A 131,744-nucleotide genomic window follows, 5' to 3' on the forward strand; every position below is an offset into this window, starting at 1 on the left:
AGCTTTACATGTTCCCTAGTGGTTTGCTGTGCCAATCAACCCATCATCTAGGCTTTAAGCTCCACATGCATTGGGGATTTTTCATAATGCTCTCCTTTCCCTTGGCTCCCACCCCTTGACAGGCCACGTTCTGTGATGTTCCCCTTTCTGTGTCCATGTGTTCTCATTGATCAACTCCCACTTATGAGTGATAATATGTGGCGTTTGGTTTTCTGTTCCTGTGTTAGTTTGCTGAGAATGATGGTTTCCAGTGTCATCCATGTCACCGCAAAGAACATGAACTCATTCTTTTTTATGGCTGCATAGTATTCCGTGGTGTATATATACCACATGTTCTTTATCCAGTCTATCATTGATGGGCATTTGGGTTGGTTCCAAGTCTTTGCTATTGTAAACTGTGCTACAATGTATCATGTGTATGTGTCTTTATAGTAGAATGATTTATAATCCTTTGGGTATATACACAGTAATGAGATGGCTGGGTCCAATGGTATTTCTGGTTCTAGATCCTTGAGGAATCACCACACTGTCTTCCACAATGGTTAAACTAATTTACACTCTCACAGACATTGTAAAAGTGTTTCTATATCTCCACAGCCTTGCCAACATCTGTTGTTTTCTGACTTTTTAATAATCACTACTAAATGTTCTCAATATATAGTATCATATAGTCACTGCTCTCAGGAAAGAAATGTGTAGAAAGTGGTATCTTTCCAGGAGAAATCTTTGACAGCTTTCATGGCTGATTGTATTACATGTTAATGAGAATGAATTCTTTCCTGGAGCTTCATCACTATTCTTAAAGTCTATCTCATAATGTGCAGTTGGAGACTGCCTAGAAAAATGTGGTATCTGATTGGTGGTGGTTAATTGGTGACAAGATACCTAACAAAGAAAGTGACTGTACTTGACTATTTTCCAAAATTCACTATTTTGGGATAAGCTTAACATCCTCACTGCCTGCCTTTGCCCCCACAAGATGCCTAAATAAAGTTTAAGTAAGCTAGCTCCACTATTCCAAGCACATATTATCTAGTGTCTAATCTTTAGAAGTATAAAGTACAAAGCTTATAAGTACAACTACACTAAAATTTGTACCCAAACTACAAAGGCTTAAATGATCAACTGATGGATTTGTGTTTCCTATGGAAGAGGGTACAAAGCAGAGCACTAATGTATATATATAGGGGAGAAGAGGCCAGGGCTTTTATGGATGGCACAGAGCTAGGTGTCTTCAAAGAGCTGCAGCAGGAAAGCCTCACTGGGCTCCTGCAGGTCACCAATGGTAGCGCTTGGAAGCGCAGGACCAGGATGATGGCCTGGGAGATCTTGAGCACCAGGCGCTGGAAGGGCAGCTTGAGGAGTAACAGCTGCGTGGACTTCTGGTACTTTCTGATTTTGTGCATTGTCAGGCCTGTAGTGGTGAGGCTTCTTGATCCCTCCTGTAGGCCGCGCCCTTTTGCTGGCGGCTTTAGTGGCCAGGGTCTTCGTGGCGCCTGCCAGGTGGTGGCTTTGCTGGCTGTTGGCTTGGTGCATGCAGTGGCCTGGGGCTGTGGTCTCTCTCCTGTCCTTGGGCTGAGCCAGGTTAACTGGAGGCAGCGCTGGTTTCAGACTACAATGATGGTGGGGCTGTGGACAAAAATCAGAGAGTCTGCGAGTTGAGATCCATGCAGAAGACTCTTCAGACACTTAACCCCTTCCAAGCCAGCCCCAGACTTACCGGCTCGCAAGTGTGTGGGTCGGAGGTCCTGCTGCTCGGTCTCCCGGGGGTCCTGGGCTTCCTTGGTCTACACATCAGCTGTGGGAAATCTCCTTCCCCCGAGGCAGCCTGGCTCTGGCTGGACATCTGTGTAGTCTCAGCCAAGTCCAGCCTATTATAAGGGGCTCAGATGATTGCATTAGACCCACGCAGCTACCTTCCACTGCTCTCAGTGCTTGGCCAGACCCTCAACCTCATCAGGGTTGTGAAAACTCAATCAAGTCCTGGGTTCTGCATGCAGCCCGGGGAGGGCTGAACCTCTGGACTGTGCCTCATGGGAGTGATGATAGGTGAGAGTTAGCTAGAATCTAGGTGCCAAAGAGATCCCAAAAGTTTACATTTCATGATCATCATGGAAGTTACAATGAAAAAGACATTTCAATACAGTTGCACATTAGATGACTTCCGTGACTGCCACAAAACACCAAGGGTGCCATCGTGAGGTGTCTCTCAGGTTCTCTGAGGATGAGTTGAAACCGGGAGGGATAGATGGAAAATCAAAAAGGTCACTCCTCTTTTAGGGATGCTCCAGGGGACATGTTTTCTCCCCCAAAGTGACATTCGTGGAAATTTGGGGGTAGCCTTTGGGGGAAGCTGAGACTTTTTGATCAAACGGTCATATATGCCTGTCACTGAGGCATCCTGGCTCCTTTTTCACCTTGATGCCAGGGCTGAGCCTTGTTTCCATTGCCCGTTTTGGAAATGGCATGAGGCCCAGTGAAGGCCCTGAGTTCACTGAACTGCTGAACCCAGGTCACAGCTGCTACCTTCATACTTCTGGCTCCATGAGAAAAAGTAGAGCAAACAAAAACAAACAAACAATCAAACAATACACATACAAAAGGCCCCTATTTTGATACACTATTAACAGGCTTCTCTGATACTTGTAGTAGAAATTGAATGCCCTTCTATGCAATGCACAGACCATGCCCAGAACAGGAAATCCCATGATAATCAATACTCACAAAATAAGTTCACATTCCTGTTTTAAAAGGAGAGCTACTTTTGTAGAAAACCTTAAGTTCACAGCAAAATCAGGCAGAAGGAGCAGAGGTTTCCCTTATCCCCTTTCCCCACATATGCATAGCCCCCTTGACTATCAACTTTCTGCTCCAGAGTAGTATGTTGGCTACAGTCGTTCAACCTGCATGGACACATCACTCTGACTCCAAGACCATAGCTCTCCTTAGGGACTCACTTGGGTTTTGTACATTCTGTGGACTCGAGCAAAGGTGTAATTACATGTATCCACCGTTATTGCATTCTGTGGACTAGTTTCACTTCTGTACAAATGCACTGTGTCCCATCTCTGCACTCCCCCTTGACCCTCGGTCTCTTGCAACCACTCAACTATTGATTTATTTCTTTGTATTTAAAATACACACATCTCATTGTATATATTTCTTATGTACAAAATGCTGTTATAAAGTATGTACACATTGTCTGATATCTAAATTAGGTAACTGACAGCCATTACCTGACATATGTATTATTGTGGTGAGAACATTTCACATCCAGGCTAATGGCACTTCTCAAGAATATGATCTATTGTTAAACTATAGTCACCATGTTGTAATATAGTCCTTGAGCTTATTCTCCCTATATAACTGAAATGTTGTGTATTTCGACAAACGTCTTCTCAATCCTTCCCCCACAGCCACCCAGCCCCTGACAACCAGAATTCTTCTTTTTGACATCTATTAGATTAACTTTGTGAGATTCCACATATCATTGAGATGACGTGGTATTTGTCTTCCTACACCTGGCTTATTTCACGTAGCATGATGTTCTCCAGGTGCACCCATGTGTCACAAATGACAAGATGTCCTTCTTTAAGACTGCATAGTATTCCATTGTGCATGTATATCAGATTTACCCCATCCTGTCATCCAGTTTTGGACATTTAGGTGAATTCCATATCTTAGCTATTGTGAATTAACATGAGAGTGCAGATATCTCTTCAATACTGATTTCATTTCCTTTTGGTATATACCTGGCAGTGTGAGATTGCTGGATCATGTGGTAGCTCTATTCTTTCCATTTTTGGAGGAACATCCATCCTGCTTTCTATAATGGCTGTCCTAATTTACGTTCCCATGAATAGTGCAAGGGTTCCCTTTCCTCCACATCCTCATCAACAAGTGTTGTCTTTTGACTTTTTGATCATAGACATCCTAATGAGTGTGAGGTGGTATCTTCTTTCAGTTTTAACTTGCATTTCTCTGATGATTAGCGATGTTGAGCATACATACGTATATACATACCAGTTGGCCACTGTATGTCTTCTTTTCAGAAAGGTATGTCATTTAGGTCCTTTGCCCGGTTTTTAAATTGTGTTGTTTCTTGCTATTGAGTCATTTGAGTTCCTAGAGTATTTTGGACAGTAATTAATCCCTTATATGACGTAGGTTTGCAAATATTTTCTCTCATTTTTATTTTGTCTCTTCATGATGTTTATTGTCTTGTCGGCTTTGCAGATTTTTTTTTTAAGTTGGATGCAATCCATCTGTCTATTCACCCTTTTGTTGTCTGTGCTTTTGGGTCATATTCCAAAAGTTTTTGGCTTAACCAGAGTCAATGAGGATGTCCCGTGTCTTCTTCTAGTTGGTTGATAGTTTCAAGTTTTTAATTTATTTGGATTTATTCTTGTGTACCGTAAGATATAGGGGTCCAATTTCATTTTTCTTCATGTGGCTACCAGGTTTCCCTATCGCCATTGATGGAAGAAACTGTGGTTTTGTGGTGGTGGGTTGTTGGCACCCTTTTAAACTATCAGTTGGCTGTATATGGATGGACTGATTTCTAGACTCTCTTCTCTGATCCGGTGGCTTAAGTGTCTGTTTTTATGCCAGCGTTATGCCATTTTGGTTCCTACAGATTGATAGCATACTTTGAAGATAGAAAACCATGAAATCTTTTTGTTTTCTCTTTGTATTTGCCACTGACATCATCACTCAGAGAGATTTCCAAGGAGATATTCATTGTTTGCTTTTTCAGTTTTTTTCTCATTGTGAAGATAGAGTGATGACATTGAATTTCCTTAGGAGTCACCCCAAAAACTGGAACTCCATTTTATTTTTGCTATATATTTATTATCATTTATCTTATATACATGATATTTGGCAATTACATGTCAGTATAATTACAAATAGGCTTCAATTACACAAAATATTTAATGCTCAAATCCTACAGTGAGAGGACATTATATTTTTAATACAGTAATCTGCAAAATAAACTAAAAATAAAACATCATGTAGTATAAGAATAAATTGTTATTGTATGCATTTCTGTTTTAGACATGCATGAAACACACATCAATATGTTATTTCAGCCATTAGCATAGGTTACATTGGGACCAGCTCTTTGGAGGCGAATGTGTGGAAATGAATGAAGAGATTAGACAGGGTCTCTGGGGTTTGTGTTTCTCTGTGTACTTTTTAATGCAGCTCCTACAGTGTTCTACCCTCCTAACATCACGAAAGATCACTCCGTGACATAAAACAATCTTGGCCCGAATGTGAAAAAACCCATTTTAGAGGAAAAACTGATTTTTAATTTCATTTTTATTTTTGCAAGCTGAAAAACAGTTGGTTGATTTCCCAGGAAAAGTTATGGAAAAGTATTAAATGTTTACAAGGTAACTATTCCAGTGCTCTTAGAAAGCCCGGGACCTTCTGGATAGAGTATTGTCAGGGAAGACTTACTGTTTGTTTTATCTCTTTAAAATCACATTTGAGCAAAAACATCCAAAGTCATAGCAACTTCAGGATTCAGTGTGAATCCACCATAGTCTCTTAAAAGGATATCCTTTTTCTCTCTGAAAACAGCTCCCCATCCACAGGATGCCCAAGGCCCATGCCCCTTTCTTCCTCCAACTAGGAAGACCCAGAAAAGCACCCACTCATGCATGGACCTCAGAGAACCAAATATAACGACAATGATTGTTAGTTTTTTGAGACAGAGTCTTACTCTGTTGGCCAGGTGGAAGGGCAGTGATGTCAATTTGGCTCCCTTTAACTTCCACCTCCAGAGCTCAATCAGTCCTTCTACCTCAGCCTCCGAGTAGGTGAAACCATAGACACCAGCAACCGCACACAGCTAATTTTTTTTTTTTTTTGGAGAGGAGGTTTTGCCAAGATTCCTGGCCTGGACAGGAACTTCTGAGCTCAATCGATCTACTGCCCTTGGCCACCCAAAATGCTGGTTTTACAGAAATGAGTCATTGTGCCTGGTCTGAGATATAAATGTGATTGAAAGGGATTATGAAACCGGCTGCTGCCTTCATCTGGGTGAGACCAATATCTTCCCAGAGGAAGATGATTTTTTTAGTTTATTTTTGTACTGGATGTTGGGGAAGCGGCATCTGGGTTGTCCCCTGTGAAAGGCCTTTTTCCAGTGCCCTGGTGTAACAGGGGCATTTTCCCACATCTCACACATGGCCAGGGCTTCTCCTACCACCTCCCCAACAAAATTCCGGGTCATTACAGCCATGTGCATGGCAGTAACCTGGTTCTAGGACACTGACCTGCACCTGACGGAATGCATCCGACTTCTACAGGGTGCCTCTCTCCCTTTCCCACCACAAACGCACCCACACTGGTAATTCTGCCAACCCTAATGTGAAGTGACTTGTGGATACAGAGTCTATTCATACAGTCTATTCATATTGTAGAAAGCAGAGATCAATGTATGTTCATAGCAAACTAGGAGGAACAGCCCAGGCGACAGGGAACATTGCAAACATGGAACTGCATATGGAGAAAGCCAAAGTGTAGATCTCATCTACTGTTTGATCAATCACAGGAGACATTATCAGTTTGACACCAATAGGTTGATTTGGTTTTCAATAAAATTAAGGAACCAGTTTTTTCAGAATTGTTCTTGATTTGAACTAGTGAAACGTGTTCACTCAGACATTTCCACTTGACATGAATGCATTAACTCCTCAATGTAGATTGAAAATTTACAATTAAAAGAAAATAGAAAAACAGTCACTACCTGTGATTTCTGCCTCGGTTTTTGTTCTCAATCGTTCGCTTAGCTACTTTTAGACCCCGTGCAGGAAATGATACTCATACTGAACACAACTTCTAACATCATATCTATCATTAACAGAAAGAAGAGGAAAAACACAACAGAACGCAAAGAAAACCATTTACAATGCAAGATTTCCTAGGAGGGCTCTTCAGCACCCTCTCCACGGAGGCTGTGGGCCAGCTGCATGTTTCTTGGCATAACTGGGACGCTTCTGGCATGGATGACATACAGGTTGGTGTCTTCAAAGAGGCGCACCAGGTAGGCCTCATTGGTCCCCTGAAAGCACCAACGGCCACGCTCGGGAAGCCCAGGTGCCGGCTGATGGTCCGGGAGATCTCGCGCACCAGGCGCTGGAAGGTTAGCTTGTGCTGGAGCAGCTGAGTGGACTTGTGGTACTTTCTGATTTCACGCAGCGCCATGGGGCCAGGTCTGCAGCTGTGAGACTTCTTGATCCCTCCTGTAGAGGGCGCCCTTTTGCCGACGGCTTTTGTGGTCCGGGGCTTCCTGGGAGCCTGCCAGGTGGTGGCTTTGCAGGCGGTCTGTCTGATGGGCCCCATGGGGGCGGGCAGTAGCCTCTCCCGTCTGCTTGGGCTGAGCCTGGCCCACTGCAGGCGGCGCTGGAGTCAGAGAGCAAGGGCAGTGGGGCTGTGGACAGGATTCAGAGAGCCTATGAGTTGAAATCCATGTACAAGATGCTCCCACACACTGAGCCCCTTCCAAGCCACCCCAGACTTACCAGCAGGAGAAGATGCAAACCGAAATGGTCACTCCTCTACCAGGGATGCTCTGGGAGCATTTTTCTCTCCCAAAGTGACATTCATGGAAATCTGCGCGTAGCCTTCGGGGGAAGCTGAGGCTTTTTGATCTAATGGTCATATGTGCCTGTCACTGAAGCCCTCCGCGGGTCTTTTTTTACCTTGATGGAGGGGGTGAGCCTTCTTTCCATTGCCTGCTTTGGAAATGCCATGAAGCCCCGCGAAGCCAGCCCTGAGTTCACTGAGCTGCTGAACCGAGGAGTCAGCAGCTACCTTCATACTATTGGCTTCATGAGTAAAAGGAAAGCAGAGTAAAGAAAACAAACAAATAAACAACACACCAACCAAAGGCCCCTATTTCAATACACGGTGCACAGGCTTCTCTGACAACTTATGGTATAAATTTAATGCCCACGCATGCAATGCATATACCACACACAGAACAGGAATTCCCAGGAAAATCAATACTCACAAAATAAGTTAACATTTCTCTTTTAAAAATAGAGATCATTTTGTAAAAAACCTTTAGGTTCTTGCCAAAATTGGGCAGAGGGAACATAGGTCCCCAATATCCTCTCACCACACATATGCAAAGCCCCCTTCACTATGAACTTTCTGCCCCAGAGTGGTACGTTGTCTACAACCTTTCAACCTACATGGACACATCACTGTGACTCCAACTCCATCGCTCTCCTTAGGATTCACTTGAGTGTTGTATATTCCATGGATTCAAGCAAAGGCATAATTACATGTATCCACCATTATTGTATTCTATGGACTAGTTTCACTTCCATGCAATCGTACTCTGTCCAGTCTCTGCACTTCTCCTTCACTCTCGGTCCCTTGCAACCACTCAACTATTGACTTGTGTATTCATATTTAAAGTGTGGACACATCTTGTTGTATATATTTCTTATGTACAAAATGCTGTTTTAAAGTATGTACACATTGTCTAATATCTAAATCTAGGTAATTGACATTCATTACCTCACATATATATTACTGTGGTGAGAACACTGCACATCCATGTTAATGGGATTTTTCAAAAATACGATCTATTGTTAACTGTAGTCATCATGTTATACAATAATCCTTTAACTTATTCCCCCTATGTAACTGAAATGTTGTGTATTTTGACCAATGTCCTCTCAAATTCCCCACCGCCTGTCACCACAGCACCAAACAACCACTTTTCTTCTCGTTTACATCCATCAGACTACCTTTGTGACATTCTACATAGCATTGAGATTATGTGGTATTTGTGTTCCTACCTATGCCTGACTTATTTCACTTAGCATGATGTTCTCCAGGTGTACCCATGTGTCACAAATGACAAGATTTCCTTCTTCTTTAAGGCTGTATAGTATTCCCTTGTGTATATATGTCAGATTTTCCTCCTCCTGTTACCTGCTTTTGGATATTTAGGTGGATTCCCTATCTTAGGTCTTGTAAGTAGTGCTGCAATCAATGTGGGAGTGCAGATATCTCTTCAATAGACCAATTTCATTTCCTTTTGATATAGACCTCCCAGTGTGGGCTTGCTGGATCATATGGTAGCTGTATTTGTTTAGTTTGCGGAGGAAGGTCCATACTGTTTTCTATAATGGCTGTCCTAATTTACATTGTGAGGAAGAATGCAAGGGCTCCCTTTCCTCCACATCCTCATCGACAAGTTTTGTCCTTTGATGTTTTGATCATTGCCATTCTAATGAACATAAGATGTTATCTTCTTTCAGTTTTTATTTGCATTTCTCTGGAGATTAGTGATGTTGAGTATATATATATACTAGTAACAGCAGGTATATATGGATATATACCTGGTGGCCACTTTCATGGCTTCTCTTCAGAAATGTCTATTATTTAGTTCCTTTGCCCAGTTTTTAAATTGTATTGTTTCTTGGTTTTGAGTCCTTGGAGTTCCTAGTATATTTTGGACAGTAGATAGTTAATTCCTTAGTGAATGTAGGGTTTGCAAATATTTTCTCTCTTTATGATTCTGTCTCTTCATGGTGTTGATTGTTTTGTCGGCTCTGCAGATTTTTAGTTTTTTCATTTGGATGCAATCCGTTTATGTATTTTCCCTCTTGCTGTCTCTGCTTTTGGGACATATTCCAAAAATCATTGGGTTAACCATTGTCAATGAGGACATCCCCTGTTTTCTTCTAGTAGGTTATACATTTGTTACCGTTTATCTTATATTCAGGGTATTGGATCAATTACATGTCAGTATAATTACAAATAATATTCAATTACACAAAATATTTAATGGTCAAATCCTACACTGAGAGGGAATTTTATTTCTAATTTTTGTGTTCTTATAGAATAATTTGGAAAATCAAGTAACAATTGAATATTATCTAGTATGGTAATGTATTGTCATCATATGTATTTCTGTTTTAGAGAAGCACAAAACAGAAATAAACATGTTATTTCAGCCATAAACCTAGTTTACACTGGGGCCATTCCTTGGAGGTGAAGGTGTGGAAAGGAGTGCCCAGATGAGACGGGGTATCTGGGGTCTGTGCTTCTCTTAGTTTTCCATGTGGCTCCAAGAGTGTGTTATCATTCTGACATCATCAAACATCACTCCCCGACATGAAACAGTCTAGGTAGGAAAGTGAAAAGAGTCATTTTAGAGAAGAATACTTTTTTAATTTCATTTTTATTTTTACAAGCTGGGAAAGAGGTGCTTGATTCCCCAGGAAAAGTTATGGAAAAGTACTAAATGTTTCCAAGGGCAGCTACTCCAGCACTCTTAGAAAGCCCAGCACCTTCAGGATAGAGTATTGTAAGGAAAGACTTTGTTGTGTCTCCTTAAAATCACATATGAGCAAAAATCCTGTTATATCCACTTAAGGATTCGGTATGAAACCACCATAGTCTCTTAAAAGGGTTTCTTTCTTCTCTCTGAAGACAGCTCCCCATCCAAAGGATGTTCAAGGCCCATGTACCTTTGTACTTCCAGCTAGGAAGCCCTAGAACAATGCCTGCTCATACATGGACCTCAGAGACCCAAACATGATGATAATGATTGTTATTTTCTTGAGCCAGGGTCTCACTCTGTCAGCCAGGTAGGAGGGCAGTGGTTCCATCTCAGCTCACTGTAATCTCCACCTCTGGAGCTCAAGAGATCCTCCTACCTCAGCCTCTGGAGTAGCTGAAACAGCAGGCACCAACCATCACATTTACCTTTTTTTTTTTTTTTTTTTTTTTCCATTTTAATTGTGGAGGGGAAGTTTTGTCATGTTGCCCAGGCTGGTCTGGAACTCCTGAGTTCAAGTGATCCACCAACCCCGGTCTCCCAAAATGCTCTCTGATCATAGAAATAAGCCATTGTGCCCCATCTGAGATACAAATATGATTGGATGACATTATTAATCAGGCTGCTGCCTTCATCTGGGTGAGACTAATGTAAGATGTAAGAAAGATGTTAAGTCATGGATAAGTCCAGGATGGGCTGAGATACTGAAGCTCCAGCCTACAGAGGGCTCTGTCATAGAGAGACTGGAACCAGTACTTTTTCGTCTAAGATCAGGCCTTTCTTTCTAGACTGGGGCCTACTTTGTTTTGTAGTAGGTGTTTGAGAAATGGCCACTGGGCTGTCCCCTGAGAAAGGTCTCCTTCCAATGCTTGGGCTGCAGTGGGGCATGTCTCCCCACATCTCAAACACAAGCAGGGCCTCTCCTACCACTTCCCTAACCAAGACCTGTATCATTCCAGCCATGGCCGGGGCTATGACCACGTTGTAGGATGCTGAGCTTCTGGGGATGGACTGCATCGGACTTCTAACAGGTGCCTCTCTCCCTTTCCCACCCACAAACAGACCCACACTGGTTCTTGCCTCCCATAATGTGAAATGACTTGTGTATAGAGACTTTATTCACATTTTAGAAAGTAGGGTGTAATGTATGTTCATAGCAAACAAACACACAGGAATAGCTCAGGAGACAGGGAACATTGAGAACACGGAGCTGCATATAGGAAAAGACAAAGTGTGGATCGCATCTGCTGTTTGATCAAATGCAGGAGACATTATCTATTTGCCACCAATAAGAAATTTATTTGGTTTTCAATAATACTAATGAGCAAATGTTTTCACAATTGTTCTTGATTTGAACTGTTGAAAGGCGTTCAGTGAGAAATTCCCAGTTGACATGAATGTATTAGACCCTCAATGTAGATGGAAAGTTTACAAACAAAAGAAAACAGAAACACTCATACCCTTTATATCTGCCTGTGTTGTTACTCCTAATCATGTGCAGGGCTACTTTTGGACCCCATGAGGGACATAAAACCAAAAATGAAGAGAACTGCTAATATCAGAACTATGATTAACACAGAGACGTTGAAAAACACAACCAAATGGAAACGAAGCCGTCTCGAGTGCAGCGTTTCCCAGGAGCGTGGGCTCCTCAGCACCCTCTCTGCATAGGTGGCAGGCCAGCTGCATGTCTCTGGGCATAATTGTGACACACCTGGCATGGATAACACATAGGTTGATGTCTTTAAAGAGGGGGACCAGGTAGGCCTCGCTGTTTCCCTGAATTCGCCAGTTGCCGCACATTGGAAGCGCAGGTCTGGGTTGATGGCCTGGGCAATCTCGTGCACCAGGCGCTGGAAGGTCAGCTTGTACAGAAGCAGCTGCATGGACTTCTGGTACCTCCTGGTTTTGTGCAGCGCCAGGGTGCCAAGCCTGTGGCGGTGAGGCTTCTTGATCCCTCGTGTAGCCAGGACCCTCTTGCTGGCGGCTTTGGTGGCCAGGGGCTTCCTGGGGGCCCGCCAGGCGGTGGCTTTGTGGTCAGTCTCCTTAATGCGAGCCATGGTGTAGGGCTGTGGCCTCTCCCTTGTCACTGGGCTGAACCTGGTGAACTGGAAGCAGTGCTGGTACCAGACAGCAATGGTGGTGAGGCTGTGGGCAGGATTCAGAGAGTCTGTGTGTTGGGATCTATGCAGAAGATGCTCCCATACACTTAGCCCCTTCCAACCCAGCCCCATACTTACCAGCTCACTGATCAGTGGGTCTGAGGTCCCTGTATTCAGTCCCCTTGAGTAGCCTTGGGATTCCTAGGTCTACACACAGCAGTGGGGAATCTTTCTCCCAGGCAGTCTTGCTCTAGCTGGAGATCTCTGTGATCTCAGCCAAATTCAGTCATTTATAAGAGGCTTGTATGATTGGATTAGACCCACCCAGCTACCTTCCACTGCGTTCTGTGCTGCAGCAGATGCTTAACCTAATCAGGGCTGTGAAAGCCCATTAAGTCCCTACATTCTTCCTCACCCAAGAGAGGTACAGACTTCTGGATTGTGCATTGTGGGAGGGATGGTAAATGAGATCTGTCACTTAACGTTTTGGGTGCCGAATGGATTCTGAAAGTTTACATTTTATTTACATCAAGGAAATAGTTACTTAAAGTTGCATGTTAGGCCAGGCGTGGTGGCTCACGCCTGCAATCCCAGCACTTTGGGAGGCCGAGGTGGATGGATCATGAGGTCAACAGATTGAGACCATCCTGGCTTAACTCATTGAAACCCCGTCTCTACTAAAAATACAAAAATTGACCAGGTGTGGTGGCATGCACCTGTAATCACAGCTACTCGGAGGTTGAGGCAGGAGAATTGCTTGAACCTGGGGGGCGGAAGTTGCAGTGAGCCCAGATCACGCCACTGCACTCCAGCCTGGGTGACAAAGTGAGACTCCATCTCAAAAGAAAAACAAAAACAAGTTGCATGTTAGACAACTTACATGTCTGTGGAAAAACACCAAGGCTTGAGATCATGAGGTCTTCATCAGATCCCATGAGGATGAAGTGAACTGGGAAGGGGAATATGGAAACCTGAAATGGCCACTCCTCTATGAGGGATTCTCCTGGGGCATTTTTCTCTTCAAAGGTGATGCTCCTGCAAATCTGCTGGTAGCCTCCTGGGGAAGGCAAAGCTGTTGTGAGAAAACAGTGACATGTGACTGTCACTGATGCCCCCTTCGGCTTCTTTTCCACTTTGAATGTGGATTTGATGCCTGAACAGAGCTATCCTGTTGTTGCCCAGGATGAAAACACCATGAGGTCCTGAGAAGTCAGCCCCGACCTCTCTGAATTGCTGAACCGAGGTCACAGCTTAGCTAAGTAAATATTGAAAATATTTCATTATTTGAATATCTTTAGCAGTACCAAATTGTTTTGGGGACCATAGATGAATTGTACGGTGGTGAAGTCTATTTCAATTTACTCTTAATGAACTTTGTGATACCTGTAATATAAATTATTGTTCATTTCAATGCAGATTTCATGCACAGAATGATAAATTTCATGATATCAATATTACAAAATACATTCCTGTTAGCATTTTTTAAATTAGAGCTTAGTATTATTATTTTCGAGTTGTGGAGTTTTTTTAAAAAATTATGTTTCATTAGCTTGTAAAAACCACTCATAAGTGGTTTGTGTTCCATATGTGAATTGTATGGTGTTGAAGTCAAGAATTTTAGTGTGCTGATCATGTGACTACTACACCTACACTGCACCCAGTAGGCAGTTTTTCATCCCCCCGTCACCCTGCCACTTCTGAGTCTCTAATGTCTGTGTTACCACTCTGTATGCCTTTCCTACCGACAGCTTAGCTCCCACTTCTAAGTGAGAATGTGCACCATTTGGCTGTAGATTCCTGAATGACTCCACTGAGAATAATGGCCTGTAGTTTCATCCACGTTGCTGTAAAAGACATGATTTCATTGCTTATGGCTGAGTAGTAGTCCATGGCATATATGAACCCCATTTAACTTTACTCACTCATCAGCTGGTGGGCACTTAGGTTTATTTTATATCTTTGCAATTGTGAATTGTGCTAGGATAAATGTATGTGTGCTGGTCTGTTAGGTACAGTGAGTTTTTTTCATTTGTGTGTCTACCCACTACTTGGATTATTGGATCAAATGGGGGATGTACTTTGAGATATCTTCATGCTGTTTCCCACAGAGATTACACTAATTTGCATTCCCACAGCAGTGCCTAAGCATTCCCTCTCACCACATCCACCCCAGCATCTATCGTTTTTGACTATTGAATAAGGGTCATTCTGGTGGGTAAGGTGATACCGCGCTGTGGTTTTACTTTGCATTTCTCTGATGATTAGTGATGCAGGGCATCTTTTCCTCTGTTTTTTTTTTCTTTTTTTTTTTTTTTTTGGAATTGTTGTATCTTCTTCTGAGAAATTTCTATGCACATCACTTGCCCACTTTATAGTGGGATTATATTTGTTTTTTTTTTGTTTATTTGTTAGAATTGCTTGTAGATTCTGGATCTGTTAGTCCTTTGTCAGATGCATAGTTTGCAGATGGTTTGTCCCATGCCATAGGTGGTTTGTTTACTAAGAGGATTATTTCTTTTGTTGTCCAAAAGCATTTTCTACTCAATAAGAAATTTGATGATAATAAAATGAAAAACTCATGGTATCTGAATATGTAAGGCACTGTCAATTATGTATCCACATTCAGTATTTGTGTAATAATTAAAGAAGTAACAATACAAGAAACCATCCTGGAACTATACTGGATAGACTTAGAGCCTCTAACACATTGCTTGGTTTTCTGACAGACCAAAACCATTAAGAAATTCCCAGCCTGGCTAATGTAAACAAAAATTCAGAGTAATACTTGAAGATATCAGATTTTTAAATTTCTAGAGTGGAAGAATTCAACTTCACAAATACAGCATTTCCTCCAGGATACAGAGCATGTACAAAAGTGTTCAATAAATATTTGTTGAAAAATAGCTTTTTGAGTCTGTTGCCTACAAAGGGGATGTCAGGGATCAAGAAAACAGCCATCTAATTAGTATGTTTCTTATTTTTAAGTTAACAATTAGAGCCACATAATGGTTTTGGGGTGTAACAGTTTTACCACTTTCCTCTGCCTGCACCTTTATGGGTGCATCCGGAAAGGTTCTGCTTGTTATGAATGCCTTTGTATACATTCTGCAAAATAATAATGGTGGTTCTGACATCATTAAAAAAATTTTAATTGGGCATAGACAGAAATGGAAGAAATGCTGAAGAAAATTAGAAGGGATTTCAGAGCAAGAATTATAGTAATGGCATAAAGAATGATAAGTATTTTCATGGGAAAAACTTTAAATGCTTTTATCCTTTTAAAAGCAATTCAAATATGTTCCTAATATTGATGCTTAGAAAGCAGCTACGTGTGTTGTAGGGTACAAAGTGTCTGTAAATTTTCTCTGGAGCATTATAAAATGTGACCTGGATCTGGCCCATAGGTTTCTGTGGAAGTCTGTCTAATGCAATCAGAAGAGAGTGGATGGCTGAAGTTACTATCATCTGTGAGGTTTATGTTTTGGAAGAGTTAATCTAGGAGGCTCTTCTTATATTTTTCCACTTGCATCTTATCAGTAAGAGCTTTTTTTAAAAAAAATGAGATAGCTTGTTGCTCTATCACCTAGGCTGGAGTGCAGTAGGAAGATCTCTGCTCACGGCAACCTATGCCTCCTGAGCTCAAGGGATCCTCCCACCTCAGCCTCCCAAGTAGCTGGCACCACTGGCATGCACACCGTGCCTGGCTAATTTTTGTATTTTTTATAGAGAAGAGGTTCTGCTCTGTTGTCCAGGCTGATCTCGAACTCCTGGGCTCAAGTGATCTGCCTGCCTCAACCTCCCAAAGTGCTGGTATTACGGGCATGAGCCAACATGCCCGGCCAGTAAAACATTTTTGAATAGCCCACATATATATCTGGTTATTTATAAGCTTTATTTATGGGCTATAGTCATTTTGCATATAAACATTAGTTAATTTAATTCTTTTCCTTAGATAAAAATAAACATAAATCAACATTAAATTTTGTTCTTTGTGCCTCAATTATCTTGCATAGTTTGGGGGCATGTGGCCTTCTAATCTTTTCATTTAAAAAGTCATTAATTTAGATCTCTCTCTAGGGTGTTTATCTCTCTAGATAGAGACCTACTAGAGTTTAAGAGAAAAATGAGGAGTATATAAAGCTTAGATAAATTCAGTGTCTTTTTAGAGTATAGTGAGAGATAACTGTATATGGTAATTAATTTTTATGAGAAGTTCATGTATCTGTGTTTGTTTTATTTCAGGGGTTAATTTTCAAGTTTTGGATGGTTCTCCCTCTTTGAGTTGCCATTTGTTTCTGCTTATAACCTACCTATCATGACTTCAGTACCAGTAAATATTGGAAACAAAGGCCCTATGTGACTTACAAAGGTTCCGATGTAAATATGTTTTCCTGGCAAAGATGGGTTTCACCATGTTGTCCAGGCTGGTCATGAACTCCTGACCTCAGGAGATGCACCCAACTCCGCCTCCCAAAATGCTGAGATTACAGGCATGAGCCACCGTGCCTGGCCAGTAATTTCATATCTTCTACCAACTATTTTTGAATAAACAAAGGCTCTTTAAAAGTCAGATATTTGAGTGTCTGCTTTATCTTCTGAAGTAGTTTTTATGCCATTTATCAACATACTTTTCCCTAAATGTGATGTGTATCTTTGTGCATGACATAATTGTATGTCTCTTTGGTGCTTCTCTGTGACCTATGTATACATACACAAGTAACATATAAAATTGAAGTCTGGGCGCAGTGGCTCATGCCTGTAATCCCTTCACTTTGATAAATCAAGGTGGGGCAGATCACGTGAAGTCAGCAGTTCAAGATCAGCCTGGCAGGAATGGTGAAACCCCATCCCTACTTGAAAAAATACAAAAACTAGCCGGGCTTGGTGGTGCGCAAATTTAGTCCTAGCTACTATGGAGGATGAGGCAGGAGAATTGTTTAGGCCAGGAGGCAGAGGCTGCAGTGAGCTGAGATCAGGCCACTGTAACCCAGCCTGAGGGACAGAGTGAGACTCTGTCTCAAAAATAAATAAATAAATATATAAAATAAAATAAAATTGAAATCATATTTTAATATTCCCCTCACCCAGCCCAGTTTATTTCCAGAGGGCCTGATAAATCAATTGTTTCCCTATGAGATAGGGATTTTTTTAACAGATATTTACATTTTTTTCTCAGACATTTAAATTTTCTACTGGGCAACTTCGTAAAATGTCTCATTTTACTGTAAATATTTTCTTTATTGTTTCTTTATTGTTGGGAGGAATCATTCGATTCTGTGAAGAAGACTGAATTCTGAAATGCCCCCTGCACTTCCCGCCCCTCAGACACTCGCCCCGTGTCTGCCCCTCCCTTGGGTGTGGGCGGAAGCATGAATTGATGTGCCCGCCCAACTTCCTGATTAGATTAGGGATATCCTGAACCAACGGCTGCTAAGGGCTGGGTCTAATCCAATCATCTGAGCCCTTCACAAGGGAGGACTGAACCCCCGTGTGATTACGCTCCCCTGTGGGAGATTCCCCAGCACTGGCTGTGCACACCCAGGGAGCCTCACAGCCCAGACCTGGCAGGAGCCGAGAGCATCCTCACGGCAGCAGGCAGAACAAACAAGTGGGCCTGGGGCTCACAACCCTAAGGCATTGTTGAATTCTGCCACCAGCTCGAATCAGATCGAAGCCAGACCCTTCTCAGGTGGAGGCAACGACCACACAGCCAGACCCATCCTGGAGGTCCCTCGTGTGACTCTGAGCGGGAGGCAGTCACTTGGCCTAGCAGAACTTCTGACCGGTGAGCTGGTGTTTGTTTTAAACATCCAAAATTGGTGAGAATTCGTTCTGCATTGACCTAAAACTGACATACTCTCCTTCCACAAGTTTCTTCCCATTGTGGAAGTGAGAGAATTCAGTGTGTGTGTGTTTGTGTGTGGGAAGGGGAGGCCGGGAGCTGTGTCCGGTTACGGCGAAACTGGCTCGGCAGAGACACAGCAGCTAAGATCTTTGAAAGGTTCTCCTCGTAGATCCATAATCAAACCACCCCAGCCGGAACTTCTGCCTGTACAGCTGCTGTCACGGAGCGGACTTGAATCTCACCCGTGGAGACCGGCAGGCAAACAGGTGTGTCTGCTGAGATGCTCGCCATGCCCCGAGGTCTGAAGGGCAGCAAGAAGGATGGAATCCCTGAGGACCTAGATGGGAACTTGGAAGAACCCAGGGATCAGGAAGGTGAGCTCAGGAGTGAGGATGTCATGGACCTCACAGAAGGTGACAATGAGGCCTCAGCCTCAGCTCCTCCCGCAGCCAAAAGACGGAAAACACATACGAAAGGCAAGAAGGAGAGGAAGCCCACCGTGGATGCAGAGGAGGCTCAGAGGATGACAACCCTGCTGTCTGCCATGTCTGAGGAGCAGCTGTCCCGCTACGAAGTGTGTCGCCGGTCAGCTTTCCCAAGAGCACGCATTGCGGGTCTGATGCGGGCTATCACTGGCAGTTCGGTGTCTGAGAACGCGGCCATTGCCATGGCTGGAATAGCCAAGGTCTTTGTTGGGGAGGTGGTGGAAGAGGCCCTGGACGTGTGTGAGATGTGGGGAGAGACGCCCCCGCTGCAGCCCAAGCATTTAAGGGAGGCCGTTCGCAGGTTAAAGCCCAAGGGCCTCTTCCCCAACAGCAACTGCAAAAGAATCATGTTCTAGGCCCAAGGCCAGAGGGCAGGGTCTGCGTGTGCAGGAATAGGTACCGCGTTCATCTTCCAATGACAGGAGTGTGTTTGCTGGAGCTCCCGCATCCCAGTCCCACCTGGATTTACCCACGATCTTAGTGTCTTAAAGTGTGAAGTTGCCCTTACCTGGATGAAGACAGCAGATCGTTTCATAGGAGCCTTGGCTAAATGTTTGGGCGTTTTAGCGGGATGTGGAGGCGTTTTTCTATGTCTTTCCGGTAGGAGGAATCAAGGTGCCTGGGCCTAGAGCATCCCGTGGACAGGTAGCTGCATTCAGAGAGGGAAGAAGCCCTTCCCAGGAGATCTGTAGGGTTTCCTGCTGAAGCCTGGTGTAGCTGTGTCTCAGCTTGTATGCTTATGTCTGGGTTCCAGTAATTGGAGCTTGCAGAAATGTTTCCCCGATTGTTGTTCTTCTGTACATTTTCAATGCTCACATGTATTTTTGCGAGTCATCACGAAAACAGTTAAGCTGTTCAACTGTTTTCCAAACTGCAGACATCAAAGTGAAATCACAAAGCACTTTTTTTTTCCCCCTAAGTTGACCCTTCTATTCCTGCCTGCTGTGCTTTATGTCAGCAGGTGACCCTTTCCTGTATTATGATGCAATATAGTATAGACACGTCACGTAAGACTAGAGAGAAACCAATTCCAAAACCACCTTTCCTCAAGCCGCCATTTGTAACGATCATACGGGCGGTTTAAAGGACACAGAGAGAGCCTATTGATACTTCACTTTCGCTACACATGGTGATTTTTCCAGTGCTTCCGGAGACACCGAAATTTAGTTCCCAACATTGCCTTAGAGGATTCTTGATTTTATTCATTCTACCGATGATCCACTCAGAAAATCAAACCTGAGTACGGAGACATTGGAGAAGTCCTTAAAGTATTGGACCAAGTCGGTTCGTCACGGGTGACAAGGTTATTCCACACCCTACTTGTACATACTCTGCTTTACCTTCATGATGGAAAAGAGTAATTTTTCGCTATAGAGTCAAAACCCGAGATTTATTACGGAATCAGCGTGAACCTTCCCAGCACAGCTCACAGATCATACGCCAAAAATTACACCGTGATTCAGTTTCAAAAATTGTCTGTGGTGACCTGTGAATTGACAGCTCGTGAGGACATTCTTTAGTTTGGCTGAAACCAAAAAACCTGAAACCATCGAAATGGAAAAACATGGAGTCTGCCAAATTCTGCCTCTCACACTTTCAGCTACCATGCCATGTTCAACTATTGTACTTGATAAGTATTGGAGACTTAAGGTACTGATAATTTCAGTAGAGTTTCGCCAAAGTAGTATTTCTTGTGAGAAAGCCATAATCTCATCCGTAATGCCTTTCTAAAAGATCCAACAGAAAATATGAACTAGCAACTCATCCCGACAAGAAAGTAAAACTCGGGAAAAATCCTAAGGCAGAGCAGCTTCAGGCTTCAGTGTGAAACTATGATAGTCTGGGCGCGGTGGCTCGCGCCTATAGTCCCTTCACTTTGGGAAGCCAAAGTGGGGCAGATCACCTGAAGTCAGCAGTTCAAGACCAGCCTGGCCAAAATGGTGAAACCTCGTCTCTACTTGAAAAACTACAAAAGTTCGCCTGTCGTGGTAGCGCGCACATTTAGTCCCAGCTGCTCTGGAGGCTGAGGCAGGAGAATCCGTTGAGCCTAGGATGCCGAGGCTGCAGTGGGCTGAGATCAGGCCACTGTAATCCGGCCTGGGGGACAGAGCGAGACTCCGTCTCAAAAATAAACAAATAAACTAAACTAAACTAAACTAAACTAAAATGACGTAAAATAAAATTGAAATAATATTTTCACGTTTCCCTCACCCAGCCCATTTTATTTTCAGAGTATTTGATAGACCGCTTGTTTCCCTGTGCGTTAGAGAGTTTTTTCCTCAGACATCGAAGTTTTCTAATGCTCAACTTCATAAAATGTCTCATTTGTACTGTAAATAGTTTCTTTATTGTTGTGAAATGTGAACTTTGCGATTCTGTGAAGAAGACTGAATTCTGAAATGCCCCCTGCACTTCCCGCCCCTCAGACACTCGCCCCGTGTCTGCCCCTCCCTTGGGTGTGGGCGGAAGCAGGAATTGATGTGCCCGCCCAACTTCCTGATTAGATTAGGGATATCCTGAACCAACGGCTGCTAAGGGCTGGGTCTAATCCAATCATCTGAGCCCTTCACAAGGGAGGACTGAACCCCCCTGTGATTACGCTCCCCTGTGGGAGATTCCCCAGCACTGGCTGTGCACACCCAGGGAGCCTCACAGCCCGGACCTGGCAGGAGCCGAGAGCATCCTCACGGCAGCAGGCAGAACAAACAAGTGGGCCTGGGGCTCACAACCCTAAGGCATTGTTGAATTCTGCCACCAGCTCGAATCAGATCGAAGCCAGACCCTTCTCAGGTGGAGGCAACGACCACACAGCCAGACCCATCCTGGAGGTCCCTCGTGTGACTCTGAGCGGGAGGCAGTCACTTGGCCTAGCAGAACTTCTGACCGGTGAGCTGGTGTTTGTTTTAAACATCCAAAATTGGTGAGAATTCGTTCTGCATTGACCTAAAACTGACATACTCTCCTTCCACAAGTTTCTTCCCATTGTGGAAGTGAGAGAATTCAGTGTGTGTGTGTTTGTGTGTGGGAAGGGGAGGCCGGGAGCTGTGTCCGGTTACGGCGAAACTGGCTCGGCAGAGACACAGCAGCTAAGATCTTTGAAAGGTTCTCCTCGCAGATCCATAATCAAACCACCCCAGCCGGAACTTCTGCCTGTACAGCTGCTGTCACGGAGCGGACTTGAATCTCACCCGTGGAGACCGGCAGGCAAACAGGTGTGTCTGCTGAGATGCTCGCCATGCCCCGAGGTCTGAAGGGCAGCAAGAAGGATGGAATCCCTGAGGACCTAGATGGGAACTTGGAAGAACCCAGGGATCAGGAAGGTGAGCTCAGGAGTGAGGATGTCATGGACCTCACAGAAGGTGACAATGAGGCCTCAGCCTCAGCTCCTCCCGCAGCCAAAAGACGGAAAACACATACGAAAGGCAAGAAGGAGAGGAAGCCCACCGTGGATGCAGAGGAGGCTCAGAGGATGACAACCCTGCTGTCTGCCATGTCTGAGGAGCAGCTGTCCCGCTACGAAGTGTGTCGCCGGTCAGCTTTCCCAAGAGCACGCATTGCGGGTCTGATGCGGGCTATCACTGGCAGTTCGGTGTCTGAGAACGCGGCCATTGCCATGGCTGGAATAGCCAAGGTCTTTGTTGGGGAGGTGGTGGAAGAGGCCCTGGACGTGTGTGAGATGTGGGGAGAGACGCCCCCGCTGCAGCCCAAGCATTTAAGGGAGGCCGTTCGCAGGTTAAAGCCCAAGGGCCTCTTCCCCAACAGCAACTGCAAAAGAATCATGTTCTAGGCCCAAGGCCAGAGGGCAGGGTCTGCGTGTGCAGGAATAGGTACCGCGTTCATCTTCCAATGACAGGAGTGTGTTTGCTGGAGCTCCCGCATCCCAGTCCCACCTGGATTTACCCACGATCTTAGTGTCTTAAAGTGTGAAGTTGCCCTTACCTGGATGAAGACAGCAGATCGTTTCATAGGAGCCTTGGCTAAATGTTTGGGCGTTTTAGCGGGATGTGGAGGCGTTTTTCTATGTCTTTCCGGTAGGAGGAATCAAGGTGCCTGGGCCTAGAGCATCCCGTGGACAGGTAGCTGCATTCAGAGAGGGAAGAAGCCCTTCCCAGGAGATCTGTAGGGTTTCCTGCTGAAGCCTGGTGTAGCTGTGTCTCAGCTTGTATGCTTATGTCTGGGTTCCAGTAATTGGAGCTTGCAGAAATGTTTCCCCGATTGTTGTTCTTCTGTACATTTTCAATGCTCACATGTATTTTTGCGAGTCATCACGAAAACAGTTAAGCTGTTCAACTGTTTTCCAAACTGCAGACATCAAAGTGAAATCACAAAGCACTTTTTTTTTCCCCCTAAGTTGACCCTTCTATTCCTGCCTGCTGTGCTTTATGTCAGCAGGTGACCCTTTCCTGTATTATGATGCAATATAGTATAGACACGTCACGTAAGACTAGAGAGAAACCAGTTCCAAAACCACCTTTCCTCAAGCCGCCATTTGTAACGATCATACGGGCGGTTTAAAGGACACAGAGAGAGCCTATTGATACTTCACTTTCGCTACACATGGTGATTTTTCCAGTGCTTCCGGAGACACCGAAATTTAGTTCCCAACATTGCCTTAGAGGATTCTTGATTTTATTCATTCTACCGATGATCCACTCAGAAAATCAAACCTGAGTACGGAGACATTGGAGAAGTCCTTAAAGTATTGGACCAAGTCGGTTCGTCACGGGTGACAAGGTTATTCCACACCCTACTTGTACATACTCTGCTTTACCTTCATGATGGAAAAGGGTAATTTTTCGCTATAGAGTCAAAACCCGAGATTTATTACGGAATCAGCGTGAACCTTCCCAGCACAGCTCACAGATCATACGCCAAAAATTACACCGTGATTCAGTTTCAAAAATTGTCTGTGGTGACCTGTGAATTGACAGCTCGTGAGGACATTCTTTAGTTTGGCTGAAACCAAAAAACCTGAAACCATCGAAATGGAAAAACATGGAGTCTGCCAAATTCTGCCTCTCACACTTTCAGCTACCATGCCATGTTCAACTATTGTACTTGATAAGTATTGGAGACTTAAGGTACTGATAATTTCAGTAGAGTTTCGCCAAAGTAGTATTTCTTGTGAGAAAGCCATAATCTCATCAGTAATGCCTTTCTAAAAGATCCAACAGAAAATATGAACTAGCAACTCATCCCGACAGGAAAGTAAAACTCGGGAAAAATCCTAAGGCAGAGCAGCTTCAGGCTTCAGTGTGAAACTATGATAGTCTGGGCGCGGTGGCTCGCGCCTATAGTCCCTTCACTTTGGGAAGCCAAAGTGGGGCAGATCACCTGAAGTCAGCAGTTCAAGACCAGCCTGGCCAAAATGGTGAAACCTCGTCTCTACTTGAAAAACTACAAAAGTTCGCCTGTCGTGGTAGCGCGCACATTTAGTCCCAGCTGCTCTGGAGGCTGAGGCAGGAGAATCCGTTGAGCCTAGGATGCCGAGGCTGCAGTGGGCTGAGATCAGGCCACTGTAATCCGGCCTGGGGGACAGAGCGAGACTCCGTCTCAAAAATAAACAAATAAACTAAACTAAACTAAACTAAACTAAAATGACGTAAAATAAAATTGAAATAATATTTTCACGTTTCCCTCACCCAGCCCATTTTATTTTCAGAGTATTTGATAGACCGCTTGTTTCCCTGTGCGTTAGAGAGTTTTTTCCTCAGACATCGAAGTTTTCTAATGCTCAACTTCATAAAATGTCTCATTTGTACTGTAAATAGTTTCTTTATTGTTGTGAAATGTGAACTTTGCGATTCTGTGAAGAAGACTGAATTCTGAAATGCCCCCTGCACTTCCCGCCCCTCAGACACTCGCCCCGTGTCTGCCCCTCCCTTGGGTGTGGGCGGAAGCAGGAATTGATGTGCCCGCCCAACTTCCTGATTAGATTAGGGATATCCTGAACCAACGGCTGCTAAGGGCTGGGTCTAATCCAATCATCTGAGCCCTTCACAAGGGAGGACTGAACCCCCCTGTGATTACGCTCCCCTGTGGGAGATTCCCCAGCACTGGCTGTGCACACCCAGGGAGCCTCACAGCCCGGACCTGGCAGGAGCCGAGAGCATCCTCACGGCAGCAGGCAGAACAAACAAGTGGGCCTGGGGCTCACAACCCTAAGGCATTGTTGAATTCTGCCACCAGCTCGAATCAGATCGAAGCCAGACCCTTCTCAGGTGGAGGCAACGACCACACAGCCAGACCCATCCTGGAGGTCCCTCGTGTGACTCTGAGCGGGAGGCAGTCACTTGGCCTAGCAGAACTTCTGACCGGTGAGCTGGTGTTTGTTTTAAACATCCAAAATTGGTGAGAATTCGTTCTGCATTGACCTAAAACTGACATACTCTCCTTCCACAAGTTTCTTCCCATTGTGGAAGTGAGAGAATTCAGTGTGTGTGTGTTTGTGTGTGGGAAGGGGAGGCCGGGAGCTGTGTCCGGTTACGGCGAAACTGGCTCGGCAGAGACACAGCAGCTAAGATCTTTGAAAGGTTCTCCTCGCAGATCCATAATCAAACCACCCCAGCCGGAACTTCTGCCTGTACAGCTGCTGTCACGGAGCGGACTTGAATCTCACCCGTGGAGACCGGCAGGCAAACAGGTGTGTCTGCTGAGATGCTCGCCATGCCCCGAGGTCTGAAGGGCAGCAAGAAGGATGGAATCCCTGAGGACCTAGATGGGAACTTGGAAGAACCCAGGGATCAGGAAGGTGAGCTCAGGAGTGAGGATGTCATGGACCTCACAGAAGGTGACAATGAGGCCTCAGCCTCAGCTCCTCCCGCAGCCAAAAGACGGAAAACACATACGAAAGGCAAGAAGGAGAGGAAGCCCACCGTGGATGCAGAGGAGGCTCAGAGGATGACAACCCTGCTGTCTGCCATGTCTGAGGAGCAGCTGTCCCGCTACGAAGTGTGTCGCCGGTCAGCTTTCCCAAGAGCACGCATTGCGGGTCTGATGCGGGCTATCACTGGCAGTTCGGTGTCTGAGAACGCGGCCATTGCCATGGCTGGAATAGCCAAGGTCTTTGTTGGGGAGGTGGTGGAAGAGGCCCTGGACGTGTGTGAGATGTGGGGAGAGACGCCCCCGCTGCAGCCCAAGCATTTAAGGGAGGCCGTTCGCAGGTTAAAGCCCAAGGGCCTCTTCCCCAACAGCAACTGCAAAAGAATCATGTTCTAGGCCCAAGGCCAGAGGGCAGGGTCTGCGTGTGCAGGAATAGGTACCGCGTTCATCTTCCAATGACAGGAGTGTGTTTGCTGGAGCTCCCGCATCCCAGTCCCACCTGGATTTACCCACGATCTTAGTGTCTTAAAGTGTGAAGTTGCCCTTACCTGGATGAAGACAGCAGATCGTTTCATAGGAGCCTTGGCTAAATGTTTGGGCGTTTTAGCGGGATGTGGAGGCGTTTTTCTATGTCTTTCCGGTAGGAGGAATCAAGGTGCCTGGGCCTAGAGCATCCCGTGGACAGGTAGCTGCATTCAGAGAGGGAAGAAGCCCTTCCCAGGAGATCTGTAGGGTTTCCTGCTGAAGCCTGGTGTAGCTGTGTCTCAGCTTGTATGCTTATGTCTGGGTTCCAGTAATTGGAGCTTGCAGAAATGTTTCCCCGATTGTTGTTCTTCTGTACATTTTCAATGCTCACATGTATTTTTGCGAGTCATCACGAAAACAGTTAAGCTGTTCAACTGTTTTCCAAACTGCAGACATCAAAGTGAAATCACAAAGCACTTTTTTTTTCCCCCTAAGTTGACCCTTCTATTCCTGCCTGCTGTGCTTTATGTCAGCAGGTGACCCTTTCCTGTATTATGATGCAATATAGTATAGACACGTCACGTAAGACTAGAGAGAAACCAATTCCAAAACCACCTTTCCTCAAGCCGCCATTTGTAACGATCATACGGGCGGTTTAAAGGACACAGAGAGAGCCTATTGATACTTCACTTTCGCTACACATGGTGATTTTTCCAGTGCTTCCGGAGACACCGAAATTTAGTTCCCAACATTGCCTTAGAGGATTCTTGATTTTATTCATTCTACCGATGATCCACTCAGAAAATCAAACCTGAGTACGGAGACATTGGAGAAGTCCTTAAAGTATTGGACCAAGTCGGTTCGTCACGGGTGACAAGGTTATTCCACACCCTACTTGTACATACTCTGCTTTACCTTCATGATGGAAAAGAGTAATTTTTCGCTATAGAGTCAAAACCCGAGATTTATTACGGAATCAGCGTGAACCTTCCCAGCACAGCTCACAGATCATACGCCAAAAATTACACCGTGATTCAGTTTCAAAAATTGTCTGTGGTGACCTGTGAATTGACAGCTCGTGAGGACATTCTTTAGTTTGGCTGAAACCAAAAAACCTGAAACCATCGAAATGGAAAAACATGGAGTCTGCCAAATTCTGCCTCTCACACTTTCAGCTACCATGCCATGTTCAACTATTGTACTTGATAAGTATTGGAGACTTAAGGTACTGATAATTTCAGTAGAGTTTCGCCAAAGTAGTATTTCTTGTGAGAAAGCCATAATCTCATCCGTAATGCCTTTCTAAAAGATCCAACAGAAAATATGAACTAGCAACTCATCCCGACAAGAAAGTAAAACTCGGGAAAAATCCTAAGGCAGAGCAGCTTCAGGCTTCAGTGTGAAACTATGATAGTCTGGGCGCGGTGGCTCGCGCCTATAGTCCCTTCACTTTGGGAAGCCAAAGTGGGGCAGATCACCTGAAGTCAGCAGTTCAAGACCAGCCTGGCCAAAATGGTGAAACCTCGTCTCTACTTGAAAAACTACAAAAGTTCGCCTGTCGTGGTAGCGCGCACATTTAGTCCCAGCTGCTCTGGAGGCTGAGGCAGGAGAATCCGTTGAGCCTAGGATGCCGAGGCTGCAGTGGGCTGAGATCAGGCCACTGTAATCCGGCCTGGGGGACAGAGCGAGACTCCGTCTCAAAAATAAACAAATAAACTAAACTAAACTAAACTAAACTAAAATGACGTAAAATAAAATTGAAATAATATTTTCACGTTTCCCTCACCCAGCCCATTTTATTTTCAGAGTATTTGATAGACCGCTTGTTTCCCTGTGCGTTAGAGAGTTTTTTCCTCAGACATCGAAGTTTTCTAATGCTCAACTTCATAAAATGTCTCATTTGTACTGTAAATAGTTTCTTTATTGTTGTGAAATGTGAACTTTGCGATTCTGTGAAGAAGACTGAATTCTGAAATGCCCCCTGCACTTCCCGCCCCTCAGACACTCGCCCCGTGTCTGCCCCTCCCTTGGGTGTGGGCGGAAGCAGGAATTGATGTGCCCGCCCAACTTCCTGATTAGATTAGGGATATCCTGAACCAACGGCTGCTAAGGGCTGGGTCTAATCCAATCATCTGAGCCCTTCACAAGGGAGGACTGAACCCCCCTGTGATTACGCTCCCCTGTGGGAGATTCCCCAGCACTGGCTGTGCACACCCAGGGAGCCTCACAGCCCGGACCTGGCAGGAGCCGAGAGCATCCTCACGGCAGCAGGCAGAACAAACAAGTGGGCCTGGGGCTCACAACCCTAAGGCATTGTTGAATTCTGCCACCAGCTCGAATCAGATCGAAGCCAGACCCTTCTCAGGTGGAGGCAACGACCACACAGCCAGACCCATCCTGGAGGTCCCTCGTGTGACTCTGAGCGGGAGGCAGTCACTTGGCCTAGCAGAACTTCTGACCGGTGAGCTGGTGTTTGTTTTAAACATCCAAAATTGGTGAGAATTCGTTCTGCATTGACCTAAAACTGACATACTCTCCTTCCACAAGTTTCTTCCCATTGTGGAAGTGAGAGAATTCAGTGTGTGTGTGTTTGTGTGTGGGAAGGGGAGGCCGGGAGCTGTGTCCGGTTACGGCGAAACTGGCTCGGCAGAGACACAGCAGCTAAGATCTTTGAAAGGTTCTCCTCGCAGATCCATAATCAAACCACCCCAGCCGGAACTTCTGCCTGTACAGCTGCTGTCACGGAGCGGACTTGAATCTCACCCGTGGAGACCGGCAGGCAAACAGGTGTGTCTGCTGAGATGCTCGCCATGCCCCGAGGTCTGAAGGGCAGCAAGAAGGATGGAATCCCTGAGGACCTAGATGGGAACTTGGAAGAACCCAGGGATCAGGAAGGTGAGCTCAGGAGTGAGGATGTCATGGACCTCACAGAAGGTGACAATGAGGCCTCAGCCTCAGCTCCTCCCGCAGCCAAAAGACGGAAAACACATACGAAAGGCAAGAAGGAGAGGAAGCCCACCGTGGATGCAGAGGAGGCTCAGAGGATGACAACCCTGCTGTCTGCCATGTCTGAGGAGCAGCTGTCCCGCTACGAAGTGTGTCGCCGGTCAGCTTTCCCAAGAGCACGCATTGCGGGTCTGATGCGGGCTATCACTGGCAGTTCGGTGTCTGAGAACGCGGCCATTGCCATGGCTGGAATAGCCAAGGTCTTTGTTGGGGAGGTGGTGGAAGAGGCCCTGGACGTGTGTGAGATGTGGGGAGAGACGCCCCCGCTGCAGCCCAAGCATTTAAGGGAGGCCGTTCGCAGGTTAAAGCCCAAGGGCCTCTTCCCCAACAGCAACTGCAAAAGAATCATGTTCTAGGCCCAAGGCCAGAGGGCAGGGTCTGCGTGTGCAGGAATAGGTACCGCGTTCATCTTCCAATGACAGGAGTGTGTTTGCTGGAGCTCCCGCATCCCAGTCCCACCTGGATTTACCCACGATCTTAGTGTCTTAAAGTGTGAAGTTGCCCTTACCTGGATGAAGACAGCAGATCGTTTCATAGGAGCCTTGGCTAAATGTTTGGGCGTTTTAGCGGGATGTGGAGGCGTTTTTCTATGTCTTTCCGGTAGGAGGAATCAAGGTGCCTGGGCCTAGAGCATCCCGTGGACAGGTAGCTGCATTCAGAGAGGGAAGAAGCCCTTCCCAGGAGATCTGTAGGGTTTCCTGCTGAAGCCTGGTGTAGCTGTGTCTCAGCTTGTATGCTTATGTCTGGGTTCCAGTAATTGGAGCTTGCAGAAATGTTTCCCCGATTGTTGTTCTTCTGTACATTTTCAATGCTCACATGTATTTTTGCGAGTCATCACGAAAACAGTTAAGCTGTTCAACTGTTTTCCAAACTGCAGACATCAAAGTGAAATCACAAAGCACTTTTTTTTTCCCCCTAAGTTGACCCTTCTATTCCTGCCTGCTGTGCTTTATGTCAGCAGGTGACCCTTTCCTGTATTATGATGCAATATAGTATAGACACGTCACGTAAGACTAGAGAGAAACCAATTCCAAAACCACCTTTCCTCAAGCCGCCATTTGTAACGATCATACGGGCGGTTTAAAGGACACAGAGAGAGCCTATTGATACTTCACTTTCGCTACACATGGTGATTTTTCCAGTGCTTCCGGAGACACCGAAATTTAGTTCCCAACATTGCCTTAGAGGATTCTTGATTTTATTCATTCTACCGATGATCCACTCAGAAAATCAAACCTGAGTACGGAGACATTGGAGAAGTCCTTAAAGTATTGGACCAAGTCGGTTCGTCACGGGTGACAAGGTTATTCCACACCCTACTTGTACATACTCTGCTTTACCTTCATGATGGAAAAGAGTAATTTTTCGCTATAGAGTCAAAACCCGAGATTTATTACGGAATCAGCGTGAACCTTCCCAGCACAGCTCACAGATCATACGCCAAAAATTACACCGTGATTCAGTTTCAAAAATTGTCTGTGGTGACCTGTGAATTGACAGCTCGTGAGGACATTCTTTAGTTTGGCTGAAACCAAAAAACCTGAAACCATCGAAATGGAAAAACATGGAGTCTGCCAAATTCTGCCTCTCACACTTTCAGCTACCATGCCATGTTCAACTATTGTACTTGATAAGTATTGGAGACTTAAGGTACTGATAATTTCAGTAGAGTTTCGCCAAAGTAGTATTTCTTGTGAGAAAGCCATAATCTCATCAGTAATGCCTTTCTAAAAGATCCAACAGAAAATATGAACTAGCAACTCATCCCGACAGGAAAGTAAAACTCGGGAAAAATCCTAAGGCAGAGCAGCTTCAGGCTTCAGTGTGAAACTATGATAGTCTGGGCGCGGTGGCTCGCGCCTATAGTCCCTTCACTTTGGGAAGCCAAAGTGGGGCAGATCACCTGAAGTCAGCAGTTCAAGACCAGCCTGGCCAAAATGGTGAAACCTCGTCTCTACTTGAAAAACTACAAAAGTTCGCCTGTCGTGGTAGCGCGCACATTTAGTCCCAGCTGCTCTGGAGGCTGAGGCAGGAGAATCCGTTGAGCCTAGGATGCCGAGGCTGCAGTGGGCTGAGATCAGGCCACTGTAATCCGGCCTGGGGGACAGAGCGAGACTCCGTCTCAAAAATAAACAAATAAACTAAACTAAACTAAACTAAACTAAAATGACGTAAAATAAAATTGAAATAATATTTTCACGTTTCCCTCACCCAGCCCATTTTATTTTCAGAGTATTTGATAGACCGCTTGTTTCCCTGTGCGTTAGAGAGTTTTTTCCTCAGACATCGAAGTTTTCTAATGCTCAACTTCATAAAATGTCTCATTTGTACTGTAAATAGTTTCTTTATTGTTGTGAAATGTGAACTTTGCGATTCTGTGAAGAAGACTGAATTCTGAAATGCCCCCTGCACTTCCCGCCCCTCAGACACTCGCCCCGTGTCTGCCCCTCCCTTGGGTGTGGGCGGAAGCATGAATTGATGTGCCCGCCCAACTTCCTGATTAGATTAGGGATATCCTGAACCAACGGCTGCTAAGGGCTGGGTCTAATCCAATCATCTGAGCCCTTCACAAGGGAGGACTGAACCCCCCTGTGATTACGCTCCCCTGTGGGAGATTCCCCAGCACTGGCTGTGCACACCCAGGGAGCCTCACAGCCCGGACCTGGCAGGAGCCGAGAGCATCCTCACGGCAGCAGGCAGAACAAACAAGTGGGCCTGGGGCTCACAACCCTAAGGCATTGTTGAATTCTGCCACCAGCTCGAATCAGATCGAAGCCAGACCCTTCTCAGGTGGAGGCAACGACCACACAGCCAGACCCATCCTGGAGGTCCCTCGTGTGACTCTGAGCGGGAGGCAGTCACTTGGCCTAGCAGAACTTCTGACCGGTGAGCTGGTGTTTGTTTTAAACATCCAAAATTGGTGAGAATTCGTTCTGCATTGACCTAAAACTGACATACTCTCCTTCCACAAGTTTCTTCCCATTGTGGAAGTGAGAGAATTCAGTGTGTGTGTGTTTGTGTGTGGGAAGGGGAGGCCGGGAGCTGTGTCCGGTTACGGCGAAACTGGCTCGGCAGAGACACAGCAGCTAAGATCTTTGAAAGGTTCTCCTCGCAGATCCATAATCAAACCACCCCAGCCGGAACTTCTGCCTGTACAGCTGCTGTCACGGAGCGGACTTGAATCTCACCCGTGGAGACCGGCAGGCAAACAGGTGTGTCTGCTGAGATGCTCGCCATGCCCCGAGGTCTGAAGGGCAGCAAGAAGGATGGAATCCCTGAGGACCTAGATGGGAACTTGGAAGAACCCAGGGATCAGGAAGGTGAGCTCAGGAGTGAGGATGTCATGGACCTCACAGAAGGTGACAATGAGGCCTCAGCCTCAGCTCCTCCCGCAGCCAAAAGACGGAAAACACATACGAAAGGCAAGAAGGAGAGGAAGCCCACCGTGGATGCAGAGGAGGCTCAGAGGATGACAACCCTGCTGTCTGCCATGTCTGAGGAGCAGCTGTCCCGCTACGAAGTGTGTCGCCGGTCAGCTTTCCCAAGAGCACGCATTGCGGGTCTGATGCGGGCTATCACTGGCAGTTCGGTGTCTGAGAACGCGGCCATTGCCATGGCTGGAATAGCCAAGGTCTTTGTTGGGGAGGTGGTGGAAGAGGCCCTGGACGTGTGTGAGATGTGGGGAGAGACGCCCCCGCTGCAGCCCAAGCATTTAAGGGAGGCCGTTCGCAGGTTAAAGCCCAAGGGCCTCTTCCCCAACAGCAACTGCAAAAGAATCATGTTCTAGGCCCAAGGCCAGAGGGCAGGGTCTGCGTGTGCAGGAATAGGTACCGCGTTCATCTTCCAATGACAGGAGTGTGTTTGCTGGAGCTCCCGCATCCCAGTCCCACCTGGATTTACCCACGATCTTAGTGTCTTAAAGTGTGAAGTTGCCCTTACCTGGATGAAGACAGCAGATCGTTTCATAGGAGCCTTGGCTAAATGTTTGGGCGTTTTAGCGGGATGTGGAGGCGTTTTTCTATGTCTTTCCGGTAGGAGGAATCAAGGTGCCTGGGCCTAGAGCATCCCGTGGACAGGTAGCTGCATTCAGAGAGGGAAGAAGCCCTTCCCAGGAGATCTGTAGGGTTTCCTGCTGAAGCCTGGTGTAGCTGTGTCTCAGCTTGTATGCTTATGTCTGGGTTCCAGTAATTGGAGCTTGCAGAAATGTTTCCCCGATTGTTGTTCTTCTGTACATTTTCAATGCTCACATGTATTTTTGCGAGTCATCACGAAAACAGTTAAGCTGTTCAACTGTTTTCCAAACTGCAGACATCAAAGTGAAATCACAAAGCACTTTTTTTTTCCCCCTAAGTTGACCCTTCTATTCCTGCCTGCTGTGCTTTATGTCAGCAGGTGACCCTTTCCTGTATTATGATGCAATATAGTATAGACACGTCACGTAAGACTAGAGAGAAACCAATTCCAAAACCACCTTTCCTCAAGCCGCCATTTGTAACGATCATACGGGCGGTTTAAAGGACACAGAGAGAGCCTATTGATACTTCACTTTCGCTACACATGGTGATTTTTCCAGTGCTTCCGGAGACACCGAAATTTAGTTCCCAACATTGCCTTAGAGGATTCTTGATTTTATTCATTCTACCGATGATCCACTCAGAAAATCAAACCTGAGTACGGAGACATTGGAGAAGTCCTTAAAGTATTGGACCAAGTCGGTTCGTCACGGGTGACAAGGTTATTCCACACCCTACTTGTACATACTCTGCTTTACCTTCATGATGGAAAAGAGTAATTTTTCGCTATAGAGTCAAAACCCGAGATTTATTACGGAATCAGCGTGAACCTTCCCAGCACAGCTCACAGATCATACGCCAAAAATTACACCGTGATTCAGTTTCAAAAATTGTCTGTGGTGACCTGTGAATTGACAGCTCGTGAGGACATTCTTTAGTTTGGCTGAAACCAAAAAACCTGAAACCATCGAAATGGAAAAACATGGAGTCTGCCAAATTCTGCCTCTCACACTTTCAGCTACCATGCCATGTTCAACTATTGTACTTGATAAGTATTGGAGACTTAAGGTACTGATAATTTCAGTAGAGTTTCGCCAAAGTAGTATTTCTTGTGAGAAAGCCATAATCTCATCAGTAATGCCTTTCTAAAAGATCCAACAGAAAATATGAACTAGCAACTCATCCCGACAGGAAAGTAAAACTCGGGAAAAATCCTAAGGCAGAGCAGCTTCAGGCTTCAGTGTGAAACTATGATAGTCTGGGCGCGGTGGCTCGCGCCTATAGTCCCTTCACTTTGGGAAGCCAAAGTGGGGCAGATCACCTGAAGTCAGCAGTTCAAGACCAGCCTGGCCAAAATGGTGAAACCTCGTCTCTACTTGAAAAACTACAAAAGTTCGCCTGTCGTGGTAGCGCGCACATTTAGTCCCAGCTGCTCTGGAGGCTGAGGCAGGAGAATCCGTTGAGCCTAGGATGCCGAGGCTGCAGTGGGCTGAGATCAGGCCACTGTAATCCGGCCTGGGGGACAGAGCGAGACTCCGTCTCAAAAATAAACAAATAAACTAAACTAAACTAAACTAAACTAAAATGACGTAAAATAAAATTGAAATAATATTTTCACGTTTCCCTCACCCAGCCCATTTTATTTTCAGAGTATTTGATAGACCGCTTGTTTCCCTGTGCGTTAGAGAGTTTTTTCCTCAGACATCGAAGTTTTCTAATGCTCAACTTCATAAAATGTCTCATTTGTACTGTAAATAGTTTCTTTATTGTTGTGAAATGTGAACTTTGCGATTCTGTGAAGAAGACTGAATTCTGAAATGCCCCCTGCACTTCCCGCCCCTCAGACACTCGCCCCGTGTCTGCCCCTCCCTTGGGTGTGGGCGGAAGCAGGAATTGATGTGCCCGCCCAACTTCCTGATTAGATTAGGGATATCCTGAACCAACGGCTGCTAAGGGCTGGGTCTAATCCAATCATCTGAGCCCTTCACAAGGGAGGACTGAACCCCCGTGTGATTACGCTCCCCTGTGGGAGATTCCCCAGCACTGGCTGTGCACACCCAGGGAGCCTCACAGCCCGGACCTGGCAGGAGCCGAGAGCATCCTCACGGCAGCAGGCAGAACAAACAAGTGGGCCTGGGGCTCACAACCCTAAGGCATTGTTGAATTCTGCCACCAGCTCGAATCAGATCGAAGCCAGACCCTTCTCAGGTGGAGGCAACGACCACACAGCCAGACCCATCCTGGAGGTCCCTCGTGTGACTCTGAGCGGGAGGCAGTCACTTGGCCTAGCAGAACTTCTGACCGGTGAGCTGGTGTTTGTTTTAAACATCCAAAATTGGTGAGAATTCGTTCTGCATTGACCTAAAACTGACATACTCTCCTTCCACAAGTTTCTTCCCATTGTGGAAGTGAGAGAATTCAGTGTGTGTGTGTTTGTGTGTGGGAAGGGGAGGCCGGGAGCTGTGTCCGGTTACGGCGAAACTGGCTCGGCAGAGACACAGCAGCTAAGATCTTTGAAAGGTTCTCCTCGCAGATCCATAATCAAACCACCCCAGCCGGAACTTCTGCCTGTACAGCTGCTGTCACGGAGCGGACTTGAATCTCACCCGTGGAGACCGGCAGGCAAACAGGTGTGTCTGCTGAGATGCTCGCCATGCCCCGAGGTCTGAAGGGCAGCAAGAAGGATGGAATCCCTGAGGACCTAGATGGGAACTTGGAAGAACCCAGGGATCAGGAAGGTGAGCTCAGGAGTGAGGATGTCATGGACCTCACAGAAGGTGACAATGAGGCCTCAGCCTCAGCTCCTCCCGCAGCCAAAAGACGGAAAACACATACGAAAGGCAAGAAGGAGAGGAAGCCCACCGTGGATGCAGAGGAGGCTCAGAGGATGACAACCCTGCTGTCTGCCATGTCTGAGGAGCAGCTGTCCCGCTACGAAGTGTGTCGCCGGTCAGCTTTCCCAAGAGCACGCATTGCGGGTCTGATGCGGGCTATCACTGGCAGTTCGGTGTCTGAGAACGCGGCCATTGCCATGGCTGGAATAGCCAAGGTCTTTGTTGGGGAGGTGGTGGAAGAGGCCCTGGACGTGTGTGAGATGTGGGGAGAGACGCCCCCGCTGCAGCCCAAGCATTTAAGGGAGGCCGTTCGCAGGTTAAAGCCCAAGGGCCTCTTCCCCAACAGCAACTGCAAAAGAATCATGTTCTAGGCCCAAGGCCAGAGGGCAGGGTCTGCGTGTGCAGGAATAGGTACCGCGTTCATCTTCCAATGACAGGAGTGTGTTTGCTGGAGCTCCCGCATCCCAGTCCCACCTGGATTTACCCACGATCTTAGTGTCTTAAAGTGTGAAGTTGCCCTTACCTGGATGAAGACAGCAGATCGTTTCATAGGAGCCTTGGCTAAATGTTTGGGCGTTTTAGCGGGATGTGGAGGCGTTTTTCTATGTCTTTCCGGTAGGAGGAATCAAGGTGCCTGGGCCTAGAGCATCCCGTGGACAGGTAGCTGCATTCAGAGAGGGAAGAAGCCCTTCCCAGGAGATCTGTAGGGTTTCCTGCTGAAGCCTGGTGTAGCTGTGTCTCAGCTTGTATGCTTATGTCTGGGTTCCAGTAATTGGAGCTTGCAGAAATGTTTCCCCGATTGTTGTTCTTCTGTACATTTTCAATGCTCACATGTATTTTTGCGAGTCATCACGAAAACAGTTAAGCTGTTCAACTGTTTTCCAAACTGCAGACATCAAAGTGAAATCACAAAGCACTTTTTTTTTCCCCCTAAGTTGACCCTTCTATTCCTGCCTGCTGTGCTTTATGTCAGCAGGTGACCCTTTCCTGTATTATGATGCAATATAGTATAGACACGTCACGTAAGACTAGAGAGAAACCAATTCCAAAACCACCTTTCCTCAAGCCGCCATTTGTAACGATCATACGGGCGGTTTAAAGGACACAGAGAGAGCCTATTGATACTTCACTTTCGCTACACATGGTGATTTTTCCAGTGCTTCCGGAGACACCGAAATTTAGTTCCCAACATTGCCTTAGAGGATTCTTGATTTTATTCATTCTACCGATGATCCACTCAGAAAATCAAACCTGAGTACGGAGACATTGGAGAAGTCCTTAAAGTATTGGACCAAGTCGGTTCGTCACGGGTGACAAGGTTATTCCACACCCTACTTGTACATACTCTGCTTTACCTTCATGATGGAAAAGAGTAATTTTTCGCTATAGAGTCAAAACCCGAGATTTATTACGGAATCAGCGTGAACCTTCCCAGCACAGCTCACAGATCATACGCCAAAAATTACACCGTGATTCAGTTTCAAAAATTGTCTGTGGTGACCTGTGAATTGACAGCTCGTGAGGACATTCTTTAGTTTGGCTGAAACCAAAAAACCTGAAACCATCGAAATGGAAAAACATGGAGTCTGCCAAATTCTGCCTCTCACACTTTCAGCTACCATGCCATGTTCAACTATTGTACTTGATAAGTATTGGAGACTTAAGGTACTGATAATTTCAGTAGAGTTTCGCCAAAGTAGTATTTCTTGTGAGAAAGCCATAATCTCATCAGTAATGCCTTTCTAAAAGATCCAACAGAAAATATGAACTAGCAACTCATCCTGACAGGAAAGTAAAACTCGGGAAAAATCCTAAGGCAGAGCAGCTTCAGGCTTCAGTGTGAAACTATGATAGTCTGGGCGCGGTGGCTCGCGCCTATAGTCCCTTCACTTTGGGAAGCCAAAGTGGGGCAGATCACCTGAAGTCAGCAGTTCAAGACCAGCCTGGCCAAAATGGTGAAACCTCGTCTCTACTTGAAAAACTACAAAAGTTCGCCTGTCGTGGTAGCGCGCACATTTAGTCCCAGCTGCTCTGGAGGCTGAGGCAGGAGAATCCGTTGAGCCTAGGATGCCGAGGCTGCAGTGGGCTGAGATCAGGCCACTGTAATCCGGCCTGGGGGACAGAGCGAGACTCCGTCTCAAAAATAAACAAATAAACTAAACTAAACTAAACTAAACTAAAATGACGTAAAATAAAATTGAAATAATATTTTCACGTTTCCCTCACCCAGCCCATTTTATTTTCAGAGTATTTGATAGACCGCTTGTTTCCCTGTGCGTTAGAGAGTTTTTTCCTCAGACATCGAAGTTTTCTAATGCTCAACTTCATAAAATGTCTCATTTGTACTGTAAATAGTTTCTTTATTGTTGTGAAATGTGAACTTTGCGATTCTGTGAAGAAGACTGAATTCTGAAATGCCCCCTGCACTTCCCGCCCCTCAGACACTCGCCCCGTGTCTGCCCCTCCCTTGGGTGTGGGCGGAAGCAGGAATTGATGTGCCCGCCCAACTTCCTGATTAGATTAGGGATATCCTGAACCAACGGCTGCTAAGGGCTGGGTCTAATCCAATCATCTGAGCCCTTCACAAGGGAGGACTGAACCCCCGTGTGATTACGCTCCCCTGTGGGAGATTCCCCAGCACTGGCTGTGCACACCCAGGGAGCCTCACAGCCCGGACCTGGCAGGAGCCGAGAGCATCCTCACGGCAGCAGGCAGAACAAACAAGTGGGCCTGGGGCTCACAACCCTAAGGCATTGTTGAATTCTGCCACCAGCTCGAATCAGATCGAAGCCAGACCCTTCTCAGGTGGAGGCAACGACCACACAGCCAGACCCATCCTGGAGGTCCCTCGTGTGACTCTGAGCGGGAGGCAGTCACTTGGCCTAGCAGAACTTCTGACCGGTGAGCTGGTGTTTGTTTTAAACATCCAAAATTGGTGAGAATTCGTTCTGCATTGACCTAAAACTGACATACTCTCCTTCCACAAGTTTCTTCCCATTGTGGAAGTGAGAGAATTCAGTGTGTGTGTGTTTGTGTGTGGGAAGGGGAGGCCGGGAGCTGTGTCCGGTTACGGCGAAACTGGCTCGGCAGAGACACAGCAGCTAAGATCTTTGAAAGGTTCTCCTCGCAGATCCATAATCAAACCACCCCAGCCGGAACTTCTGCCTGTACAGCTGCTGTCACGGAGCGGACTTGAATCTCACCCGTGGAGACCGGCAGGCAAACAGGTGTGTCTGCTGAGATGCTCGCCATGCCCCGAGGTCTGAAGGGCAGCAAGAAGGATGGAATCCCTGAGGACCTAGATGGGAACTTGGAAGAACCCAGGGATCAGGAAGGTGAGCTCAGGAGTGAGGATGTCATGGACCTCACAGAAGGTGACAATGAGGCCTCAGCCTCAGCTCCTCCCGCAGCCAAAAGACGGAAAACACATACGAAAGGCAAGAAGGAGAGGAAGCCCACCGTGGATGCAGAGGAGGCTCAGAGGATGACAACCCTGCTGTCTGCCATGTCTGAGGAGCAGCTGTCCCGCTACGAAGTGTGTCGCCGGTCAGCTTTCCCAAGAGCACGCATTGCGGGTCTGATGCGGGCTATCACTGGCAGTTCGGTGTCTGAGAACGCGGCCATTGCCATGGCTGGAATAGCCAAGGTCTTTGTTGGGGAGGTGGTGGAAGAGGCCCTGGACGTGTGTGAGATGTGGGGAGAGACGCCCCCGCTGCAGCCCAAGCATTTAAGGGAGGCCGTTCGCAGGTTAAAGCCCAAGGGCCTCTTCCCCAACAGCAACTGCAAAAGAATCATGTTCTAGGCCCAAGGCCAGAGGGCAGGGTCTGCGTGTGCAGGAATAGGTACCGCGTTCATCTTCCAATGACAGGAGTGTGTTTGCTGGAGCTCCCGCATCCCAGTCCCACCTGGATTTACCCACGATCTTAGTGTCTTAAAGTGTGAAGTTGCCCTTACCTGGATGAAGACAGCAGATCGTTTCATAGGAGCCTTGGCTAAATGTTTGGGCGTTTTAGCGGGATGTGGAGGCGTTTTTCTATGTCTTTCCGGTAGGAGGAATCAAGGTGCCTGGGCCTAGAGCATCCCGTGGACAGGTAGCTGCATTCAGAGAGGGAAGAAGCCCTTCCCAGGAGATCTGTAGGGTTTCCTGCTGAAGCCTGGTGTAGCTGTGTCTCAGCTTGTATGCTTATGTCTGGGTTCCAGTAATTGGAGCTTGCAGAAATGTTTCCCCGATTGTTGTTCTTCTGTACATTTTCAATGCTCACATGTATTTTTGCGAGTCATCACGAAAACAGTTAAGCTGTTCAACTGTTTTCCAAACTGCAGACATCAAAGTGAAATCACAAAGCACTTTTTTTTTCCCCCTAAGTTGACCCTTCTATTCCTGCCTGCTGTGCTTTATGTCAGCAGGTGACCCTTTCCTGTATTATGATGCAATATAGTATAGACACGTCACGTAAGACTAGAGAGAAACCAATTCCAAAACCACCTTTCCTCAAGCCGCCATTTGTAACGATCATACGGGCGGTTTAAAGGACACAGAGAGAGCCTATTGATACTTCACTTTCGCTACACATGGTGATTTTTCCAGTGCTTCCGGAGACACCGAAATTTAGTTCCCAACATTGCCTTAGAGGATTCTTGATTTTATTCATTCTACCGATGATCCACTCAGAAAATCAAACCTGAGTACGGAGACATTGGAGAAGTCCTTAAAGTATTGGACCAAGTCGGTTCGTCACGGGTGACAAGGTTATTCCACACCCTACTTGTACATACTCTGCTTTACCTTCATGATGGAAAAGAGTAATTTTTCGCTATAGAGTCAAAACCCGAGATTTATTACGGAATCAGCGTGAACCTTCCCAGCACAGCTCACAGATCATACGCCAAAAATTACACCGTGATTCAGTTTCAAAAATTGTCTGTGGTGACCTGTGAATTGACAGCTCGTGAGGACATTCTTTAGTTTGGCTGAAACCAAAAAACCTGAAACCATCGAAATGGAAAAACATGGAGTCTGCCAAATTCTGCCTCTCACACTTTCAGCTACCATGCCATGTTCAACTATTGTACTTGATAAGTATTGGAGACTTAAGGTACTGATAATTTCAGTAGAGTTTCGCCAAAGTAGTATTTCTTGTGAGAAAGCCATAATCTCATCAGTAATGCCTTTCTAAAAGATCCAACAGAAAATATGAACTAGCAACTCATCCCGACAGGAAAGTAAAACTCGGGAAAAATCCTAAGGCAGAGCAGCTTCAGGCTTCAGTGTGAAACTATGATAGTCTGGGCGCGGTGGCTCGCGCCTATAGTCCCTTCACTTTGGGAAGCCAAAGTGGGGCAGATCACCTGAAGTCAGCAGTTCAAGACCAGCCTGGCCAAAATGGTGAAACCTCGTCTCTACTTGAAAAACTACAAAAGTTCGCCTGTCGTGGTAGCGCGCACATTTAGTCCCAGCTGCTCTGGAGGCTGAGGCAGGAGAATCCGTTGAGCCTAGGATGCCGAGGCTGCAGTGGGCTGAGATCAGGCCACTGTAATCCGGCCTGGGGGACAGAGCGAGACTCCGTCTCAAAAATAAACAAATAAACTAAACTAAACTAAACTAAACTAAAATGACGTAAAATAAAATTGAAATAATATTTTCACGTTTCCCTCACCCAGCCCATTTTATTTTCAGAGTATTTGATAGACCGCTTGTTTCCCTGTGCGTTAGAGAGTTTTTTCCTCAGACATCGAAGTTTTCTAATGCTCAACTTCATAAAATGTCTCATTTGTACTGTAAATAGTTTCTTTATTGTTGTGAAATGTGAACTTTGCGATTCTGTGAAGAAGACTGAATTCTGAAATGCCCCCTGCACTTCCCACCCCTCAGACACTCGCCCCGTGTCTGCCCCTCCCTTGGGTGTGGGCGGAAGCAGGAATTGATGTGCCCGCCCAACTTCCTGATTAGATTAGGGATATCCTGAACCAACGGCTGCTAAGGGCTGGGTCTAATCCAATCATCTGAGCCCTTCACAAGGGAGGACTGAACCCCCGTGTGATTACGCTCCCCTGTGGGAGATTCCCCAGCACTGGCTGTGCACACCCAGGGAGCCTCACAGCCCGGACCTGGCAGGAGCCGAGAGCATCCTCACGGCAGCAGGCAGAACAAACAAGTGGGCCTGGGGCTCACAACCCTAAGGCATTGTTGAATTCTGCCACCAGCTCGAATCAGATCGAAGCCAGACCCTTCTCAGGTGGAGGCAACGACCACACAGCCAGACCCATCCTGGAGGTCCCTCGTGTGACTCTGAGCGGGAGGCAGTCACTTGGCCTAGCAGAACTTCTGACCGGTGAGCTGGTGTTTGTTTTAAACATCCAAAATTGGTGAGAATTCGTTCTGCATTGACCTAAAACTGACATACTCTCCTTCCACAAGTTTCTTCCCATTGTGGAAGTGAGAGAATTCAGTGTGTGTGTGTTTGTGTGTGGGAAGGGGAGGCCGGGAGCTGTGTCCGGTTACGGCGAAACTGGCTCGGCAGAGACACAGCAGCTAAGATCTTTGAAAGGTTCTCCTCGCAGATCCATAATCAAACCACCCCAGCCGGAACTTCTGCCTGTACAGCTGCTGTCACGGAGCGGACTTGAATCTCACCCGTGGAGACCGGCAGGCAAACAGGTGTGTCTGCTGAGATGCTCGCCATGCCCCGAGGTCTGAAGGGCAGCAAGAAGGATGGAATCCCTGAGGACCTAGATGGGAACTTGGAAGAACCCAGGGATCAGGAAGGTGAGCTCAGGAGTGAGGATGTCATGGACCTCACAGAAGGTGACAATGAGGCCTCAGCCTCAGCTCCTCCCGCAGCCAAAAGACGGAAAACACATACGAAAGGCAAGAAGGAGAGGAAGCCCACCGTGGATGCAGAGGAGGCTCAGAGGATGACAACCCTGCTGTCTGCCATGTCTGAGGAGCAGCTGTCCCGCTACGAAGTGTGTCGCCGGTCAGCTTTCCCAAGAGCACGCATTGCGGGTCTGATGCGGGCTATCACTGGCAGTTCGGTGTCTGAGAACGCGGCCATTGCCATGGCTGGAATAGCCAAGGTCTTTGTTGGGGAGGTGGTGGAAGAGGCCCTGGACGTGTGTGAGATGTGGGGAGAGACGCCCCCGCTGCAGCCCAAGCATTTAAGGGAGGCCGTTCGCAGGTTAAAGCCCAAGGGCCTCTTCCCCAACAGCAACTGCAAAAGAATCATGTTCTAGGCCCAAGGCCAGAGGGCAGGGTCTGCGTGTGCAGGAATAGGTACCGCGTTCATCTTCCAATGACAGGAGTGTGTTTGCTGGAGCTCCCGCATCCCAGTCCCACCTGGATTTACCCACGATCTTAGTGTCTTAAAGTGTGAAGTTGCCCTTACCTGGATGAAGACAGCAGATCGTTTCATAGGAGCCTTGGCTAAATGTTTGGGCGTTTTAGCGGGATGTGGAGGCGTTTTTCTATGTCTTTCCGGTAGGAGGAATCAAGGTGCCTGGGCCTAGAGCATCCCGTGGACAGGTAGCTGCATTCAGAGAGGGAAGAAGCCCTTCCCAGGAGATCTGTAGGGTTTCCTGCTGAAGCCTGGTGTAGCTGTGTCTCAGCTTGTATGCTTATGTCTGGGTTCCAGTAATTGGAGCTTGCAGAAATGTTTCCCCGATTGTTGTTCTTCTGTACATTTTCAATGCTCACATGTATTTTTGCGAGTCATCACGAAAACAGTTAAGCTGTTCAACTGTTTTCCAAACTGCAGACATCAAAGTGAAATCACAAAGCACTTTTTTTTTCCCCCTAAGTTGACCCTTCTATTCCTGCCTGCTGTGCTTTATGTCAGCAGGTGACCCTTTCCTGTATTATGATGCAATATAGTATAGACACGTCACGTAAGACTAGAGAGAAACCAATTCCAAAACCACCTTTCCTCAAGCCGCCATTTGTAACGATCATACGGGCGGTTTAAAGGACACAGAGAGAGCCTATTGATACTTCACTTTCGCTACACATGGTGATTTTTCCAGTGCTTCCGGAGACACCGAAATTTAGTTCCCAACATTGCCTTAGAGGATTCTTGATTTTATTCATTCTACCGATGATCCACTCAGAAAATCAAACCTGAGTACGGAGACATTGGAGAAGTCCTTAAAGTATTGGACCAAGTCGGTTCGTCACGGGTGACAAGGTTATTCCACACCCTACTTGTACATACTCTGCTTTACCTTCATGATGGAAAAGAGTAATTTTTCGCTATAGAGTCAAAACCCGAGATTTATTACGGAATCAGCGTGAACCTTCCCAGCACAGCTCACAGATCATACGCCAAAAATTACACCGTGATTCAGTTTCAAAAATTGTCTGTGGTGACCTGTGAATTGACAGCTCGTGAGGACATTCTTTAGTTTGGCTGAAACCAAAAAACCTGAAACCATCGAAATGGAAAAACATGGAGTCTGCCAAATTCTGCCTCTCACACTTTCAGCTACCATGCCATGTTCAACTATTGTACTTGATAAGTATTGGAGACTTAAGGTACTGATAATTTCAGTAGAGTTTCGCCAAAGTAGTATTTCTTGTGAGAAAGCCATAATCTCATCAGTAATGCCTTTCTAAAAGATCCAACAGAAAATATGAACTAGCAACTCATCCCGACAGGAAAGTAAAACTCGGGAAAAATCCTAAGGCAGAGCAGCTTCAGGCTTCAGTGTGAAACTATGATAGTCTGGGCGCGGTGGCTCGCGCCTATAGTCCCTTCACTTTGGGAAGCCAAAGTGGGGCAGATCACCTGAAGTCAGCAGTTCAAGACCAGCCTGGCCAAAATGGTGAAACCTCGTCTCTACTTGAAAAACTACAAAAGTTCGCCTGTCGTGGTAGCGCGCACATTTAGTCCCAGCTGCTCTGGAGGCTGAGGCAGGAGAATCCGTTGAGCCTAGGATGCCGAGGCTGCAGTGGGCTGAGATCAGGCCACTGTAATCCGGCCTGGGGGACAGAGCGAGACTCCGTCTCAAAAATAAACAAATAAACTAAACTAAACTAAACTAAACTAAAATGACGTAAAATAAAATTGAAATAATATTTTCACGTTTCCCTCACCCAGCCCATTTTATTTTCAGAGTATTTGATAGACCGCTTGTTTCCCTGTGCGTTAGAGAGTTTTTTCCTCAGACATCGAAGTTTTCTAATGCTCAACTTCATAAAATGTCTCATTTGTACTGTAAATAGTTTCTTTATTGTTGTGAAATGTGAACTTTGCGATTCTGTGAAGAAGACTGAATTCTGAAATGCCCCCTGCACTTCCCGCCCCTCAGACACTCGCCCCGTGTCTGCCCCTCCCTTGGGTGTGGGCGGAAGCAGGAATTGATGTGCCCGCCCAACTTCCTGATTAGATTAGGGATATCCTGAACCAACGGCTGCTAAGGGCTGGGTCTAATCCAATCATCTGAGCCCTTCACAAGGGAGGACTGAACCCCCCTGTGATTACGCTCCCCTGTGGGAGATTCCCCAGCACTGGCTGTGCACACCCAGGGAGCCTCACAGCCCGGACCTGGCAGGAGCCGAGAGCATCCTCACGGCAGCAGGCAGAACAAACAAGTGGGCCTGGGGCTCACAACCCTAAGGCATTGTTGAATTCTGCCACCAGCTCGAATCAGATCGAAGCCAGACCCTTCTCAGGTGGAGGCAACGACCACACAGCCAGACCCATCCTGGAGGTCCCTCGTGTGACTCTGAGCGGGAGGCAGTCACTTGGCCTAGCAGAACTTCTGACCGGTGAGCTGGTGTTTGTTTTAAACATCCAAAATTGGTGAGAATTCGTTCTGCATTGACCTAAAACTGACATACTCTCCTTCCACAAGTTTCTTCCCATTGTGGAAGTGAGAGAATTCAGTGTGTGTGTGTTTGTGTGTGGGAAGGGGAGGCCGGGAGCTGTGTCCGGTTACGGCGAAACTGGCTCGGCAGAGACACAGCAGCTAAGATCTTTGAAAGGTTCTCCTCGCAGATCCATAATCAAACCACCCCAGCCGGAACTTCTGCCTGTACAGCTGCTGTCACGGAGCGGACTTGAATCTCACCCGTGGAGACCGGCAGGCAAACAGGTGTGTCTGCTGAGATGCTCGCCATGCCCCGAGGTCTGAAGGGCAGCAAGAAGGATGGAATCCCTGAGGACCTAGATGGGAACTTGGAAGAACCCAGGGATCAGGAAGGTGAGCTCAGGAGTGAGGATGTCATGGACCTCACAGAAGGTGACAATGAGGCCTCAGCCTCAGCTCCTCCCGCAGCCAAAAGACGGAAAACACATACGAAAGGCAAGAAGGAGAGGAAGCCCACCGTGGATGCAGAGGAGGCTCAGAGGATGACAACCCTGCTGTCTGCCATGTCTGAGGAGCAGCTGTCCCGCTACGAAGTGTGTCGCCGGTCAGCTTTCCCAAGAGCACGCATTGCGGGTCTGATGCGGGCTATCACTGGCAGTTCGGTGTCTGAGAACGCGGCCATTGCCATGGCTGGAATAGCCAAGGTCTTTGTTGGGGAGGTGGTGGAAGAGGCCCTGGACGTGTGTGAGATGTGGGGAGAGACGCCCCCGCTGCAGCCCAAGCATTTAAGGGAGGCCGTTCGCAGGTTAAAGCCCAAGGGCCTCTTCCCCAACAGCAACTGCAAAAGAATCATGTTCTAGGCCCAAGGCCAGAGGGCAGGGTCTGCGTGTGCAGGAATAGGTACCGCGTTCATCTTCCAATGACAGGAGTGTGTTTGCTGGAGCTCCCGCATCCCAGTCCCACCTGGATTTACCCACGATCTTAGTGTCTTAAAGTGTGAAGTTGCCCTTACCTGGATGAAGACAGCAGATCGTTTCATAGGAGCCTTGGCTAAATGTTTGGGCGTTTTAGCGGGATGTGGAGGCGTTTTTCTATGTCTTTCCGGTAGGAGGAATCAAGGTGCCTGGGCCTAGAGCATCCCGTGGACAGGTAGCTGCATTCAGAGAGGGAAGAAGCCCTTCCCAGGAGATCTGTAGGGTTTCCTGCTGAAGCCTGGTGTAGCTGTGTCTCAGCTTGTATGCTTATGTCTGGGTTCCAGTAATTGGAGCTTGCAGAAATGTTTCCCCGATTGTTGTTCTTCTGTACATTTTCAATGCTCACATGTATTTTTGCGAGTCATCACGAAAACAGTTAAGCTGTTCAACTGTTTTCCAAACTGCAGACATCAAAGTGAAATCACAAAGCACTTTTTTTTTCCCCCTAAGTTGACCCTTCTATTCCTGCCTGCTGTGCTTTATGTCAGCAGGTGACCCTTTCCTGTATTATGATGCAATATAGTATAGACACGTCACGTAAGACTAGAGAGAAACCAATTCCAAAACCACCTTTCCTCAAGCCGCCATTTGTAACGATCATACGGGCGGTTTAAAGGACACAGAGAGAGCCTATTGATACTTCACTTTCGCTACACATGGTGATTTTTCCAGTGCTTCCGGAGACACCGAAATTTAGTTCCCAACATTGCCTTAGAGGATTCTTGATTTTATTCATTCTACCGATGATCCACTCAGAAAATCAAACCTGAGTACGGAGACATTGGAGAAGTCCTTAAAGTATTGGACCAAGTCGGTTCGTCACGGGTGACAAGGTTATTCCACACCCTACTTGTACATACTCTGCTTTACCTTCATGATGGAAAAGAGTAATTTTTCGCTATAGAGTCAAAACCCGAGATTTATTACGGAATCAGCGTGAACCTTCCCAGCACAGCTCACAGATCATACGCCAAAAATTACACCGTGATTCAGTTTCAAAAATTGTCTGTGGTGACCTGTGAATTGACAGCTCGTGAGGACATTCTTTAGTTTGGCTGAAACCAAAAAACCTGAAACCATCGAAATGGAAAAACATGGAGTCTGCCAAATTCTGCCTCTCACACTTTCAGCTACCATGCCATGTTCAACTATTGTACTTGATAAGTATTGGAGACTTAAGGTACTGATAATTTCAGTAGAGTTTCGCCAAAGTAGTATTTCTTGTGAGAAAGCCATAATCTCATCAGTAATGCCTTTCTAAAAGATCCAACAGAAAATGTGAACTAGCAACTCATCCCGACAAGAAAGTAAAACTCGGGAAAAATCCTAAGGCAGAGCAGCTTCAGGCTTCAGTGTGAAACTATGATAGTCTGGGCGCGGTGGCTCGCGCCTATAGTCCCTTCACTTTGGGAAGCCAAAGTGGGGCAGATCACCTGAAGTCAGCAGTTCAAGACCAGCCTGGCCAAAATGGTGAAACCTCGTCTCTACTTGAAAAACTACAAAAGTTCGCCTGTCGTGGTAGCGCGCACATTTAGTCCCAGCTGCTCTGGAGGCTGAGGCAGGAGAATCCGTTGAGCCTAGGATGCCGAGGCTGCAGTGGGCTGAGATCAGGCCACTGTAATCCGGCCTGGGGGACAGAGCGAGACTCCGTCTCAAAAATAAACAAATAAACTAAACTAAACTAAACTAAACTAAAATGACGTAAAATAAAATTGAAATAATATTTTCACGTTTCCCTCACCCAGCCCATTTTATTTTCAGAGTATTTGATAGACCGCTTGTTTCCCTGTGCGTTAGAGAGTTTTTTCCTCAGACATCGAAGTTTTCTAATGCTCAACTTCATAAAATGTCTCATTTGTACTGTAAATAGTTTCTTTATTGTTGTGAAATGTGAACTTTGCGATTCTGTGAAGAAGACTGAATTCTGAAATGCCCCCTGCACTTCCCGCCCCTCAGACACTCGCCCCGTGTCTGCCCCTCCCTTGGGTGTGGGCGGAAGCAGGAATTGATGTGCCCGCCCAACTTCCTGATTAGATTAGGGATATCCTGAACCAACGGCTGCTAAGGGCTGGGTCTAATCCAATCATCTGAGCCCTTCACAAGGGAGGACTGAACCCCCCTGTGATTACGCTCCCCTGTGGGAGATTCCCCAGCACTGGCTGTGCACACCCAGGGAGCCTCACAGCCCGGACCTGGCAGGAGCCGAGAGCATCCTCACGGCAGCAGGCAGAACAAACAAGTGGGCCTGGGGCTCACAACCCTAAGGCATTGTTGAATTCTGCCACCAGCTCGAATCAGATCGAAGCCAGACCCTTCTCAGGTGGAGGCAACGACCACACAGCCAGACCCATCCTGGAGGTCCCTCGTGTGACTCTGAGCGGGAGGCAGTCACTTGGCCTAGCAGAACTTCTGACCGGTGAGCTGGTGTTTGTTTTAAACATCCAAAATTGGTGAGAATTCGTTCTGCATTGACCTAAAACTGACATACTCTCCTTCCACAAGTTTCTTCCCATTGTGGAAGTGAGAGAATTCAGTGTGTGTGTGTTTGTGTGTGGGAAGGGGAGGCCGGGAGCTGTGTCCGGTTACGGCGAAACTGGCTCGGCAGAGACACAGCAGCTAAGATCTTTGAAAGGTTCTCCTCGCAGATCCATAATCAAACCACCCCAGCCGGAACTTCTGCCTGTACAGCTGCTGTCACGGAGCGGACTTGAATCTCACCCGTGGAGACCGGCAGGCAAACAGGTGTGTCTGCTGAGATGCTCGCCATGCCCCGAGGTCTGAAGGGCAGCAAGAAGGATGGAATCCCTGAGGACCTAGATGGGAACTTGGAAGAACCCAGGGATCAGGAAGGTGAGCTCAGGAGTGAGGATGTCATGGACCTCACAGAAGGTGACAATGAGGCCTCAGCCTCAGCTCCTCCCGCAGCCAAAAGACGGAAAACACATACGAAAGGCAAGAAGGAGAGGAAGCCCACCGTGGATGCAGAGGAGGCTCAGAGGATGACAACCCTGCTGTCTGCCATGTCTGAGGAGCAGCTGTCCCGCTACGAAGTGTGTCGCCGGTCAGCTTTCCCAAGAGCACGCATTGCGGGTCTGATGCGGGCTATCACTGGCAGTTCGGTGTCTGAGAACGCGGCCATTGCCATGGCTGGAATAGCCAAGGTCTTTGTTGGGGAGGTGGTGGAAGAGGCCCTGGACGTGTGTGAGATGTGGGGAGAGACGCCCCCGCTGCAGCCCAAGCATTTAAGGGAGGCCGTTCGCAGGTTAAAGCCCAAGGGCCTCTTCCCCAACAGCAACTGCAAAAGAATCATGTTCTAGGCCCAAGGCCAGAGGGCAGGGTCTGCGTGTGCAGGAATAGGTACCGCGTTCATCTTCCAATGACAGGAGTGTGTTTGCTGGAGCTCCCGCATCTCAGTCCCACCTGGATTTACCCACGATCTTAGTGTCTTAAAGTGTGAAGTTGCCCTTACCTGGATGAAGACAGCAGATCGTTTCATAGGAGCCTTGGCTAAATGTTTGGGCGTTTTAGCGGGATGTGGAGGCGTTTTTCTATGTCTTTCCGGTAGGAGGAATCAAGGTGCCTGGGCCTAGAGCATCCCGTGGACAGGTAGCTGCATTCAGAGAGGGAAGAAGCCCTTCCCAGGAGATCTGTAGGGTTTCCTGCTGAAGCCTGGTGTAGCTGTGTCTCAGCTTGTATGCTTATGTCTGGGTTCCAGTAATTGGAGCTTGCAGAAATGTTTCCCCGATTGTTGTTCTTCTGTACATTTTCAATGCTCACATGTATTTTTGCGAGTCATCACGAAAACAGTTAAGCTGTTCAACTGTTTTCCAAACTGCAGACATCAAAGTGAAATCACAAAGCACTTTTTTTTTCCCCCTAAGTTGACCCTTCTATTCCTGCCTGCTGTGCTTTATGTCAGCAGGTGACCCTTTCCTGTATTATGATGCAATATAGTATAGACACGTCACGTAAGACTAGAGAGAAACCAATTCCAAAACCACCTTTCCTCAAGCCGCCATTTGTAACGATCATACGGGCGGTTTAAAGGACACAGAGAGAGCCTATTGATACTTCACTTTCGCTACACATGGTGATTTTTCCAGTGCTTCCGGAGACACCGAAATTTAGTTCCCAACATTGCCTTAGAGGATTCTTGATTTTATTCATTCTACCGATGATCCACTCAGAAAATCAAACCTGAGTACGGAGACATTGGAGAAGTCCTTAAAGTATTGGACCAAGTCGGTTCGTCACGGGTGACAAGGTTATTCCACACCCTACTTGTACATACTCTGCTTTACCTTCATGATGGAAAAGAGTAATTTTTCGCTATAGAGTCAAAACCCGAGATTTATTACGGAATCAGCGTGAACCTTCCCAGCACAGCTCACAGATCATACGCCAAAAATTACACCGTGATTCAGTTTCAAAAATTGTCTGTGGTGACCTGTGAATTGACAGCTCGTGAGGACATTCTTTAGTTTGGCTGAAACCAAAAAACCTGAAACCATCGAAATGGAAAAACATGGAGTCTGCCAAATTCTGCCTCTCACACTTTCAGCTACCATGCCATGTTCAACTATTGTACTTGATAAGTATTGGAGACTTAAGGTACTGATAATTTCAGTAGAGTTTCGCCAAAGTAGTATTTCTTGTGAGAAAGCCATAATCTCATCAGTAATGCCTTTCTAAAAGATCCAACAGAAAATATGAACTAGCAACTCATCCCGACAAGAAAGTAAAACTCGGGAAAAATCCTAAGGCAGAGCAGCTTCAGGCTTCAGTGTGAAACTATGATAGTCTGGGCGCGGTGGCTCGCGCCTATAGTCCCTTCACTTTGGGAAGCCAAAGTGGGGCAGATCACCTGAAGTCAGCAGTTCAAGACCAGCCTGGCCAAAATGGTGAAACCTCGTCTCTACTTGAAAAACTACAAAAGTTCGCCTGTCGTGGTAGCGCGCACATTTAGTCCCAGCTGCTCTGGAGGCTGAGGCAGGAGAATCCGTTGAGCCTAGGATGCCGAGGCTGCAGTGGGCTGAGATCAGGCCACTGTAATCCGGCCTGGGGGACAGAGCGAGACTCCGTCTCAAAAATAAACAAATAAACTAAACTAAACTAAACTAAACTAAAATGACGTAAAATAAAATTGAAATAATATTTTCACGTTTCCCTCACCCAGCCCATTTTATTTTCAGAGTATTTGATAGACCGCTTGTTTCCCTGTGCGTTAGAGAGTTTTTTCCTCAGACATCGAAGTTTTCTAATGCTCAACTTCATAAAATGTCTCATTTGTACTGTAAATAGTTTCTTTATTGTTGTGAAATGTGAACTTTGCGATTCTGTGAAGAAGACTGAATTCTGAAATGCCCCCTGCACTTCCCGCCCCTCAGACACTCGCCCCGTGTCTGCCCCTCCCTTGGGTGTGGGCGGAAGCATGAATTGATGTGCCCGCCCAACTTCCTGATTAGATTAGGGATATCCTGAACCAACGGCTGCTAAGGGCTGGGTCTAATCCAATCATCTGAGCCCTTCACAAGGGAGGACTGAACCCCCCTGTGATTACGCTCCCCTGTGGGAGATTCCCCAGCACTGGCTGTGCACACCCAGGGAGCCTCACAGCCCGGACCTGGCAGGAGCCGAGAGCATCCTCACGGCAGCAGGCAGAACAAACAAGTGGGCCTGGGGCTCACAACCCTAAGGCATTGTTGAATTCTGCCACCAGCTCGAATCAGATCGAAGCCAGACCCTTCTCAGGTGGAGGCAACGACCACACAGCCAGACCCATCCTGGAGGTCCCTCGTGTGACTCTGAGCGGGAGGCAGTCACTTGGCCTAGCAGAACTTCTGACCGGTGAGCTGGTGTTTGTTTTAAACATCCAAAATTGGTGAGAATTCGTTCTGCATTGACCTAAAACTGACATACTCTCCTTCCACAAGTTTCTTCCCATTGTGGAAGTGAGAGAATTCAGTGTGTGTGTGTTTGTGTGTGGGAAGGGGAGGCCGGGAGCTGTGTCCGGTTACGGCGAAACTGGCTCGGCAGAGACACAGCAGCTAAGATCTTTGAAAGGTTCTCCTCGCAGATCCATAATCAAACCACCCCAGCCGGAACTTCTGCCTGTACAGCTGCTGTCACGGAGCGGACTTGAATCTCACCCGTGGAGACCGGCAGGCAAACAGGTGTGTCTGCTGAGATGCTCGCCATGCCCCGAGGTCTGAAGGGCAGCAAGAAGGATGGAATCCCTGAGGACCTAGATGGGAACTTGGAAGAACCCAGGGATCAGGAAGGTGAGCTCAGGAGTGAGGATGTCATGGACCTCACAGAAGGTGACAATGAGGCCTCAGCCTCAGCTCCTCCCGCAGCCAAAAGACGGAAAACACATACGAAAGGCAAGAAGGAGAGGAAGCCCACCGTGGATGCAGAGGAGGCTCAGAGGATGACAACCCTGCTGTCTGCCATGTCTGAGGAGCAGCTGTCCCGCTACGAAGTGTGTCGCCGGTCAGCTTTCCCAAGAGCACGCATTGCGGGTCTGATGCGGGCTATCACTGGCAGTTCGGTGTCTGAGAACGCGGCCATTGCCATGGCTGGAATAGCCAAGGTCTTTGTTGGGGAGGTGGTGGAAGAGGCCCTGGACGTGTGTGAGATGTGGGGAGAGACGCCCCCGCTGCAGCCCAAGCATTTAAGGGAGGCCGTTCGCAGGTTAAAGCCCAAGGGCCTCTTCCCCAACAGCAACTGCAAAAGAATCATGTTCTAGGCCCAAGGCCAGAGGGCAGGGTCTGCGTGTGCAGGAATAGGTACCGCGTTCATCTTCCAATGACAGGAGTGTGTTTGCTGGAGCTCCCGCATCCCAGTCCCACCTGGATTTACCCACGATCTTAGTGTCTTAAAGTGTGAAGTTGCCCTTACCTGGATGAAGACAGCAGATCGTTTCATAGGAGCCTTGGCTAAATGTTTGGGCGTTTTAGCGGGATGTGGAGGCGTTTTTCTATGTCTTTCCGGTAGGAGGAATCAAGGTGCCTGGGCCTAGAGCATCCCGTGGACAGGTAGCTGCATTCAGAGAGGGAAGAAGCCCTTCCCAGGAGATCTGTAGGGTTTCCTGCTGAAGCCTGGTGTAGCTGTGTCTCAGCTTGTATGCTTATGTCTGGGTTCCAGTAATTGGAGCTTGCAGAAATGTTTCCCCGATTGTTGTTCTTCTGTACATTTTCAATGCTCACATGTATTTTTGCGAGTCATCACGAAAACAGTTAAGCTGTTCAACTGTTTTCCAAACTGCAGACATCAAAGTGAAATCACAAAGCACTTTTTTTTTCCCCCTAAGTTGACCCTTCTATTCCTGCCTGCTGTGCTTTATGTCAGCAGGTGACCCTTTCCTGTATTATGATGCAATATAGTATAGACACGTCACGTAAGACTAGAGAGAAACCAATTCCAAAACCACCTTTCCTCAAGCCGCCATTTGTAACGATCATACGGGCGGTTTAAAGGACACAGAGAGAGCCTATTGATACTTCACTTTCGCTACACATGGTGATTTTTCCAGTGCTTCCGGAGACACCGAAATTTAGTTCCCAACATTGCCTTAGAGGATTCTTGATTTTATTCATTCTACCGATGATCCACTCAGAAAATCAAACCTGAGTACGGAGACATTGGAGAAGTCCTTAAAGTATTGGACCAAGTCGGTTCGTCACGGGTGACAAGGTTATTCCACACCCTACTTGTACATACTCTGCTTTACCTTCATGATGGAAAAGAGTAATTTTTCGCTATAGAGTCAAAACCCGAGATTTATTACGGAATCAGCGTGAACCTTCCCAGCACAGCTCACAGATCATACGCCAAAAATTACACCGTGATTCAGTTTCAAAAATTGTCTGTGGTGACCTGTGAATTGACAGCTCGTGAGGACATTCTTTAGTTTGGCTGAAACCAAAACACCTGAAACCATCGAAATGGAAAAACATGGAGTCTGCCAAATTCTGCCTCTCACACTTTCAGCTACCATGCCATGTTCAACTATTGTACTTGATAAGTATTGGAGACTTAAGGTACTGATAATTTCAGTAGAGTTTCGCCAAAGTAGTATTTCTTGTGAGAAAGCCATAATCTCATCAGTAATGCCTTTCTAAAAGATCCAACAGAAAATATGAACTAGCAACTCATCCCGACAAGAAAGTAAAACTCGGGAAAAATCCTAAGGCAGAGCAGCTTCAGGCTTCAGTGTGAAACTATGATAGTCTGGGCGCGGTGGCTCGCGCCTATAGTCCCTTCACTTTGGGAAGCCAAAGTGGGGCAGATCACCTGAAGTCAGCAGTTCAAGACCAGCCTGGCCAAAATGGTGAAACCTCGTCTCTACTTGAAAAACTACAAAAGTTCGCCTGTCGTGGTAGCGCGCACATTTAGTCCCAGCTGCTCTGGAGGCTGAGGCAGGAGAATCCGTTGAGCCTAGGATGCCGAGGCTGCAGTGGGCTGAGATCAGGCCACTGTAATCCAGCCTGGGGGACAGAGCGAGACTCCGTCTCAAAAATAAACAAATAAACTAAACTAAACTAAACTAAACTAAAATGACGTAAAATAAAATTGAAATAATATTTTCACGTTTCCCTCACCCAGCCCATTTTATTTTCAGAGTATTTGATAGACCGCTTGTTTCCCTGTGCGTTAGAGAGTTTTTTCCTCAGACATCGAAGTTTTCTAATGCTCAACTTCATAAAATGTCTCATTTGTACTGTAAATAGTTTCTTTATTGTTGTGAAATGTGAACTTTGCGATTCTGTGAAGAAGACTGAATTCTGAAATGCCCCCTGCACTTCCCGCCCCTCAGACACTCGCCCCGTGTCTGCCCCTCCCTTGGGTGTGGGCGGAAGCAGGAATTGATGTGCCCGCCCAACTTCCTGATTAGATTAGGGATATCCTGAACCAACGGCTGCTAAGGGCTGGGTCTAATCCAATCATCTGAGCCCTTCACAAGGGAGGACTGAACCCCCCTGTGATTACGCTCCCCTGTGGGAGATTCCCCAGCACTGGCTGTGCACACCCAGGGAGCCTCACAGCCCGGACCTGGCAGGAGCCGAGAGCATCCTCACGGCAGCAGGCAGAACAAACAAGTGGGCCTGGGGCTCACAACCCTAAGGCATTGTTGAATTCTGCCACCAGCTCGAATCAGATCGAAGCCAGACCCTTCTCAGGTGGAGGCAACGACCACACAGCCAGACCCATCCTGGAGGTCCCTCGTGTGACTCTGAGCGGGAGGCAGTCACTTGGCCTAGCAGAACTTCTGACCGGTGAGCTGGTGTTTGTTTTAAACATCCAAAATTGGTGAGAATTCGTTCTGCATTGACCTAAAACTGACATACTCTCCTTCCACAAGTTTCTTCCCATTGTGGAAGTGAGAGAATTCAGTGTGTGTGTGTTTGTGTGTGGGAAGGGGAGGCCGGGAGCTGTGTCCGGTTACGGCGAAACTGGCTCGGCAGAGACACAGCAGCTAAGATCTTTGAAAGGTTCTCCTCGCAGATCCATAATCAAACCACCCCAGCCGGAACTTCTGCCTGTACAGCTGCTGTCACGGAGCGGACTTGAATCTCACCCGTGGAGACCGGCAGGCAAACAGGTGTGTCTGCTGAGATGCTCGCCATGCCCCGAGGTCTGAAGGGCAGCAAGAAGGATGGAATCCCTGAGGACCTAGATGGGAACTTGGAAGAACCCAGGGATCAGGAAGGTGAGCTCAGGAGTGAGGATGTCATGGACCTCACAGAAGGTGACAATGAGGCCTCAGCCTCAGCTCCTCCCGCAGCCAAAAGACGGAAAACACATACGAAAGGCAAGAAGGAGAGGAAGCCCACCGTGGATGCAGAGGAGGCTCAGAGGATGACAACCCTGCTGTCTGCCATGTCTGAGGAGCAGCTGTCCCGCTACGAAGTGTGTCGCCGGTCAGCTTTCCCAAGAGCACGCATTGCGGGTCTGATGCGGGCTATCACTGGCAGTTCGGTGTCTGAGAACGCGGCCATTGCCATGGCTGGAATAGCCAAGGTCTTTGTTGGGGAGGTGGTGGAAGAGGCCCTGGACGTGTGTGAGATGTGGGGAGAGACGCCCCCGCTGCAGCCCAAGCATTTAAGGGAGGCCGTTCGCAGGTTAAAGCCCAAGGGCCTCTTCCCCAACAGCAACTGCAAAAGAATCATGTTCTAGGCCCAAGGCCAGAGGGCAGGGTCTGCGTGTGCAGGAATAGGTACCGCGTTCATCTTCCAATGACAGGAGTGTGTTTGCTGGAGCTCCCGCATCCCAGTCCCACCTGGATTTACCCACGATCTTAGTGTCTTAAAGTGTGAAGTTGCCCTTACCTGGATGAAGACAGCAGATCGTTTCATAGGAGCCTTGGCTAAATGTTTGGGCGTTTTAGCGGGATGTGGAGGCGTTTTTCTATGTCTTTCCGGTAGGAGGAATCAAGGTGCCTGGGCCTAGAGCATCCCGTGGACAGGTAGCTGCATTCAGAGAGGGAAGAAGCCCTTCCCAGGAGATCTGTAGGGTTTCCTGCTGAAGCCTGGTGTAGCTGTGTCTCAGCTTGTATGCTTATGTCTGGGTTCCAGTAATTGGAGCTTGCAGAAATGTTTCCCCGATTGTTGTTCTTCTGTACATTTTCAATGCTCACATGTATTTTTGCGAGTCATCACGAAAACAGTTAAGCTGTTCAACTGTTTTCCAAACTGCAGACATCAAAGTGAAATCACAAAGCACTTTTTTTTTCCCCCTAAGTTGACCCTTCTATTCCTGCCTGCTGTGCTTTATGTCAGCAGGTGACCCTTTCCTGTATTATGATGCAATATAGTATAGACACGTCACGTAAGACTAGAGAGAAACCAATTCCAAAACCACCTTTCCTCAAGCCGCCATTTGTAACGATCATACGGGCGGTTTAAAGGACACAGAGAGAGCCTATTGATACTTCACTTTCGCTACACATGGTGATTTTTCCAGTGCTTCCGGAGACACCGAAATTTAGTTCCCAACATTGCCTTAGAGGATTCTTGATTTTATTCATTCTACCGATGATCCACTCAGAAAATCAAACCTGAGTACGGAGACATTGGAGAAGTCCTTAAAGTATTGGACCAAGTCGGTTCGTCACGGGTGACAAGGTTATTCCACACCCTACTTGTACATACTCTGCTTTACCTTCATGATGGAAAAGAGTAATTTTTCGCTATAGAGTCAAAACCCGAGATTTATTACGGAATCAGCGTGAACCTTCCCAGCACAGCTCACAGATCATACGCCAAAAATTACACCGTGATTCAGTTTCAAAAATTGTCTGTGGTGACCTGTGAATTGACAGCTCGTGAGGACATTCTTTAGTTTGGCTGAAACCAAAAAACCTGAAACCATCGAAATGGAAAAACATGGAGTCTGCCAAATTCTGCCTCTCACACTTTCAGCTACCATGCCATGTTCAACTATTGTACTTGATAAGTATTGGAGACTTAAGGTACTGATAATTTCAGTAGAGTTTCGCCAAAGTAGTATTTCTTGTGAGAAAGCCATAATCTCATCAGTAATGCCTTTCTAAAAGATCCAACAGAAAATATGAACTAGCAACTCATCCTGACAAGAAAGTAAAACTCGGGAAAAATCCTAAGGCAGAGCAGCTTCAGGCTTCAGTGTGAAACTATGATAGTCTGGGCGCGGTGGCTCGCGCCTATAGTCCCTTCACTTTGGGAAGCCAAAGTGGGGCAGATCACCTGAAGTCAGCAGTTCAAGACCAGCCTGGCCAAAATGGTGAAACCTCGTCTCTACTTGAAAAACTACAAAAGTTCGCCTGTCGTGGTAGCGCGCACATTTAGTCCCAGCTGCTCTGGAGGCTGAGGCAGGAGAATCCGTTGAGCCTAGGATGCCGAGGCTGCAGTGGGCTGAGATCAGGCCACTGTAATCCAGCCTGGGGGACAGAGCGAGACTCCGTCTCAAAAATAAACAAATAAACTAAACTAAACTAAACTAAACTAAAATGACGTAAAATAAAATTGAAATAATATTTTCACGTTTCCCTCACCCAGCCCATTTTATTTTCAGAGTATTTGATAGACCGCTTGTTTCCCTGTGCGTTAGAGAGTTTTTTCCTCAGACATCGAAGTTTTCTAATGCTCAACTTCATAAAATGTCTCATTTGTACTGTAAATAGTTTCTTTATTGTTGTGAAATGTGAACTTTGCGATTCTGTGAAGAAGACTGAATTCTGAAATGCCCCCTGCACTTCCCGCCCCTCAGACACTCGCCCCGTGTCTGCCCCTCCCTTGGGTGTGGGCGGAAGCAGGAATTGATGTGCCCGCCCAACTTCCTGATTAGATTAGGGATATCCTGAACCAACGGCTGCTAAGGGCTGGGTCTAATCCAATCATCTGAGCCCTTCACAAGGGAGGACTGAACCCCCCTGTGATTACGCTCCCCTGTGGGAGATTCCCCAGCACTGGCTGTGCACACCCAGGGAGCCTCACAGCCCGGACCTGGCAGGAGCCGAGAGCATCCTCACGGCAGCAGGCAGAACAAACAAGTGGGCCTGGGGCTCACAACCCTAAGGCATTGTTGAATTCTGCCACCAGCTCGAATCAGATCGAAGCCAGACCCTTCTCAGGTGGAGGCAACGACCACACAGCCAGACCCATCCTGGAGGTCCCTCGTGTGACTCTGAGCGGGAGGCAGTCACTTGGCCTAGCAGAACTTCTGACCGGTGAGCTGGTGTTTGTTTTAAACATCCAAAATTGGTGAGAATTCGTTCTGCATTGACCTAAAACTGACATACTCTCCTTCCACAAGTTTCTTCCCATTGTGGAAGTGAGAGAATTCAGTGTGTGTGTGTTTGTGTGTGGGAAGGGGAGGCCGGGAGCTGTGTCCGGTTACGGCGAAACTGGCTCGGCAGAGACACAGCAGCTAAGATCTTTGAAAGGTTCTCCTCGCAGATCCATAATCAAACCACCCCAGCCGGAACTTCTGCCTGTACAGCTGCTGTCACGGAGCGGACTTGAATCTCACCCGTGGAGACCGGCAGGCAAACAGGTGTGTCTGCTGAGATGCTCGCCATGCCCCGAGGTCTGAAGGGCAGCAAGAAGGATGGAATCCCTGAGGACCTAGATGGGAACTTGGAAGAACCCAGGGATCAGGAAGGTGAGCTCAGGAGTGAGGATGTCATGGACCTCACAGAAGGTGACAATGAGGCCTCAGCCTCAGCTCCTCCCGCAGCCAAAAGACGGAAAACACATACGAAAGGCAAGAAGGAGAGGAAGCCCACCGTGGATGCAGAGGAGGCTCAGAGGATGACAACCCTGCTGTCTGCCATGTCTGAGGAGCAGCTGTCCCGCTACGAAGTGTGTCGCCGGTCAGCTTTCCCAAGAGCACGCATTGCGGGTCTGATGCGGGCTATCACTGGCAGTTCGGTGTCTGAGAACGCGGCCATTGCCATGGCTGGAATAGCCAAGGTCTTTGTTGGGGAGGTGGTGGAAGAGGCCCTGGACGTGTGTGAGATGTGGGGAGAGACGCCCCCGCTGCAGCCCAAGCATTTAAGGGAGGCCGTTCGCAGGTTAAAGCCCAAGGGCCTCTTCCCCAACAGCAACTGCAAAAGAATCATGTTCTAGGCCCAAGGCCAGAGGGCAGGGTCTGCGTGTGCAGGAATAGGTACCGCGTTCATCTTCCAATGACAGGAGTGTGTTTGCTGGAGCTCCCGCATCCCAGTCCCACCTGGATTTACCCACGATCTTAGTGTCTTAAAGTGTGAAGTTGCCCTTACCTGGATGAAGACAGCAGATCGTTTCATAGGAGCCTTGGCTAAATGTTTGGGCGTTTTAGCGGGATGTGGAGGCGTTTTTCTATGTCTTTCCGGTAGGAGGAATCAAGGTGCCTGGGCCTAGAGCATCCCGTGGACAGGTAGCTGCATTCAGAGAGGGAAGAAGCCCTTCCCAGGAGATCTGTAGGGTTTCCTGCTGAAGCCTGGTGTAGCTGTGTCTCAGCTTGTATGCTTATGTCTGGGTTCCAGTAATTGGAGCTTGCAGAAATGTTTCCCCGATTGTTGTTCTTCTGTACATTTTCAATGCTCACATGTATTTTTGCGAGTCATCACGAAAACAGTTAAGCTGTTCAACTGTTTTCCAAACTGCAGACATCAAAGTGAAATCACAAAGCACTTTTTTTTTCCCCCTAAGTTGACCCTTCTATTCCTGCCTGCTGTGCTTTATGTCAGCAGGTGACCCTTTCCTGTATTATGATGCAATATAGTATAGACACGTCACGTAAGACTAGAGAGAAACCAATTCCAAAACCACCTTTCCTCAAGCCGCCATTTGTAACGATCATACGGGCGGTTTAAAGGACACAGAGAGAGCCTATTGATACTTCACTTTCGCTACACATGGTGATTTTTCCAGTGCTTCCGGAGACACCGAAATTTAGTTCCCAACATTGCCTTAGAGGATTCTTGATTTTATTCATTCTACCGATGATCCACTCAGAAAATCAAACCTGAGTACGGAGACATTGGAGAAGTCCTTAAAGTATTGGACCAAGTCGGTTCGTCACGGGTGACAAGGTTATTCCACACCCTACTTGTACATACTCTGCTTTACCTTCATGATGGAAAAGAGTAATTTTTCGCTATAGAGTCAAAACCCGAGATTTATTACGGAATCAGCGTGAACCTTCCCAGCACAGCTCACAGATCATACGCCAAAAATTACACCGTGATTCAGTTTCAAAAATTGTCTGTGGTGACCTGTGAATTGACAGCTCGTGAGGACATTCTTTAGTTTGGCTGAAACCAAAAAACCTGAAACCATCGAAATGGAAAAACATGGAGTCTGCCAAATTCTGCCTCTCACACTTTCAGCTACCATGCCATGTTCAACTATTGTACTTGATAAGTATTGGAGACTTAAGGTACTGATAATTTCAGTAGAGTTTCGCCAAAGTAGTATTTCTTGTGAGAAAGCCATAATCTCATCAGTAATGCCTTTCTAAAAGATCCAACAGAAAATATGAACTAGCAACTCATCCCGACAAGAAAGTAAAACTCGGGAAAAATCCTAAGGCAGAGCAGCTTCAGGCTTCAGTGTGAAACTATGATAGTCTGGGCGCGGTGGCTCGCGCCTATAGTCCCTTCACTTTGGGAAGCCAAAGTGGGGCAGATCACCTGAAGTCAGCAGTTCAAGACCAGCCTGGCCAAAATGGTGAAACCTCGTCTCTACTTGAAAAACTACAAAAGTTCGCCTGTCGTGGTAGCGCGCACATTTAGTCCCAGCTGCTCTGGAGGCTGAGGCAGGAGAATCCGTTGAGCCTAGGATGCCGAGGCTGCAGTGGGCTGAGATCAGGCCACTGTAATCCGGCCTGGGGGACAGAGCGAGACTCCGTCTCAAAAATAAACAAATAAACTAAACTAAACTAAACTAAACTAAAATGACGTAAAATAAAATTGAAATAATATTTTCACGTTTCCCTCACCCAGCCCATTTTATTTTCAGAGTATTTGATAGACCGCTTGTTTCCCTGTGCGTTAGAGAGTTTTTTCCTCAGACATCGAAGTTTTCTAATGCTCAACTTCATAAAATGTCTCATTTGTACTGTAAATAGTTTCTTTATTGTTGTGAAATGTGAACTTTGCGATTCTGTGAAGAAGACTGAATTCTGAAATGCCCCCTGCACTTCCCGCCCCTCAGACACTCGCCCCGTGTCTGCCCCTCCCTTGGGTGTGGGCGGAAGCAGGAATTGATGTGCCCGCCCAACTTCCTGATTAGATTAGGGATATCCTGAACCAACGGCTGCTAAGGGCTGGGTCTAATCCAATCATCTGAGCCCTTCACAAGGGAGGACTGAACCCCCCTGTGATTACGCTCCCCTGTGGGAGATTCCCCAGCACTGGCTGTGCACACCCAGGGAGCCTCACAGCCCGGACCTGGCAGGAGCCGAGAGCATCCTCACGGCAGCAGGCAGAACAAACAAGTGGGCCTGGGGCTCACAACCCTAAGGCATTGTTGAATTCTGCCACCAGCTCGAATCAGATCGAAGCCAGACCCTTCTCAGGTGGAGGCAACGACCACACAGCCAGACCCATCCTGGAGGTCCCTCGTGTGACTCTGAGCGGGAGGCAGTCACTTGGCCTAGCAGAACTTCTGACCGGTGAGCTGGTGTTTGTTTTAAACATCCAAAATTGGTGAGAATTCGTTCTGCATTGACCTAAAACTGACATACTCTCCTTCCACAAGTTTCTTCCCATTGTGGAAGTGAGAGAATTCAGTGTGTGTGTGTTTGTGTGTGGGAAGGGGAGGCCGGGAGCTGTGTCCGGTTACGGCGAAACTGGCTCGGCAGAGACACAGCAGCTAAGATCTTTGAAAGGTTCTCCTCGCAGATCCATAATCAAACCACCCCAGCCGGAACTTCTGCCTGTACAGCTGCTGTCACGGAGCGGACTTGAATCTCACCCGTGGAGACCGGCAGGCAAACAGGTGTGTCTGCTGAGATGCTCGCCATGCCCCGAGGTCTGAAGGGCAGCAAGAAGGATGGAATCCCTGAGGACCTAGATGGGAACTTGGAAGAACCCAGGGATCAGGAAGGTGAGCTCAGGAGTGAGGATGTCATGGACCTCACAGAAGGTGACAATGAGGCCTCAGCCTCAGCTCCTCCCGCAGCCAAAAGACGGAAAACACATACGAAAGGCAAGAAGGAGAGGAAGCCCACCGTGGATGCAGAGGAGGCTCAGAGGATGACAACCCTGCTGTCTGCCATGTCTGAGGAGCAGCTGTCCCGCTACGAAGTGTGTCGCCGGTCAGCTTTCCCAAGAGCACGCATTGCGGGTCTGATGCGGGCTATCACTGGCAGTTCGGTGTCTGAGAACGCGGCCATTGCCATGGCTGGAATAGCCAAGGTCTTTGTTGGGGAGGTGGTGGAAGAGGCCCTGGACGTGTGTGAGATGTGGGGAGAGACGCCCCCGCTGCAGCCCAAGCATTTAAGGGAGGCCGTTCGCAGGTTAAAGCCCAAGGGCCTCTTCCCCAACAGCAACTGCAAAAGAATCATGTTCTAGGCCCAAGGCCAGAGGGCAGGGTCTGCGTGTGCAGGAATAGGTACCGCGTTCATCTTCCAATGACAGGAGTGTGTTTGCTGGAGCTCCCGCATCCCAGTCCCACCTGGATTTACCCACGATCTTAGTGTCTTAAAGTGTGAAGTTGCCCTTACCTGGATGAAGACAGCAGATCGTTTCATAGGAGCCTTGGCTAAATGTTTGGGCGTTTTAGCGGGATGTGGAGGCGTTTTTCTATGTCTTTCCGGTAGGAGGAATCAAGGTGCCTGGGCCTAGAGCATCCCGTGGACAGGTAGCTGCATTCAGAGAGGGAAGAAGCCCTTCCCAGGAGATCTGTAGGGTTTCCTGCTGAAGCCTGGTGTAGCTGTGTCTCAGCTTGTATGCTTATGTCTGGGTTCCAGTAATTGGAGCTTGCAGAAATGTTTCCCCGATTGTTGTTCTTCTGTACATTTTCAATGCTCACATGTATTTTTGCGAGTCATCACGAAAACAGTTAAGCTGTTCAACTGTTTTCCAAACTGCAGACATCAAAGTGAAATCACAAAGCACTTTTTTTTTCCCCCTAAGTTGACCCTTCTATTCCTGCCTGCTGTGCTTTATGTCAGCAGGTGACCCTTTCCTGTATTATGATGCAATATAGTATAGACACGTCACGTAAGACTAGAGAGAAACCAATTCCAAAACCACCTTTCCTCAAGCCGCCATTTGTAACGATCATACGGGCGGTTTAAAGGACACAGAGAGAGCCTATTGATACTTCACTTTCGCTACACATGGTGATTTTTCCAGTGCTTCCGGAGACACCGAAATTTAGTTCCCAACATTGCCTTAGAGGATTCTTGATTTTATTCATTCTACCGATGATCCACTCAGAAAATCAAACCTGAGTACGGAGACATTGGAGAAGTCCTTAAAGTATTGGACCAAGTCGGTTCGTCACGGGTGACAAGGTTATTCCACACCCTACTTGTACATACTCTGCTTTACCTTCATGATGGAAAAGAGTAATTTTTCGCTATAGAGTCAAAACCCGAGATTTATTACGGAATCAGCGTGAACCTTCCCAGCACAGCTCACAGATCATACGCCAAAAATTACACCGTGATTCAGTTTCAAAAATTGTCTGTGGTGACCTGTGAATTGACAGCTCGTGAGGACATTCTTTAGTTTGGCTGAAACCAAAAAACCTGAAACCATCGAAATGGAAAAACATGGAGTCTGCCAAATTCTGCCTCTCACACTTTCAGCTACCATGCCATGTTCAACTATTGTACTTGATAAGTATTGGAGACTTAAGGTACTGATAATTTCAGTAGAGTTTCGCCAAAGTAGTATTTCTTGTGAGAAAGCCATAATCTCATCAGTAATGCCTTTCTAAAAGATCCAACAGAAAATATGAACTAGCAACTCATCCTGACAGGAAAGTAAAACTCGGGAAAAATCCTAAGGCAGAGCAGCTTCAGGCTTCAGTGTGAAACTATGATAGTCTGGGCGCGGTGGCTCGCGCCTATAGTCCCTTCACTTTGGGAAGCCAAAGTGGGGCAGATCACCTGAAGTCAGCAGTTCAAGACCAGCCTGGCCAAAATGGTGAAACCTCGTCTCTACTTGAAAAACTACAAAAGTTCGCCTGTCGTGGTAGCGCGCACATTTAGTCCCAGCTGCTCTGGAGGCTGAGGCAGGAGAATCCGTTGAGCCTAGGATGCCGAGGCTGCAGTGGGCTGAGATCAGGCCACTGTAATCCGGCCTGGGGGACAGAGCGAGACTCCGTCTCAAAAATAAACAAATAAACTAAACTAAACTAAACTAAACTAAAATGACGTAAAATAAAATTGAAATAATATTTTCACGTTTCCCTCACCCAGCCCATTTTATTTTCAGAGTATTTGATAGACCGCTTGTTTCCCTGTGCGTTAGAGAGTTTTTTCCTCAGACATCGAAGTTTTCTAATGCTCAACTTCATAAAATGTCTCATTTGTACTGTAAATAGTTTCTTTATTGTTGTGAAATGTGAACTTTGCGATTCTGTGAAGAAGACTGAATTCTGAAATGCCCCCTGCACTTCCCGCCCCTCAGACACTCGCCCCGTGTCTGCCCCTCCCTTGGGTGTGGGCGGAAGCAGGAATTGATGTGCCCGCCCAACTTCCTGATTAGATTAGGGATATCCTGAACCAACGGCTGCTAAGGGCTGGGTCTAATCCAATCATCTGAGCCCTTCACAAGGGAGGACTGAACCCCCCTGTGATTACGCTCCCCTGTGGGAGATTCCCCAGCACTGGCTGTGCACACCCAGGGAGCCTCACAGCCCGGACCTGGCAGGAGCCGAGAGCATCCTCACGGCAGCAGGCAGAACAAACAAGTGGGCCTGGGGCTCACAACCCTAAGGCATTGTTGAATTCTGCCACCAGCTCGAATCAGATCGAAGCCAGACCCTTCTCAGGTGGAGGCAACGACCACACAGCCAGACCCATCCTGGAGGTCCCTCGTGTGACTCTGAGCGGGAGGCAGTCACTTGGCCTAGCAGAACTTCTGACCGGTGAGCTGGTGTTTGTTTTAAACATCCAAAATTGGTGAGAATTCGTTCTGCATTGACCTAAAACTGACATACTCTCCTTCCACAAGTTTCTTCCCATTGTGGAAGTGAGAGAATTCAGTGTGTGTGTGTTTGTGTGTGGGAAGGGGAGGCCGGGAGCTGTGTCCGGTTACGGCGAAACTGGCTCGGCAGAGACACAGCAGCTAAGATCTTTGAAAGGTTCTCCTCGCAGATCCATAATCAAACCACCCCAGCCGGAACTTCTGCCTGTACAGCTGCTGTCACGGAGCGGACTTGAATCTCACCCGTGGAGACCGGCAGGCAAACAGGTGTGTCTGCTGAGATGCTCGCCATGCCCCGAGGTCTGAAGGGCAGCAAGAAGGATGGAATCCCTGAGGACCTAGATGGGAACTTGGAAGAACCCAGGGATCAGGAAGGTGAGCTCAGGAGTGAGGATGTCATGGACCTCACAGAAGGTGACAATGAGGCCTCAGCCTCAGCTCCTCCCGCAGCCAAAAGACGGAAAACACATACGAAAGGCAAGAAGGAGAGGAAGCCCACCGTGGATGCAGAGGAGGCTCAGAGGATGACAACCCTGCTGTCTGCCATGTCTGAGGAGCAGCTGTCCCGCTACGAAGTGTGTCGCCGGTCAGCTTTCCCAAGAGCACGCATTGCGGGTCTGATGCGGGCTATCACTGGCAGTTCGGTGTCTGAGAACGCGGCCATTGCCATGGCTGGAATAGCCAAGGTCTTTGTTGGGGAGGTGGTGGAAGAGGCCCTGGACGTGTGTGAGATGTGGGGAGAGACGCCCCCGCTGCAGCCCAAGCATTTAAGGGAGGCCGTTCGCAGGTTAAAGCCCAAGGGCCTCTTCCCCAACAGCAACTGCAAAAGAATCATGTTCTAGGCCCAAGGCCAGAGGGCAGGGTCTGCGTGTGCAGGAATAGGTACCGCGTTCATCTTCCAATGACAGGAGTGTGTTTGCTGGAGCTCCCGCATCCCAGTCCCACCTGGATTTACCCACGATCTTAGTGTCTTAAAGTGTGAAGTTGCCCTTACCTGGATGAAGACAGCAGATCGTTTCATAGGAGCCTTGGCTAAATGTTTGGGCGTTTTAGCGGGATGTGGAGGCGTTTTTCTATGTCTTTCCGGTAGGAGGAATCAAGGTGCCTGGGCCTAGAGCATCCCGTGGACAGGTAGCTGCATTCAGAGAGGGAAGAAGCCCTTCCCAGGAGATCTGTAGGGTTTCCTGCTGAAGCCTGGTGTAGCTGTGTCTCAGCTTGTATGCTTATGTCTGGGTTCCAGTAATTGGAGCTTGCAGAAATGTTTCCCCGATTGTTGTTCTTCTGTACATTTTCAATGCTCACATGTATTTTTGCGAGTCATCACGAAAACAGTTAAGCTGTTCAACTGTTTTCCAAACTGCAGACATCAAAGTGAAATCACAAAGCACTTTTTTTTCCCCCCTAAGTTGACCCTTCTATTCCTGCCTGCTGTGCTTTATGTCAGCAGGTGACCCTTTCCTGTATTATGATGCAATATAGTATAGACACGTCACGTAAGACTAGAGAGAAACCAATTCCAAAACCACCTTTCCTCAAGCCGCCATTTGTAACGATCATACGGGCGGTTTAAAGGACACAGAGAGAGCCTATTGATACTTCACTTTCGCTACACATGGTGATTTTTCCAGTGCTTCCGGAGACACCGAAATTTAGTTCCCAACATTGCCTTAGAGGATTCTTGATTTTATTCATTCTACCGATGATCCACTCAGAAAATCAAACCTGAGTACGGAGACATTGGAGAAGTCCTTAAAGTATTGGACCAAGTCGGTTCGTCACGGGTGACAAGGTTATTCCACACCCTACTTGTACATACTCTGCTTTACCTTCATGATGGAAAAGAGTAATTTTTCGCTATAGAGTCAAAACCCGAGATTTATTACGGAATCAGCGTGAACCTTCCCAGCACAGCTCACAGATCATACGCCAAAAATTACACCGTGATTCAGTTTCAAAAATTGTCTGTGGTGACCTGTGAATTGACAGCTCGTGAGGACATTCTTTAGTTTGGCTGAAACCAAAAAACCTGAAACCATCGAAATGGAAAAACATGGAGTCTGCCAAATTCTGCCTCTCACACTTTCAGCTACCATGCCATGTTCAACTATTGTACTTGATAAGTATTGGAGACTTAAGGTACTGATAATTTCAGTAGAGTTTCGCCAAAGTAGTATTTCTTGTGAGAAAGCCATAATCTCATCAGTAATGCCTTTCTAAAAGATCCAACAGAAAATATGAACTAGCAACTCATCCCGACAGGAAAGTAAAACTCGGGAAAAATCCTAAGGCAGAGCAGCTTCAGGCTTCAGTGTGAAACTATGATAGTCTGGGCGCGGTGGCTCGCGCCTATAGTCCCTTCACTTTGGGAAGCCAAAGTGGGGCAGATCACCTGAAGTCAGCAGTTCAAGACCAGCCTGGCCAAAATGGTGAAACCTCGTCTCTACTTGAAAAACTACAAAAGTTCGCCTGTCGTGGTAGCGCGCACATTTAGTCCCAGCTGCTCTGGAGGCTGAGGCAGGAGAATCCGTTGAGCCTAGGATGCCGAGGCTGCAGTGGGCTGAGATCAGGCCACTGTAATCCGGCCTGGGGGACAGAGCGAGACTCCGTCTCAAAAATAAACAAATAAACTAAACTAAACTAAACTAAACTAAAATGACGTAAAATAAAATTGAAATAATATTTTCACGTTTCCCTCACCCAGCCCATTTTATTTTCAGAGTATTTGATAGACCGCTTGTTTCCCTGTGCGTTAGAGAGTTTTTTCCTCAGACATCGAAGTTTTCTAATGCTCAACTTCATAAAATGTCTCATTTGTACTGTAAATAGTTTCTTTATTGTTGTGAAATGTGAACTTTGCGATTCTGTGAAGAAGACTGAATTCTGAAATGCCCCCTGCACTTCCCGCCCCTCAGACACTCGCCCCGTGTCTGCCCCTCCCTTGGGTGTGGGCGGAAGCAGGAATTGATGTGCCCGCCCAACTTCCTGATTAGATTAGGGATATCCTGAACCAACGGCTGCTAAGGGCTGGGTCTAATCCAATCATCTGAGCCCTTCACAAGGGAGGACTGAACCCCCCTGTGATTACGCTCCCCTGTGGGAGATTCCCCAGCACTGGCTGTGCACACCCAGGGAGCCTCACAGCCCGGACCTGGCAGGAGCCGAGAGCATCCTCACGGCAGCAGGCAGAACAAACAAGTGGGCCTGGGGCTCACAACCCTAAGGCATTGTTGAATTCTGCCACCAGCTCGAATCAGATCGAAGCCAGACCCTTCTCAGGTGGAGGCAACGACCACACAGCCAGACCCATCCTGGAGGTCCCTCGTGTGACTCTGAGCGGGAGGCAGTCACTTGGCCTAGCAGAACTTCTGACCGGTGAGCTGGTGTTTGTTTTAAACATCCAAAATTGGTGAGAATTCGTTCTGCATTGACCTAAAACTGACATACTCTCCTTCCACAAGTTTCTTCCCATTGTGGAAGTGAGAGAATTCAGTGTGTGTGTGTTTGTGTGTGGGAAGGGGAGGCCGGGAGCTGTGTCCGGTTACGGCGAAACTGGCTCGGCAGAGACACAGCAGCTAAGATCTTTGAAAGGTTCTCCTCGCAGATCCATAATCAAACCACCCCAGCCGGAACTTCTGCCTGTACAGCTGCTGTCACGGAGCGGACTTGAATCTCACCCGTGGAGACCGGCAGGCAAACAGGTGTGTCTGCTGAGATGCTCGCCATGCCCCGAGGTCTGAAGGGCAGCAAGAAGGATGGAATCCCTGAGGACCTAGATGGGAACTTGGAAGAACCCAGGGATCAGGAAGGTGAGCTCAGGAGTGAGGATGTCATGGACCTCACAGAAGGTGACAATGAGGCCTCAGCCTCAGCTCCTCCCGCAGCCAAAAGACGGAAAACACATACGAAAGGCAAGAAGGAGAGGAAGCCCACCGTGGATGCAGAGGAGGCTCAGAGGATGACAACCCTGCTGTCTGCCATGTCTGAGGAGCAGCTGTCCCGCTACGAAGTGTGTCGCCGGTCAGCTTTCCCAAGAGCACGCATTGCGGGTCTGATGCGGGCTATCACTGGCAGTTCGGTGTCTGAGAACGCGGCCATTGCCATGGCTGGAATAGCCAAGGTCTTTGTTGGGGAGGTGGTGGAAGAGGCCCTGGACGTGTGTGAGATGTGGGGAGAGACGCCCCCGCTGCAGCCCAAGCATTTAAGGGAGGCCGTTCGCAGGTTAAAGCCCAAGGGCCTCTTCCCCAACAGCAACTGCAAAAGAATCATGTTCTAGGCCCAAGGCCAGAGGGCAGGGTCTGCGTGTGCAGGAATAGGTACCGCGTTCATCTTCCAATGACAGGAGTGTGTTTGCTGGAGCTCCCGCATCCCAGTCCCACCTGGATTTACCCACGATCTTAGTGTCTTAAAGTGTGAAGTTGCCCTTACCTGGATGAAGACAGCAGATCGTTTCATAGGAGCCTTGGCTAAATGTTTGGGCGTTTTAGCGGGATGTGGAGGCGTTTTTCTATGTCTTTCCGGTAGGAGGAATCAAGGTGCCTGGGCCTAGAGCATCCCGTGGACAGGTAGCTGCATTCAGAGAGGGAAGAAGCCCTTCCCAGGAGATCTGTAGGGTTTCCTGCTGAAGCCTGGTGTAGCTGTGTCTCAGCTTGTATGCTTATGTCTGGGTTCCAGTAATTGGAGCTTGCAGAAATGTTTCCCCGATTGTTGTTCTTCTGTACATTTTCAATGCTCACATGTATTTTTGCGAGTCATCACGAAAACAGTTAAGCTGTTCAACTGTTTTCCAAACTGCAGACATCAAAGTGAAATCACAAAGCACTTTTTTTTTCCCCCTAAGTTGACCCTTCTATTCCTGCCTGCTGTGCTTTATGTCAGCAGGTGACCCTTTCCTGTATTATGATGCAATATAGTATAGACACGTCACGTAAGACTAGAGAGAAACCAATTCCAAAACCACCTTTCCTCAAGCCGCCATTTGTAACGATCATACGGGCGGTTTAAAGGACACAGAGAGAGCCTATTGATACTTCACTTTCGCTACACATGGTGATTTTTCCAGTGCTTCCGGAGACACCGAAATTTAGTTCCCAACATTGCCTTAGAGGATTCTTGATTTTATTCATTCTACCGATGATCCACTCAGAAAATCAAACCTGAGTACGGAGACATTGGAGAAGTCCTTAAAGTATTGGACCAAGTCGGTTCGTCACGGGTGACAAGGTTATTCCACACCCTACTTGTACATACTCTGCTTTACCTTCATGATGGAAAAGAGTAATTTTTCGCTATAGAGTCAAAACCCGAGATTTATTACGGAATCAGCGTGAACCTTCCCAGCACAGCTCACAGATCATACGCCAAAAATTACACCGTGATTCAGTTTCAAAAATTGTCTGTGGTGACCTGTGAATTGACAGCTCGTGAGGACATTCTTTAGTTTGGCTGAAACCAAAAAACCTGAAACCATCGAAATGGAAAAACATGGAGTCTGCCAAATTCTGCCTCTCACACTTTCAGCTACCATGCCATGTTCAACTATTGTACTTGATAAGTATTGGAGACTTAAGGTACTGATAATTTCAGTAGAGTTTCGCCAAAGTAGTATTTCTTGTGAGAAAGCCATAATCTCATCAGTAATGCCTTTCTAAAAGATCCAACAGAAAATATGAACTAGCAACTCATCCCGACAGGAAAGTAAAACTCGGGAAAAATCCTAAGGCAGAGCAGCTTCAGGCTTCAGTGTGAAACTATGATAGTCTGGGCGCGGTGGCTCGCGCCTATAGTCCCTTCACTTTGGGAAGCCAAAGTGGGGCAGATCACCTGAAGTCAGCAGTTCAAGACCAGCCTGGCCAAAATGGTGAAACCTCGTCTCTACTTGAAAAACTACAAAAATTCGCCTGTCGTGGTAGCGCGCACATTTAGTCCCAGCTGCTCTGGAGGCTGAGGCAGGAGAATCCGTTGAGCCTAGGATGCCGAGGCTGCAGTGGGCTGAGATCAGGCCACTGTAATCCGGCCTGGGGGACAGAGCGAGACTCCGTCTCAAAAATAAACAAATAAACTAAACTAAACTAAACTAAACTAAAATGACGTAAAATAAAATTGAAATAATATTTTCACGTTTCCCTCACCCAGCCCATTTTATTTTCAGAGTATTTGATAGACCGCTTGTTTCCCTGTGCGTTAGAGAGTTTTTTCCTCAGACATCGAAGTTTTCTAATGCTCAACTTCATAAAATGTCTCATTTGTACTGTAAATAGTTTCTTTATTGTTGTGAAATGTGAACTTTGCGATTCTGTGAAGAAGACTGAATTCTGAAATGCCCCCTGCACTTCCCGCCCCTCAGACACTCGCCCCGTGTCTGCCCCTCCCTTGGGTGTGGGCGGAAGCAGGAATTGATGTGCCCGCCCAACTTCCTGATTAGATTAGGGATATCCTGAACCAACGGCTGCTAAGGGCTGGGTCTAATCCAATCATCTGAGCCCTTCACAAGGGAGGACTGAACCCCCCTGTGATTACGCTCCCCTGTGGGAGATTCCCCAGCACTGGCTGTGCACACCCAGGGAGCCTCACAGCCCGGACCTGGCAGGAGCCGAGAGCATCCTCACGGCAGCAGGCAGAACAAACAAGTGGGCCTGGGGCTCACAACCCTAAGGCATTGTTGAATTCTGCCACCAGCTCGAATCAGATCGAAGCCAGACCCTTCTCAGGTGGAGGCAACGACCACACAGCCAGACCCATCCTGGAGGTCCCTCGTGTGACTCTGAGCGGGAGGCAGTCACTTGGCCTAGCAGAACTTCTGACCGGTGAGCTGGTGTTTGTTTTAAACATCCAAAATTGGTGAGAATTCGTTCTGCATTGACCTAAAACTGACATACTCTCCTTCCACAAGTTTCTTCCCATTGTGGAAGTGAGAGAATTCAGTGTGTGTGTGTTTGTGTGTGGGAAGGGGAGGCCGGGAGCTGTGTCCGGTTACGGCGAAACTGGCTCGGCAGAGACACAGCAGCTAAGATCTTTGAAAGGTTCTCCTCGCAGATCCATAATCAAACCACCCCAGCCGGAACTTCTGCCTGTACAGCTGCTGTCACGGAGCGGACTTGAATCTCACCCGTGGAGACCGGCAGGCAAACAGGTGTGTCTGCTGAGATGCTCGCCATGCCCCGAGGTCTGAAGGGCAGCAAGAAGGATGGAATCCCTGAGGACCTAGATGGGAACTTGGAAGAACCCAGGGATCAGGAAGGTGAGCTCAGGAGTGAGGATGTCATGGACCTCACAGAAGGTGACAATGAGGCCTCAGCCTCAGCTCCTCCCGCAGCCAAAAGACGGAAAACACATACGAAAGGCAAGAAGGAGAGGAAGCCCACCGTGGATGCAGAGGAGGCTCAGAGGATGACAACCCTGCTGTCTGCCATGTCTGAGGAGCAGCTGTCCCGCTACGAAGTGTGTCGCCGGTCAGCTTTCCCAAGAGCACGCATTGCGGGTCTGATGCGGGCTATCACTGGCAGTTCGGTGTCTGAGAACGCGGCCATTGCCATGGCTGGAATAGCCAAGGTCTTTGTTGGGGAGGTGGTGGAAGAGGCCCTGGACGTGTGTGAGATGTGGGGAGAGACGCCCCCGCTGCAGCCCAAGCATTTAAGGGAGGCCGTTCGCAGGTTAAAGCCCAAGGGCCTCTTCCCCAACAGCAACTGCAAAAGAATCATGTTCTAGGCCCAAGGCCAGAGGGCAGGGTCTGCGTGTGCAGGAATAGGTACCGCGTTCATCTTCCAATGACAGGAGTGTGTTTGCTGGAGCTCCCGCATCCCAGTCCCACCTGGATTTACCCACGATCTTAGTGTCTTAAAGTGTGAAGTTGCCCTTACCTGGATGAAGACAGCAGATCGTTTCATAGGAGCCTTGGCTAAATGTTTGGGCGTTTTAGCGGGATGTGGAGGCGTTTTTCTATGTCTTTCCGGTAGGAGGAATCAAGGTGCCTGGGCCTAGAGCATCCCGTGGACAGGTAGCTGCATTCAGAGAGGGAAGAAGCCCTTCCCAGGAGATCTGTAGGGTTTCCTGCTGAAGCCTGGTGTAGCTGTGTCTCAGCTTGTATGCTTATGTCTGGGTTCCAGTAATTGGAGCTTGCAGAAATGTTTCCCCGATTGTTGTTCTTCTGTACATTTTCAATGCTCACATGTATTTTTGCGAGTCATCACGAAAACAGTTAAGCTGTTCAACTGTTTTCCAAACTGCAGACATCAAAGTGAAATCACAAAGCACTTTTTTTTTCCCCCTAAGTTGACCCTTCTATTCCTGCCTGCTGTGCTTTATGTCAGCAGGTGACCCTTTCCTGTATTATGATGCAATATAGTATAGACACGTCACGTAAGACTAGAGAGAAACCAATTCCAAAACCACCTTTCCTCAAGCCGCCATTTGTAACGATCATACGGGCGGTTTAAAGGACACAGAGAGAGCCTATTGATACTTCACTTTCGCTACACATGGTGATTTTTCCAGTGCTTCCGGAGACACCGAAATTTAGTTCCCAACATTGCCTTAGAGGATTCTTGATTTTATTCATTCTACCGATGATCCACTCAGAAAATCAAACCTGAGTACGGAGACATTGGAGAAGTCCTTAAAGTATTGGACCAAGTCGGTTCGTCACGGGTGACAAGGTTATTCCACACCCTACTTGTACATACTCTGCTTTACCTTCATGATGGAAAAGAGTAATTTTTCGCTATAGAGTCAAAACCCGAGATTTATTACGGAATCAGCGTGAACCTTCCCAGCACAGCTCACAGATCATACGCCAAAAATTACACCGTGATTCAGTTTCAAAAATTGTCTGTGGTGACCTGTGAATTGACAGCTCGTGAGGACATTCTTTAGTTTGGCTGAAACCAAAAAACCTGAAACCATCGAAATGGAAAAACATGGAGTCTGCCAAATTCTGCCTCTCACACTTTCAGCTACCATGCCATGTTCAACTATTGTACTTGATAAGTATTGGAGACTTAAGGTACTGATAATTTCAGTAGAGTTTCGCCAAAGTAGTATTTCTTGTGAGAAAGCCATAATCTCATCAGTAATGCCTTTCTAAAAGATCCAACAGAAAATATGAACTAGCAACTCATCCCGACAGGAAAGTAAAACTCGGGAAAAATCCTAAGGCAGAGCAGCTTCAGGCTTCAGTGTGAAACTATGATAGTCTGGGCGCGGTGGCTCGCGCCTATAGTCCCTTCACTTTGGGAAGCCAAAGTGGGGCAGATCACCTGAAGTCAGCAGTTCAAGACCAGCCTGGCCAAAATGGTGAAACCTCGTCTCTACTTGAAAAACTACAAAAGTTCGCCTGTCGTGGTAGCGCGCACATTTAGTCCCAGCTGCTCTGGAGGCTGAGGCAGGAGAATCCGTTGAGCCTAGGATGCCGAGGCTGCAGTGGGCTGAGATCAGGCCACTGTAATCCGGCCTGGGGGACAGAGCGAGACTCCGTCTCAAAAATAAACAAATAAACTAAACTAAACTAAACTAAACTAAAATGACGTAAAATAAAATTGAAATAATATTTTCACGTTTCCCTCACCCAGCCCATTTTATTTTCAGAGTATTTGATAGACCGCTTGTTTCCCTGTGCGTTAGAGAGTTTTTTCCTCAGACATCGAAGTTTTCTAATGCTCAACTTCATAAAATGTCTCATTTGTACTGTAAATAGTTTCTTTATTGTTGTGAAATGTGAACTTTGCGATTCTGTGAAGAAGACTGAATTCTGAAATGCCCCCTGCACTTCCCGCCCCTCAGACACTCGCCCCGTGTCTGCCCCTCCCTTGGGTGTGGGCGGAAGCAGGAATTGATGTGCCCGCCCAACTTCCTGATTAGATTAGGGATATCCTGAACCAACGGCTGCTAAGGGCTGGGTCTAATCCAATCATCTGAGCCCTTCACAAGGGAGGACTGAACCCCCCTGTGATTACGCTCCCCTGTGGGAGATTCCCCAGCACTGGCTGTGCACACCCAGGGAGCCTCACAGCCCGGACCTGGCAGGAGCCGAGAGCATCCTCACGGCAGCAGGCAGAACAAACAAGTGGGCCTGGGGCTCACAACCCTAAGGCATTGTTGAATTCTGCCACCAGCTCGAATCAGATCGAAGCCAGACCCTTCTCAGGTGGAGGCAACGACCACACAGCCAGACCCATCCTGGAGGTCCCTCGTGTGACTCTGAGCGGGAGGCAGTCACTTGGCCTAGCAGAACTTCTGACCGGTGAGCTGGTGTTTGTTTTAAACATCCAAAATTGGTGAGAATTCGTTCTGCATTGACCTAAAACTGACATACTCTCCTTCCACAAGTTTCTTCCCATTGTGGAAGTGAGAGAATTCAGTGTGTGTGTGTTTGTGTGTGGGAAGGGGAGGCCGGGAGCTGTGTCCGGTTACGGCGAAACTGGCTCGGCAGAGACACAGCAGCTAAGATCTTTGAAAGGTTCTCCTCGCAGATCCATAATCAAACCACCCCAGCCGGAACTTCTGCCTGTACAGCTGCTGTCACGGAGCGGACTTGAATCTCACCCGTGGAGACCGGCAGGCAAACAGGTGTGTCTGCTGAGATGCTCGCCATGCCCCGAGGTCTGAAGGGCAGCAAGAAGGATGGAATCCCTGAGGACCTAGATGGGAACTTGGAAGAACCCAGGGATCAGGAAGGTGAGCTCAGGAGTGAGGATGTCATGGACCTCACAGAAGGTGACAATGAGGCCTCAGCCTCAGCTCCTCCCGCAGCCAAAAGACGGAAAACACATACGAAAGGCAAGAAGGAGAGGAAGCCCACCGTGGATGCAGAGGAGGCTCAGAGGATGACAACCCTGCTGTCTGCCATGTCTGAGGAGCAGCTGTCCCGCTACGAAGTGTGTCGCCGGTCAGCTTTCCCAAGAGCACGCATTGCGGGTCTGATGCGGGCTATCACTGGCAGTTCGGTGTCTGAGAACGCGGCCATTGCCATGGCTGGAATAGCCAAGGTCTTTGTTGGGGAGGTGGTGGAAGAGGCCCTGGACGTGTGTGAGATGTGGGGAGAGACGCCCCCGCTGCAGCCCAAGCATTTAAGGGAGGCCGTTCGCAGGTTAAAGCCCAAGGGCCTCTTCCCCAACAGCAACTGCAAAAGAATCATGTTCTAGGCCCAAGGCCAGAGGGCAGGGTCTGCGTGTGCAGGAATAGGTACCGCGTTCATCTTCCAATGACAGGAGTGTGTTTGCTGGAGCTCCCGCATCTCAGTCCCACCTGGATTTACCCACGATCTTAGTGTCTTAAAGTGTGAAGTTGCCCTTACCTGGATGAAGACAGCAGATCGTTTCATAGGAGCCTTGGCTAAATGTTTGGGCGTTTTAGCGGGATGTGGAGGCGTTTTTCTATGTCTTTCCGGTAGGAGGAATCAAGGTGCCTGGGCCTAGAGCATCCCGTGGACAGGTAGCTGCATTCAGAGAGGGAAGAAGCCCTTCCCAGGAGATCTGTAGGGTTTCCTGCTGAAGCCTGGTGTAGCTGTGTCTCAGCTTGTATGCTTATGTCTGGGTTCCAGTAATTGGAGCTTGCAGAAATGTTTCCCCGATTGTTGTTCTTCTGTACATTTTCAATGCTCACATGTATTTTTGCGAGTCATCACGAAAACAGTTAAGCTGTTCAACTGTTTTCCAAACTGCAGACATCAAAGTGAAATCACAAAGCACTTTTTTTTTCCCCCTAAGTTGACCCTTCTATTCCTGCCTGCTGTGCTTTATGTCAGCAGGTGACCCTTTCCTGTATTATGATGCAATATAGTATAGACACGTCACGTAAGACTAGAGAGAAACCAATTCCAAAACCACCTTTCCTCAAGCCGCCATTTGTAACGATCATACGGGCGGTTTAAAGGACACAGAGAGAGCCTATTGATACTTCACTTTCGCTACACATGGTGATTTTTCCAGTGCTTCCGGAGACACCGAAATTTAGTTCCCAACATTGCCTTAGAGGATTCTTGATTTTATTCATTCTACCGATGATCCACTCAGAAAATCAAACCTGAGTACGGAGACATTGGAGAAGTCCTTAAAGTATTGGACCAAGTCGGTTCGTCACGGGTGACAAGGTTATTCCACACCCTACTTGTACATACTCTGCTTTACCTTCATGATGGAAAAGGGTAATTTTTTGCTATAGAGTCAAAACCCGAGATTTATTACGGAATCAGCGTGAACCTTCCCAGCACAGCTCACAGATCATACGCCAAAAATTACACCGTGATTCAGTTTCAAAAATTGTCTGTGGTGACCTGTGAATTGACAGCTCGTGAGGACATTCTTTAGTTTGGCTGAAACCAAAAAACCTGAAACCATCGAAATGGAAAAACATGGAGTCTGCCAAATTCTGCCTCTCACACTTTCAGCTACCATGCCATGTTCAACTATTGTACTTGATAAGTATTGGAGACTTAAGGTACTGATAATTTCAGTAGAGTTTCGCCAAAGTAGTATTTCTTGTGAGAAAGCCATAATCTCATCAGTAATGCCTTTCTAAAAGATCCAACAGAAAATATGAACTAGCAACTCATCCCGACAAGAAAGTAAAACTCGGGAAAAATCCTAAGGCAGAGCAGCTTCAGGCTTCAGTGTGAAACTATGATAGTCTGGGCGCGGTGGCTCGCGCCTATAGTCCCTTCACTTTGGGAAGCCAAAGTGGGGCAGATCACCTGAAGTCAGCAGTTCAAGACCAGCCTGGCCAAAATGGTGAAACCTCGTCTCTACTTGAAAAACTACAAAAATTCGCCTGTCGTGGTAGCGCGCACATTTAGTCCCAGCTGCTCTGGAGGCTGAGGCAGGAGAATCCGTTGAGCCTAGGATGCCGAGGCTGCAGTGGGCTGAGATCAGGCCACTGTAATCCAGCCTGGGGGACAGAGCGAGACTCCGTCTCAAAAATAAACAAATAAACTAAACTAAACTAAACTAAACTAAAATGACGTAAAATAAAATTGAAATAATATTTTCACGTTTCCCTCACCCAGCCCATTTTATTTTCAGAGTATTTGATAGACCGCTTGTTTCCCTGTGCGTTAGAGAGTTTTTTCCTCAGACATCGAAGTTTTCTAATGCTCAACTTCATAAAATGTCTCATTTGTACTGTAAATAGTTTCTTTATTGTTGTGAAATGTGAACTTTGCGATTCTGTGAAGAAGACTGAATTCTGAAATGCCCCCTGCACTTCCCGCCCCTCAGACACTCGCCCCGTGTCTGCCCCTCCCTTGGGTGTGGGCGGAAGCAGGAATTGATGTGCCCGCCCAACTTCCTGATTAGATTAGGGATATCCTGAACCAACGGCTGCTAAGGGCTGGGTCTAATCCAATCATCTGAGCCCTTCACAAGGGAGGACTGAACCCCCCTGTGATTACGCTCCCCTGTGGGAGATTCCCCAGCACTGGCTGTGCACACCCAGGGAGCCTCACAGCCCGGACCTGGCAGGAGCCGAGAGCATCCTCACGGCAGCAGGCAGAACAAACAAGTGGGCCTGGGGCTCACAACCCTAAGGCATTGTTGAATTCTGCCACCAGCTCGAATCAGATCGAAGCCAGACCCTTCTCAGGTGGAGGCAACGACCACACAGCCAGACCCATCCTGGAGGTCCCTCGTGTGACTCTGAGCGGGAGGCAGTCACTTGGCCTAGCAGAACTTCTGACCGGTGAGCTGGTGTTTGTTTTAAACATCCAAAATTGGTGAGAATTCGTTCTGCATTGACCTAAAACTGACATACTCTCCTTCCACAAGTTTCTTCCCATTGTGGAAGTGAGAGAATTCAGTGTGTGTGTGTTTGTGTGTGGGAAGGGGAGGCCGGGAGCTGTGTCCGGTTACGGCGAAACTGGCTCGGCAGAGACACAGCAGCTAAGATCTTTGAAAGGTTCTCCTCGCAGATCCATAATCAAACCACCCCAGCCGGAACTTCTGCCTGTACAGCTGCTGTCACGGAGCGGACTTGAATCTCACCCGTGGAGACCGGCAGGCAAACAGGTGTGTCTGCTGAGATGCTCGCCATGCCCCGAGGTCTGAAGGGCAGCAAGAAGGATGGAATCCCTGAGGACCTAGATGGGAACTTGGAAGAACCCAGGGATCAGGAAGGTGAGCTCAGGAGTGAGGATGTCATGGACCTCACAGAAGGTGACAATGAGGCCTCAGCCTCAGCTCCTCCCGCAGCCAAAAGACGGAAAACACATACGAAAGGCAAGAAGGAGAGGAAGCCCACCGTGGATGCAGAGGAGGCTCAGAGGATGACAACCCTGCTGTCTGCCATGTCTGAGGAGCAGCTGTCCCGCTACGAAGTGTGTCGCCGGTCAGCTTTCCCAAGAGCACGCATTGCGGGTCTGATGCGGGCTATCACTGGCAGTTCGGTGTCTGAGAACGCGGCCATTGCCATGGCTGGAATAGCCAAGGTCTTTGTTGGGGAGGTGGTGGAAGAGGCCCTGGACGTGTGTGAGATGTGGGGAGAGACGCCCCCGCTGCAGCCCAAGCATTTAAGGGAGGCCGTTCGCAGGTTAAAGCCCAAGGGCCTCTTCCCCAACAGCAACTGCAAAAGAATCATGTTCTAGGCCCAAGGCCAGAGGGCAGGGTCTGCGTGTGCAGGAATAGGTACCGCGTTCATCTTCCAATGACAGGAGTGTGTTTGCTGGAGCTCCCGCATCCCAGTCCCACCTGGATTTACCCACGATCTTAGTGTCTTAAAGTGTGAAGTTGCCCTTACCTGGATGAAGACAGCAGATCGTTTCATAGGAGCCTTGGCTAAATGTTTGGGCGTTTTAGCGGGATGTGGAGGCGTTTTTCTATGTCTTTCCGGTAGGAGGAATCAAGGTGCCTGGGCCTAGAGCATCCCGTGGACAGGTAGCTGCATTCAGAGAGGGAAGAAGCCCTTCCCAGGAGATCTGTAGGGTTTCCTGCTGAAGCCTGGTGTAGCTGTGTCTCAGCTTGTATGCTTATGTCTGGGTTCCAGTAATTGGAGCTTGCAGAAATGTTTCCCCGATTGTTGTTCTTCTGTACATTTTCAATGCTCACATGTATTTTTGCGAGTCATCACGAAAACAGTTAAGCTGTTCAACTGTTTTCCAAACTGCAGACATCAAAGTGAAATCACAAAGCACTTTTTTTTTCCCCCTAAGTTGACCCTTCTATTCCTGCCTGCTGTGCTTTATGTCAGCAGGTGACCCTTTCCTGTATTATGATGCAATATAGTATAGACACGTCACGTAAGACTAGAGAGAAACCAATTCCAAAACCACCTTTCCTCAAGCCGCCATTTGTAACGATCATACGGGCGGTTTAAAGGACACAGAGAGAGCCTATTGATACTTCACTTTCGCTACACATGGTGATTTTTCCAGTGCTTCCGGAGACACCGAAATTTAGTTCCCAACATTGCCTTAGAGGATTCTTGATTTTATTCATTCTACCGATGATCCACTCAGAAAATCAAACCTGAGTACGGAGACATTGGAGAAGTCCTTAAAGTATTGGACCAAGTCGGTTCGTCATGGGTGACAAGGTTATTCCACACCCTACTTGTACATACTCTGCTTTACCTTCATGATGGAAAAGAGTAATTTTTCGCTATAGAGTCAAAACCCGAGATTTATTACGGAATCAGCGTGAACCTTCCCAGCACAGCTCACAGATCATACGCCAAAAATTACACCGTGATTCAGTTTCAAAAATTGTCTGTGGTGACCTGTGAATTGACAGCTCGTGAGGACATTCTTTAGTTTGGCTGAAACCAAAAAACCTGAAACCATCGAAATGGAAAAACATGGAGTCTGCCAAATTCTGCCTCTCACACTTTCAGCTACCATGCCATGTTCAACTATTGTACTTGATAAGTATTGGAGACTTAAGGTACTGATAATTTCAGTAGAGTTTCGCCAAAGTAGTATTTCTTGTGAGAAAGCCATAATCTCATCAGTAATGCCTTTCTAAAAGATCCAACAGAAAATATGAACTAGCAACTCATCCTGACAGGAAAGTAAAACTCGGGAAAAATCCTAAGGCAGAGCAGCTTCAGGCTTCAGTGTGAAACTATGATAGTCTGGGCGCGGTGGCTCGCGCCTATAGTCCCTTCACTTTGGGAAGCCAAAGTGGGGCAGATCACCTGAAGTCAGCAGTTCAAGACCAGCCTGGCCAAAATGGTGAAACCTCGTCTCTACTTGAAAAACTACAAAAGTTCGCCTGTCGTGGTAGCGCGCACATTTAGTCCCAGCTGCTCTGGAGGCTGAGGCAGGAGAATCCGTTGAGCCTAGGATGCCGAGGCTGCAGTGGGCTGAGATCAGGCCACTGTAATCCGGCCTGGGGGACAGAGCGAGACTCCGTCTCAAAAATAAACAAATAAACTAAACTAAACTAAACTAAACTAAAATGACGTAAAATAAAATTGAAATAATATTTTCACGTTTCCCTCACCCAGCCCATTTTATTTTCAGAGTATTTGATAGACCGCTTGTTTCCCTGTGCGTTAGAGAGTTTTTTCCTCAGACATCGAAGTTTTCTAATGCTCAACTTCATAAAATGTCTCATTTGTACTGTAAATAGTTTCTTTATTGTTGTGAAATGTGAACTTTGCGATTCTGTGAAGAAGACTGAATTCTGAAATGCCCCCTGCACTTCCCGCCCCTCAGACACTCGCCCCGTGTCTGCCCCTCCCTTGGGTGTGGGCGGAAGCAGGAATTGATGTGCCCGCCCAACTTCCTGATTAGATTAGGGATATCCTGAACCAACGGCTGCTAAGGGCTGGGTCTAATCCAATCATCTGAGCCCTTCACAAGGGAGGACTGAACCCCCCTGTGATTACGCTCCCCTGTGGGAGATTCCCCAGCACTGGCTGTGCACACCCAGGGAGCCTCACAGCCCGGACCTGGCAGGAGCCGAGAGCATCCTCACGGCAGCAGGCAGAACAAACAAGTGGGCCTGGGGCTCACAACCCTAAGGCATTGTTGAATTCTGCCACCAGCTCGAATCAGATCGAAGCCAGACCCTTCTCAGGTGGAGGCAACGACCACACAGCCAGACCCATCCTGGAGGTCCCTCGTGTGACTCTGAGCGGGAGGCAGTCACTTGGCCTAGCAGAACTTCTGACCGGTGAGCTGGTGTTTGTTTTAAACATCCAAAATTGGTGAGAATTCGTTCTGCATTGACCTAAAACTGACATACTCTCCTTCCACAAGTTTCTTCCCATTGTGGAAGTGAGAGAATTCAGTGTGTGTGTGTTTGTGTGTGGGAAGGGGAGGCCGGGAGCTGTGTCCGGTTACGGCGAAACTGGCTCGGCAGAGACACAGCAGCTAAGATCTTTGAAAGGTTCTCCTCGCAGATCCATAATCAAACCACCCCAGCCGGAACTTCTGCCTGTACAGCTGCTGTCACGGAGCGGACTTGAATCTCACCCGTGGAGACCGGCAGGCAAACAGGTGTGTCTGCTGAGATGCTCGCCATGCCCCGAGGTCTGAAGGGCAGCAAGAAGGATGGAATCCCTGAGGACCTAGATGGGAACTTGGAAGAACCCAGGGATCAGGAAGGTGAGCTCAGGAGTGAGGATGTCATGGACCTCACAGAAGGTGACAATGAGGCCTCAGCCTCAGCTCCTCCCGCAGCCAAAAGACGGAAAACACATACGAAAGGCAAGAAGGAGAGGAAGCCCACCGTGGATGCAGAGGAGGCTCAGAGGATGACAACCCTGCTGTCTGCCATGTCTGAGGAGCAGCTGTCCCGCTACGAAGTGTGTCGCCGGTCAGCTTTCCCAAGAGCACGCATTGCGGGTCTGATGCGGGCTATCACTGGCAGTTCGGTGTCTGAGAACGCGGCCATTGCCATGGCTGGAATAGCCAAGGTCTTTGTTGGGGAGGTGGTGGAAGAGGCCCTGGACGTGTGTGAGATGTGGGGAGAGACGCCCCCGCTGCAGCCCAAGCATTTAAGGGAGGCCGTTCGCAGGTTAAAGCCCAAGGGCCTCTTCCCCAACAGCAACTGCAAAAGAATCATGTTCTAGGCCCAAGGCCAGAGGGCAGGGTCTGCGTGTGCAGGAATAGGTACCGCGTTCATCTTCCAATGACAGGAGTGTGTTTGCTGGAGCTCCCGCATCCCAGTCCCACCTGGATTTACCCACGATCTTAGTGTCTTAAAGTGTGAAGTTGCCCTTACCTGGATGAAGACAGCAGATCGTTTCATAGGAGCCTTGGCTAAATGTTTGGGCGTTTTAGCGGGATGTGGAGGCGTTTTTCTATGTCTTTCCGGTAGGAGGAATCAAGGTGCCTGGGCCTAGAGCATCCCGTGGACAGGTAGCTGCATTCAGAGAGGGAAGAAGCCCTTCCCAGGAGATCTGTAGGGTTTCCTGCTGAAGCCTGGTGTAGCTGTGTCTCAGCTTGTATGCTTATGTCTGGGTTCCAGTAATTGGAGCTTGCAGAAATGTTTCCCCGATTGTTGTTCTTCTGTACATTTTCAATGCTCACATGTATTTTTGCGAGTCATCACGAAAACAGTTAAGCTGTTCAACTGTTTTCCAAACTGCAGACATCAAAGTGAAATCACAAAGCACTTTTTTTTTCCCCCTAAGTTGACCCTTCTATTCCTGCCTGCTGTGCTTTATGTCAGCAGGTGACCCTTTCCTGTATTATGATGCAATATAGTATAGACACGTCACGTAAGACTAGAGAGAAACCAGTTCCAAAACCACCTTTCCTCAAGCCGCCATTTGTAACGATCATACGGGCGGTTTAAAGGACACAGAGAGAGCCTATTGATACTTCACTTTCGCTACACATGGTGATTTTTCCAGTGCTTCCGGAGACACCGAAATTTAGTTCCCAACATTGCCTTAGAGGATTCTTGATTTTATTCATTCTACCGATGATCCACTCAGAAAATCAAACCTGAGTACGGAGACATTGGAGAAGTCCTTAAAGTATTGGACCAAGTCGGTTCGTCACGGGTGACAAGGTTATTCCACACCCTACTTGTACATACTCTGCTTTACCTTCATGATGGAAAAGGGTAATTTTTCGCTATAGAGTCAAAACCCGAGATTTATTACGGAATCAGCGTGAACCTTCCCAGCACAGCTCACAGATCATACGCCAAAAATTACACCGTGATTCAGTTTCAAAAATTGTCTGTGGTGACCTGTGAATTGACAGCTCGTGAGGACATTCTTTAGTTTGGCTGAAACCAAAAAACCTGAAACCATCGAAATGGAAAAACATGGAGTCTGCCAAATTCTGCCTCTCACACTTTCAGCTACCATGCCATGTTCAACTATTGTACTTGATAAGTATTGGAGACTTAAGGTACTGATAATTTCAGTAGAGTTTCGCCAAAGTAGTATTTCTTGTGAGAAAGCCATAATCTCATCAGTAATGCCTTTCTAAAAGATCCAACAGAAAATATGAACTAGCAACTCATCCCGACAAGAAAGTAAAACTCGGGAAAAATCCTAAGGCAGAGCAGCTTCAGGCTTCAGTGTGAAACTATGATAGTCTGGGCGCGGTGGCTCGCGCCTATAGTCCCTTCACTTTGGGAAGCCAAAGTGGGGCAGATCACCTGAAGTCAGCAGTTCAAGACCAGCCTGGCCAAAATGGTGAAACCTCGTCTCTACTTGAAAAACTACAAAAGTTCGCCTGTCGTGGTAGCGCGCACATTTAGTCCCAGCTGCTCTGGAGGCTGAGGCAGGAGAATCCGTTGAGCCTAGGATGCCGAGGCTGCAGTGGGCTGAGATCAGGCCACTGTAATCCGGCCTGGGGGACAGAGCGAGACTCCGTCTCAAAAATAAACAAATAAACTAAACTAAACTAAACTAAACTAAAATGACGTAAAATAAAATTGAAATAATATTTTCACGTTTCCCTCACCCAGCCCATTTTATTTTCAGAGTATTTGATAGACCGCTTGTTTCCCTGTGCGTTAGAGAGTTTTTTCCTCAGACATCGAAGTTTTCTAATGCTCAACTTCATAAAATGTCTCATTTGTACTGTAAATAGTTTCTTTATTGTTGTGAAATGTGAACTTTGCGATTCTGTGAAGAAGACTGAATTCTGAAATGCCCCCTGCACTTCCCGCCCCTCAGACACTCGCCCCGTGTCTGCCCCTCCCTTGGGTGTGGGCGGAAGCAGGAATTGATGTGCCCGCCCAACTTCCTGATTAGATTAGGGATATCCTGAACCAACGGCTGCTAAGGGCTGGGTCTAATCCAATCATCTGAGCCCTTCACAAGGGAGGACTGAACCCCCCTGTGATTACGCTCCCCTGTGGGAGATTCCCCAGCACTGGCTGTGCACACCCAGGGAGCCTCACAGCCCGGACCTGGCAGGAGCCGAGAGCATCCTCACGGCAGCAGGCAGAACAAACAAGTGGGCCTGGGGCTCACAACCCTAAGGCATTGTTGAATTCTGCCACCAGCTCGAATCAGATCGAAGCCAGACCCTTCTCAGGTGGAGGCAACGACCACACAGCCAGACCCATCCTGGAGGTCCCTCGTGTGACTCTGAGCGGGAGGCAGTCACTTGGCCTAGCAGAACTTCTGACCGGTGAGCTGGTGTTTGTTTTAAACATCCAAAATTGGTGAGAATTCGTTCTGCATTGACCTAAAACTGACATACTCTCCTTCCACAAGTTTCTTCCCATTGTGGAAGTGAGAGAATTCAGTGTGTGTGTGTTTGTGTGTGGGAAGGGGAGGCCGGGAGCTGTGTCCGGTTACGGCGAAACTGGCTCGGCAGAGACACAGCAGCTAAGATCTTTGAAAGGTTCTCCTCGCAGATCCATAATCAAACCACCCCAGCCGGAACTTCTGCCTGTACAGCTGCTGTCACGGAGCGGACTTGAATCTCACCCGTGGAGACCGGCAGGCAAACAGGTGTGTCTGCTGAGATGCTCGCCATGCCCCGAGGTCTGAAGGGCAGCAAGAAGGATGGAATCCCTGAGGACCTAGATGGGAACTTGGAAGAACCCAGGGATCAGGAAGGTGAGCTCAGGAGTGAGGATGTCATGGACCTCACAGAAGGTGACAATGAGGCCTCAGCCTCAGCTCCTCCCGCAGCCAAAAGACGGAAAACACATACGAAAGGCAAGAAGGAGAGGAAGCCCACCGTGGATGCAGAGGAGGCTCAGAGGATGACAACCCTGCTGTCTGCCATGTCTGAGGAGCAGCTGTCCCGCTACGAAGTGTGTCGCCGGTCAGCTTTCCCAAGAGCACGCATTGCGGGTCTGATGCGGGCTATCACTGGCAGTTCGGTGTCTGAGAACGCGGCCATTGCCATGGCTGGAATAGCCAAGGTCTTTGTTGGGGAGGTGGTGGAAGAGGCCCTGGACGTGTGTGAGATGTGGGGAGAGACGCCCCCGCTGCAGCCCAAGCATTTAAGGGAGGCCGTTCGCAGGTTAAAGCCCAAGGGCCTCTTCCCCAACAGCAACTGCAAAAGAATCATGTTCTAGGCCCAAGGCCAGAGGGCAGGGTCTGCGTGTGCAGGAATAGGTACCGCGTTCATCTTCCAATGACAGGAGTGTGTTTGCTGGAGCTCCCGCATCTCAGTCCCACCTGGATTTACCCACGATCTTAGTGTCTTAAAGTGTGAAGTTGCCCTTACCTGGATGAAGACAGCAGATCGTTTCATAGGAGCCTTGGCTAAATGTTTGGGCGTTTTAGCGGGATGTGGAGGCGTTTTTCTATGTCTTTCCGGTAGGAGGAATCAAGGTGCCTGGGCCTAGAGCATCCCGTGGACAGGTAGCTGCATTCAGAGAGGGAAGAAGCCCTTCCCAGGAGATCTGTAGGGTTTCCTGCTGAAGCCTGGTGTAGCTGTGTCTCAGCTTGTATGCTTATGTCTGGGTTCCAGTAATTGGAGCTTGCAGAAATGTTTCCCCGATTGTTGTTCTTCTGTACATTTTCAATGCTCACATGTATTTTTGCGAGTCATCACGAAAACAGTTAAGCTGTTCAACTGTTTTCCAAACTGCAGACATCAAAGTGAAATCACAAAGCACTTTTTTTTTCCCCCTAAGTTGACCCTTCTATTCCTGCCTGCTGTGCTTTATGTCAGCAGGTGACCCTTTCCTGTATTATGATGCAATATAGTATAGACACGTCACGTAAGACTAGAGAGAAACCAATTCCAAAACCACCTTTCCTCAAGCCGCCATTTGTAACGATCATACGGGCGGTTTAAAGGACACAGAGAGAGCCTATTGATACTTCACTTTCGCTACACATGGTGATTTTTCCAGTGCTTCCGGAGACACCGAAATTTAGTTCCCAACATTGCCTTAGAGGATTCTTGATTTTATTCATTCTACCGATGATCCACTCAGAAAATCAAACCTGAGTACGGAGACATTGGAGAAGTCCTTAAAGTATTGGACCAAGTCGGTTCGTCACGGGTGACAAGGTTATTCCACACCCTACTTGTACATACTCTGCTTTACCTTCATGATGGAAAAGAGTAATTTTTCGCTATAGAGTCAAAACCCGAGATTTATTACGGAATCAGCGTGAACCTTCCCAGCACAGCTCACAGATCATACGCCAAAAATTACACCGTGATTCAGTTTCAAAAATTGTCTGTGGTGACCTGTGAATTGACAGCTCGTGAGGACATTCTTTAGTTTGGCTGAAACCAAAACACCTGAAACCATCGAAATGGAAAAACATGGAGTCTGCCAAATTCTGCCTCTCACACTTTCAGCTACCATGCCATGTTCAACTATTGTACTTGATAAGTATTGGAGACTTAAGGTACTGATAATTTCAGTAGAGTTTCGCCAAAGTAGTATTTCTTGTGAGAAAGCCATAATCTCATCAGTAATGCCTTTCTAAAAGATCCAACAGAAAATATGAACTAGCAACTCATCCCGACAGGAAAGTAAAACTCGGGAAAAATCCTAAGGCAGAGCAGCTTCAGGCTTCAGTGTGAAACTATGATAGTCTGGGCGCGGTGGCTCGCGCCTATAGTCCCTTCACTTTGGGAAGCCAAAGTGGGGCAGATCACCTGAAGTCAGCAGTTCAAGACCAGCCTGGCCAAAATGGTGAAACCTCGTCTCTACTTGAAAAACTACAAAAGTTCGCCTGTCGTGGTAGCGCGCACATTTAGTCCCAGCTGCTCTGGAGGCTGAGGCAGGAGAATCCGTTGAGCCTAGGATGCCGAGGCTGCAGTGGGCTGAGATCAGGCCACTGTAATCCGGCCTGGGGGACAGAGCGAGACTCCGTCTCAAAAATAAACAAATAAACTAAACTAAACTAAACTAAACTAAAATGACGTAAAATAAAATTGAAATAATATTTTCACGTTTCCCTCACCCAGCCCATTTTATTTTCAGAGTATTTGATAGACCGCTTGTTTCCCTGTGCGTTAGAGAGTTTTTTCCTCAGACATCGAAGTTTTCTAATGCTCAACTTCATAAAATGTCTCATTTGTACTGTAAATAGTTTCTTTATTGTTGTGAAATGTGAACTTTGCGATTCTGTGAAGAAGACTGAATTCTGAAATGCCCCCTGCACTTCCCGCCCCTCAGACACTCGCCCCGTGTCTGCCCCTCCCTTGGGTGTGGGCGGAAGCAGGAATTGATGTGCCCGCCCAACTTCCTGATTAGATTAGGGATATCCTGAACCAACGGCTGCTAAGGGCTGGGTCTAATCCAATCATCTGAGCCCTTCACAAGGGAGGACTGAACCCCCCTGTGATTACGCTCCCCTGTGGGAGATTCCCCAGCACTGGCTGTGCACACCCAGGGAGCCTCACAGCCCGGACCTGGCAGGAGCCGAGAGCATCCTCACGGCAGCAGGCAGAACAAACAAGTGGGCCTGGGGCTCACAACCCTAAGGCATTGTTGAATTCTGCCACCAGCTCGAATCAGATCGAAGCCAGACCCTTCTCAGGTGGAGGCAACGACCACACAGCCAGACCCATCCTGGAGGTCCCTCGTGTGACTCTGAGCGGGAGGCAGTCACTTGGCCTAGCAGAACTTCTGACCGGTGAGCTGGTGTTTGTTTTAAACATCCAAAATTGGTGAGAATTCGTTCTGCATTGACCTAAAACTGACATACTCTCCTTCCACAAGTTTCTTCCCATTGTGGAAGTGAGAGAATTCAGTGTGTGTGTGTTTGTGTGTGGGAAGGGGAGGCCGGGAGCTGTGTCCGGTTACGGCGAAACTGGCTCGGCAGAGACACAGCAGCTAAGATCTTTGAAAGGTTCTCCTCGCAGATCCATAATCAAACCACCCCAGCCGGAACTTCTGCCTGTACAGCTGCTGTCACGGAGCGGACTTGAATCTCACCCGTGGAGACCGGCAGGCAAACAGGTGTGTCTGCTGAGATGCTCGCCATGCCCCGAGGTCTGAAGGGCAGCAAGAAGGATGGAATCCCTGAGGACCTAGATGGGAACTTGGAAGAACCCAGGGATCAGGAAGGTGAGCTCAGGAGTGAGGATGTCATGGACCTCACAGAAGGTGACAATGAGGCCTCAGCCTCAGCTCCTCCCGCAGCCAAAAGACGGAAAACACATACGAAAGGCAAGAAGGAGAGGAAGCCCACCGTGGATGCAGAGGAGGCTCAGAGGATGACAACCCTGCTGTCTGCCATGTCTGAGGAGCAGCTGTCCCGCTACGAAGTGTGTCGCCGGTCAGCTTTCCCAAGAGCACGCATTGCGGGTCTGATGCGGGCTATCACTGGCAGTTCGGTGTCTGAGAACGCGGCCATTGCCATGGCTGGAATAGCCAAGGTCTTTGTTGGGGAGGTGGTGGAAGAGGCCCTGGACGTGTGTGAGATGTGGGGAGAGACGCCCCCGCTGCAGCCCAAGCATTTAAGGGAGGCCGTTCGCAGGTTAAAGCCCAAGGGCCTCTTCCCCAACAGCAACTGCAAAAGAATCATGTTCTAGGCCCAAGGCCAGAGGGCAGGGTCTGCGTGTGCAGGAATAGGTACCGCGTTCATCTTCCAATGACAGGAGTGTGTTTGCTGGAGCTCCCGCATCTCAGTCCCACCTGGATTTACCCACGATCTTAGTGTCTTAAAGTGTGAAGTTGCCCTTACCTGGATGAAGACAGCAGATCGTTTCATAGGAGCCTTGGCTAAATGTTTGGGCGTTTTAGCGGGATGTGGAGGCGTTTTTCTATGTCTTTCCGGTAGGAGGAATCAAGGTGCCTGGGCCTAGAGCATCCCGTGGACAGGTAGCTGCATTCAGAGAGGGAAGAAGCCCTTCCCAGGAGATCTGTAGGGTTTCCTGCTGAAGCCTGGTGTAGCTGTGTCTCAGCTTGTATGCTTATGTCTGGGTTCCAGTAATTGGAGCTTGCAGAAATGTTTCCCCGATTGTTGTTCTTCTGTACATTTTCAATGCTCACATGTATTTTTGCGAGTCATCACGAAAACAGTTAAGCTGTTCAACTGTTTTCCAAACTGCAGACATCAAAGTGAAATCACAAAGCACTTTTTTTTCCCCCTAAGTTGACCCTTCTATTCCTGCCTGCTGTGCTTTATGTCAGCAGGTGACCCTTTCCTGTATTATGATGCAATATAGTATAGACACGTCACGTAAGACTAGAGAGAAACCAATTCCAAAACCACCTTTCCTCAAGCCGCCATTTGTAACGATCATACGGGCGGTTTAAAGGACACAGAGAGAGCCTATTGATACTTCACTTTCGCTACACATGGTGATTTTTCCAGTGCTTCCGGAGACACCGAAATTTAGTTCCCAACATTGCCTTAGAGGATTCTTGATTTTATTCATTCTACCGATGATCCACTCAGAAAATCAAACCTGAGTACGGAGACATTGGAGAAGTCCTTAAAGTATTGGACCAAGTCGGTTCGTCACGGGTGACAAGGTTATTCCACACCCTACTTGTACATACTCTGCTTTACCTTCATGATGGAAAAGAGTAATTTTTCGCTATAGAGTCAAAACCCGAGATTTATTACGGAATCAGCGTGAACCTTCCCAGCACAGCTCACAGATCATACGCCAAAAATTACACCGTGATTCAGTTTCAAAAATTGTCTGTGGTGACCTGTGAATTGACAGCTCGTGAGGACATTCTTTAGTTTGGCTGAAACCAAAAAACCTGAAACCATCGAAATGGAAAAACATGGAGTCTGCCAAATTCTGCCTCTCACACTTTCAGCTACCATGCCATGTTCAACTATTGTACTTGATAAGTATTGGAGACTTAAGGTACTGATAATTTCAGTAGAGTTTCGCCAAAGTAGTATTTCTTGTGAGAAAGCCATAATCTCATCCGTAATGCCTTTCTAAAAGATCCAACAGAAAATATGAACTAGCAACTCATCCCGACAGGAAAGTAAAACTCGGGAAAAATCCTAAGGCAGAGCAGCTTCAGGCTTCAGTGTGAAACTATGATAGTCTGGGCGCGGTGGCTCGCGCCTATAGTCCCTTCACTTTGGGAAGCCAAAGTGGGGCAGATCACCTGAAGTCAGCAGTTCAAGACCAGCCTGGCCAAAATGGTGAAACCTCGTCTCTACTTGAAAAACTACAAAAGTTCGCCTGTCGTGGTAGCGCGCACATTTAGTCCCAGCTGCTCTGGAGGCTGAGGCAGGAGAATCCGTTGAGCCTAGGATGCCGAGGCTGCAGTGGGCTGAGATCAGGCCACTGTAATCCGGCCTGGGGGACAGAGCGAGACTCCGTCTCAAAAATAAACAAATAAACTAAACTAAACTAAACTAAACTAAAATGACGTAAAATAAAATTGAAATAATATTTTCACGTTTCCCTCACCCAGCCCATTTTATTTTCAGAGTATTTGATAGACCGCTTGTTTCCCTGTGCGTTAGAGAGTTTTTTCCTCAGACATCGAAGTTTTCTAATGCTCAACTTCATAAAATGTCTCATTTGTACTGTAAATAGTTTCTTTATTGTTGTGAAATGTGAACTTTGCGATTCTGTGAAGAAGACTGAATTCTGAAATGCCCCCTGCACTTCCCGCCCCTCAGACACTCGCCCCGTGTCTGCCCCTCCCTTGGGTGTGGGCGGAAGCAGGAATTGATGTGCCCGCCCAACTTCCTGATTAGATTAGGGATATCCTGAACCAACGGCTGCTAAGGGCTGGGTCTAATCCAATCATCTGAGCCCTTCACAAGGGAGGACTGAACCCCCCTGTGATTACGCTCCCCTGTGGGAGATTCCCCAGCACTGGCTGTGCACACCCAGGGAGCCTCACAGCCCGGACCTGGCAGGAGCCGAGAGCATCCTCACGGCAGCAGGCAGAACAAACAAGTGGGCCTGGGGCTCACAACCCTAAGGCATTGTTGAATTCTGCCACCAGCTCGAATCAGATCGAAGCCAGACCCTTCTCAGGTGGAGGCAACGACCACACAGCCAGACCCATCCTGGAGGTCCCTCGTGTGACTCTGAGCGGGAGGCAGTCACTTGGCCTAGCAGAACTTCTGACCGGTGAGCTGGTGTTTGTTTTAAACATCCAAAATTGGTGAGAATTCGTTCTGCATTGACCTAAAACTGACATACTCTCCTTCCACAAGTTTCTTCCCATTGTGGAAGTGAGAGAATTCAGTGTGTGTGTGTTTGTGTGTGGGAAGGGGAGGCCGGGAGCTGTGTCCGGTTACGGCGAAACTGGCTCGGCAGAGACACAGCAGCTAAGATCTTTGAAAGGTTCTCCTCGCAGATCCATAATCAAACCACCCCAGCCGGAACTTCTGCCTGTACAGCTGCTGTCACGGAGCGGACTTGAATCTCACCCGTGGAGACCGGCAGGCAAACAGGTGTGTCTGCTGAGATGCTCGCCATGCCCCGAGGTCTGAAGGGCAGCAAGAAGGATGGAATCCCTGAGGACCTAGATGGGAACTTGGAAGAACCCAGGGATCAGGAAGGTGAGCTCAGGAGTGAGGATGTCATGGACCTCACAGAAGGTGACAATGAGGCCTCAGCCTCAGCTCCTCCCGCAGCCAAAAGACGGAAAACACATACGAAAGGCAAGAAGGAGAGGAAGCCCACCGTGGATGCAGAGGAGGCTCAGAGGATGACAACCCTGCTGTCTGCCATGTCTGAGGAGCAGCTGTCCCGCTACGAAGTGTGTCGCCGGTCAGCTTTCCCAAGAGCACGCATTGCGGGTCTGATGCGGGCTATCACTGGCAGTTCGGTGTCTGAGAACGCGGCCATTGCCATGGCTGGAATAGCCAAGGTCTTTGTTGGGGAGGTGGTGGAAGAGGCCCTGGACGTGTGTGAGATGTGGGGAGAGACGCCCCCGCTGCAGCCCAAGCATTTAAGGGAGGCCGTTCGCAGGTTAAAGCCCAAGGGCCTCTTCCCCAACAGCAACTGCAAAAGAATCATGTTCTAGGCCCAAGGCCAGAGGGCAGGGTCTGCGTGTGCAGGAATAGGTACCGCGTTCATCTTCCAATGACAGGAGTGTGTTTGCTGGAGCTCCCGCATCTCAGTCCCACCTGGATTTACCCACGATCTTAGTGTCTTAAAGTGTGAAGTTGCCCTTACCTGGATGAAGACAGCAGATCGTTTCATAGGAGCCTTGGCTAAATGTTTGGGCGTTTTAGCGGGATGTGGAGGCGTTTTTCTATGTCTTTCCGGTAGGAGGAATCAAGGTGCCTGGGCCTAGAGCATCCCGTGGACAGGTAGCTGCATTCAGAGAGGGAAGAAGCCCTTCCCAGGAGATCTGTAGGGTTTCCTGCTGAAGCCTGGTGTAGCTGTGTCTCAGCTTGTATGCTTATGTCTGGGTTCCAGTAATTGGAGCTTGCAGAAATGTTTCCCCGATTGTTGTTCTTCTGTACATTTTCAATGCTCACATGTATTTTTGCGAGTCATCACGAAAACAGTTAAGCTGTTCAACTGTTTTCCAAACTGCAGACATCAAAGTGAAATCACAAAGCACTTTTTTTTTCCCCCTAAGTTGACCCTTCTATTCCTGCCTGCTGTGCTTTATGTCAGCAGGTGACCCTTTCCTGTATTATGATGCAATATAGTATAGACACGTCACGTAAGACTAGAGAGAAACCAATTCCAAAACCACCTTTCCTCAAGCCGCCATTTGTAACGATCATACGGGCGGTTTAAAGGACACAGAGAGAGCCTATTGATACTTCACTTTCGCTACACATGGTGATTTTTCCAGTGCTTCCGGAGACACCGAAATTTAGTTCCCAACATTGCCTTAGAGGATTCTTGATTTTATTCATTCTACCGATGATCCACTCAGAAAATCAAACCTGAGTACGGAGACATTGGAGAAGTCCTTAAAGTATTGGACCAAGTCGGTTCGTCACGGGTGACAAGGTTATTCCACACCCTACTTGTACATACTCTGCTTTACCTTCATGATGGAAAAGAGTAATTTTTCGCTATAGAGTCAAAACCCGAGATTTATTACGGAATCAGCGTGAACCTTCCCAGCACAGCTCACAGATCATACGCCAAAAATTACACCGTGATTCAGTTTCAAAAATTGTCTGTGGTGACCTGTGAATTGACAGCTCGTGAGGACATTCTTTAGTTTGGCTGAAACCAAAAAACCTGAAACCATCGAAATGGAAAAACATGGAGTCTGCCAAATTCTGCCTCTCACACTTTCAGCTACCATGCCATGTTCAACTATTGTACTTGATAAGTATTGGAGACTTAAGGTACTGATAATTTCAGTAGAGTTTCGCCAAAGTAGTATTTCTTGTGAGAAAGCCATAATCTCATCCGTAATGCCTTTCTAAAAGATCCAACAGAAAATATGAACTAGCAACTCATCCCGACAAGAAAGTAAAACTCGGGAAAAATCCTAAGGCAGAGCAGCTTCAGGCTTCAGTGTGAAACTATGATAGTCTGGGCGCGGTGGCTCGCGCCTATAGTCCCTTCACTTTGGGAAGCCAAAGTGGGGCAGATCACCTGAAGTCAGCAGTTCAAGACCAGCCTGGCCAAAATGGTGAAACCTCGTCTCTACTTGAAAAACTACAAAAGTTCGCCTGTCGTGGTAGCGCGCACATTTAGTCCCAGCTGCTCTGGAGGCTGAGGCAGGAGAATCCGTTGAGCCTAGGATGCCGAGGCTGCAGTGGGCTGAGATCAGGCCACTGTAATCCGGCCTGGGGGACAGAGCGAGACTCCGTCTCAAAAATAAACAAATAAACTAAACTAAACTAAACTAAACTAAAATGACGTAAAATAAAATTGAAATAATATTTTCACGTTTCCCTCACCCAGCCCATTTTATTTTCAGAGTATTTGATAGACCGCTTGTTTCCCTGTGCGTTAGAGAGTTTTTTCCTCAGACATCGAAGTTTTCTAATGCTCAACTTCATAAAATGTCTCATTTGTACTGTAAATAGTTTCTTTATTGTTGTGAAATGTGAACTTTGCGATTCTGTGAAGAAGACTGAATTCTGAAATGCCCCCTGCACTTCCCGCCCCTCAGACACTCGCCCCGTGTCTGCCCCTCCCTTGGGTGTGGGCGGAAGCAGGAATTGATGTGCCCGCCCAACTTCCTGATTAGATTAGGGATATCCTGAACCAACGGCTGCTAAGGGCTGGGTCTAATCCAATCATCTGAGCCCTTCACAAGGGAGGACTGAACCCCCGTGTGATTACGCTCCCCTGTGGGAGATTCCCCAGCACTGGCTGTGCACACCCAGGGAGCCTCACAGCCCGGACCTGGCAGGAGCCGAGAGCATCCTCACGGCAGCAGGCAGAACAAACAAGTGGGCCTGGGGCTCACAACCCTAAGGCATTGTTGAATTCTGCCACCAGCTCGAATCAGATCGAAGCCAGACCCTTCTCAGGTGGAGGCAACGACCACACAGCCAGACCCATCCTGGAGGTCCCTCGTGTGACTCTGAGCGGGAGGCAGTCACTTGGCCTAGCAGAACTTCTGACCGGTGAGCTGGTGTTTGTTTTAAACATCCAAAATTGGTGAGAATTCGTTCTGCATTGACCTAAAACTGACATACTCTCCTTCCACAAGTTTCTTCCCATTGTGGAAGTGAGAGAATTCAGTGTGTGTGTGTTTGTGTGTGGGAAGGGGAGGCCGGGAGCTGTGTCCGGTTACGGCGAAACTGGCTCGGCAGAGACACAGCAGCTAAGATCTTTGAAAGGTTCTCCTCGCAGATCCATAATCAAACCACCCCAGCCGGAACTTCTGCCTGTACAGCTGCTGTCACGGAGCGGACTTGAATCTCACCCGTGGAGACCGGCAGGCAAACAGGTGTGTCTGCTGAGATGCTCGCCATGCCCCGAGGTCTGAAGGGCAGCAAGAAGGATGGAATCCCTGAGGACCTAGATGGGAACTTGGAAGAACCCAGGGATCAGGAAGGTGAGCTCAGGAGTGAGGATGTCATGGACCTCACAGAAGGTGACAATGAGGCCTCAGCCTCAGCTCCTCCCGCAGCCAAAAGACGGAAAACACATACGAAAGGCAAGAAGGAGAGGAAGCCCACCGTGGATGCAGAGGAGGCTCAGAGGATGACAACCCTGCTGTCTGCCATGTCTGAGGAGCAGCTGTCCCGCTACGAAGTGTGTCGCCGGTCAGCTTTCCCAAGAGCACGCATTGCGGGTCTGATGCGGGCTATCACTGGCAGTTCGGTGTCTGAGAACGCGGCCATTGCCATGGCTGGAATAGCCAAGGTCTTTGTTGGGGAGGTGGTGGAAGAGGCCCTGGACGTGTGTGAGATGTGGGGAGAGACGCCCCCGCTGCAGCCCAAGCATTTAAGGGAGGCCGTTCGCAGGTTAAAGCCCAAGGGCCTCTTCCCCAACAGCAACTGCAAAAGAATCATGTTCTAGGCCCAAGGCCAGAGGGCAGGGTCTGCGTGTGCAGGAATAGGTACCGCGTTCATCTTCCAATGACAGGAGTGTGTTTGCTGGAGCTCCCGCATCCCAGTCCCACCTGGATTTACCCACGATCTTAGTGTCTTAAAGTGTGAAGTTGCCCTTACCTGGATGAAGACAGCAGATCGTTTCATAGGAGCCTTGGCTAAATGTTTGGGCGTTTTAGCGGGATGTGGAGGCGTTTTTCTATGTCTTTCCGGTAGGAGGAATCAAGGTGCCTGGGCCTAGAGCATCCCGTGGACAGGTAGCTGCATTCAGAGAGGGAAGAAGCCCTTCCCAGGAGATCTGTAGGGTTTCCTGCTGAAGCCTGGTGTAGCTGTGTCTCAGCTTGTATGCTTATGTCTGGGTTCCAGTAATTGGAGCTTGCAGAAATGTTTCCCCGATTGTTGTTCTTCTGTACATTTTCAATGCTCACATGTATTTTTGCGAGTCATCACGAAAACAGTTAAGCTGTTCAACTGTTTTCCAAACTGCAGACATCAAAGTGAAATCACAAAGCACTTTTTTTTTCCCCCTAAGTTGACCCTTCTATTCCTGCCTGCTGTGCTTTATGTCAGCAGGTGACCCTTTCCTGTATTATGATGCAATATAGTATAGACACGTCACGTAAGACTAGAGAGAAACCAGTTCCAAAACCACCTTTCCTCAAGCCGCCATTTGTAACGATCATACGGGCGGTTTAAAGGACACAGAGAGAGCCTATTGATACTTCACTTTCGCTACACATGGTGATTTTTCCAGTGCTTCCGGAGACACCGAAATTTAGTTCCCAACATTGCCTTAGAGGATTCTTGATTTTATTCATTCTACCGATGATCCACTCAGAAAATCAAACCTGAGTACGGAGACATTGGAGAAGTCCTTAAAGTATTGGACCAAGTCGGTTCGTCACGGGTGACAAGGTTATTCCACACCCTACTTGTACATACTCTGCTTTACCTTCATGATGGAAAAGGGTAATTTTTCGCTATAGAGTCAAAACCCGAGATTTATTACGGAATCAGCGTGAACCTTCCCAGCACAGCTCACAGATCATACGCCAAAAATTACACCGTGATTCAGTTTCAAAAATTGTCTGTGGTGACCTGTGAATTGACAGCTCGTGAGGACATTCTTTAGTTTGGCTGAAACCAAAAAACCTGAAACCATCGAAATGGAAAAACATGGAGTCTGCCAAATTCTGCCTCTCACACTTTCAGCTACCATGCCATGTTCAACTATTGTACTTGATAAGTATTGGAGACTTAAGGTACTGATAATTTCAGTAGAGTTTCGCCAAAGTAGTATTTCTTGTGAGAAAGCCATAATCTCATCAGTAATGCCTTTCTAAAAGATCCAACAGAAAATATGAACTAGCAACTCATCCCGACAAGAAAGTAAAACTCGGGAAAAATCCTAAGGCAGAGCAGCTTCAGGCTTCAGTGTGAAACTATGATAGTCTGGGCGCGGTGGCTCGCGCCTATAGTCCCTTCACTTTGGGAAGCCAAAGTGGGGCAGATCACCTGAAGTCAGCAGTTCAAGACCAGCCTGGCCAAAATGGTGAAACCTCGTCTCTACTTGAAAAACTACAAAAGTTCGCCTGTCGTGGTAGCGCGCACATTTAGTCCCAGCTGCTCTGGAGGCTGAGGCAGGAGAATCCGTTGAGCCTAGGATGCCGAGGCTGCAGTGGGCTGAGATCAGGCCACTGTAATCCGGCCTGGGGGACAGAGCGAGACTCCGTCTCAAAAATAAACAAATAAACTAAACTAAACTAAACTAAACTAAAATGACGTAAAATAAAATTGAAATAATATTTTCACGTTTCCCTCACCCAGCCCATTTTATTTTCAGAGTATTTGATAGACCGCTTGTTTCCCTGTGCGTTAGAGAGTTTTTTCCTCAGACATCGAAGTTTTCTAATGCTCAACTTCATAAAATGTCTCATTTGTACTGTAAATAGTTTCTTTATTGTTGTGAAATGTGAACTTTGCGATTCTGTGAAGAAGACTGAATTCTGAAATGCCCCCTGCACTTCCCGCCCCTCAGACACTCGCCCCGTGTCTGCCCCTCCCTTGGGTGTGGGCGGAAGCAGGAATTGATGTGCCCGCCCAACTTCCTGATTAGATTAGGGATATCCTGAACCAACGGCTGCTAAGGGCTGGGTCTAATCCAATCATCTGAGCCCTTCACAAGGGAGGACTGAACCCCCGTGTGATTACGCTCCCCTGTGGGAGATTCCCCAGCACTGGCTGTGCACACCCAGGGAGCCTCACAGCCCGGACCTGGCAGGAGCCGAGAGCATCCTCACGGCAGCAGGCAGAACAAACAAGTGGGCCTGGGGCTCACAACCCTAAGGCATTGTTGAATTCTGCCACCAGCTCGAATCAGATCGAAGCCAGACCCTTCTCAGGTGGAGGCAACGACCACACAGCCAGACCCATCCTGGAGGTCCCTCGTGTGACTCTGAGCGGGAGGCAGTCACTTGGCCTAGCAGAACTTCTGACCGGTGAGCTGGTGTTTGTTTTAAACATCCAAAATTGGTGAGAATTCGTTCTGCATTGACCTAAAACTGACATACTCTCCTTCCACAAGTTTCTTCCCATTGTGGAAGTGAGAGAATTCAGTGTGTGTGTGTTTGTGTGTGGGAAGGGGAGGCCGGGAGCTGTGTCCGGTTACGGCGAAACTGGCTCGGCAGAGACACAGCAGCTAAGATCTTTGAAAGGTTCTCCTCGCAGATCCATAATCAAACCACCCCAGCCGGAACTTCTGCCTGTACAGCTGCTGTCACGGAGCGGACTTGAATCTCACCCGTGGAGACCGGCAGGCAAACAGGTGTGTCTGCTGAGATGCTCGCCATGCCCCGAGGTCTGAAGGGCAGCAAGAAGGATGGAATCCCTGAGGACCTAGATGGGAACTTGGAAGAACCCAGGGATCAGGAAGGTGAGCTCAGGAGTGAGGATGTCATGGACCTCACAGAAGGTGACAATGAGGCCTCAGCCTCAGCTCCTCCCGCAGCCAAAAGACGGAAAACACATACGAAAGGCAAGAAGGAGAGGAAGCCCACCGTGGATGCAGAGGAGGCTCAGAGGATGACAACCCTGCTGTCTGCCATGTCTGAGGAGCAGCTGTCCCGCTACGAAGTGTGTCGCCGGTCAGCTTTCCCAAGAGCACGCATTGCGGGTCTGATGCGGGCTATCACTGGCAGTTCGGTGTCTGAGAACGCGGCCATTGCCATGGCTGGAATAGCCAAGGTCTTTGTTGGGGAGGTGGTGGAAGAGGCCCTGGACGTGTGTGAGATGTGGGGAGAGACGCCCCCGCTGCAGCCCAAGCATTTAAGGGAGGCCGTTCGCAGGTTAAAGCCCAAGGGCCTCTTCCCCAACAGCAACTGCAAAAGAATCATGTTCTAGGCCCAAGGCCAGAGGGCAGGGTCTGCGTGTGCAGGAATAGGTACCGCGTTCATCTTCCAATGACAGGAGTGTGTTTGCTGGAGCTCCCGCATCCCAGTCCCACCTGGATTTACCCACGATCTTAGTGTCTTAAAGTGTGAAGTTGCCCTTACCTGGATGAAGACAGCAGATCGTTTCATAGGAGCCTTGGCTAAATGTTTGGGCGTTTTAGCGGGATGTGGAGGCGTTTTTCTATGTCTTTCCGGTAGGAGGAATCAAGGTGCCTGGGCCTAGAGCATCCCGTGGACAGGTAGCTGCATTCAGAGAGGGAAGAAGCCCTTCCCAGGAGATCTGTAGGGTTTCCTGCTGAAGCCTGGTGTAGCTGTGTCTCAGCTTGTATGCTTATGTCTGGGTTCCAGTAATTGGAGCTTGCAGAAATGTTTCCCCGATTGTTGTTCTTCTGTACATTTTCAATGCTCACATGTATTTTTGCGAGTCATCACGAAAACAGTTAAGCTGTTCAACTGTTTTCCAAACTGCAGACATCAAAGTGAAATCACAAAGCACTTTTTTTTTCCCCCTAAGTTGACCCTTCTATTCCTGCCTGCTGTGCTTTATGTCAGCAGGTGACCCTTTCCTGTATTATGATGCAATATAGTATAGACACGTCACGTAAGACTAGAGAGAAACCAATTCCAAAACCACCTTTCCTCAAGCCGCCATTTGTAACGATCATACGGGCGGTTTAAAGGACACAGAGAGAGCCTATTGATACTTCACTTTCGCTACACATGGTGATTTTTCCAGTGCTTCCGGAGACACCGAAATTTAGTTCCCAACATTGCCTTAGAGGATTCTTGATTTTATTCATTCTACCGATGATCCACTCAGAAAATCAAACCTGAGTACGGAGACATTGGAGAAGTCCTTAAAGTATTGGACCAAGTCGGTTCGTCACGGGTGACAAGGTTATTCCACACCCTACTTGTACATACTCTGCTTTACCTTCATGATGGAAAAGAGTAATTTTTCGCTATAGAGTCAAAACCCGAGATTTATTACGGAATCAGCGTGAACCTTCCCAGCACAGCTCACAGATCATACGCCAAAAATTACACCGTGATTCAGTTTCAAAAATTGTCTGTGGTGACCTGTGAATTGACAGCTCGTGAGGACATTCTTTAGTTTGGCTGAAACCAAAAAACCTGAAACCATCGAAATGGAAAAACATGGAGTCTGCCAAATTCTGCCTCTCACACTTTCAGCTACCATGCCATGTTCAACTATTGTACTTGATAAGTATTGGAGACTTAAGGTACTGATAATTTCAGTAGAGTTTCGCCAAAGTAGTATTTCTTGTGAGAAAGTCATAATCTCATCAGTAATGCCTTTCTAAAAGATCCAACAGAAAATATGAACTAGCAACTCATCCTGACAGGAAAGTAAAACTCGGGAAAAATCCTAAGGCAGAGCAGCTTCAGGCTTCAGTGTGAAACTATGATAGTCTGGGCGCGGTGGCTCGCGCCTATAGTCCCTTCACTTTGGGAAGCCAAAGTGGGGCAGATCACCTGAAGTCAGCAGTTCAAGACCAGCCTGGCCAAAATGGTGAAACCTCGTCTCTACTTGAAAAACTACAAAAGTTCGCCTGTCGTGGTAGCGCGCACATTTAGTCCCAGCTGCTCTGGAGGCTGAGGCAGGAGAATCCGTTGAGCCTAGGATGCCGAGGCTGCAGTGGGCTGAGATCAGGCCACTGTAATCCGGCCTGGGGGACAGAGCGAGACTCCGTCTCAAAAATAAACAAATAAACTAAACTAAACTAAACTAAACTAAAATGACGTAAAATAAAATTGAAATAATATTTTCACGTTTCCCTCACCCAGCCCATTTTATTTTCAGAGTATTTGATAGACCGCTTGTTTCCCTGTGCGTTAGAGAGTTTTTTCCTCAGACATCGAAGTTTTCTAATGCTCAACTTCATAAAATGTCTCATTTGTACTGTAAATAGTTTCTTTATTGTTGTGAAATGTGAACTTTGCGATTCTGTGAAGAAGACTGAATTCTGAAATGCCCCCTGCACTTCCCGCCCCTCAGACACTCGCCCCGTGTCTGCCCCTCCCTTGGGTGTGGGCGGAAGCAGGAATTGATGTGCCCGCCCAACTTCCTGATTAGATTAGGGATATCCTGAACCAACGGCTGCTAAGGGCTGGGTCTAATCCAATCATCTGAGCCCTTCACAAGGGAGGACTGAACCCCCGTGTGATTACGCTCCCCTGTGGGAGATTCCCCAGCACTGGCTGTGCACACCCAGGGAGCCTCACAGCCCGGACCTGGCAGGAGCCGAGAGCATCCTCACGGCAGCAGGCAGAACAAACAAGTGGGCCTGGGGCTCACAACCCTAAGGCATTGTTGAATTCTGCCACCAGCTCGAATCAGATCGAAGCCAGACCCTTCTCAGGTGGAGGCAACGACCACACAGCCAGACCCATCCTGGAGGTCCCTCGTGTGACTCTGAGCGGGAGGCAGTCACTTGGCCTAGCAGAACTTCTGACCGGTGAGCTGGTGTTTGTTTTAAACATCCAAAATTGGTGAGAATTCGTTCTGCATTGACCTAAAACTGACATACTCTCCTTCCACAAGTTTCTTCCCATTGTGGAAGTGAGAGAATTCAGTGTGTGTGTGTTTGTGTGTGGGAAGGGGAGGCCGGGAGCTGTGTCCGGTTACGGCGAAACTGGCTCGGCAGAGACACAGCAGCTAAGATCTTTGAAAGGTTCTCCTCGCAGATCCATAATCAAACCACCCCAGCCGGAACTTCTGCCTGTACAGCTGCTGTCACGGAGCGGACTTGAATCTCACCCGTGGAGACCGGCAGGCAAACAGGTGTGTCTGCTGAGATGCTCGCCATGCCCCGAGGTCTGAAGGGCAGCAAGAAGGATGGAATCCCTGAGGACCTAGATGGGAACTTGGAAGAACCCAGGGATCAGGAAGGTGAGCTCAGGAGTGAGGATGTCATGGACCTCACAGAAGGTGACAATGAGGCCTCAGCCTCAGCTCCTCCCGCAGCCAAAAGACGGAAAACACATACGAAAGGCAAGAAGGAGAGGAAGCCCACCGTGGATGCAGAGGAGGCTCAGAGGATGACAACCCTGCTGTCTGCCATGTCTGAGGAGCAGCTGTCCCGCTACGAAGTGTGTCGCCGGTCAGCTTTCCCAAGAGCACGCATTGCGGGTCTGATGCGGGCTATCACTGGCAGTTCGGTGTCTGAGAACGCGGCCATTGCCATGGCTGGAATAGCCAAGGTCTTTGTTGGGGAGGTGGTGGAAGAGGCCCTGGACGTGTGTGAGATGTGGGGAGAGACGCCCCCGCTGCAGCCCAAGCATTTAAGGGAGGCCGTTCGCAGGTTAAAGCCCAAGGGCCTCTTCCCCAACAGCAACTGCAAAAGAATCATGTTCTAGGCCCAAGGCCAGAGGGCAGGGTCTGCGTGTGCAGGAATAGGTACCGCGTTCATCTTCCAATGACAGGAGTGTGTTTGCTGGAGCTCCCGCATCCCAGTCCCACCTGGATTTACCCACGATCTTAGTGTCTTAAAGTGTGAAGTTGCCCTTACCTGGATGAAGACAGCAGATCGTTTCATAGGAGCCTTGGCTAAATGTTTGGGCGTTTTAGCGGGATGTGGAGGCGTTTTTCTATGTCTTTCCGGTAGGAGGAATCAAGGTGCCTGGGCCTAGAGCATCCCGTGGACAGGTAGCTGCATTCAGAGAGGGAAGAAGCCCTTCCCAGGAGATCTGTAGGGTTTCCTGCTGAAGCCTGGTGTAGCTGTGTCTCAGCTTGTATGCTTATGTCTGGGTTCCAGTAATTGGAGCTTGCAGAAATGTTTCCCCGATTGTTGTTCTTCTGTACATTTTCAATGCTCACATGTATTTTTGCGAGTCATCACGAAAACAGTTAAGCTGTTCAACTGTTTTCCAAACTGCAGACATCAAAGTGAAATCACAAAGCACTTTTTTTTTCCCCCTAAGTTGACCCTTCTATTCCTGCCTGCTGTGCTTTATGTCAGCAGGTGACCCTTTCCTGTATTATGATGCAATATAGTATAGACACGTCACGTAAGACTAGAGAGAAACCAATTCCAAAACCACCTTTCCTCAAGCCGCCATTTGTAACGATCATACGGGCGGTTTAAAGGACACAGAGAGAGCCTATTGATACTTCACTTTCGCTACACATGGTGATTTTTCCAGTGCTTCCGGAGACACCGAAATTTAGTTCCCAACATTGCCTTAGAGGATTCTTGATTTTATTCATTCTACCGATGATCCACTCAGAAAATCAAACCTGAGTACGGAGACATTGGAGAAGTCCTTAAAGTATTGGACCAAGTCGGTTCGTCACGGGTGACAAGGTTATTCCACACCCTACTTGTACATACTCTGCTTTACCTTCATGATGGAAAAGAGTAATTTTTCGCTATAGAGTCAAAACCCGAGATTTATTACGGAATCAGCGTGAACCTTCCCAGCACAGCTCACAGATCATACGCCAAAAATTACACCGTGATTCAGTTTCAAAAATTGTCTGTGGTGACCTGTGAATTGACAGCTCGTGAGGACATTCTTTAGTTTGGCTGAAACCAAAAAACCTGAAACCATCGAAATGGAAAAACATGGAGTCTGCCAAATTCTGCCTCTCACACTTTCAGCTACCATGCCATGTTCAACTATTGTACTTGATAAGTATTGGAGACTTAAGGTACTGATAATTTCAGTAGAGTTTCGCCAAAGTAGTATTTCTTGTGAGAAAGCCATAATCTCATCAGTAATGCCTTTCTAAAAGATCCAACAGAAAATATGAACTAGCAACTCATCCCGACAGGAAAGTAAAACTCGGGAAAAATCCTAAGGCAGAGCAGCTTCAGGCTTCAGTGTGAAACTATGATAGTCTGGGCGCGGTGGCTCGCGCCTATAGTCCCTTCACTTTGGGAAGCCAAAGTGGGGCAGATCACCTGAAGTCAGCAGTTCAAGACCAGCCTGGCCAAAATGGTGAAACCTCGTCTCTACTTGAAAAACTACAAAAGTTCGCCTGTCGTGGTAGCGCGCACATTTAGTCCCAGCTGCTCTGGAGGCTGAGGCAGGAGAATCCGTTGAGCCTAGGATGCCGAGGCTGCAGTGGGCTGAGATCAGGCCACTGTAATCCGGCCTGGGGGACAGAGCGAGACTCCGTCTCAAAAATAAACAAATAAACTAAACTAAACTAAACTAAACTAAAATGACGTAAAATAAAATTGAAATAATATTTTCACGTTTCCCTCACCCAGCCCATTTTATTTTCAGAGTATTTGATAGACCGCTTGTTTCCCTGTGCGTTAGAGAGTTTTTTCCTCAGACATCGAAGTTTTCTAATGCTCAACTTCATAAAATGTCTCATTTGTACTGTAAATAGTTTCTTTATTGTTGTGAAATGTGAACTTTGCGATTCTGTGAAGAAGACTGAATTCTGAAATGCCCCCTGCACTTCCCGCCCCTCAGACACTCGCCCCGTGTCTGCCCCTCCCTTGGGTGTGGGCGGAAGCAGGAATTGATGTGCCCGCCCAACTTCCTGATTAGATTAGGGATATCCTGAACCAACGGCTGCTAAGGGCTGGGTCTAATCCAATCATCTGAGCCCTTCACAAGGGAGGACTGAACCCCCCTGTGATTACGCTCCCCTGTGGGAGATTCCCCAGCACTGGCTGTGCACACCCAGGGAGCCTCACAGCCCGGACCTGGCAGGAGCCGAGAGCATCCTCACGGCAGCAGGCAGAACAAACAAGTGGGCCTGGGGCTCACAACCCTAAGGCATTGTTGAATTCTGCCACCAGCTCGAATCAGATCGAAGCCAGACCCTTCTCAGGTGGAGGCAACGACCACACAGCCAGACCCATCCTGGAGGTCCCTCGTGTGACTCTGAGCGGGAGGCAGTCACTTGGCCTAGCAGAACTTCTGACCGGTGAGCTGGTGTTTGTTTTAAACATCCAAAATTGGTGAGAATTCGTTCTGCATTGACCTAAAACTGACATACTCTCCTTCCACAAGTTTCTTCCCATTGTGGAAGTGAGAGAATTCAGTGTGTGTGTGTTTGTGTGTGGGAAGGGGAGGCCGGGAGCTGTGTCCGGTTACGGCGAAACTGGCTCGGCAGAGACACAGCAGCTAAGATCTTTGAAAGGTTCTCCTCGCAGATCCATAATCAAACCACCCCAGCCGGAACTTCTGCCTGTACAGCTGCTGTCACGGAGCGGACTTGAATCTCACCCGTGGAGACCGGCAGGCAAACAGGTGTGTCTGCTGAGATGCTCGCCATGCCCCGAGGTCTGAAGGGCAGCAAGAAGGATGGAATCCCTGAGGACCTAGATGGGAACTTGGAAGAACCCAGGGATCAGGAAGGTGAGCTCAGGAGTGAGGATGTCATGGACCTCACAGAAGGTGACAATGAGGCCTCAGCCTCAGCTCCTCCCGCAGCCAAAAGACGGAAAACACATACGAAAGGCAAGAAGGAGAGGAAGCCCACCGTGGATGCAGAGGAGGCTCAGAGGATGACAACCCTGCTGTCTGCCATGTCTGAGGAGCAGCTGTCCCGCTACGAAGTGTGTCGCCGGTCAGCTTTCCCAAGAGCACGCATTGCGGGTCTGATGCGGGCTATCACTGGCAGTTCGGTGTCTGAGAACGCGGCCATTGCCATGGCTGGAATAGCCAAGGTCTTTGTTGGGGAGGTGGTGGAAGAGGCCCTGGACGTGTGTGAGATGTGGGGAGAGACGCCCCCGCTGCAGCCCAAGCATTTAAGGGAGGCCGTTCGCAGGTTAAAGCCCAAGGGCCTCTTCCCCAACAGCAACTGCAAAAGAATCATGTTCTAGGCCCAAGGCCAGAGGGCAGGGTCTGCGTGTGCAGGAATAGGTACCGCGTTCATCTTCCAATGACAGGAGTGTGTTTGCTGGAGCTCCCGCATCCCAGTCCCACCTGGATTTACCCACGATCTTAGTGTCTTAAAGTGTGAAGTTGCCCTTACCTGGATGAAGACAGCAGATCGTTTCATAGGAGCCTTGGCTAAATGTTTGGGCGTTTTAGCGGGATGTGGAGGCGTTTTTCTATGTCTTTCCGGTAGGAGGAATCAAGGTGCCTGGGCCTAGAGCATCCCGTGGACAGGTAGCTGCATTCAGAGAGGGAAGAAGCCCTTCCCAGGAGATCTGTAGGGTTTCCTGCTGAAGCCTGGTGTAGCTGTGTCTCAGCTTGTATGCTTATGTCTGGGTTCCAGTAATTGGAGCTTGCAGAAATGTTTCCCCGATTGTTGTTCTTCTGTACATTTTCAATGCTCACATGTATTTTTGCGAGTCATCACGAAAACAGTTAAGCTGTTCAACTGTTTTCCAAACTGCAGACATCAAAGTGAAATCACAAAGCACTTTTTTTTTCCCCCTAAGTTGACCCTTCTATTCCTGCCTGCTGTGCTTTATGTCAGCAGGTGACCCTTTCCTGTATTATGATGCAATATAGTATAGACACGTCACGTAAGACTAGAGAGAAACCAATTCCAAAACCACCTTTCCTCAAGCCGCCATTTGTAACGATCATACGGGCGGTTTAAAGGACACAGAGAGAGCCTATTGATACTTCACTTTCGCTACACATGGTGATTTTTCCAGTGCTTCCGGAGACACCGAAATTTAGTTCCCAACATTGCCTTAGAGGATTCTTGATTTTATTCATTCTACCGATGATCCACTCAGAAAATCAAACCTGAGTACGGAGACATTGGAGAAGTCCTTAAAGTATTGGACCAAGTCGGTTCGTCACGGGTGACAAGGTTATTCCACACCCTACTTGTACATACTCTGCTTTACCTTCATGATGGAAAAGAGTAATTTTTCGCTATAGAGTCAAAACCCGAGATTTATTACGGAATCAGCGTGAACCTTCCCAGCACAGCTCACAGATCATACGCCAAAAATTACACCGTGATTCAGTTTCAAAAATTGTCTGTGGTGACCTGTGAATTGACAGCTCGTGAGGACATTCTTTAGTTTGGCTGAAACCAAAAAACCTGAAACCATCGAAATGGAAAAACATGGAGTCTGCCAAATTCTGCCTCTCACACTTTCAGCTACCATGCCATGTTCAACTATTGTACTTGATAAGTATTGGAGACTTAAGGTACTGATAATTTCAGTAGAGTTTCGCCAAAGTAGTATTTCTTGTGAGAAAGCCATAATCTCATCAGTAATGCCTTTCTAAAAGATCCAACAGAAAATATGAACTAGCAACTCATCCCGACAGGAAAGTAAAACTCGGGAAAAATCCTAAGGCAGAGCAGCTTCAGGCTTCAGTGTGAAACTATGATAGTCTGGGCGCGGTGGCTCGCGCCTATAGTCCCTTCACTTTGGGAAGCCAAAGTGGGGCAGATCACCTGAAGTCAGCAGTTCAAGACCAGCCTGGCCAAAATGGTGAAACCTCGTCTCTACTTGAAAAACTACAAAAGTTCGCCTGTCGTGGTAGCGCGCACATTTAGTCCCAGCTGCTCTGGAGGCTGAGGCAGGAGAATCCGTTGAGCCTAGGATGCCGAGGCTGCAGTGGGCTGAGATCAGGCCACTGTAATCCGGCCTGGGGGACAGAGCGAGACTCCGTCTCAAAAATAAACAAATAAACTAAACTAAACTAAACTAAACTAAAATGACGTAAAATAAAATTGAAATAATATTTTCACGTTTCCCTCACCCAGCCCATTTTATTTTCAGAGTATTTGATAGACCGCTTGTTTCCCTGTGCGTTAGAGAGTTTTTTCCTCAGACATCGAAGTTTTCTAATGCTCAACTTCATAAAATGTCTCATTTGTACTGTAAATAGTTTCTTTATTGTTGTGAAATGTGAACTTTGCGATTCTGTGAAGAAGACTGAATTCTGAAATGCCCCCTGCACTTCCCGCCCCTCAGACACTCGCCCCGTGTCTGCCCCTCCCTTGGGTGTGGGCGGAAGCAGGAATTGATGTGCCCGCCCAACTTCCTGATTAGATTAGGGATATCCTGAACCAACGGCTGCTAAGGGCTGGGTCTAATCCAATCATCTGAGCCCTTCACAAGGGAGGACTGAACCCCCCTGTGATTACGCTCCCCTGTGGGAGATTCCCCAGCACTGGCTGTGCACACCCAGGGAGCCTCACAGCCCGGACCTGGCAGGAGCCGAGAGCATCCTCACGGCAGCAGGCAGAACAAACAAGTGGGCCTGGGGCTCACAACCCTAAGGCATTGTTGAATTCTGCCACCAGCTCGAATCAGATCGAAGCCAGACCCTTCTCAGGTGGAGGCAACGACCACACAGCCAGACCCATCCTGGAGGTCCCTCGTGTGACTCTGAGCGGGAGGCAGTCACTTGGCCTAGCAGAACTTCTGACCGGTGAGCTGGTGTTTGTTTTAAACATCCAAAATTGGTGAGAATTCGTTCTGCATTGACCTAAAACTGACATACTCTCCTTCCACAAGTTTCTTCCCATTGTGGAAGTGAGAGAATTCAGTGTGTGTGTGTTTGTGTGTGGGAAGGGGAGGCCGGGAGCTGTGTCCGGTTACGGCGAAACTGGCTCGGCAGAGACACAGCAGCTAAGATCTTTGAAAGGTTCTCCTCGCAGATCCATAATCAAACCACCCCAGCCGGAACTTCTGCCTGTACAGCTGCTGTCACGGAGCGGACTTGAATCTCACCCGTGGAGACCGGCAGGCAAACAGGTGTGTCTGCTGAGATGCTCGCCATGCCCCGAGGTCTGAAGGGCAGCAAGAAGGATGGAATCCCTGAGGACCTAGATGGGAACTTGGAAGAACCCAGGGATCAGGAAGGTGAGCTCAGGAGTGAGGATGTCATGGACCTCACAGAAGGTGACAATGAGGCCTCAGCCTCAGCTCCTCCCGCAGCCAAAAGACGGAAAACACATACGAAAGGCAAGAAGGAGAGGAAGCCCACCGTGGATGCAGAGGAGGCTCAGAGGATGACAACCCTGCTGTCTGCCATGTCTGAGGAGCAGCTGTCCCGCTACGAAGTGTGTCGCCGGTCAGCTTTCCCAAGAGCACGCATTGCGGGTCTGATGCGGGCTATCACTGGCAGTTCGGTGTCTGAGAACGCGGCCATTGCCATGGCTGGAATAGCCAAGGTCTTTGTTGGGGAGGTGGTGGAAGAGGCCCTGGACGTGTGTGAGATGTGGGGAGAGACGCCCCCGCTGCAGCCCAAGCATTTAAGGGAGGCCGTTCGCAGGTTAAAGCCCAAGGGCCTCTTCCCCAACAGCAACTGCAAAAGAATCATGTTCTAGGCCCAAGGCCAGAGGGCAGGGTCTGCGTGTGCAGGAATAGGTACCGCGTTCATCTTCCAATGACAGGAGTGTGTTTGCTGGAGCTCCCGCATCCCAGTCCCACCTGGATTTACCCACGATCTTAGTGTCTTAAAGTGTGAAGTTGCCCTTACCTGGATGAAGACAGCAGATCGTTTCATAGGAGCCTTGGCTAAATGTTTGGGCGTTTTAGCGGGATGTGGAGGCGTTTTTCTATGTCTTTCCGGTAGGAGGAATCAAGGTGCCTGGGCCTAGAGCATCCCGTGGACAGGTAGCTGCATTCAGAGAGGGAAGAAGCCCTTCCCAGGAGATCTGTAGGGTTTCCTGCTGAAGCCTGGTGTAGCTGTGTCTCAGCTTGTATGCTTATGTCTGGGTTCCAGTAATTGGAGCTTGCAGAAATGTTTCCCCGATTGTTGTTCTTCTGTACATTTTCAATGCTCACATGTATTTTTGCGAGTCATCACGAAAACAGTTAAGCTGTTCAACTGTTTTCCAAACTGCAGACATCAAAGTGAAATCACAAAGCACTTTTTTTTTCCCCCTAAGTTGACCCTTCTATTCCTGCCTGCTGTGCTTTATGTCAGCAGGTGACCCTTTCCTGTATTATGATGCAATATAGTATAGACACGTCACGTAAGACTAGAGAGAAACCAATTCCAAAACCACCTTTCCTCAAGCCGCCATTTGTAACGATCATACGGGCGGTTTAAAGGACACAGAGAGAGCCTATTGATACTTCACTTTCGCTACACATGGTGATTTTTCCAGTGCTTCCGGAGACACCGAAATTTAGTTCCCAACATTGCCTTAGAGGATTCTTGATTTTATTCATTCTACCGATGATCCACTCAGAAAATCAAACCTGAGTACGGAGACATTGGAGAAGTCCTTAAAGTATTGGACCAAGTCGGTTCGTCACGGGTGACAAGGTTATTCCACACCCTACTTGTACATACTCTGCTTTACCTTCATGATGGAAAAGAGTAATTTTTCGCTATAGAGTCAAAACCCGAGATTTATTACGGAATCAGCGTGAACCTTCCCAGCACAGCTCACAGATCATACGCCAAAAATTACACCGTGATTCAGTTTCAAAAATTGTCTGTGGTGACCTGTGAATTGACAGCTCGTGAGGACATTCTTTAGTTTGGCTGAAACCAAAAAACCTGAAACCATCGAAATGGAAAAACATGGAGTCTGCCAAATTCTGCCTCTCACACTTTCAGCTACCATGCCATGTTCAACTATTGTACTTGATAAGTATTGGAGACTTAAGGTACTGATAATTTCAGTAGAGTTTCGCCAAAGTAGTATTTCTTGTGAGAAAGCCATAATCTCATCAGTAATGCCTTTCTAAAAGATCCAACAGAAAATGTGAACTAGCAACTCATCCCGACAAGAAAGTAAAACTCGGGAAAAATCCTAAGGCAGAGCAGCTTCAGGCTTCAGTGTGAAACTATGATAGTCTGGGCGCGGTGGCTCGCGCCTATAGTCCCTTCACTTTGGGAAGCCAAAGTGGGGCAGATCACCTGAAGTCAGCAGTTCAAGACCAGCCTGGCCAAAATGGTGAAACCTCGTCTCTACTTGAAAAACTACAAAAGTTCGCCTGTCGTGGTAGCGCGCACATTTAGTCCCAGCTGCTCTGGAGGCTGAGGCAGGAGAATCCGTTGAGCCTAGGATGCCGAGGCTGCAGTGGGCTGAGATCAGGCCACTGTAATCCGGCCTGGGGGACAGAGCGAGACTCCGTCTCAAAAATAAACAAATAAACTAAACTAAACTAAACTAAACTAAAATGACGTAAAATAAAATTGAAATAATATTTTCACGTTTCCCTCACCCAGCCCATTTTATTTTCAGAGTATTTGATAGACCGCTTGTTTCCCTGTGCGTTAGAGAGTTTTTTCCTCAGACATCGAAGTTTTCTAATGCTCAACTTCATAAAATGTCTCATTTGTACTGTAAATAGTTTCTTTATTGTTGTGAAATGTGAACTTTGCGATTCTGTGAAGAAGACTGAATTCTGAAATGCCCCCTGCACTTCCCGCCCCTCAGACACTCGCCCCGTGTCTGCCCCTCCCTTGGGTGTGGGCGGAAGCAGGAATTGATGTGCCCGCCCAACTTCCTGATTAGATTAGGGATATCCTGAACCAACGGCTGCTAAGGGCTGGGTCTAATCCAATCATCTGAGCCCTTCACAAGGGAGGACTGAACCCCCCTGTGATTACGCTCCCCTGTGGGAGATTCCCCAGCACTGGCTGTGCACACCCAGGGAGCCTCACAGCCCGGACCTGGCAGGAGCCGAGAGCATCCTCACGGCAGCAGGCAGAACAAACAAGTGGGCCTGGGGCTCACAACCCTAAGGCATTGTTGAATTCTGCCACCAGCTCGAATCAGATCGAAGCCAGACCCTTCTCAGGTGGAGGCAACGACCACACAGCCAGACCCATCCTGGAGGTCCCTCGTGTGACTCTGAGCGGGAGGCAGTCACTTGGCCTAGCAGAACTTCTGACCGGTGAGCTGGTGTTTGTTTTAAACATCCAAAATTGGTGAGAATTCGTTCTGCATTGACCTAAAACTGACATACTCTCCTTCCACAAGTTTCTTCCCATTGTGGAAGTGAGAGAATTCAGTGTGTGTGTGTTTGTGTGTGGGAAGGGGAGGCCGGGAGCTGTGTCCGGTTACGGCGAAACTGGCTCGGCAGAGACACAGCAGCTAAGATCTTTGAAAGGTTCTCCTCGCAGATCCATAATCAAACCACCCCAGCCGGAACTTCTGCCTGTACAGCTGCTGTCACGGAGCGGACTTGAATCTCACCCGTGGAGACCGGCAGGCAAACAGGTGTGTCTGCTGAGATGCTCGCCATGCCCCGAGGTCTGAAGGGCAGCAAGAAGGATGGAATCCCTGAGGACCTAGATGGGAACTTGGAAGAACCCAGGGATCAGGAAGGTGAGCTCAGGAGTGAGGATGTCATGGACCTCACAGAAGGTGACAATGAGGCCTCAGCCTCAGCTCCTCCCGCAGCCAAAAGACGGAAAACACATACGAAAGGCAAGAAGGAGAGGAAGCCCACCGTGGATGCAGAGGAGGCTCAGAGGATGACAACCCTGCTGTCTGCCATGTCTGAGGAGCAGCTGTCCCGCTACGAAGTGTGTCGCCGGTCAGCTTTCCCAAGAGCACGCATTGCGGGTCTGATGCGGGCTATCACTGGCAGTTCGGTGTCTGAGAACGCGGCCATTGCCATGGCTGGAATAGCCAAGGTCTTTGTTGGGGAGGTGGTGGAAGAGGCCCTGGACGTGTGTGAGATGTGGGGAGAGACGCCCCCGCTGCAGCCCAAGCATTTAAGGGAGGCCGTTCGCAGGTTAAAGCCCAAGGGCCTCTTCCCCAACAGCAACTGCAAAAGAATCATGTTCTAGGCCCAAGGCCAGAGGGCAGGGTCTGCGTGTGCAGGAATAGGTACCGCGTTCATCTTCCAATGACAGGAGTGTGTTTGCTGGAGCTCCCGCATCTCAGTCCCACCTGGATTTACCCACGATCTTAGTGTCTTAAAGTGTGAAGTTGCCCTTACCTGGATGAAGACAGCAGATCGTTTCATAGGAGCCTTGGCTAAATGTTTGGGCGTTTTAGCGGGATGTGGAGGCGTTTTTCTATGTCTTTCCGGTAGGAGGAATCAAGGTGCCTGGGCCTAGAGCATCCCGTGGACAGGTAGCTGCATTCAGAGAGGGAAGAAGCCCTTCCCAGGAGATCTGTAGGGTTTCCTGCTGAAGCCTGGTGTAGCTGTGTCTCAGCTTGTATGCTTATGTCTGGGTTCCAGTAATTGGAGCTTGCAGAAATGTTTCCCCGATTGTTGTTCTTCTGTACATTTTCAATGCTCACATGTATTTTTGCGAGTCATCACGAAAACAGTTAAGCTGTTCAACTGTTTTCCAAACTGCAGACATCAAAGTGAAATCACAAAGCACTTTTTTTTTCCCCCTAAGTTGACCCTTCTATTCCTGCCTGCTGTGCTTTATGTCAGCAGGTGACCCTTTCCTGTATTATGATGCAATATAGTATAGACACGTCACGTAAGACTAGAGAGAAACCAATTCCAAAACCACCTTTCCTCAAGCCGCCATTTGTAACGATCATACGGGCGGTTTAAAGGACACAGAGAGAGCCTATTGATACTTCACTTTCGCTACACATGGTGATTTTTCCAGTGCTTCCGGAGACACCGAAATTTAGTTCCCAACATTGCCTTAGAGGATTCTTGATTTTATTCATTCTACCGATGATCCACTCAGAAAATCAAACCTGAGTACGGAGACATTGGAGAAGTCCTTAAAGTATTGGACCAAGTCGGTTCGTCACGGGTGACAAGGTTATTCCACACCCTACTTGTACATACTCTGCTTTACCTTCATGATGGAAAAGAGTAATTTTTCGCTATAGAGTCAAAACCCGAGATTTATTACGGAATCAGCGTGAACCTTCCCAGCACAGCTCACAGATCATACGCCAAAAATTACACCGTGATTCAGTTTCAAAAATTGTCTGTGGTGACCTGTGAATTGACAGCTCGTGAGGACATTCTTTAGTTTGGCTGAAACCAAAACACCTGAAACCATCGAAATGGAAAAACATGGAGTCTGCCAAATTCTGCCTCTCACACTTTCAGCTACCATGCCATGTTCAACTATTGTACTTGATAAGTATTGGAGACTTAAGGTACTGATAATTTCAGTAGAGTTTCGCCAAAGTAGTATTTCTTGTGAGAAAGCCATAATCTCATCAGTAATGCCTTTCTAAAAGATCCAACAGAAAATATGAACTAGCAACTCATCCCGACAGGAAAGTAAAACTCGGGAAAAATCCTAAGGCAGAGCAGCTTCAGGCTTCAGTGTGAAACTATGATAGTCTGGGCGCGGTGGCTCGCGCCTATAGTCCCTTCACTTTGGGAAGCCAAAGTGGGGCAGATCACCTGAAGTCAGCAGTTCAAGACCAGCCTGGCCAAAATGGTGAAACCTCGTCTCTACTTGAAAAACTACAAAAGTTCGCCTGTCGTGGTAGCGCGCACATTTAGTCCCAGCTGCTCTGGAGGCTGAGGCAGGAGAATCCGTTGAGCCTAGGATGCCGAGGCTGCAGTGGGCTGAGATCAGGCCACTGTAATCCGGCCTGGGGGACAGAGCGAGACTCCGTCTCAAAAATAAACAAATAAACTAAACTAAACTAAACTAAACTAAAATGACGTAAAATAAAATTGAAATAATATTTTCACGTTTCCCTCACCCAGCCCATTTTATTTTCAGAGTATTTGATAGACCGCTTGTTTCCCTGTGCGTTAGAGAGTTTTTTCCTCAGACATCGAAGTTTTCTAATGCTCAACTTCATAAAATGTCTCATTTGTACTGTAAATAGTTTCTTTATTGTTGTGAAATGTGAACTTTGCGATTCTGTGAAGAAGACTGAATTCTGAAATGCCCCCTGCACTTCCCGCCCCTCAGACACTCGCCCCGTGTCTGCCCCTCCCTTGGGTGTGGGCGGAAGCAGGAATTGATGTGCCCGCCCAACTTCCTGATTAGATTAGGGATATCCTGAACCAACGGCTGCTAAGGGCTGGGTCTAATCCAATCATCTGAGCCCTTCACAAGGGAGGACTGAACCCCCCTGTGATTACGCTCCCCTGTGGGAGATTCCCCAGCACTGGCTGTGCACACCCAGGGAGCCTCACAGCCCGGACCTGGCAGGAGCCGAGAGCATCCTCACGGCAGCAGGCAGAACAAACAAGTGGGCCTGGGGCTCACAACCCTAAGGCATTGTTGAATTCTGCCACCAGCTCGAATCAGATCGAAGCCAGACCCTTCTCAGGTGGAGGCAACGACCACACAGCCAGACCCATCCTGGAGGTCCCTCGTGTGACTCTGAGCGGGAGGCAGTCACTTGGCCTAGCAGAACTTCTGACCGGTGAGCTGGTGTTTGTTTTAAACATCCAAAATTGGTGAGAATTCGTTCTGCATTGACCTAAAACTGACATACTCTCCTTCCACAAGTTTCTTCCCATTGTGGAAGTGAGAGAATTCAGTGTGTGTGTGTTTGTGTGTGGGAAGGGGAGGCCGGGAGCTGTGTCCGGTTACGGCGAAACTGGCTCGGCAGAGACACAGCAGCTAAGATCTTTGAAAGGTTCTCCTCGCAGATCCATAATCAAACCACCCCAGCCGGAACTTCTGCCTGTACAGCTGCTGTCACGGAGCGGACTTGAATCTCACCCGTGGAGACCGGCAGGCAAACAGGTGTGTCTGCTGAGATGCTCGCCATGCCCCGAGGTCTGAAGGGCAGCAAGAAGGATGGAATCCCTGAGGACCTAGATGGGAACTTGGAAGAACCCAGGGATCAGGAAGGTGAGCTCAGGAGTGAGGATGTCATGGACCTCACAGAAGGTGACAATGAGGCCTCAGCCTCAGCTCCTCCCGCAGCCAAAAGACGGAAAACACATACGAAAGGCAAGAAGGAGAGGAAGCCCACCGTGGATGCAGAGGAGGCTCAGAGGATGACAACCCTGCTGTCTGCCATGTCTGAGGAGCAGCTGTCCCGCTACGAAGTGTGTCGCCGGTCAGCTTTCCCAAGAGCACGCATTGCGGGTCTGATGCGGGCTATCACTGGCAGTTCGGTGTCTGAGAACGCGGCCATTGCCATGGCTGGAATAGCCAAGGTCTTTGTTGGGGAGGTGGTGGAAGAGGCCCTGGACGTGTGTGAGATGTGGGGAGAGACGCCCCCGCTGCAGCCCAAGCATTTAAGGGAGGCCGTTCGCAGGTTAAAGCCCAAGGGCCTCTTCCCCAACAGCAACTGCAAAAGAATCATGTTCTAGGCCCAAGGCCAGAGGGCAGGGTCTGCGTGTGCAGGAATAGGTACCGCGTTCATCTTCCAATGACAGGAGTGTGTTTGCTGGAGCTCCCGCATCTCAGTCCCACCTGGATTTACCCACGATCTTAGTGTCTTAAAGTGTGAAGTTGCCCTTACCTGGATGAAGACAGCAGATCGTTTCATAGGAGCCTTGGCTAAATGTTTGGGCGTTTTAGCGGGATGTGGAGGCGTTTTTCTATGTCTTTCCGGTAGGAGGAATCAAGGTGCCTGGGCCTAGAGCATCCCGTGGACAGGTAGCTGCATTCAGAGAGGGAAGAAGCCCTTCCCAGGAGATCTGTAGGGTTTCCTGCTGAAGCCTGGTGTAGCTGTGTCTCAGCTTGTATGCTTATGTCTGGGTTCCAGTAATTGGAGCTTGCAGAAATGTTTCCCCGATTGTTGTTCTTCTGTACATTTTCAATGCTCACATGTATTTTTGCGAGTCATCACGAAAACAGTTAAGCTGTTCAACTGTTTTCCAAACTGCAGACATCAAAGTGAAATCACAAAGCACTTTTTTTTCCCCCTAAGTTGACCCTTCTATTCCTGCCTGCTGTGCTTTATGTCAGCAGGTGACCCTTTCCTGTATTATGATGCAATATAGTATAGACACGTCACGTAAGACTAGAGAGAAACCAATTCCAAAACCACCTTTCCTCAAGCCGCCATTTGTAACGATCATACGGGCGGTTTAAAGGACACAGAGAGAGCCTATTGATACTTCACTTTCGCTACACATGGTGATTTTTCCAGTGCTTCCGGAGACACCGAAATTTAGTTCCCAACATTGCCTTAGAGGATTCTTGATTTTATTCATTCTACCGATGATCCACTCAGAAAATCAAACCTGAGTACGGAGACATTGGAGAAGTCCTTAAAGTATTGGACCAAGTCGGTTCGTCACGGGTGACAAGGTTATTCCACACCCTACTTGTACATACTCTGCTTTACCTTCATGATGGAAAAGAGTAATTTTTCGCTATAGAGTCAAAACCCGAGATTTATTACGGAATCAGCGTGAACCTTCCCAGCACAGCTCACAGATCATACGCCAAAAATTACACCGTGATTCAGTTTCAAAAATTGTCTGTGGTGACCTGTGAATTGACAGCTCGTGAGGACATTCTTTAGTTTGGCTGAAACCAAAAAACCTGAAACCATCGAAATGGAAAAACATGGAGTCTGCCAAATTCTGCCTCTCACACTTTCAGCTACCATGCCATGTTCAACTATTGTACTTGATAAGTATTGGAGACTTAAGGTACTGATAATTTCAGTAGAGTTTCGCCAAAGTAGTATTTCTTGTGAGAAAGCCATAATCTCATCCGTAATGCCTTTCTAAAAGATCCAACAGAAAATATGAACTAGCAACTCATCCCGACAGGAAAGTAAAACTCGGGAAAAATCCTAAGGCAGAGCAGCTTCAGGCTTCAGTGTGAAACTATGATAGTCTGGGCGCGGTGGCTCGCGCCTATAGTCCCTTCACTTTGGGAAGCCAAAGTGGGGCAGATCACCTGAAGTCAGCAGTTCAAGACCAGCCTGGCCAAAATGGTGAAACCTCGTCTCTACTTGAAAAACTACAAAAGTTCGCCTGTCGTGGTAGCGCGCACATTTAGTCCCAGCTGCTCTGGAGGCTGAGGCAGGAGAATCCGTTGAGCCTAGGATGCCGAGGCTGCAGTGGGCTGAGATCAGGCCACTGTAATCCGGCCTGGGGGACAGAGCGAGACTCCGTCTCAAAAATAAACAAATAAACTAAACTAAACTAAACTAAACTAAAATGACGTAAAATAAAATTGAAATAATATTTTCACGTTTCCCTCACCCAGCCCATTTTATTTTCAGAGTATTTGATAGACCGCTTGTTTCCCTGTGCGTTAGAGAGTTTTTTCCTCAGACATCGAAGTTTTCTAATGCTCAACTTCATAAAATGTCTCATTTGTACTGTAAATAGTTTCTTTATTGTTGTGAAATGTGAACTTTGCGATTCTGTGAAGAAGACTGAATTCTGAAATGCCCCCTGCACTTCCCGCCCCTCAGACACTCGCCCCGTGTCTGCCCCTCCCTTGGGTGTGGGCGGAAGCAGGAATTGATGTGCCCGCCCAACTTCCTGATTAGATTAGGGATATCCTGAACCAACGGCTGCTAAGGGCTGGGTCTAATCCAATCATCTGAGCCCTTCACAAGGGAGGACTGAACCCCCCTGTGATTACGCTCCCCTGTGGGAGATTCCCCAGCACTGGCTGTGCACACCCAGGGAGCCTCACAGCCCGGACCTGGCAGGAGCCGAGAGCATCCTCACGGCAGCAGGCAGAACAAACAAGTGGGCCTGGGGCTCACAACCCTAAGGCATTGTTGAATTCTGCCACCAGCTCGAATCAGATCGAAGCCAGACCCTTCTCAGGTGGAGGCAACGACCACACAGCCAGACCCATCCTGGAGGTCCCTCGTGTGACTCTGAGCGGGAGGCAGTCACTTGGCCTAGCAGAACTTCTGACCGGTGAGCTGGTGTTTGTTTTAAACATCCAAAATTGGTGAGAATTCGTTCTGCATTGACCTAAAACTGACATACTCTCCTTCCACAAGTTTCTTCCCATTGTGGAAGTGAGAGAATTCAGTGTGTGTGTGTTTGTGTGTGGGAAGGGGAGGCCGGGAGCTGTGTCCGGTTACGGCGAAACTGGCTCGGCAGAGACACAGCAGCTAAGATCTTTGAAAGGTTCTCCTCGCAGATCCATAATCAAACCACCCCAGCCGGAACTTCTGCCTGTACAGCTGCTGTCACGGAGCGGACTTGAATCTCACCCGTGGAGACCGGCAGGCAAACAGGTGTGTCTGCTGAGATGCTCGCCATGCCCCGAGGTCTGAAGGGCAGCAAGAAGGATGGAATCCCTGAGGACCTAGATGGGAACTTGGAAGAACCCAGGGATCAGGAAGGTGAGCTCAGGAGTGAGGATGTCATGGACCTCACAGAAGGTGACAATGAGGCCTCAGCCTCAGCTCCTCCCGCAGCCAAAAGACGGAAAACACATACGAAAGGCAAGAAGGAGAGGAAGCCCACCGTGGATGCAGAGGAGGCTCAGAGGATGACAACCCTGCTGTCTGCCATGTCTGAGGAGCAGCTGTCCCGCTACGAAGTGTGTCGCCGGTCAGCTTTCCCAAGAGCACGCATTGCGGGTCTGATGCGGGCTATCACTGGCAGTTCGGTGTCTGAGAACGCGGCCATTGCCATGGCTGGAATAGCCAAGGTCTTTGTTGGGGAGGTGGTGGAAGAGGCCCTGGACGTGTGTGAGATGTGGGGAGAGACGCCCCCGCTGCAGCCCAAGCATTTAAGGGAGGCCGTTCGCAGGTTAAAGCCCAAGGGCCTCTTCCCCAACAGCAACTGCAAAAGAATCATGTTCTAGGCCCAAGGCCAGAGGGCAGGGTCTGCGTGTGCAGGAATAGGTACCGCGTTCATCTTCCAATGACAGGAGTGTGTTTGCTGGAGCTCCCGCATCCCAGTCCCACCTGGATTTACCCACGATCTTAGTGTCTTAAAGTGTGAAGTTGCCCTTACCTGGATGAAGACAGCAGATCGTTTCATAGGAGCCTTGGCTAAATGTTTGGGCGTTTTAGCGGGATGTGGAGGCGTTTTTCTATGTCTTTCCGGTAGGAGGAATCAAGGTGCCTGGGCCTAGAGCATCCCGTGGACAGGTAGCTGCATTCAGAGAGGGAAGAAGCCCTTCCCAGGAGATCTGTAGGGTTTCCTGCTGAAGCCTGGTGTAGCTGTGTCTCAGCTTGTATGCTTATGTCTGGGTTCCAGTAATTGGAGCTTGCAGAAATGTTTCCCCGATTGTTGTTCTTCTGTACATTTTCAATGCTCACATGTATTTTTGCGAGTCATCACGAAAACAGTTAAGCTGTTCAACTGTTTTCCAAACTGCAGACATCAAAGTGAAATCACAAAGCACTTTTTTTTTCCCCCTAAGTTGACCCTTCTATTCCTGCCTGCTGTGCTTTATGTCAGCAGGTGACCCTTTCCTGTATTATGATGCAATATAGTATAGACACGTCACGTAAGACTAGAGAGAAACCAGTTCCAAAACCACCTTTCCTCAAGCCGCCATTTGTAACGATCATACGGGCGGTTTAAAGGACACAGAGAGAGCCTATTGATACTTCACTTTCGCTACACATGGTGATTTTTCCAGTGCTTCCGGAGACACCGAAATTTAGTTCCCAACATTGCCTTAGAGGATTCTTGATTTTATTCATTCTACCGATGATCCACTCAGAAAATCAAACCTGAGTACGGAGACATTGGAGAAGTCCTTAAAGTATTGGACCAAGTCGGTTCGTCACGGGTGACAAGGTTATTCCACACCCTACTTGTACATACTCTGCTTTACCTTCATGATGGAAAAGGGTAATTTTTCGCTATAGAGTCAAAACCCGAGATTTATTACGGAATCAGCGTGAACCTTCCCAGCACAGCTCACAGATCATACGCCAAAAATTACACCGTGATTCAGTTTCAAAAATTGTCTGTGGTGACCTGTGAATTGACAGCTCGTGAGGACATTCTTTAGTTTGGCTGAAACCAAAAAACCTGAAACCATCGAAATGGAAAAACATGGAGTCTGCCAAATTCTGCCTCTCACACTTTCAGCTACCATGCCATGTTCAACTATTGTACTTGATAAGTATTGGAGACTTAAGGTACTGATAATTTCAGTAGAGTTTCGCCAAAGTAGTATTTCTTGTGAGAAAGCCATAATCTCATCAGTAATGCCTTTCTAAAAGATCCAACAGAAAATATGAACTAGCAACTCATCCCGACAAGAAAGTAAAACTCGGGAAAAATCCTAAGGCAGAGCAGCTTCAGGCTTCAGTGTGAAACTATGATAGTCTGGGCGCGGTGGCTCGCGCCTATAGTCCCTTCACTTTGGGAAGCCAAAGTGGGGCAGATCACCTGAAGTCAGCAGTTCAAGACCAGCCTGGCCAAAATGGTGAAACCTCGTCTCTACTTGAAAAACTACAAAAGTTCGCCTGTCGTGGTAGCGCGCACATTTAGTCCCAGCTGCTCTGGAGGCTGAGGCAGGAGAATCCGTTGAGCCTAGGATGCCGAGGCTGCAGTGGGCTGAGATCAGGCCACTGTAATCCGGCCTGGGGGACAGAGCGAGACTCCGTCTCAAAAATAAACAAATAAACTAAACTAAACTAAACTAAACTAAAATGACGTAAAATAAAATTGAAATAATATTTTCACGTTTCCCTCACCCAGCCCATTTTATTTTCAGAGTATTTGATAGACCGCTTGTTTCCCTGTGCGTTAGAGAGTTTTTTCCTCAGACATCGAAGTTTTCTAATGCTCAACTTCATAAAATGTCTCATTTGTACTGTAAATAGTTTCTTTATTGTTGTGAAATGTGAACTTTGCGATTCTGTGAAGAAGACTGAATTCTGAAATGCCCCCTGCACTTCCCGCCCCTCAGACACTCGCCCCGTGTCTGCCCCTCCCTTGGGTGTGGGCGGAAGCAGGAATTGATGTGCCCGCCCAACTTCCTGATTAGATTAGGGATATCCTGAACCAACGGCTGCTAAGGGCTGGGTCTAATCCAATCATCTGAGCCCTTCACAAGGGAGGACTGAACCCCCCTGTGATTACGCTCCCCTGTGGGAGATTCCCCAGCACTGGCTGTGCACACCCAGGGAGCCTCACAGCCCGGACCTGGCAGGAGCCGAGAGCATCCTCACGGCAGCAGGCAGAACAAACAAGTGGGCCTGGGGCTCACAACCCTAAGGCATTGTTGAATTCTGCCACCAGCTCGAATCAGATCGAAGCCAGACCCTTCTCAGGTGGAGGCAACGACCACACAGCCAGACCCATCCTGGAGGTCCCTCGTGTGACTCTGAGCGGGAGGCAGTCACTTGGCCTAGCAGAACTTCTGACCGGTGAGCTGGTGTTTGTTTTAAACATCCAAAATTGGTGAGAATTCGTTCTGCATTGACCTAAAACTGACATACTCTCCTTCCACAAGTTTCTTCCCATTGTGGAAGTGAGAGAATTCAGTGTGTGTGTGTTTGTGTGTGGGAAGGGGAGGCCGGGAGCTGTGTCCGGTTACGGCGAAACTGGCTCGGCAGAGACACAGCAGCTAAGATCTTTGAAAGGTTCTCCTCGCAGATCCATAATCAAACCACCCCAGCCGGAACTTCTGCCTGTACAGCTGCTGTCACGGAGCGGACTTGAATCTCACCCGTGGAGACCGGCAGGCAAACAGGTGTGTCTGCTGAGATGCTCGCCATGCCCCGAGGTCTGAAGGGCAGCAAGAAGGATGGAATCCCTGAGGACCTAGATGGGAACTTGGAAGAACCCAGGGATCAGGAAGGTGAGCTCAGGAGTGAGGATGTCATGGACCTCACAGAAGGTGACAATGAGGCCTCAGCCTCAGCTCCTCCCGCAGCCAAAAGACGGAAAACACATACGAAAGGCAAGAAGGAGAGGAAGCCCACCGTGGATGCAGAGGAGGCTCAGAGGATGACAACCCTGCTGTCTGCCATGTCTGAGGAGCAGCTGTCCCGCTACGAAGTGTGTCGCCGGTCAGCTTTCCCAAGAGCACGCATTGCGGGTCTGATGCGGGCTATCACTGGCAGTTCGGTGTCTGAGAACGCGGCCATTGCCATGGCTGGAATAGCCAAGGTCTTTGTTGGGGAGGTGGTGGAAGAGGCCCTGGACGTGTGTGAGATGTGGGGAGAGACGCCCCCGCTGCAGCCCAAGCATTTAAGGGAGGCCGTTCGCAGGTTAAAGCCCAAGGGCCTCTTCCCCAACAGCAACTGCAAAAGAATCATGTTCTAGGCCCAAGGCCAGAGGGCAGGGTCTGCGTGTGCAGGAATAGGTACCGCGTTCATCTTCCAATGACAGGAGTGTGTTTGCTGGAGCTCCCGCATCTCAGTCCCACCTGGATTTACCCACGATCTTAGTGTCTTAAAGTGTGAAGTTGCCCTTACCTGGATGAAGACAGCAGATCGTTTCATAGGAGCCTTGGCTAAATGTTTGGGCGTTTTAGCGGGATGTGGAGGCGTTTTTCTATGTCTTTCCGGTAGGAGGAATCAAGGTGCCTGGGCCTAGAGCATCCCGTGGACAGGTAGCTGCATTCAGAGAGGGAAGAAGCCCTTCCCAGGAGATCTGTAGGGTTTCCTGCTGAAGCCTGGTGTAGCTGTGTCTCAGCTTGTATGCTTATGTCTGGGTTCCAGTAATTGGAGCTTGCAGAAATGTTTCCCCGATTGTTGTTCTTCTGTACATTTTCAATGCTCACATGTATTTTTGCGAGTCATCACGAAAACAGTTAAGCTGTTCAACTGTTTTCCAAACTGCAGACATCAAAGTGAAATCACAAAGCACTTTTTTTTTTCCCCTAAGTTGACCCTTCTATTCCTGCCTGCTGTGCTTTATGTCAGCAGGTGACCCTTTCCTGTATTATGATGCAATATAGTATAGACACGTCACGTAAGACTAGAGAGAAACCAATTCCAAAACCACCTTTCCTCAAGCCGCCATTTGTAACGATCATACGGGCGGTTTAAAGGACACAGAGAGAGCCTATTGATACTTCACTTTCGCTACACATGGTGATTTTTCCAGTGCTTCCGGAGACACCGAAATTTAGTTCCCAACATTGCCTTAGAGGATTCTTGATTTTATTCATTCTACCGATGATCCACTCAGAAAATCAAACCTGAGTACGGAGACATTGGAGAAGTCCTTAAAGTATTGGACCAAGTCGGTTCGTCACGGGTGACAAGGTTATTCCACACCCTACTTGTACATACTCTGCTTTACCTTCATGATGGAAAAGAGTAATTTTTCGCTATAGAGTCAAAACCCGAGATTTATTACGGAATCAGCGTGAACCTTCCCAGCACAGCTCACAGATCATACGCCAAAAATTACACCGTGATTCAGTTTCAAAAATTGTCTGTGGTGACCTGTGAATTGACAGCTCGTGAGGACATTCTTTAGTTTGGCTGAAACCAAAAAACCTGAAACCATCGAAATGGAAAAACATGGAGTCTGCCAAATTCTGCCTCTCACACTTTCAGCTACCATGCCATGTTCAACTATTGTACTTGATAAGTATTGGAGACTTAAGGTACTGATAATTTCAGTAGAGTTTCGCCAAAGTAGTATTTCTTGTGAGAAAGCCATAATCTCATCAGTAATGCCTTTCTAAAAGATCCAACAGAAAATATGAACTAGCAACTCATCCTGACAAGAAAGTAAAACTCGGGAAAAATCCTAAGGCAGAGCAGCTTCGGGCTTCAGTGTGAAACTATGATAGTCTGGGCGCGGTGGCTCGCGCCTATAGTCCCTTCACTTTGGGAAGCCAAAGTGGGGCAGATCACCTGAAGTCAGCAGTTCAAGACCAGCCTGGCCAAAATGGTGAAACCTCGTCTCTACTTGAAAAACTACAAAAGTTCGCCTGTCGTGGTAGCGCGCACATTTAGTCCCAGCTGCTCTGGAGGCTGAGGCAGGAGAATCCGTTGAGCCTAGGATGCCGAGGCTGCAGTGGGCTGAGATCAGGCCACTGTAATCCGGCCTGGGGGACAGAGCGAGACTCCGTCTCAAAAATAAACAAATAAACTAAACTAAACTAAACTAAACTAAAATGACGTAAAATAAAATTGAAATAATATTTTCACGTTTCCCTCACCCAGCCCATTTTATTTTCAGAGTATTTGATAGACCGCTTGTTTCCCTGTGCGTTAGAGAGTTTTTTCCTCAGACATCGAAGTTTTCTAATGCTCAACTTCATAAAATGTCTCATTTGTACTGTAAATAGTTTCTTTATTGTTGTGAAATGTGAACTTTGCGATTCTGTGAAGAAGACTGAATTCTGAAATGCCCCCTGCACTTCCCGCCCCTCAGACACTCGCCCCGTGTCTGCCCCTCCCTTGGGTGTGGGCGGAAGCAGGAATTGATGTGCCCGCCCAACTTCCTGATTAGATTAGGGATATCCTGAACCAACGGCTGCTAAGGGCTGGGTCTAATCCAATCATCTGAGCCCTTCACAAGGGAGGACTGAACCCCCCTGTGATTACGCTCCCCTGTGGGAGATTCCCCAGCACTGGCTGTGCACACCCAGGGAGCCTCACAGCCCGGACCTGGCAGGAGCCGAGAGCATCCTCACGGCAGCAGGCAGAACAAACAAGTGGGCCTGGGGCTCACAACCCTAAGGCATTGTTGAATTCTGCCACCAGCTCGAATCAGATCGAAGCCAGACCCTTCTCAGGTGGAGGCAACGACCACACAGCCAGACCCATCCTGGAGGTCCCTCGTGTGACTCTGAGCGGGAGGCAGTCACTTGGCCTAGCAGAACTTCTGACCGGTGAGCTGGTGTTTGTTTTAAACATCCAAAATTGGTGAGAATTCGTTCTGCATTGACCTAAAACTGACATACTCTCCTTCCACAAGTTTCTTCCCATTGTGGAAGTGAGAGAATTCAGTGTGTGTGTGTTTGTGTGTGGGAAGGGGAGGCCGGGAGCTGTGTCCGGTTACGGCGAAACTGGCTCGGCAGAGACACAGCAGCTAAGATCTTTGAAAGGTTCTCCTCGCAGATCCATAATCAAACCACCCCAGCCGGAACTTCTGCCTGTACAGCTGCTGTCACGGAGCGGACTTGAATCTCACCCGTGGAGACCGGCAGGCAAACAGGTGTGTCTGCTGAGATGCTCGCCATGCCCCGAGGTCTGAAGGGCAGCAAGAAGGATGGAATCCCTGAGGACCTAGATGGGAACTTGGAAGAACCCAGGGATCAGGAAGGTGAGCTCAGGAGTGAGGATGTCATGGACCTCACAGAAGGTGACAATGAGGCCTCAGCCTCAGCTCCTCCCGCAGCCAAAAGACGGAAAACACATACGAAAGGCAAGAAGGAGAGGAAGCCCACCGTGGATGCAGAGGAGGCTCAGAGGATGACAACCCTGCTGTCTGCCATGTCTGAGGAGCAGCTGTCCCGCTACGAAGTGTGTCGCCGGTCAGCTTTCCCAAGAGCACGCATTGCGGGTCTGATGCGGGCTATCACTGGCAGTTCGGTGTCTGAGAACGCGGCCATTGCCATGGCTGGAATAGCCAAGGTCTTTGTTGGGGAGGTGGTGGAAGAGGCCCTGGACGTGTGTGAGATGTGGGGAGAGACGCCCCCGCTGCAGCCCAAGCATTTAAGGGAGGCCGTTCGCAGGTTAAAGCCCAAGGGCCTCTTCCCCAACAGCAACTGCAAAAGAATCATGTTCTAGGCCCAAGGCCAGAGGGCAGGGTCTGCGTGTGCAGGAATAGGTACCGCGTTCATCTTCCAATGACAGGAGTGTGTTTGCTGGAGCTCCCGCATCTCAGTCCCACCTGGATTTACCCACGATCTTAGTGTCTTAAAGTGTGAAGTTGCCCTTACCTGGATGAAGACAGCAGATCGTTTCATAGGAGCCTTGGCTAAATGTTTGGGCGTTTTAGCGGGATGTGGAGGCGTTTTTCTATGTCTTTCCGGTAGGAGGAATCAAGGTGCCTGGGCCTAGAGCATCCCGTGGACAGGTAGCTGCATTCAGAGAGGGAAGAAGCCCTTCCCAGGAGATCTGTAGGGTTTCCTGCTGAAGCCTGGTGTAGCTGTGTCTCAGCTTGTATGCTTATGTCTGGGTTCCAGTAATTGGAGCTTGCAGAAATGTTTCCCCGATTGTTGTTCTTCTGTACATTTTCAATGCTCACATGTATTTTTGCGAGTCATCACGAAAACAGTTAAGCTGTTCAACTGTTTTCCAAACTGCAGACATCAAAGTGAAATCACAAAGCACTTTTTTTTTTCCCCTAAGTTGACCCTTCTATTCCTGCCTGCTGTGCTTTATGTCAGCAGGTGACCCTTTCCTGTATTATGATGCAATATAGTATAGACACGTCACGTAAGACTAGAGAGAAACCAATTCCAAAACCACCTTTCCTCAAGCCGCCATTTGTAACGATCATACGGGCGGTTTAAAGGACACAGAGAGAGCCTATTGATACTTCACTTTCGCTACACATGGTGATTTTTCCAGTGCTTCCGGAGACACCGAAATTTAGTTCCCAACATTGCCTTAGAGGATTCTTGATTTTATTCATTCTACCGATGATCCACTCAGAAAATCAAACCTGAGTACGGAGACATTGGAGAAGTCCTTAAAGTATTGGACCAAGTCGGTTCGTCACGGGTGACAAGGTTATTCCACACCCTACTTGTACATACTCTGCTTTACCTTCATGATGGAAAAGAGTAATTTTTCGCTATAGAGTCAAAACCCGAGATTTATTACGGAATCAGCGTGAACCTTCCCAGCACAGCTCACAGATCATACGCCAAAAATTACACCGTGATTCAGTTTCAAAAATTGTCTGTGGTGACCTGTGAATTGACAGCTCGTGAGGACATTCTTTAGTTTGGCTGAAACCAAAAAACCTGAAACCATCGAAATGGAAAAACATGGAGTCTGCCAAATTCTGCCTCTCACACTTTCAGCTACCATGCCATGTTCAACTATTGTACTTGATAAGTATTGGAGACTTAAGGTACTGATAATTTCAGTAGAGTTTCGCCAAAGTAGTATTTCTTGTGAGAAAGCCATAATCTCATCAGTAATGCCTTTCTAAAAGATCCAACAGAAAATATGAACTAGCAACTCATCCTGACAAGAAAGTAAAACTCGGGAAAAATCCTAAGGCAGAGCAGCTTCGGGCTTCAGTGTGAAACTATGATAGTCTGGGCGCGGTGGCTCGCGCCTATAGTCCCTTCACTTTGGGAAGCCAAAGTGGGGCAGATCACCTGAAGTCAGCAGTTCAAGACCAGCCTGGCCAAAATGGTGAAACCTCGTCTCTACTTGAAAAACTACAAAAGTTCGCCTGTCGTGGTAGCGCGCACATTTAGTCCCAGCTGCTCTGGAGGCTGAGGCAGGAGAATCCGTTGAGCCTAGGATGCCGAGGCTGCAGTGGGCTGAGATCAGGCCACTGTAATCCGGCCTGGGGGACAGAGCGAGACTCCGTCTCAAAAATAAACAAATAAACTAAACTAAACTAAACTAAACTAAAATGACGTAAAATAAAATTGAAATAATATTTTCACGTTTCCCTCACCCAGCCCATTTTATTTTCAGAGTATTTGATAGACCGCTTGTTTCCCTGTGCGTTAGAGAGTTTTTTCCTCAGACATCGAAGTTTTCTAATGCTCAACTTCATAAAATGTCTCATTTGTACTGTAAATAGTTTCTTTATTGTTGTGAAATGTGAACTTTGCGATTCTGTGAAGAAGACTGAATTCTGAAATGCCCCCTGCACTTCCCGCCCCTCAGACACTCGCCCCGTGTCTGCCCCTCCCTTGGGTGTGGGCGGAAGCAGGAATTGATGTGCCCGCCCAACTTCCTGATTAGATTAGGGATATCCTGAACCAACGGCTGCTAAGGGCTGGGTCTAATCCAATCATCTGAGCCCTTCACAAGGGAGGACTGAACCCCCCTGTGATTACGCTCCCCTGTGGGAGATTCCCCAGCACTGGCTGTGCACACCCAGGGAGCCTCACAGCCCGGACCTGGCAGGAGCCGAGAGCATCCTCACGGCAGCAGGCAGAACAAACAAGTGGGCCTGGGGCTCACAACCCTAAGGCATTGTTGAATTCTGCCACCAGCTCGAATCAGATCGAAGCCAGACCCTTCTCAGGTGGAGGCAACGACCACACAGCCAGACCCATCCTGGAGGTCCCTCGTGTGACTCTGAGCGGGAGGCAGTCACTTGGCCTAGCAGAACTTCTGACCGGTGAGCTGGTGTTTGTTTTAAACATCCAAAATTGGTGAGAATTCGTTCTGCATTGACCTAAAACTGACATACTCTCCTTCCACAAGTTTCTTCCCATTGTGGAAGTGAGAGAATTCAGTGTGTGTGTGTTTGTGTGTGGGAAGGGGAGGCCGGGAGCTGTGTCCGGTTACGGCGAAACTGGCTCGGCAGAGACACAGCAGCTAAGATCTTTGAAAGGTTCTCCTCGCAGATCCATAATCAAACCACCCCAGCCGGAACTTCTGCCTGTACAGCTGCTGTCACGGAGCGGACTTGAATCTCACCCGTGGAGACCGGCAGGCAAAC

At 48.2% G+C, this 131,744-nt stretch overlaps 26 protein-coding genes across 26 annotated transcripts; 25 read left to right on the forward strand and 1 right to left on the reverse strand.

The window, feature by feature from the left end:
* Nucleotides 1–11,799: 11,799 nt before the first annotated feature.
* Nucleotides 11,800–12,441, reverse strand: LOC129528035 (histone H3.Y-like). Its single transcript, XM_063700488.1, has one exon. The coding sequence runs from the start codon at nt 12,370–12,372 to the stop codon at nt 11,800–11,802; it is 573 nt and encodes a 190-aa protein (XP_063556558.1). The 5' UTR covers nt 12,373–12,441.
* A 4,288-nt stretch (nt 12,442–16,729) lies between these two features.
* LOC134757555 (TATA-box-binding protein-associated factor 11-like protein 5) lies at nt 16,730–19,110 on the forward strand. Its single transcript, XM_063700457.1, has 2 exons — nt 16,730–16,744; nt 18,510–19,110. Exons 1-2 carry the CDS (start codon nt 16,730–16,732, stop codon nt 19,098–19,100), a joined length of 606 nt encoding a protein of 201 aa, XP_063556527.1. The 3' UTR covers nt 19,101–19,110.
* A 205-nt stretch (nt 19,111–19,315) lies between these two features.
* Nucleotides 19,316–22,541, forward strand: LOC129527910 (TATA-box-binding protein-associated factor 11-like protein 5). The gene is made up of 3 exons (XM_063700458.1): nt 19,316–19,344; nt 21,503–21,581; nt 21,941–22,541. The coding sequence occupies exons 1-3, from the start codon at nt 19,316–19,318 to the stop codon at nt 22,529–22,531; spliced, it is 699 nt and encodes a 232-aa protein (XP_063556528.1). The 3' UTR covers nt 22,532–22,541.
* A 205-nt stretch (nt 22,542–22,746) lies between these two features.
* On the forward strand, nt 22,747–25,972 carry LOC134757556 (TATA-box-binding protein-associated factor 11-like protein 5). Its single transcript, XM_063700459.1, has 3 exons — nt 22,747–22,775; nt 24,934–25,012; nt 25,372–25,972. The coding sequence occupies exons 1-3, from the start codon at nt 22,747–22,749 to the stop codon at nt 25,960–25,962; spliced, it is 699 nt and encodes a 232-aa protein (XP_063556529.1). The 3' UTR covers nt 25,963–25,972.
* A 205-nt stretch (nt 25,973–26,177) lies between these two features.
* Nucleotides 26,178–29,403, forward strand: LOC129527896 (TATA-box-binding protein-associated factor 11-like protein 5). Its single transcript, XM_063700460.1, has 3 exons — nt 26,178–26,206; nt 28,365–28,443; nt 28,803–29,403. Exons 1-3 carry the CDS (start codon nt 26,178–26,180, stop codon nt 29,391–29,393), a joined length of 699 nt encoding a protein of 232 aa, XP_063556530.1. The 3' UTR covers nt 29,394–29,403.
* A 205-nt stretch (nt 29,404–29,608) lies between these two features.
* Nucleotides 29,609–32,834, forward strand: LOC129527899 (TATA-box-binding protein-associated factor 11-like protein 5). Its single transcript, XM_063700461.1, has 3 exons — nt 29,609–29,637; nt 31,796–31,874; nt 32,234–32,834. The coding sequence occupies exons 1-3, from the start codon at nt 29,609–29,611 to the stop codon at nt 32,822–32,824; spliced, it is 699 nt and encodes a 232-aa protein (XP_063556531.1). The 3' UTR covers nt 32,825–32,834.
* A 205-nt stretch (nt 32,835–33,039) lies between these two features.
* LOC129527897 (TATA-box-binding protein-associated factor 11-like protein 5) lies at nt 33,040–36,265 on the forward strand. The gene is made up of 3 exons (XM_063700462.1): nt 33,040–33,068; nt 35,227–35,305; nt 35,665–36,265. Exons 1-3 carry the CDS (start codon nt 33,040–33,042, stop codon nt 36,253–36,255), a joined length of 699 nt encoding a protein of 232 aa, XP_063556532.1. The 3' UTR covers nt 36,256–36,265.
* Nucleotides 36,266–36,470: 205 nt separating this feature from the next.
* Nucleotides 36,471–39,696, forward strand: LOC129527892 (TATA-box-binding protein-associated factor 11-like protein 5). Its single transcript, XM_063700463.1, has 3 exons — nt 36,471–36,499; nt 38,658–38,736; nt 39,096–39,696. Exons 1-3 carry the CDS (start codon nt 36,471–36,473, stop codon nt 39,684–39,686), a joined length of 699 nt encoding a protein of 232 aa, XP_063556533.1. The 3' UTR covers nt 39,687–39,696.
* A 205-nt stretch (nt 39,697–39,901) lies between these two features.
* Nucleotides 39,902–43,127, forward strand: LOC115931232 (TATA-box-binding protein-associated factor 11-like protein 5). The gene is made up of 3 exons (XM_063700464.1): nt 39,902–39,930; nt 42,089–42,167; nt 42,527–43,127. Exons 1-3 carry the CDS (start codon nt 39,902–39,904, stop codon nt 43,115–43,117), a joined length of 699 nt encoding a protein of 232 aa, XP_063556534.1. The 3' UTR covers nt 43,118–43,127.
* Nucleotides 43,128–43,332: 205 nt separating this feature from the next.
* On the forward strand, nt 43,333–46,558 carry LOC129527890 (TATA-box-binding protein-associated factor 11-like protein 5). Its single transcript, XM_063700465.1, has 3 exons — nt 43,333–43,361; nt 45,520–45,598; nt 45,958–46,558. The coding sequence occupies exons 1-3, from the start codon at nt 43,333–43,335 to the stop codon at nt 46,546–46,548; spliced, it is 699 nt and encodes a 232-aa protein (XP_063556535.1). The 3' UTR covers nt 46,549–46,558.
* Nucleotides 46,559–46,763: 205 nt separating this feature from the next.
* Nucleotides 46,764–49,989, forward strand: LOC129527909 (TATA-box-binding protein-associated factor 11-like protein 5). Its single transcript, XM_063700466.1, has 3 exons — nt 46,764–46,792; nt 48,951–49,029; nt 49,389–49,989. The coding sequence occupies exons 1-3, from the start codon at nt 46,764–46,766 to the stop codon at nt 49,977–49,979; spliced, it is 699 nt and encodes a 232-aa protein (XP_063556536.1). The 3' UTR covers nt 49,980–49,989.
* A 205-nt stretch (nt 49,990–50,194) lies between these two features.
* LOC129527912 (TATA-box-binding protein-associated factor 11-like protein 5) lies at nt 50,195–53,420 on the forward strand. The gene is made up of 3 exons (XM_063700467.1): nt 50,195–50,223; nt 52,382–52,460; nt 52,820–53,420. Exons 1-3 carry the CDS (start codon nt 50,195–50,197, stop codon nt 53,408–53,410), a joined length of 699 nt encoding a protein of 232 aa, XP_063556537.1. The 3' UTR covers nt 53,411–53,420.
* Nucleotides 53,421–53,625: 205 nt separating this feature from the next.
* On the forward strand, nt 53,626–56,851 carry LOC129527901 (TATA-box-binding protein-associated factor 11-like protein 5). The gene is made up of 3 exons (XM_063700468.1): nt 53,626–53,654; nt 55,813–55,891; nt 56,251–56,851. The coding sequence occupies exons 1-3, from the start codon at nt 53,626–53,628 to the stop codon at nt 56,839–56,841; spliced, it is 699 nt and encodes a 232-aa protein (XP_063556538.1). The 3' UTR covers nt 56,842–56,851.
* A 205-nt stretch (nt 56,852–57,056) lies between these two features.
* LOC134757557 (TATA-box-binding protein-associated factor 11-like protein 5) lies at nt 57,057–60,282 on the forward strand. Its single transcript, XM_063700469.1, has 3 exons — nt 57,057–57,085; nt 59,244–59,322; nt 59,682–60,282. The coding sequence occupies exons 1-3, from the start codon at nt 57,057–57,059 to the stop codon at nt 60,270–60,272; spliced, it is 699 nt and encodes a 232-aa protein (XP_063556539.1). The 3' UTR covers nt 60,273–60,282.
* A 205-nt stretch (nt 60,283–60,487) lies between these two features.
* LOC129527898 (TATA-box-binding protein-associated factor 11-like protein 5) lies at nt 60,488–63,713 on the forward strand. The gene is made up of 3 exons (XM_063700470.1): nt 60,488–60,516; nt 62,675–62,753; nt 63,113–63,713. The coding sequence occupies exons 1-3, from the start codon at nt 60,488–60,490 to the stop codon at nt 63,701–63,703; spliced, it is 699 nt and encodes a 232-aa protein (XP_063556540.1). The 3' UTR covers nt 63,704–63,713.
* A 205-nt stretch (nt 63,714–63,918) lies between these two features.
* On the forward strand, nt 63,919–67,144 carry LOC129527865 (TATA-box-binding protein-associated factor 11-like protein 5). Its single transcript, XM_063700471.1, has 3 exons — nt 63,919–63,947; nt 66,106–66,184; nt 66,544–67,144. Exons 1-3 carry the CDS (start codon nt 63,919–63,921, stop codon nt 67,132–67,134), a joined length of 699 nt encoding a protein of 232 aa, XP_063556541.1. The 3' UTR covers nt 67,135–67,144.
* Nucleotides 67,145–67,349: 205 nt separating this feature from the next.
* LOC129527871 (TATA-box-binding protein-associated factor 11-like protein 5) lies at nt 67,350–70,575 on the forward strand. The gene is made up of 3 exons (XM_063700472.1): nt 67,350–67,378; nt 69,537–69,615; nt 69,975–70,575. Exons 1-3 carry the CDS (start codon nt 67,350–67,352, stop codon nt 70,563–70,565), a joined length of 699 nt encoding a protein of 232 aa, XP_063556542.1. The 3' UTR covers nt 70,566–70,575.
* A 205-nt stretch (nt 70,576–70,780) lies between these two features.
* Nucleotides 70,781–74,006, forward strand: LOC134757558 (TATA-box-binding protein-associated factor 11-like protein 5). Its single transcript, XM_063700473.1, has 3 exons — nt 70,781–70,809; nt 72,968–73,046; nt 73,406–74,006. Exons 1-3 carry the CDS (start codon nt 70,781–70,783, stop codon nt 73,994–73,996), a joined length of 699 nt encoding a protein of 232 aa, XP_063556543.1. The 3' UTR covers nt 73,997–74,006.
* Nucleotides 74,007–74,211: 205 nt separating this feature from the next.
* LOC134757559 (TATA-box-binding protein-associated factor 11-like protein 5) lies at nt 74,212–77,437 on the forward strand. Its single transcript, XM_063700475.1, has 3 exons — nt 74,212–74,240; nt 76,399–76,477; nt 76,837–77,437. The coding sequence occupies exons 1-3, from the start codon at nt 74,212–74,214 to the stop codon at nt 77,425–77,427; spliced, it is 699 nt and encodes a 232-aa protein (XP_063556545.1). The 3' UTR covers nt 77,428–77,437.
* Nucleotides 77,438–77,642: 205 nt separating this feature from the next.
* LOC134757560 (TATA-box-binding protein-associated factor 11-like protein 5) lies at nt 77,643–80,868 on the forward strand. The gene is made up of 3 exons (XM_063700476.1): nt 77,643–77,671; nt 79,830–79,908; nt 80,268–80,868. Exons 1-3 carry the CDS (start codon nt 77,643–77,645, stop codon nt 80,856–80,858), a joined length of 699 nt encoding a protein of 232 aa, XP_063556546.1. The 3' UTR covers nt 80,859–80,868.
* A 205-nt stretch (nt 80,869–81,073) lies between these two features.
* LOC129527874 (TATA-box-binding protein-associated factor 11-like protein 5) lies at nt 81,074–84,299 on the forward strand. The gene is made up of 3 exons (XM_063700477.1): nt 81,074–81,102; nt 83,261–83,339; nt 83,699–84,299. Exons 1-3 carry the CDS (start codon nt 81,074–81,076, stop codon nt 84,287–84,289), a joined length of 699 nt encoding a protein of 232 aa, XP_063556547.1. The 3' UTR covers nt 84,290–84,299.
* A 205-nt stretch (nt 84,300–84,504) lies between these two features.
* LOC134757561 (TATA-box-binding protein-associated factor 11-like protein 5) lies at nt 84,505–87,730 on the forward strand. The gene is made up of 3 exons (XM_063700478.1): nt 84,505–84,533; nt 86,692–86,770; nt 87,130–87,730. Exons 1-3 carry the CDS (start codon nt 84,505–84,507, stop codon nt 87,718–87,720), a joined length of 699 nt encoding a protein of 232 aa, XP_063556548.1. The 3' UTR covers nt 87,721–87,730.
* A 205-nt stretch (nt 87,731–87,935) lies between these two features.
* LOC134757562 (TATA-box-binding protein-associated factor 11-like protein 5) lies at nt 87,936–91,161 on the forward strand. The gene is made up of 3 exons (XM_063700479.1): nt 87,936–87,964; nt 90,123–90,201; nt 90,561–91,161. The coding sequence occupies exons 1-3, from the start codon at nt 87,936–87,938 to the stop codon at nt 91,149–91,151; spliced, it is 699 nt and encodes a 232-aa protein (XP_063556549.1). The 3' UTR covers nt 91,152–91,161.
* Nucleotides 91,162–91,366: 205 nt separating this feature from the next.
* On the forward strand, nt 91,367–94,591 carry LOC129527866 (TATA-box-binding protein-associated factor 11-like protein 5). Its single transcript, XM_063700480.1, has 3 exons — nt 91,367–91,395; nt 93,553–93,631; nt 93,991–94,591. Exons 1-3 carry the CDS (start codon nt 91,367–91,369, stop codon nt 94,579–94,581), a joined length of 699 nt encoding a protein of 232 aa, XP_063556550.1. The 3' UTR covers nt 94,582–94,591.
* A 205-nt stretch (nt 94,592–94,796) lies between these two features.
* On the forward strand, nt 94,797–98,022 carry LOC134757563 (TATA-box-binding protein-associated factor 11-like protein 5). The gene is made up of 3 exons (XM_063700481.1): nt 94,797–94,825; nt 96,984–97,062; nt 97,422–98,022. Exons 1-3 carry the CDS (start codon nt 94,797–94,799, stop codon nt 98,010–98,012), a joined length of 699 nt encoding a protein of 232 aa, XP_063556551.1. The 3' UTR covers nt 98,013–98,022.
* A 205-nt stretch (nt 98,023–98,227) lies between these two features.
* On the forward strand, nt 98,228–101,453 carry LOC129527868 (TATA-box-binding protein-associated factor 11-like protein 5). Its single transcript, XM_063700482.1, has 3 exons — nt 98,228–98,256; nt 100,415–100,493; nt 100,853–101,453. Exons 1-3 carry the CDS (start codon nt 98,228–98,230, stop codon nt 101,441–101,443), a joined length of 699 nt encoding a protein of 232 aa, XP_063556552.1. The 3' UTR covers nt 101,444–101,453.
* Nucleotides 101,454–131,744: the final 30,291 nt, after the last annotated feature.

The sequence above is a fragment of the Gorilla gorilla genome, chromosome 19, assembly GCF_029281585.2.
Source record: "Gorilla gorilla gorilla isolate KB3781 chromosome 19, NHGRI_mGorGor1-v2.1_pri, whole genome shotgun sequence".
NCBI classification, from domain to species: domain Eukaryota; kingdom Metazoa; phylum Chordata; class Mammalia; order Primates; family Hominidae; genus Gorilla; species Gorilla gorilla.

Coding starts and splice junctions, on each gene's coding strand:
- LOC129528035 (XM_063700488.1), bottom strand. CDS start 12,372: ATGGCTCGCATTAAGGAGACTGACCACAAAGCCACCGCCTGGCGGGCC.
- LOC129527910 (XM_063700458.1), top strand. CDS start 19,316: ATGTGGAGGCGTTTTTCTATGTCTTTCCG. Junction 19,345..21,502: donor CGTTTTTCTATGTCTTTCCG/GTAGGAGGAATC, acceptor TTCTGCCACCAG/CTCGAATCAGATCGAAGCCA. Junction 21,582..21,940: donor CCATCCTGGAGGTCCCTCGT/GTGACTCTGAGC, acceptor TCACCCGTGGAG/ACCGGCAGGCAAACAGGTGT.
- LOC134757556 (XM_063700459.1), top strand. CDS start 22,747: ATGTGGAGGCGTTTTTCTATGTCTTTCCG. Junction 22,776..24,933: donor CGTTTTTCTATGTCTTTCCG/GTAGGAGGAATC, acceptor TTCTGCCACCAG/CTCGAATCAGATCGAAGCCA. Junction 25,013..25,371: donor CCATCCTGGAGGTCCCTCGT/GTGACTCTGAGC, acceptor TCACCCGTGGAG/ACCGGCAGGCAAACAGGTGT.
- LOC129527896 (XM_063700460.1), top strand. CDS start 26,178: ATGTGGAGGCGTTTTTCTATGTCTTTCCG. Junction 26,207..28,364: donor CGTTTTTCTATGTCTTTCCG/GTAGGAGGAATC, acceptor TTCTGCCACCAG/CTCGAATCAGATCGAAGCCA. Junction 28,444..28,802: donor CCATCCTGGAGGTCCCTCGT/GTGACTCTGAGC, acceptor TCACCCGTGGAG/ACCGGCAGGCAAACAGGTGT.
- LOC129527899 (XM_063700461.1), top strand. CDS start 29,609: ATGTGGAGGCGTTTTTCTATGTCTTTCCG. Junction 29,638..31,795: donor CGTTTTTCTATGTCTTTCCG/GTAGGAGGAATC, acceptor TTCTGCCACCAG/CTCGAATCAGATCGAAGCCA. Junction 31,875..32,233: donor CCATCCTGGAGGTCCCTCGT/GTGACTCTGAGC, acceptor TCACCCGTGGAG/ACCGGCAGGCAAACAGGTGT.
- LOC129527897 (XM_063700462.1), top strand. CDS start 33,040: ATGTGGAGGCGTTTTTCTATGTCTTTCCG. Junction 33,069..35,226: donor CGTTTTTCTATGTCTTTCCG/GTAGGAGGAATC, acceptor TTCTGCCACCAG/CTCGAATCAGATCGAAGCCA. Junction 35,306..35,664: donor CCATCCTGGAGGTCCCTCGT/GTGACTCTGAGC, acceptor TCACCCGTGGAG/ACCGGCAGGCAAACAGGTGT.
- LOC129527892 (XM_063700463.1), top strand. CDS start 36,471: ATGTGGAGGCGTTTTTCTATGTCTTTCCG. Junction 36,500..38,657: donor CGTTTTTCTATGTCTTTCCG/GTAGGAGGAATC, acceptor TTCTGCCACCAG/CTCGAATCAGATCGAAGCCA. Junction 38,737..39,095: donor CCATCCTGGAGGTCCCTCGT/GTGACTCTGAGC, acceptor TCACCCGTGGAG/ACCGGCAGGCAAACAGGTGT.
- LOC115931232 (XM_063700464.1), top strand. CDS start 39,902: ATGTGGAGGCGTTTTTCTATGTCTTTCCG. Junction 39,931..42,088: donor CGTTTTTCTATGTCTTTCCG/GTAGGAGGAATC, acceptor TTCTGCCACCAG/CTCGAATCAGATCGAAGCCA. Junction 42,168..42,526: donor CCATCCTGGAGGTCCCTCGT/GTGACTCTGAGC, acceptor TCACCCGTGGAG/ACCGGCAGGCAAACAGGTGT.
- LOC129527890 (XM_063700465.1), top strand. CDS start 43,333: ATGTGGAGGCGTTTTTCTATGTCTTTCCG. Junction 43,362..45,519: donor CGTTTTTCTATGTCTTTCCG/GTAGGAGGAATC, acceptor TTCTGCCACCAG/CTCGAATCAGATCGAAGCCA. Junction 45,599..45,957: donor CCATCCTGGAGGTCCCTCGT/GTGACTCTGAGC, acceptor TCACCCGTGGAG/ACCGGCAGGCAAACAGGTGT.
- LOC129527909 (XM_063700466.1), top strand. CDS start 46,764: ATGTGGAGGCGTTTTTCTATGTCTTTCCG. Junction 46,793..48,950: donor CGTTTTTCTATGTCTTTCCG/GTAGGAGGAATC, acceptor TTCTGCCACCAG/CTCGAATCAGATCGAAGCCA. Junction 49,030..49,388: donor CCATCCTGGAGGTCCCTCGT/GTGACTCTGAGC, acceptor TCACCCGTGGAG/ACCGGCAGGCAAACAGGTGT.
- LOC129527912 (XM_063700467.1), top strand. CDS start 50,195: ATGTGGAGGCGTTTTTCTATGTCTTTCCG. Junction 50,224..52,381: donor CGTTTTTCTATGTCTTTCCG/GTAGGAGGAATC, acceptor TTCTGCCACCAG/CTCGAATCAGATCGAAGCCA. Junction 52,461..52,819: donor CCATCCTGGAGGTCCCTCGT/GTGACTCTGAGC, acceptor TCACCCGTGGAG/ACCGGCAGGCAAACAGGTGT.
- LOC129527901 (XM_063700468.1), top strand. CDS start 53,626: ATGTGGAGGCGTTTTTCTATGTCTTTCCG. Junction 53,655..55,812: donor CGTTTTTCTATGTCTTTCCG/GTAGGAGGAATC, acceptor TTCTGCCACCAG/CTCGAATCAGATCGAAGCCA. Junction 55,892..56,250: donor CCATCCTGGAGGTCCCTCGT/GTGACTCTGAGC, acceptor TCACCCGTGGAG/ACCGGCAGGCAAACAGGTGT.
- LOC134757557 (XM_063700469.1), top strand. CDS start 57,057: ATGTGGAGGCGTTTTTCTATGTCTTTCCG. Junction 57,086..59,243: donor CGTTTTTCTATGTCTTTCCG/GTAGGAGGAATC, acceptor TTCTGCCACCAG/CTCGAATCAGATCGAAGCCA. Junction 59,323..59,681: donor CCATCCTGGAGGTCCCTCGT/GTGACTCTGAGC, acceptor TCACCCGTGGAG/ACCGGCAGGCAAACAGGTGT.
- LOC129527898 (XM_063700470.1), top strand. CDS start 60,488: ATGTGGAGGCGTTTTTCTATGTCTTTCCG. Junction 60,517..62,674: donor CGTTTTTCTATGTCTTTCCG/GTAGGAGGAATC, acceptor TTCTGCCACCAG/CTCGAATCAGATCGAAGCCA. Junction 62,754..63,112: donor CCATCCTGGAGGTCCCTCGT/GTGACTCTGAGC, acceptor TCACCCGTGGAG/ACCGGCAGGCAAACAGGTGT.
- LOC129527865 (XM_063700471.1), top strand. CDS start 63,919: ATGTGGAGGCGTTTTTCTATGTCTTTCCG. Junction 63,948..66,105: donor CGTTTTTCTATGTCTTTCCG/GTAGGAGGAATC, acceptor TTCTGCCACCAG/CTCGAATCAGATCGAAGCCA. Junction 66,185..66,543: donor CCATCCTGGAGGTCCCTCGT/GTGACTCTGAGC, acceptor TCACCCGTGGAG/ACCGGCAGGCAAACAGGTGT.
- LOC129527871 (XM_063700472.1), top strand. CDS start 67,350: ATGTGGAGGCGTTTTTCTATGTCTTTCCG. Junction 67,379..69,536: donor CGTTTTTCTATGTCTTTCCG/GTAGGAGGAATC, acceptor TTCTGCCACCAG/CTCGAATCAGATCGAAGCCA. Junction 69,616..69,974: donor CCATCCTGGAGGTCCCTCGT/GTGACTCTGAGC, acceptor TCACCCGTGGAG/ACCGGCAGGCAAACAGGTGT.
- LOC134757558 (XM_063700473.1), top strand. CDS start 70,781: ATGTGGAGGCGTTTTTCTATGTCTTTCCG. Junction 70,810..72,967: donor CGTTTTTCTATGTCTTTCCG/GTAGGAGGAATC, acceptor TTCTGCCACCAG/CTCGAATCAGATCGAAGCCA. Junction 73,047..73,405: donor CCATCCTGGAGGTCCCTCGT/GTGACTCTGAGC, acceptor TCACCCGTGGAG/ACCGGCAGGCAAACAGGTGT.
- LOC134757559 (XM_063700475.1), top strand. CDS start 74,212: ATGTGGAGGCGTTTTTCTATGTCTTTCCG. Junction 74,241..76,398: donor CGTTTTTCTATGTCTTTCCG/GTAGGAGGAATC, acceptor TTCTGCCACCAG/CTCGAATCAGATCGAAGCCA. Junction 76,478..76,836: donor CCATCCTGGAGGTCCCTCGT/GTGACTCTGAGC, acceptor TCACCCGTGGAG/ACCGGCAGGCAAACAGGTGT.
- LOC134757560 (XM_063700476.1), top strand. CDS start 77,643: ATGTGGAGGCGTTTTTCTATGTCTTTCCG. Junction 77,672..79,829: donor CGTTTTTCTATGTCTTTCCG/GTAGGAGGAATC, acceptor TTCTGCCACCAG/CTCGAATCAGATCGAAGCCA. Junction 79,909..80,267: donor CCATCCTGGAGGTCCCTCGT/GTGACTCTGAGC, acceptor TCACCCGTGGAG/ACCGGCAGGCAAACAGGTGT.
- LOC129527874 (XM_063700477.1), top strand. CDS start 81,074: ATGTGGAGGCGTTTTTCTATGTCTTTCCG. Junction 81,103..83,260: donor CGTTTTTCTATGTCTTTCCG/GTAGGAGGAATC, acceptor TTCTGCCACCAG/CTCGAATCAGATCGAAGCCA. Junction 83,340..83,698: donor CCATCCTGGAGGTCCCTCGT/GTGACTCTGAGC, acceptor TCACCCGTGGAG/ACCGGCAGGCAAACAGGTGT.
- LOC134757561 (XM_063700478.1), top strand. CDS start 84,505: ATGTGGAGGCGTTTTTCTATGTCTTTCCG. Junction 84,534..86,691: donor CGTTTTTCTATGTCTTTCCG/GTAGGAGGAATC, acceptor TTCTGCCACCAG/CTCGAATCAGATCGAAGCCA. Junction 86,771..87,129: donor CCATCCTGGAGGTCCCTCGT/GTGACTCTGAGC, acceptor TCACCCGTGGAG/ACCGGCAGGCAAACAGGTGT.
- LOC134757562 (XM_063700479.1), top strand. CDS start 87,936: ATGTGGAGGCGTTTTTCTATGTCTTTCCG. Junction 87,965..90,122: donor CGTTTTTCTATGTCTTTCCG/GTAGGAGGAATC, acceptor TTCTGCCACCAG/CTCGAATCAGATCGAAGCCA. Junction 90,202..90,560: donor CCATCCTGGAGGTCCCTCGT/GTGACTCTGAGC, acceptor TCACCCGTGGAG/ACCGGCAGGCAAACAGGTGT.
- LOC129527866 (XM_063700480.1), top strand. CDS start 91,367: ATGTGGAGGCGTTTTTCTATGTCTTTCCG. Junction 91,396..93,552: donor CGTTTTTCTATGTCTTTCCG/GTAGGAGGAATC, acceptor TTCTGCCACCAG/CTCGAATCAGATCGAAGCCA. Junction 93,632..93,990: donor CCATCCTGGAGGTCCCTCGT/GTGACTCTGAGC, acceptor TCACCCGTGGAG/ACCGGCAGGCAAACAGGTGT.
- LOC134757563 (XM_063700481.1), top strand. CDS start 94,797: ATGTGGAGGCGTTTTTCTATGTCTTTCCG. Junction 94,826..96,983: donor CGTTTTTCTATGTCTTTCCG/GTAGGAGGAATC, acceptor TTCTGCCACCAG/CTCGAATCAGATCGAAGCCA. Junction 97,063..97,421: donor CCATCCTGGAGGTCCCTCGT/GTGACTCTGAGC, acceptor TCACCCGTGGAG/ACCGGCAGGCAAACAGGTGT.
- LOC129527868 (XM_063700482.1), top strand. CDS start 98,228: ATGTGGAGGCGTTTTTCTATGTCTTTCCG. Junction 98,257..100,414: donor CGTTTTTCTATGTCTTTCCG/GTAGGAGGAATC, acceptor TTCTGCCACCAG/CTCGAATCAGATCGAAGCCA. Junction 100,494..100,852: donor CCATCCTGGAGGTCCCTCGT/GTGACTCTGAGC, acceptor TCACCCGTGGAG/ACCGGCAGGCAAACAGGTGT.